Source organism: Anomaloglossus baeobatrachus, chromosome 4, assembly GCF_048569485.1.
Source record: "Anomaloglossus baeobatrachus isolate aAnoBae1 chromosome 4, aAnoBae1.hap1, whole genome shotgun sequence".
Taxonomy (NCBI): Eukaryota; Metazoa; Chordata; class Amphibia; order Anura; family Aromobatidae; genus Anomaloglossus; species Anomaloglossus baeobatrachus.
This window is the reverse complement of record NC_134356.1, coordinates 627068733-627190628: the sequence shown is the minus strand read 5'-3', so window position 1 is coordinate 627190628 and position 121896 is coordinate 627068733. Positions and strand designations below refer to the sequence as shown.

General features: G+C 50.7%; 1 long non-coding RNA gene across 1 annotated transcript; it reads left to right on the top strand.

Annotated features, from left to right (window-relative positions):
• The first annotated feature begins 3735 nt into the window (after positions 1–3735).
• On the top strand, positions 3736–94508 carry LOC142301939 (uncharacterized). The gene is made up of 5 exons (XR_012752911.1): positions 3736–3777; positions 7403–7444; positions 60012–60053; positions 63365–63412; positions 94467–94508. It is a non-coding gene; the product is annotated as an uncharacterized LOC142301939 (long non-coding RNA).
• The last annotated feature ends 27388 nt before the right edge of the window (positions 94509–121896 follow it).

Sequence of the window (121896 nt, the reverse complement as noted above, 5' to 3'; positions counted from 1 at the left end):
CGTCGATCGGCCTCTCCTACAGACGGCCACCACAACCTTGCTCTTGGTGCCGGGCCACGTACCTGGACACAGTCAGTCTGCTCCTCTACTACTACTTCTTGCTCCTTCACTTTCACTCTCCCTAACAGATCTAACTTCCTTTCCCGCCTCCAGGACTGTGAACTCCTCAGTGGGTGGGGCCAACCGCCTGGCTCCACCCCACCTGGTGTGGACATCAGCCCCTGGAGGGAGGCAACAAGGATTTGTGTGTGACTGATGTGCCTATCTCGGGGTGTGGGGTGTGTTGTTGCAGTACCTGTGACGACCTGGCTTGTCCAGGGCGCCACAGTAGCGGTTACAGGCAGCACAGGACTGGAACCAGGTGCCAACAGGCAGGACAGGTTGGAACCAGGTATGGACGGGACCAGACGGGACGGGATAGGATGGACAGGGTGACCTGACAACTAACTAGACAGAACACAACTGACTAAACTGATGGTGTTGAATGGGCAACTTACCTAGTGGGAGCTTGACTTAAATACCCTGTGCCTCCCAGCAATAGGCTGAGAGGCACTTCCTAGGAGTGGTAGCCTGTCCCTTTAAGAGAGTGCACACAGATTCTGTGAGGTAGGAGGAGGAGAAGCCCACATGGAGGAGAGGCAGTGACACCAAGCAGCGTGGAAGGACGATGATTCAGACCGCGTCCCTGCAGGGGAGCAATTAGTGCAGGGACGCAGTGTTACAGTTTTATACATCTCTCGCACTGCACATATATGGTGCAGTCCGGTCTGATGGGTGAATCCATATTGTGATCAGCGCCCCCTTTATCCCCACTATTCTAGCTTGATGGAAGTGGATGAAGTATTGACATCAACCACACGGTGGTTGACATCTTGCATATGAGCAGGAGCGCCTTACTGGTGATGTACAAGTGAACGCAGCGCCTGCACATTACATGACTTCAAAACTCAAAATCTTGTGCCTGCACAGGCAATGGCTTCACTTGTGCATCACCAGTGAGGCACTCCTGCTCAGGTGCAAGACTTCGACCCCCATGCGGTTGACGTCGAGATGTCATCCACTTCCATCAAGCTAGAATAGGCGTCATTTGCAGGGATCGGGGCGCCGCTGATCGCAATCTGGATTTGCCCAGCACAATATACATGCAATGTGGGATAAAACACTTATTATTCAGGGGCACTTGCGAGGATATAAAGGTGTTGTAGGATGGGAGGGGTTTATAACAGAAAAAACTAGTGACAAGTTCCCTTTAACTTTTTCTTGTGCTGATACTTTTATTGTTCAATTTCAGCAGTGTCAACAAGCAACACTAAATTCCTAGCGACACTGATCATTCTTATTATCCTGTTCCTGATACTGAGCATCATCACAGGTCTCCTCTTTAGACACTGTAAGTATCGATAATACAATAGTAATGCAGTTTTAGTTCAACAGTATTTATGAGCGAACGCATAGATATTCGGGTTTGACGGACCAGCATGGAAAAAAAAATCTTGTTTAGCGAATGAACTTGACTTCAAACTTGACCACGAACAACAAACCCCACACAAGTCAATGGGGACGAGACGTTTGGGGCTGTAAAATGGCCATGGCAAGCACTAGTGGGCTGCAAATGGAAGTTAAATGGTAGTGCAAACAGGATAGTTATACATACCATGTTTCCCGGAGGATCATACTGTAGTCAGACTCTCTTCCAGGCCCGCTAATTGAGGTTCATCAATATTCACTGCTTCCACCACCCATCCTTTGTGCCAGTGTCTGTGATTGGTTGCAGATTGCTATACACGCCCCCACCCTGTGTCCGTTTCTATGATTGATTGCAGTCAGTTTGCTGAATAGTAGTGTAAATGTAGCACCCTGGAGAACCAGGTACACGCACATTTAGGCCCCTACATTACACCAGTCCTCAAAGGGTTACATCAGCCGACCTGAAACCCTAGTAACCCCCCTCAGGGCAAGACAGGCACATCAGTGGCCGGGACCAGGCAGTTAGGAAACGCCGACCTAGGGGTCTAGACAGCCCGGGGCGGGAAAACAGACAGTTGAGACCAGACCAGTTAAGCTGGAGGTCAAGTGCAGAGTGGAGGTGCAACTGACAGGTGCCAGGGTCGGAGCCCTGGTACCTTGGCTAGGTGGCAGACGGTAGCCATAGTCTGCAGGAGACGGTAAGACAGCTGGGGGGATCCAGAGTGGACCAGGACAGGGTAGTGGCCCTCTGGTGCAGCCACCGGAGAACCAACCGGAAACCGTACGCACAGAAAGGGGGTCCTCGGACCCTGAAGCTGGGACCAAAACCAGTGGCCTAGCTAATTCACCGATTGAGGGCAGGATTATAGGTCCTTTCCCAAGCTAAGTCCCAAAAAGTAGACAACCACCCACAAAGAGGGATAGGGCCACCGCTAGGGCCTGTAGATCCCACGGGTCAGCGTCAGACAGGCACGGCTCCCAAACAAAGTATTGGGAGCGGGAACCTGCGTTGCACACCAGGCAGTCCCATTGTCTACAAACAGTGCAGAGGAGAAAGACTTGACTACCACACCCAGGTGCCGAACAGATACACCCGTCTGCGGAGGCCGGCCACCATCACTTTGGTTTACCACAGGACTTGTGTACTTCTTCTCATCATGAGTAACATTGGGCTAAATGCAAAATGCTATGTGTGGCAGAAAACTAACACTGCACATCTCTCTCAAAACACCATCCTCACTATCACACATGATGGTGGCAGCATCATGTTGTGGGGAGACTTTTCTTCAGTAGGGGCAGGGAAGTCCCTAGATGGAGTTAAATACAGGACAATCCGGGAGGAAAACCTGTTAGAGGCTGCAAAAGACTGGAGACTGGGGCTTAGGTTCACCTTCCAGCAGGACAACTCTAAACATCCTGCCAGAGCTACAATGGATGGTTTAGATCAAAGCATATTCACGTGTGTGAATGGCCCAGTCACAGTCCAGACCAAAATCCCATTGAAAATCTGTGACAAGACCTGAAAATTGCTAATCACAGACATCTCCATCCAATCTCACTGAGCTTCAGCAAAGAAGAATGGGCAAAAATTTCAGCCACTAGATGTGCAAAGTTGGTAGAGACAACCTCCAAAAAACGTACTTCAGTAATTGCAGCTAGAGGGCTCCTACAAAGTTTGGACTCGGGGGGCTGAGTACAATTGTATGTCACAATTTTCATTTTTAAAATAGCTAGAAAATATTATTTCCTTTACACTTCACAAATATTTGCTACTTTGTGTTGGGATATCTCATAAAATCCCAATTAAATAAATTTACGTTTGTTGGTTTAACGTGAAAAAAATGTGGAAAAATTTTGAGGGGCATGAACACTTTTTAACAACACTTTATATTATCAATGATTACGAAAAGGACAGTAAATACCAAAGGTCCCCATACACATTAGATATCAGTCCCCTATTATTTCATCTCCTCCATATACAAGGCACTCCACTCGGCCGGGTGCTCCTGTGTTTCTATAAGAGTTGCTGGCAGACTTCTGTGGCCGCGGCTTATCTCTCCGACAAATAAAAGTACCAGCTTTTGAAATTCGGCAGTTTGGTTTCTTAGCTACCCTGACATCATATGTCGGGGAGATTCAGGAGGCCCTTTTACTGATTAGTCTGTGAACTGTTCCCACCAATATGGGTGGGTCTGACCCACTTTAATCTAATGTGTATGGTGGTCTTAAGAATTAGATTAATCTTTCATCTCACTATGTTTCCCACAGATTTGGCAATTAATAAAGAGATGTCAGAGCTAAAGAATCACGGTAAGTATCCTTCACCTAACAACAAAGTTTCTCATATATTACTTGGTATTGTCAAATTTAATTATCACAGGTTTTTTTATTTAATGTAAAGAAATGTGTAATGGTCGTATGATCTCTGTTTAATTATCCTGGAAGGTCTAAGCAACGACAAGCATGAACCTCACTACGGTAAATGTACAAGACAATGGGTATTGGCGAGTCATGTGCCGTTCCACTATTTTCTCCACCGATCTCCCACCACCGCCCCTCTTCCTTCCAAAATATCAGACAAAACACATGTATGGATAAAATTGGCCACAGCAGCCTTTTATTAACAAACAACAATTAGAATAATAACTTTCATGAAAAGTAAGATGGTCCTCAAGCCCAAAAAATCCATTACAGGTGACCTATAACCTGAAAGCGGGCTGAATTTCCTCTAGCCATTTAAGCATCGTCTCTCAGGCACCTAATAGCCAACTCTGCTCTGTCACCCTAAATGCAAAATTCCATACGCCCTTTTTAACCCTTCACTTGGTAGTTTCTTTACTGACAGCCATTTGACTGAATTCCACTTGAGGGGTCTAGAACATTGGGGGTTCCCCGCCACCAATCCACAAATAACCACATCCACCAACTTTGAAGACCTTCCCCTATATGTCAAGCTGCTATGACAGAAAAATTGGACAAAAGCAACCCATTCTCATTCCTGAACCTAATTCCGTCCATTCCTGAGCTCAATGCCACCAAATAAAAGCAGTTTGGATGGGAGATTCTTAGTCTGGTAGTGCCTAAGATAGCTGACCCTATAAGATGGACGCTCTATTATATACCCTATTGCTTACTCCTCATTCTTAAGAAGAAACCCCAAGCCCATAATGATCTCTCCTTTCCATCCCATAATTAATTAACCCTTACCATGCCCAAACTTCTTTAATAACACCATTTCCCACCTCAAACCCTTTCATGTCCCATTTATGGCTGTGCCCCCAGTACAGCCTTACTTGACAGACCTCTAGTGACACTCTGAAGAAAATGCCATTATTTGAGCAATACAAAGCTTTTTATGTGTTCCCTCTACCTCTTAGCTCTTATGGACGCACGGTCTCAAATTCCTGCTGTTACAGCTCCAGCTCCTCCACACTTGGTATTCTGCCACCGATATGTCTGAGGGATGTGTAGATAATGCCGGTAGGATGATGCAATGGACAATTTTTTAAGTAATTTATTGACTGTACATTAAGAAGTGATGAGGTAGAGATGATTAGACAAGATGAAGGGACAAGGATGGAGAATAGAAGATGGAAGATAGAGGTAACAGGAAAATCTTCTCTCCAGGTCTAATGCATGTTCCTGCCAAAATGGCACTGACCAGGAAGAAAAGGATGTGAGGTAAAAAGATAGGAGGAGGAACAAAGAGGGAGGCATGGTGGGAAATTACAGCTGCAATACATGAAAACATACTTCAACAATTGCCAGTAGATGACAGCAAAGGACAACAAACCCTGTATAACCAGCGTAATTATACAGCATATTCATACCTCCCAATTTTACAGAAGAGAAAGAGGGAGAAATCATGCTGCGCACTTGGCGCACCTCAGCAAATTTTGGCCATGCCCCTAACCACACCCAAAGCCACACGAATTTACCATTTCTTATTATGCTGGCAGGAGATGTCAGAGCAGTGGTGTCAGTGAGGGACAATCAGCAGACATCTGAGACTGCAGGGCATAGACCCAAATCTTGGACTGTCTGCTGTATCTAGGATAGTTGAGACTAGAGATGACCGAATCGACTCACGGGATTGCGGTCCAGGTCAGTGGTAGCCGGTAGCTGGACAGGAGGCCGGAAATCTCTTACCATCTTTAAGATTATCCAGGGCTGCCACAATGTCATCTGTGCGTCCTGCTCATCTTTAGATGGAATCTGGGGATTCATTTTTTATTCATTCATTCATTCATTCATAGTCATAGCAGCCAGAACTTTTTAATTTGTATGTAACTTCGCTATATACTGTAAAATGTTGCTTTTTGTTTCTGTAAGACATTGTTCACACGTTGCATAAATCCTGTGTTATTGCTTCCTGCAAGTGTCTACACCAAACTATGCAATAACAATCTTCTCTGATTATTCTATTTTTGCTGCATTTTTAAATGCGTTTTCCCATTATTTGATGCGTTTTTGGTCCAGATGTAAAGCTGCAATTTAATATGGTTTTTGTAGTACAGAAAATCTTTGATTCTGGGCATAAAAAATAATTCCAATTTCTTACATGCGTTTTTCAGGCTCCACATAAAAGCCTCTAGCTGAAATAAAACATCAAAATTGCAGAGCTCAGAGGCGTTTTTAGAGGCTCAGTTGACACAGTTAATACAATAGAATTTGTGTACCAAAAAAAAGCTGCAAAAAATGTGGCATTTATGATACATGTGAATATGTCCTAAATGTCCAAGCAAAGTGGATGTGATTTCATGTAATCTTGCATCTTTTAGTGTCTTTCATGTGGCTTTAAAGGGTGTTTAGCCTTGTTTTTAGCCACAAACTCATTATCTTTTTCCCAAAATACGACATAGGGTCGCCCCTATTTTTTGTAACCAGATAAGGTGAAGCAGACAGCGGCAGCCTGCACACCGTGGCTGGCAGCTCTACCTTGGATGGTAATCCAAAACAGATGGCACCCCACACTGTTTATTTTAAATTAAATTAAATAAATAATTTAAAACAAAAAACATTGTGCCCCCCGAATTGGATCAACAGCCAAGGTAAAGCAGACAGTTGTGGTCTGGTATAGTCAGACTAGGGAGGTCCGCGGTCTTTTGGGTTCAACGTGAAAAAATTTCAGTGGGTATGAATACTTTTCAAAAACACATTACATTATCAATGATTATGAAAAGCACGGTAAATACTAAAGGCCCCATGCACAATAGATAGCAGTTGACTATCATTTCATCTCCATATACAAGACACTTGGCCGGGTGCTCCTGTGTTCTCTAGGAGAGTTGCTGGCAGACTCCTGTGGTCGCGGCTTATCTTTCCGACAAATAAAAGTATCAGCTTTTGAAAATGAGAAATGCTGGAAAACAAGAGGGAGAGCAAAACAGGGTCTTATCTAAGGGGTAAAGGAAAATGAAGACTCTTAAGAAGCTCACCGTTATAGGTTGAGGAAGTCACAACCAACTGTAAAAGGCTTAGGTACATGGCTGCTGCAGGCCCACGTGGAAGCAGAGATAGGCGATGAAAAGATTGGGTATTGATTCCGTGCCGGCGTGATGAAAAACAAGTCCAGGTTATTGGAACTGTGATTTATTTCTATGCGTTTTGGAGACACATGTGATTTCTTCCTGGAGATGGAGAGGGATCTCTCTGAAACACGTAGAAATAAATCACAATTCCAATAACCTGGACTTGTTTTTCATCATGGTGGTGTGGCATCAATACCATGTCTATTCTTCGCCTATCTCAGCTTTTGAAATTCAGCAGGTCGGTTTCTTCTCTACCCTGATATATGTTGGGGAAGATTCAGGAGGCTCTTATACAGATTAGTCTTTGGACTGTTCCCACTGATATGGATGGGTCTGACCCGCTTTAATGTGTACGGTGGTCTTAAGAATTAGCTAAATCTTTCATTTCACTATGTTTCCCACAGATTTGGCAATCAATGAAGAGATGTCACAGCTAAAGAATCACGGTAATTATCCTTCACATGAAAACAAGGTTTCTCATATATTACTTGGTATTGACAAATTTAATTATTACAGTTTTCTCTTATCTAAATGGAAAGAAAGATGTAATGGTCATATTGTCAAGGTTAAAAATGACGATGATGATGGTGAGACTCAAAAGGTCTCTCGGGATCTGACTGCTGTGTCTAATCATAAAGTCATGTGTGCACACGAGAATGAAGAATAACTGGACAGCAAGTCAGTTACATCTATCTCTATGACTGGCTCTGACCAAGTGATCTTTATTATTTGAAAAAACTCTAGACCGAGCAGTAAGGGGGTGTAAACAAAAGTTTTAGTCCAATCAAGTATCGCAGGGCAGGGCTTCATGACGTAGAGAGATCTGCACATCCTCCTTGGATTGGTCAGTCCAGGCTCCAGGAATTTCTTTGTCCATCGTCCCATGTGCAAAACAGGAAATGGCAGCCATCTTCAAGCTGTATATATATATATATATATATATATATATATATATACACTGTGTCTACTGTGTCTAAGGAAAATACACTGAATATGCAATATACATATATACATGTTAGTAAGAAACAAAAGCATTCACAAATATGTGTGTTAGTTCACATCTGCTAGACTATATACCTGAGTCTATGAAATGGCTGAATTAAGTATTTTTGAATACTCAATTCCTGTCCTCAACAGTCCCCCTTAAAGACTTACTTCTGCCATTTCTGAATTCTAAGGGTACTGTGTTCCCTTAGGAAGAGAGGTAGAAAGATCTGTTGAAAAACCTGCCTAACTGAACGTTGAAACATGGGCGGAAAGGGAAAGGGGTTTTCTTCACCGGTTTGAGACCAAGGACTCCTAGGCGAGTCCTCACCCTTTGTAGTTGGACTTTCCCATGTCTCAAGGTTCTCTAAGTCCTCTCTTCTTACTGTTCTGGCAATAATGGTCTGAGACTGTACAGGGTTTTCTGAAAAGGATAAGTATGAGCAGAACGCTCAGTGCAGCTCTGGTTGATCAACCCTTCTGCAATGCGAGGTGTGGATCCATAGATTTTTCTGCGGTTGGATCGGCTCCTCTAGTGTTGACTCATGGCTCTTTCTCGCTTGTCGTTTAGGATCAATCAGTTTCCTGACTGGAGACCATATGCTAATAGCTCTGATTTAAGATCTGGAATTGGAGAATACACCTGATTATCACACTATCCAGTCAATTATATAAAAATATACATGTCTGTGCTAAACCAAAAACATCTTACATAAAAACCTGTTTATTACGAAAAGAAAACAAAACATATACATGTTATACACGATTTACTAGTTTCCACTTTTCTATAAAATATACACTTTTTGTAAACACATTATTTTTATTTTTTTTACATACCACCTTCATGTGCTTCTCAACATTAATATCGTTTTCTGCACTGGAATGCCTCTGACCAAACCTGGAGAGAGATTTACACAACACGCACAGACTTGCATACAACGTGCTCATAATATACATCTATAATCAGTTTGCAGTCTCTAAAAAATGGGTAGAGCAGGTGCAGGGTGTTTCTGCGGACTCTTTACAATTCTCCTCCTCACTTCGTTCCAGGCACTTGTGTTACAAGACTGGGTGAATCTGCCCACCTGGGTACTGAACCCTGGTGTCACCAAAGCACACACTGACAATTGTCTTTCACAGATGTTACCTGGGCCATCATTAAGAAGAGCTCTCATGGCAGAGAAAGCTTACCACCCTTTATCCACAGACCTTCCTCAGTCAGCTGGCTCCCTGCATGTCACACTCCATTCCTTGTTGTTTTGCTTGTTCCTGTAGGGATTTAAGAACACAAGGAGTGACAAAAGTCACTGACGTGACCGGTGTCACCGAGGCATGGTCTTTATGCATGGTAAAGGACTCCTCAACTCTAGGCCCGTTCACTGCTTCTTGGTCAGCTGCACCTGTGCGGGGATCTCCATCCAATTCCATCAGCTCAGATCTAGACTTTCTCTTCAGCATACCTAGTTCATTTGACAACAGGAAAAATCTACAACCTACATACACATCTAAAAACTCTTACCCACTCCTGTTCTACCCATCAAGAGAGGGCATTTAATACGTCACTGCCTCCTATATCGATAGGAGGGGAGGGAGTGGCTTAAATTAACTACCTCATGTGGTGTAAACAGCAGCATATCCAGTGCAGAATCGACCAACATCTTGTTCCATCTATAAAAAAAAACAAAAACTAAAAAATATACATTAGATCATTCTTATAACTTTAACTCTGACCATAATACAGTTAGTGGTCATCTATACTTCACATGACTGACAATACTAAATAAATAAACAAATAAACATATAAGACAAGATTTTTCCCATTTCAGTTAACAGATATACCTCATAGTAATCTAATAAACATAACCTATGGGAAAAAGGTCAGCTTCAAAACCTATCTAATATGCCTACTGCACCCTCGAAGAAACTGGAGAATATAATTAATACCTTATTCCCCCCTTGTTTAATTGTTTATTTACCAATATGGCAAAATTCAGAGTTTTTATACTGGTATTCCCTATAAGAAAAAATAAAACAGCGGGTAATAAATTAGCTACATACTAAAACCTAAAATGAACAAACACTGAAAATAACGTATATCTTACAACAATATACATTGCTGGGGAATTTTAAAACCTTACGATAAACAACACTGTATCCATAAAGAAAAGAAAAACATTTGATAGTAGAAATAACTGAGACATGATTAAATGACAGCTGTGACTGGGCGACTAACCTGCAAAAATATATAAATTGGTTAGAAATAATCATAAAAACAGAAAAGATGATAGAGTCACAAAATAAAAATATATTGTTCGAATAAATCGCCATTAAAAAACAAAACAACACAGAAATTAAATCGCACATCCCATGAAATTTAATATTCCCTATTCAGGTATAAACAGTAAACTAAAAATGGGAAATCCTGAACTCTAAGGGTTAAACCAAACTTACGTCACTATTGGGGAAAGACACATTCCATTCTTATATCTGACTATTTATCAATTCAGTAAAAATTTCACTTACTTATCTTTGACTTGCATGTATTGGATAGCTGAGTAAACAAATATACTATTTATACTTATTCAAATGTGTTAGTCATATATACCAGAGAACACCTCCTACCGGGGATGGGTGGAGAGCTTTGAACAAAGAGCCATTGCGAGGGGCGTGGCTTATGAGGTGTACTGCCATCAGTGGGTGTAGCAAGACGGCTGCCACAGGAAGTTCCAGGCAACCTGACTTCCAGGTGTAGCATCCATGTTGTGACTCCCTGGGTGTACTGGGAGTGGCTGGAACTACATAGTAAACCAGGGATACTTTTAGTGCCTGTAAATTTGCATTCCAGCATACAAAGGAGAGATTTGATTAGCACCAGATATGATGACTTCTAAAGGAAAACAATGAGGTACAGCTAGAGAAAGACATTTAGTGATTCTACAAACAGCATCACACAGTGAATAGGGTCTTTGTCCTCCAGTATACCCTCACTGGAGATTAATCTGAACTTCAGTACATGGGTTGCAGCCTGCCATCTAGTGGTAGTCCAACGATTTTACACAACTTTTTTTACAATCTTTTATATATTTTCCCGCTCTTTTTTTTTGTAACTAGGGCCACAGCGTTCTCAGCTCCCACTAAAAACAATCTCTTCTTGAACAGAGTATACAGTGCTCTAATTGGACCGGCCGTTCCAACGGAGTTCTTTCTCGCCTCGTCCGCGTTTGTAATGCGCAGACAGTGACTCGCGTCTAATACGCAGGAGAATACACTAACTCCAACACCCTTAAATTAACTAAAATGAAATCCTTTCCCGCCTCGTTTGCGTATCAAAACGCAAACAGTGGCCGGCGTCTAAAACGCAGGGGAATCCGCTAATTCCACTTTAAGCTAACTGAACCCTTCCCGCCTCGTTCATTATCTATTCAATATTTAATATTTAATAAACAGTGGCTGTGTCATCTGCAACACAGGGGAATCTCTAGTTCTCATACTTCTGTTCAAAAACAAACAATTGTAACATACTGAAAAACGCATAAGCCAGCTAGTTGATACATGTACATATATATATACATACACACATATATACTGCAGCAGTAGGTAATCGACTCCTCCTTTCTTTCCCCCTCCTTCCTGCTTTCTCAATGTAAAGGCAGTGGGTAGCTGACCCCCCTTCTTTTTCACAGAACAAAGACAGCAGCTGCGTCCGAAGGCTCCGTTTCCTCTCCCTCTGCCTCTCTGCTGGGCACATGACCCCCCTTCTTCCTTGCTTCCTGCTCTCTTCTGTTCTCAGCGAAAGAATGTAGCTGCGTGAATGAGTGACCCCCACCTTTCTCTTCTCTCTTAGTGAGAAACTGTAAGCACTAGTTGCGTAATTCGACCCTGCTCTGTTTCTATCTTACAACAGAGCCCTCCGTGAACAATAACAGACAATTAACCAAACAGAACCAAACAGAGAAATCACAAACCTGATTAACCATACACTATATACAAATCAACAGCTACTCAAAAAGCCCACCTCCCTGATTTCTCCCTCTATACAACTCAGAAATACAGACAGTCAGATCCTTTAACACCTACGCCTAGCCCCTATGGGGGCTGGGTCCTTCTCTAGGTCACCGGCGAGTGACAGTCACACCGTTAGGTCTCCGGTGCACTACCATTCTCCGGACTAGTGACGACCCCCTTTCGCCAGGTGTTTCTCGAACCACAGGTAAAACAGCACACACAATGTATATGATGCTTACCGTGGAACGGAGGGTGATCAAATCCTCGATATCGAGCAACACCTGGACACTTGTGGAGTAGCCCCAGATGTCCGGAAAGTGGAAGCTCTGACTCACTCTTCTCGGTGGCCCCACACTTGGCGCGCCAACTGTCAAGGTTCAAAAATGACGATGATGATGGTGAGACTCAAAAGGTCTCTCGGGATCTGACTGCTGTGTCTAATCATAAAGTCATGTGTGCACACGAGAATGAAGAATAACTGGACAGCAAGTCAGTTACATCTATCTCCATGACTGGCTCTGACCAAGTGATCTTTATTATTTGAAAAAACTCTAGTCCGAGCAGTAAGGGGGTGTAAACAAAAGTTTTAGTCCAATCAAGTATCGCAGGGCAGGGCTTCATGACGTAGAGAGATCTGCACATCCTCCTTGGATTGGTCAGTCCAGGCTCCAGGAATTTCTTTGTCCATCGTCCCATGTGCAAAACAGGAAATGGCAGCCATCTTCAAGCTGTATATATATATATATATATATATATATATATACACTGTGTCTACTGTGTCTAAGGAAAATACACTGAATATGCAATATATATATATATACATGTTAGTAAGAAACAAAAGCATTCACAAATATGTGTGTTAGTTCACATCTGCTAGACTATATACCTGAGTCTATGAAATGGCTGAATTAAGTATTTTTGAATACTCAATTCCTGTCCTCAACAGTATGATCTCTGTTTCATTATTCTGGAAGGTCTAAGCAAGGACAAGCATGGACCCCACTAGGGTCAATGTACATGACAGACCTCTTGTGACACTCTAAAGGAAATACCATTATTTGACCAGTACAAAGGTTTTCTTTATGTGTTCCTTGTATGGCTATATTTTATTGGAATTGTATTGCATTGTTGTTATCCATGTTTCTCCCTCTGACACAGTTTTTCAAACTTTCTCAGACCTATATCCAGCCCTGTCTTTTAAGGTTTAAATTACAACATGACTCGTCGTCTAGGGTACTAGATGAGCACATATAAAGTAGAGAAGTCCGGCTCAATGAACAAATTCTTCTTTATTTCTTGAAAATTTCATACATGGTACATCAGATACAAGGAGAAATGTACCGCCCCGCGGGCTCGGCTGCAACCACCGAGCCACTCGGATCTGTGCTCTTACGGTGGGTGGTGGCTCGAGCTCCTCACGAACCCGGGGGTCACGTCGCTCTGCAAGGGGGCTGGTGCTACACGCAAAGACTTGACGAGGAGTTCTACGGCCGGGGCCACGGTGGTTTGATTTGGGATGTAAGTTCGTGACGCCACCCACGGGTTGTGGTGAATAGATGGACACCACCGCTGCCATTAACTAGGCCTCCCGGGGACGGTGTTGCGCAGCTTGGTGTTGACCCCTCCGTGGTTAGGGGAGTGATAGTCCCGGGGGCCCGGGGGAGGTGCGGAGGCATAGGAGCGGGTGCGGGCGTATGCTGGTGCGGTGCGGTGCGCGGCCCGAAGGCACTGGTGTACTCACTATGACACAATACACTGGAGTCTCTGGTAAACCAAACGGGATGATGAACGGGGCCCGCAGCCGGCTGCAGCTTCTCCCTGAACGGGTTGGTGGTTTCCGCCTTTCTCCTGCACCTTGTTATATGAATGTTTTGACTCCTATGCCTAAGCAACGGTAGTCCGCTGCCCAGCTTGATGATTGTTGGAAGAGCCCTGCTTGCCCGCAGACGCTGGCCCTTTGGGTCTCTATGCCTTGGCGGTGGCTTTACCCTGTATGGTTGGGCTGTTGTCTTCTAACGGGTCTTGTGTGGGATAGGTCCTTAAGTCCAGTCCTCAATCAGTTGATTTGACTCGGCCCTGTCAGTTCGGGGCTTTGTACTGGGTCTGAGTACCCCTCCTGGTGCTCCAGTTTCCAATCGGTTCCCCGGTTCGGTACCACAGGCTGTAATCCCAGCTCCTGCAGGCGGCCACCACCGTCTGCCTCCTTACCAAAGGTGACTGAGCTCCGACCCAGCCACCTGAGTAGACTGTTGGCAGGCCTGGTCACAGGTCTGCCCTTGAACTCGTCCTCCCTCCTTCACTGTCAAGGCTACTCTCTACACTGCTCTAGAACTTGTGTCTTTTTCCCGCTTCCAGGCCTGTAAACTCCTCAGTGGGCAGAGCCAACCGCCTGGCTCCACCCCCCTGGTGTGGACATCAAACCTGGAGGGTGGTGACAAGGGTTTCTTAGTTGGCTGCTGTCACCTACTCGGGGAGGGGTGTGTGTGTGTGTGTGACTACCTGGGACGACCTGACTAGTCTGCCTCTCCGGAGGCTGTAAAACTAGAAGGCCGGTTAAGGGAAGGTATTATTTACAAACCCAATAGTTTTTGGGTGGCCTGCCAGTTCTCGGCCTTGTCTTTTTGTAAACAGGGAAAAACAAAGTCCCAACGGGGACGGGCAGTAGGGTCCCAACGGGGACTGTTCAACTTTGGCAGCCAGGTTCCGCTGCCTTTAATTTTCATTTTCTTAGGTAAAACTCCGCTGCCGGTGCAGCCTCCTCCAGCCACTTTCCCCTGTCCTCCACAGGGCAGCACGGGTCCCCAATGCCACACTCACTCACGGGGGCACTTTCCATAAAGACCACGTCTTCCACTGCCTGCAGTATGGGTACGGTAGCCGGGCTCTACTTGTAGAACTGTCCTCGCTCCTCTAACTCCCCGCCATCCTCCACCAGGGGCTCCGACCCCTGATGGCGCCCACCAAGGCTCCGACCCCGGCGGCGTTCAACAAGTCGGGCAGGGTCCGGCTCCTTCCACCCGGCGTACAGGATGGCGTCCTGCGGGGAACTCAGGGACGTTCAACAAAGGAACACGAGTACTGCAGTAGCGGGTCCTTTAAAACATTAACTTTAAAAAAACGGTGAACTGTACACTTCAGGGGTTAATTTGGAGTGCGACTACCGCCGCAGGGGACCGGACCGGGCGACGGTCTGACGATCAACCGGGTTCCCCATCCAGGTGCAGTAGATTCCGGGGCTGTAGGCCGTTATCGGGAACGGCGGCGGGGGCAGCGCACTCGGCATGTCTTCCTCCATTAGTTGCACCACCTCTGGCCCACTTGCTGCAGTGCTGCCGGGTCCTGGCTCACAACTAATAAGGGTTGACTTGGGAGTCTGCGTGGCTTGATCTCTGCGCTGCATGGCTGCGGCGGCCCCTTGCTCATGGGCCCACATCACGGCAACCATTCTGCGGACCTCCGACTTCCAATCGAGCAGCTGCTGCAGACTCTGCGCCCTTACCTTCATACAGAACCGACCCAGTTCCTGCTCTAACCAAGCAGCGGTTCCAGCGGGAAGCTCGCCCGGGCCGCAGTCCTCAAAGGCTACTCCGCTCCTGCTTCTTCGGAGCCCCGCCGCTCCAGCGGCGGGCGCTCTCCGCTCCCATCCGGGAACACCGACATCTTTCCATCCGTTCCCCCCATGGTCTTTTCCGGGCACTCTCCTTGCTTTCAGCACCGCTCTGCTCTCAGGGGGCGGGACTTCGCTTTTCGCGCCCTTTCTGCTCAGGGAAGACGTCTCGGGCGGGAACTTTTCGCGCCCAAAATAGCGGATTCTGAAACTTTTCAGCGAGACGCCGCTAACAATTTCAAGGCGCAATTCCACAGGTAAGTGGATGGTTCTATCCTGTTCGCAGACGCCAGAAAAGTCGATGTGTACCGCCCCGCGGGCTCAGCTGTGACCGCAGAACCGCTCTGATCAGTACTCGTACGGTGAGTTGTGGCTCGAGCTCCTCACGGACCCGGGGGTCTTGTCGCTCTGCAAGGGGGTTGGCGCCACACGCAGGTACTTGATGGGGAGTTCCACGGCCGGGGCCGCGGTGGTTTGGTTTGGGATGTAAGTTTGTGACGCCACCCACGGGTTGTGGTGAATAGATGGACACCACCGCTGCCGTTAACTAGGCCTCCCAGAGATGGTGTTGCGCAGCTTGGTGTTGAACTCTCCGTGGGTAAGGGAGTGATGGTCCCGGGGGCCCGGGGGTGGTGCGGAGGCGTGGGAGCGGGTGCGGGCGTATGCTGGTGCGGTGCGGCGCGGTGCGCAGCCTGAAGGCACTGGTGTACTCACTATGACACAATACACTGGAGTCTCTGGTAAACCAAACGGGATGATGAATGGGGTCCGCAGCCGGCTGCAGCTTCTCCCTGAACGGGTTGGTGGTTTCCGCCTTTCTCCTGCACCTTGTTACATGAATGTTTGACTCCTATGCCTAAGCAACGGTAGTCCGCTCCCTGGCTTGCTGATTGTCGGAAGAGCCCTGTTTGCCCGCAGACGCTGGCCCTTTGGGTCTCTATGCCTTGGCGGTGGCTTTACCCTGTATGGTTGGGCTGTTGTCTTCTAACGGGTCTTGTGTGGGATAGGTCCTTAAGTCCAGTCCTCAATCAGTTGATTTGACTCAGCCCTGTCGGGCTGTACTGAGCCTGAGTACCCCTCCTGGTGTTCCGGTTTCCAATCGGTTCCCCGGTTCGGTACCGGCGGGCCACCGCCCGACCCCAGTCCCTACGGTTCCACCGGCTGTAATCCCAGCTCCTGCAGGCGGCCACCACCATCTGTCTCCTTGCCAAAGGTGACTGGGCTCCGACCCAGCCACCTGAGTAGACTGTTGGCAGGCCTGGTCACAGGTCTGCCTTTTAACTCGTCCTCCCTCCTTCACTGTGAAGGCTACTCTCTACACTGCTCTATAACTTGTGTCTTTTTCCCACCTCCAGGCCTGTGATCTCAGTGGGCGGAGCCAACCGCCTGGCTCCGCCCCCCTGGTATGGACATCAAACCTGGAGGGTGGTGACAAGGGTTTCTTAGTTGGCTGCTGTCACCTACTCGGGGAGGGGTGTGTGTGTGTGTGACTACCTGGGACGACCTGACTAGTCCAGGGCATCACAGAAACACTATAATCAAATCATGCACACACTATAATAGCGTTTCTCCATGTGATATCTGATGTCCCATGTATGAAATTTTCAACAAATAAAGAACAATCTGTTCACTGAGCCGGACTTCTCTACTTTACATTTGCTTTGATTCAGGCCATGGTGGAGCCTATGTCTGAGCCGTGAACAGCAGGTAGTCACTGGTCAGCAGTAATAGTGAGCTGGATTTTCTCTTTACATACTACATCAGCACCCTCTTTTGTTCTGGCTTTAGTTTTTGCTCATAATTTCAGGACAAGACTACAAAATACTCAGGCATAGGTGAAAATTTATAAATACTTTATGGGTTTATTGTAGAGTTAAGTCGTTTATGCTGAATGTTTGAGCTGTTTTAGAAAATGCTGCCTCCCAGTTTTACAGAAGAAAAAGAGGGACAGCTCATGCTGCGCACTTAGCGCGCCTCAGCAAATTTTGGCCATGCTCCTAGCCACACACAAAGCCATGCAAATTTACCATTTCTTCTTATCCAGACAGGAGATGTCAGAGGGGCGATGTCAGTGAGGGATAATCAGCAGACCCCTGAGAGTGCAGGGTGTAGACCCAAATCTTAGACTGTATGCTGTTCCAGGTTAGTTGAGACTAGACGTGAGCGAATCGACTCACGGGACTGCGGTCCAGGTCAGTGGTAGCCGGTAGCTGGACAGGAGGCTGGAAATCTCTTACTAATTATCCAAGGCTACCACAATGTCATCTGTGCATTCTGATCATCTTTAGATGGAACCTGGGGATTCATTTTTTATTCATTCATTCATTCATTCATTCATTCATTCATTCATTCATTCATTCATTCATAGTCATAGCAGCCAGAACTTTTTCATTTTTATGTAACTTCGCTATATAACATGTTGCTTTTTCTGTTTTGTAAGACATTGTTCACACGTTGCATAAATCCTGTGTTATTGTTTACTGCAAGTGTCAACACCAAACTATGCAATAACAATCTTCTCTGATTATTTTTGCTGCATTTTTAATGCGTTTTCCCAAAAAATAATTGCAATTTTTACATGTGTTTTTCAAGCTCCACATAGAAGCCTCTAGAGGAAAAAAAACACCAAAATTGCAGAGCTCAGTGGAGTTTTTAGATGCACAATGGGCGCAGTTAATACAGCAGAATTTGTGTACCAAAAAAAAGCTTTCAAAAATTGTGGCATTTATGCTACATGTGAATATGGCCTAAATGTCTAAGCAAAGTGGATGTGATTTCATGTAATCTTGCATCTTTTAGTGCCTTTCATGTGGCTCTAAAGGGTGTTTAGCCTTGTTTTTAGAGACAAATTTATTATTTTTCCCAAAAAAACCACGAGGGGTCCCCCCTATTTTTTGTAGCCAGCTAAGGTGAAGCAGACACCTGCAGCCTGCAGACCGCAGCTGGCAGCTCTACCTTGGCTGGTAATCCAAAACAGATGGCACCCCACACTGTTTTTTTAAATTAAATTAAATAATTTAAAACAAAAAACGTGGGGTCCCCCAAAATTGCATCAACAGCCAAGGTAAAGCGGACAGCTGTGGTCTGGTATTCTCAGACTAGGGAGGTTCACAGTTGTTGGACCCTCCCCAGCTTAAAAATAGCAGGCCGCAACCGCCTCACAAGTGACGCATCCATTAGATGCGCCAATCCAGGCGCTTTGCCCCGGCTCATCCTGTTGCCCTGGTGCGGTGGCAAACGCGGTAATATATAGGGTTGATACCAGCTGGGTAATGTCACCTGGCATCAAGCCCTGGCATTAGTGATGTCACGGCGTCAATCAAATACTCGACATCACTAACCCAGTCGGTAATAAAAAAAAAAAGACAATATAAAAAATGTATTTGAAAAACCACTTTCCATCACATTCCATCTTTACTCAATTTATTGAAAAGAAAAAAACAAAACCAGGTCCGGCGTAATCCAATAAGGGGGTCCCACGACGATCCATACTCACTGTCCCAGTCAATGAAGAACAGAATGTTTCTCATTGGCTGAGAGAGCAGTGCAGTGAGCTGAGCTAATATCATCAGGTCAGGCCAGGTTACTGCAGGGAATGACGAGCACCAACGTCATGCAGTAAGCTAAGTTCATTACCTGCGGTGATGAACTCCGCTGAACTCGTGACATCAGCGCTCGTCACTGAGTTCCATGTCCATCGCGTGAGCCCATGATATCAACGCTAGTCACAGTCTTGGGTCGCCCACGTGACTTGATGTAAGAATGTAGTATCATAGAAGTCAATGACGAGCGCTGATGTCACATGTTCGGTGGAGATCACCACAGCAGTTAATGATCTGATCTAACCTCCTGATGTCGGCGCTCGTCATCCTGCAGCTGGTCGTACACTGCTGTGTGAGCCACTGCGGGGCTGGCCAGGGCAGTGTAACATAGACTGCAGGGGCACCGATAGACAGAAGCCACACGGAAGTGCTTCCGCATTGGCTTCCGGGGATTTTGCGGATCCACTGACTTGTATTGCACTCGATATTCAGAACGAATACACGAGTATTACAAAGTACTTGTTACGAGTATAGCAATTGTGAATATTCCGGTACTCGCAAATCTCTAATTTTAAGCTCAGAATTAAAGCTTTTCTGTAATATAAAAAAAGCATTAAAAACACATCTGCACATCTGTACCAAATACGCATCAAATAAGGGTTAGGAATGCATCAAATAAGGCTATGTGCGCACGTTGCGTACTGGCCCTGCAGAAATTTCTGCAGCGATTTAAACAGCACACATGCACTTCAAATCGCTGCAGAAACAAAAGCCGATTTCATGCGCTCTGCATGTAGCCCCTCCCAGCCCCTGCCATAGACAGGGCGGGGGATGCAGGCAAAGCGCAGGAAAGAAGTGACATGTCACTTCTTAGAACGCGCGCTTCTGGCAGCAGCCGAAGCGCTGCGCTCTAATACGCCACGTGTGCACGGCTCCTGCACAATCTCCATAGATTGTGCTGGGGACACAGGACGCATGCAGTTACGCTGCGGTGCAGATCGCAGCATAACTCCATGCAATTACGCAACGTGCGCACATAGCCTAAAGCTGAAAACGTAAAAAAAAATGCAGCAAACAAGCAATAATCAGAGATTGTTATTGCCAGTGGCTTAACTAGAGCTTGATGGGCCCCGCCGCTGCAAGATTTGGACCTGGGCACCCCCCATCCCCGCATGTTGGTCAGATGTATGTATATTTATGTATACATTTAGCGTTCTAAATCCTGGAAAGACATAAGAGTTGCCCTTCCCCCCATTATGTAGTAATCATAGAATCATAGAATGGTAGCGTTGGAAGGGACCTCAAGGGTCATTGGGTCCATTCCCCTGCTAGTGCAAGCTTTCCTAAATCATCCCAGCTATATGTTTATCCAGTTTCCGCTTGAAGATTTCCATTGATGGAGAGCTCACCAACACCTGTGGTCTCCTGTTCCACTCTCTGACTGCACTCACTGTCAAAAAGCTTTTCCTAATGTCTAATCTGAATCTCCTTCCTTTTAGTTTCATCCCATTGCTTCTTGTGCTAATGAGACTAGGGTGGTTCCCTCTGCACTGTGACTTCCTTTCAGATATTTGTAGACCGCTATTAAGTCTCCTCTCAGCCTTCTCTTTTTCAAACTAAACATTCCTAGTTCTTTTAGGCGGTCTGCATAGGACATGGTTTGCAGACCTTCTACCATCTCTGTTGCTCTTCTCTGGACTTGCTACAATATATCGATGTCTTTCTTGAATTGGGGGCCCAGAACTGTACACAGCATTCCAGGTGGGGTCTGACCAGGGCAGAGTATAGGGGAATAATTACCACTCTTAATCTAGATGATTCAATACTTGTCTTGATACATCCCAGTATTTTGTTGGCCTTTTTAGCTGCAGCTCTGCACTGTTGGCTCATGTTGAATCTGGGATCCACTATTACGTCCAAGTCCTTTTTCCTGGTGCTGTCACCTAGTCCTATTCCTCCCATACTATATGTGCTTTATACATTTCTTTTACCCAGATGCAGGACTTTGCATTTGTCCCTGGTAAAAACCATTCTGTCCCCCATCCTTTTAAAATGGACTCCATCCTGGGCTCCTTCCTGGTAGATATATATATATATATATATATATATATATATATATATATATATGTACGTGTGTGTATATATATATATATATATATTTATATATATATAATTATTTATATATATATATATATATATATATATATATGTATGTATATGGGGGGCATATATATACATATATATATATATATATATATATATATTTATATATATATATATATATATATATATATATATGCCCCCCCATCCTGGCATATACTGTTCTGTTCCCCTCCTAGTGTATACAGTCATATGAAAAAGTTTAGGCACCCCTATTAATGTTAACCTTTTTTCTTTAGAACAATTTGGGTTTTTGCAACAGCTATTTCAGTTTCATATATCTAATAACTGATGGACTGAGTAATATTTCTGGATTGAAATGAGGTTTATTGTACTAACAGAAAATGTGCAATCCGCATTTAAACAAAATTTGACCGGTGCAAAAGTATGGGCACCCTTGTCAATTTCTTGATTTTAACACTCCTAACTACTTGTTACTGACTTACTAAAGCACTAAATTGGTTTTGTAACCTTATTGAGCTTTGAACTTCATAGGCAGGTGTATCCAATCATGAGAAAAGGTATTTAAGGCGGCCACTTGCAAGTACTTCTCCTATTTGAATCTCCTATGAAGAGTGGCATCATGGGCTCCTCAAAACAACTCTCAAATGATCTGAAAACAAAGATTATTCAACATAGTTGTTCAGGGAAAGGATACAAAAAGTTGTCTCAGAGCTTTAAACTGTCAGTTTCCACTGTGAGGAACATAGTAAGGAAATGGAAGAACACAGGTACAGTTCTTGTTAAGCCCAGAAGTGGCAGGCCAAGAAAAATATCAGAAAGGCAGAAAAGAAGAATGGTGAGAACAGTCAAGGACAATCCACAGACCACCTCCAAAGACCTGCAGCATCATCTTGCTGCAGATGGTGTCAATGTGCATCGGTCAACAATACAGCGCACGTTGCACAAGGAGAAGCTGTATGGGAGAGTGATGCAGAAGAAGCAGTTTCTGCAAGCACGCCACAAACAGAGTCGCCTGAGGTATGCAAAAGCACATTTGGACAAGCCAGTTACATTTTGGAAGAAGGTCTTGTGGACTGATGAAACAAAGATTGAGTTGTTTGGTCATACAAAAAGGCGTTATGCATGGAGGCAAAAAAACATGGCATTCCAAGAAAAGCACTTGCTACCCACAGTAAAATTTGGTGGAGGTTCCATCATGCTTTGGGGCTGTGTGGCCAATGCCGGCACCGGGAATCTTGTTAAAGTTGAGGGTCGCATGGATTCAACTCAGTATCAGCAGATTCTTGACAATAATGTGCAAGAATCAGTGACGAAGTTAAAGTTACGCAGGGGATGGATATTTCAGCAAGACAATGATCCAAAACACCGCTCCAAATCTACTTAGGCACTCATGCAGAGGAACAATTACAATGTTCTGGAATGGCTATCCCAGTCCCCAGACCTGAATGTCATTGAAAATCTGTAGAATGATTTGAAGCGTGCTGTCCATGCTCGGCGACCATCAAACTTAACTGAACTGGAATTGTTTTGTAAACAGGAATGGTCAAATATACCTTCATCCAGGATCCAGGAACTCATTAAAAGCTACAGGAAGCGACTAGAGGCTGTTATTTTTGCAAAAGGAGGATCTACAAAATATTAATGTCACTTTTATGTTGCGGTGCCCATACTTTTGCACCGGTCAAATTTTGTTTAAATGCGGATTGCACATTTTCTGTTAGTACAATAAACCTCATTTCAATCCAGAAATATTACTCAGTCCATCAGTTATTAGATATATGAAACTGAAATAGCTGTTGCAAAACCCCAAATTGTTATAAAGAAAAAAGTTTAACATTAATAGGGGTGCCCAATCTTTTTCATATGACTGTACTGTCCCCTCTGGTATATACTGTTCCCCCTTGGTATATATGTTTTTCTCCTGGGATCCTCCTAGTATATACTGTCCCCTTCTGGTATATACTGTCCCCCTCTTGTTATATACTGTACTCACCACCTAAATGGCTCCCACACCACTTGGCATTCTCTATAGCTGGCCCACAGTGGCTGGCAGTTTTCATCAGCGTCCATGCTCTAGCAACACATTACGTCACTGCCATACGCTTCCTCAGTCACGGAGACACCAATGAAAGCTGCTGACTTCTGTTTGGCCGGCAGTGTGTATCGCAGTACAGGGAACCGACGGGTCTCTACACCGCGATACAGTTCAGCTGGATGTGTGGCCTCAGATGAGTGCCGACCTTAGGCAGGGCAGGTAGGGAAGCTGGTCAGAGTTGATGGAAGATGGATGGAGCTAAATGCAGAACAGGCCTGGAGAAAACCTGTTAGAAGCAGCAAAAGACTTGAAGACTTGAGACTAGAGTGTATGTTCACTTTCCAGCAGGACAACGACCTTAAACATACTGCCAGAGCTACAATGGATTGTTTAAATCAGAGCACATTCATGTGTGTGAACGGCCCAGTGACAGACCAGACCTAAATCCAAATCCTATTAATAATCTGTAACAAGACCTGAAAATTGCTGTTCACAGATGCCTCTATACAATCTCACTGAACTAGAGCAAAGAAGAATGGGAAAAAATGTCAGCCTCTAGATGTGCAATGATGGAAGAGACATCGCCCAAAAGACTTCATGCAGTAATTGCACCTAAAGGTGGTCCTACAAAGTTTGGACTCAGGGGGGCTGAATATAATTGCACGTCCAGATTTTCATTTTTAAAATAGTCAGAAAATCTTATTTGATTTCCTTTACACTTCACAAATACTTGCTACTTGGTATTGGGATATCACATAAAGTCCTAGTAAAATATATTTAGTTTTTTGGGTTCAATGTGAAACAATGTGGAAACATTTCACTGGGTATGAATACTTTTTAAAAGCACTATATTTTATCAATGATTATGAAAAGCACGGTAAATACTAAAGGCCCCATACAAATTAGATATCAGTTGACTATCATTTAATCTCCTCCATATACAAGACACTTGGCCGGGTACTCCTGTGTTCTCTTTGAGAGTTGCTGGCAGACTTCTGTGGCCGTAGCTTATCTCTCCGACAAATAAAAGTATCAGCTTTTGAAATCGAAAAATGCTGGAAAACAAAAGGGAGAGCAAAATAGGGTCTTATCGGAGGGGTGAAGGAAAGGGATCAAACTTAGGAATCTCATCTGTATAGGTTGAGGAAGTCACAACCAACTGTAAAAGGCCTAACACGGCTGCTGCAGGCCCACGTGGAAGCAGAGATAGGCGATGAAAAGATTGGGTATTGATGCCATGCCGCCGTGATGAAAAAGAAGTCCAGGTTATTGGAATTGTAATTTATTTCTATGCGTTTTGGAGACACATGTGATTTCTTCCTGGAGATGGATCTCTCTGAAATGCGTAGAAATAAATCACAATTCCAATAACCTGGACTTGTTTATCATCACGGCGGCGCGGCATCAATACCCTGTCTATTCATCGCCTATCTCTGCTTTTGAAATTCAGCAGGTCGGTTTCTTCTCTACCCTGATATCATATGTCGAGGGAGATTCATGAGGCCCTTATACTGATTAGTCTTTGAACTGTTCCCACCGATATGGGAGGGTATGAGCCTCTTTAATGTGTATGGTGGTCTTAAGAATTAGCTGAATCTTTGATCTCACTATGTTTCCCACATATTTGGCAATTAATGAAGAGATGTCAGAGCTAAAGAATCACAGTAAGTATCCTTCATATGAAAACAAGGTTTCTCATATTACTTGGTATTGTCAAATTTAATCATTACAGTTTTCTCTTATCTAAATGCAAAGAAAGATGTAATGGTCGTATGATCTCTGTTTAATTATCCTGGAAAGTCTAAGCAAGGACAAGTATGGACCCCACTAGGGTTAATGTACATGACAGACCTCTTAAGACACTCTGAAGGTCTATGAAATGGCTGAATTAAGTATTTTTGAATACTCAATTCCTGTCCTCAACAGTATGATCTCTGTTTCATTATCCTGGAAGGTCTAAGCAAGGACAAGCATGGACCCCACTAGGGTCAATGTACATGACAGACCTCTTGTGACACTCTAAAGGAAATACCATTATTTGACCAGTACAAAGGTTTTTTATGTATTTCCTGTATGGCTATATTTTATTGGAATTGTATTGCATAGTTGTTATCCATTTTTCTTCCTCTCACACTTTTTCAAGCTTTCTTAGACCTCTATCCATCCCTGTCCTTTAAGGTTTAAATTACAACATCCCTGCTGGTCTAGGGTATTTGATGAGCATATATAAAGTAGAGAAATCCGACTCAATGAACAAATTCTTCTTTATTTCTTGAGAATTTTATACATGGTACATCAGATACAAGGAGAAACACTATAATCAAATGATGCACACTATAATAGCGTTTCTCCATGTGATACCTGATGTCCCATGTATGAAATTTTCAAGAAATAAAGAACAATCTGTTAATTGAGCCTGACTTCTCTACTTTACATTTGCTTTGATTAAGGCCATGGCGGAGCCGATGCCCGAGCTCTTATCAGGAGATGGTCAGCAGTAATGGTAAGCTGGACTTTCTCTATACATACTATATGAGCACCCTCTTTCGTTCTGGCTTCAGTTTTTGCCCATAATTTCAGGACAAGGCTACAAAATACTCAGGCATAGGTCAAAATTTCCCTATGCTTTATGGGTTTAGTATAGAGTTAAGCATTTAACACTGAATATTTGAGCTGTTTTAGAAAATGCTCGAAGGGAATCTGTCACCAGGAGAGATGTCACACACTGTGGACTTTTCTTAGACCACCTATGAAAAATGAGTCGGTGGGCTCTATTAGTGAAGTGCTGCCTTATTGCATCATCCAGAGTACGTTTTGTCATGCCCGTGACTCGTACAGGTGTGAAATGCTGCTCTGCTCCCCCTAATGTCAGATCACTTTGTAAGTTGCTCCTGGCAACACATCCAGCTGTGCTACATCCTCCTGTTGCTGGAGAGTTTCAACCCGACTTCCTTAAGGCGTGGGCAGCCTCTGCAGAAATATTATCACCTGCCTCCTGTGAGTGTTACTGCTCTGGCATATGAGATGTCAGTAGAGGATTTATTAGACAGCTATTTCCACCACTTCTTGCCCAATCCTGGTCCCTAGTCAGTTCATCTGCCCATGTCTTGTCCATGCTTTTGTCTGTATTGATTTGTAGGGTCGGTCGGTGGTTCAGCCAAGGCCTGGGATTGTAGTCGCGTCCCTGGTCGACGCGCTACATGAAAAAGGGATTGAATGTGGAATATACAGTTAGGTCCAGAAATATTTGGACAGTGACACAATTTTCGCGAGTTGGGCTCTGCATGCCACCACATTGGATTTGAAATGAAACCTCTACAACAGAATTCAAGTGCAGATTGTAACGTTTAATTTGAAGGTTTGAACAAAAATATCTGATAGAAATTGTAGGAATTGTACACATTTCTTTACAAACACTCCACAGTTTAGGAGGTCAAAAGTAATTGGACAAATAAACCAAACCCAAACAAAATATTTCTATTTTCAATATTTTGTTGCGAATCCTTTGGAGGCAATCACTGCCTTAAGTCTGGAACCCATGGACATCACCAAACGCCTGGTTTCCTCCTTCTTAATTCTTTGCCAGGCCTTTACAGCCGCAGCCTTCAGGTCTTGCTTGTTTGTGGGTCTTTCCGTCTTAAGTCTGGATTTGAGCAAGTGAAATGCATGCTCAATTGGGTTAAGATCTGGTGATTGACTTGGGCATTGCAGAATGTACCACTTTTTGCACTCATGAACTCCTGGGTAGCTTTGGCTGTATGCTTGGGGTCATTGTCCATCTGTACTATGAAGCGCCGTCCGATCAACTTTTCGGCATTTGGCTGAATCTGGGCTGAAAGTATATCCCGGTACACTTCAGAATTCATCCGGCTACTCTTGTCTGCTGTTATGTCATCAATAAACACAAGTGACCCAGTGCCATTGAAAGCCATGCATGCCCATGCCATCACGTTGCCTCCACCATGTTTTACAGAGGATGTGGTGTGCCTTGGATCATGTGCCGTTCCCTTTCTTCTCCAAACTTTTTTCTTCCCATCATTCTGGTACAGGTTGATCTTTGTCTCATCTGTCCATAGAATACTTTTCCAGAACTGAGCTGGCTTCATGAGGTGTTTTTCAGCAAATTTAACTCTGGCCTGTCTATTTTTGGAATTGATGAATGGTTTGCATCTAGATGTGAACCCTTTGTATTTACTTTCATGGAGTCTTCTCTTTACTGTTGACTTAGAGACAGATACACCTACTTCACTGAGAGTGTTCTGGACTTCAGTTGATGTTGTGAACGGGTTCTTCTTCACCAAAGAAAGTATGCGGTGATCATCCACCACTGTTGTCATCCGTGGACGCCCAGGCCTTTTTAAGTTCCCAAGCTCACCAGTCAATTCCTTTTTTTTCAGAATGTACCCGACTGTTGATTTTGCTACTCCAAGCATGTCTGCTATCTCTCTGATGGATTTTTTCTTTTTTTTCAGCCTCAGGATGTTCTGCTTCACCTCAATTGAGAGTTCCTTAGACCGCATGCTGTCTGGTCACAGCAACAGCTTCCAAATGCAAAACCACACACCTGTAATCAACCCCAGACCTTTTAACTACTTCATTGATTACAGGTTAACGAGGGAGACGCCTTCAGAGTTAATTGCAGCCCTTAGAGTCCCTTGTCCAATTACTTTTGGTCCCTTTAAAAAGAGGAGGCTATGCATTACAGAGCTATGATTCCTAAACCCTTTCTCCGATTTGGATGTGAAAACTCTCATATTGCAGCTGGGAGTGTGCACTTTCAGCCCATATTATATATATAATTGTATTTCTGAACATGTTTTTGTAAACAGCTAAAATAACAAAACTTGTGTCACTGTCCAAATATTTCTGGACCTAACTGTAGGTAGTCACAGAGACCCACCGGCTTCCTGGAGCACCGGCCCTTCTCACTGCGGGTTTGGACATTCTGGCTAGGATGATTCCCCACTTCAGGAGTCCGTAAATTCCGTGGTCACGGCGGCTGCCCCTGAGACTTAGCCCCACGCTTTCTGCATACCGTGCACGTTCCGCCGCCTGCCCATATAGCCACACGAGCGCTCTATTCTTCCTCCCAGGATTCACTCAGCCTGCACCGTATCTTTCTTGTTCTTCTTCTTCCCACTACAACTCTGTCCTTTTTCCTTCCCTCCTACTTTTTCTGTCAACGTGCGCCGGACTATCTCTTTTGCTCTAGCATTCCCACCACTATACCTTTGTACCTGAATTTCCTGCCTCTAACTAGGGGAGTGCAGCGCCATCTTGTGGTAGCTGGTGGGACTGTGACATACCCAATATATTCCATACACATTGTTTCCATAACAAGTAAAACTAACAGCACATTAATAACACATTAATACACAGCCACAATATAAAAATACACAATGTAAGATCACAGGTCTTCAGGGAGGATTGCGGGGGTCACCTCACCCTCCCTATAGATTTTCCAGTTATTACTCATCTTGTCTGACCTCTCTGCTCCTAAATTTGTACTGTACTCTGATCCTGTGCTGCTTGCCCTGACCTCGGGCTGTCTGACTATGCCTCTCTTGCACTCCCATACCTCTGACCCCTCGGGAAGCTGCTGCAGTCCAGTGCACTGCCCTGGAGTGGTACCTGGTGTCTACGGCAGCCCAGCCTATATTCACAATCAATCACATGATAAACACTTAGTCATGCCCCTCCAGGGTAAGCCCAGTCCATGGCGCAGTGACCAGTGTAACATTTTTCAAGCTTAAAGGGAACCAACCCAACACCGCTGGAATTAATGTCTTTGACTGTGACAGGGGGAGGAAAGTCAGGCAGGCAGACAGGGGTAGGAATAGATAGCAACACCAGACGCACATATTCCCTTCCTGTTGCATCTGTCAATCAAATAGCAGTGCATTGATGGAACTTTACTTGTACATATTTCTGAAATAAAACATTCAATCTCAGAACAAAAGGAATGGTTAAATTCAGCATCCTAGTGCCAGTATAGAACTGGCTTTACTTTATATAAGAAAATCCTGATGGTTGGTTCCAGTAGGATTCCCGTAAAGTAAGTTAATACCTATCAACATACTATGTGAAAACTTGTCGATCAAAGGAAGTCTGATTGCTTAGATGCCAAAGATCTACAAAAAGAAGTCTTTATATCCCACTTAAATAGAGAAGTGGTCGAGCATAGCTGAGTACAGAGTTTGGTTATATATGACAGTCCTATGGATCGACACTGGAGAATCCTGACAGCATGCAGTGTGCACATTGTGAGGAATCACAAGTCTGCAGTTACATAAGTCAGACCATGGATTCCAAAGGTGTAGCAGCATCAATACTGTCACCATTGGATGCAGAGGACTTATCTAGACAGGTTCTGCAATTTGCTGTGAGCCAGTGGGAGGTTTCAAAGCTTTACAAGCTCGTATGGACGCATGGTCTCAAATGCCTGCTGTTACAGCTCTGGCTCCTCCACACCTGCTATTCTGCCACCAATGTCTGTTGGTGAGATGTGTCGGAGGGATGTGCACGCAGATCTCTGTATGCACAATGATAAACACATCGCTCACTATCCTCTTCTTCTTGCCTTACCAGTTTTGTGTAGATAATTCAGGGAGGAAGATGCAAAGGACAATTTTTTAGGTAGTTCACTGACTGTACCTTTTTAAATGATGAGGTAGAGATGATTAGACAAGATGAAGGGACAAGGAAGGAGGATAGAAGATGGAGGATAGAGGTAAGAGGTCTGATGTACGTTCCTGTCAAGATGGCACTTACCAGGAAGAACAGGATGTGAGGTAACAAGATAGGAGGAGTTACAGAGAGAGGGGCATGGTAGAAAATTACAGCTGTAAAACATGAAAACATATTACAACAATGGCCAGTAGATGGCAGCAAAGGACAACAAACACTGTACAACCAGCGTATTCATATCTCCCAACTTTTATGGAAGAGAAAGAGGGACAAATCATGCTGCTTACTTAGTGCGGCTCAGCAAATTTTGACTGTGCCCCTTACCGCACCCCAAGCCACAACCATTTACTATTCATTGCTATCTTGGCAGGAGGAGATGTCAGGTCGCAGGGGCAATGGCAGTGAGAAACATTCAGCAGTTGCCAGAGACTACAGGGTGTAGACCCAAATCCGGGACTGTTTGATGTATCCAAGATAGTTGAGACTAGAGATGAGCGGATTGACTCACGGGACTGCGGTCCAGGCCAGTGGTCCCTGGTGGCTGTTGTTTATTTAATTGTTGAAAGTGTGTGTGTGTCGCCCTGGGCAAGCCAGGGGACACGAGTAACAACACCACCACACCCCACACTCCAGGTAGGCACACCTGCTAACCACAAATCCTTGTTGCCTTGCTCCAGGAGTCTGTTGATGCACACCAGGGGGTGGGCCAGGCGGTTGGCTCCGCCCACCGAGGAGCTCACAACACTGGAGGCAGGAAGTAACCAGGCAGATAGCTCAGGGGAGAGCTTGAGAGAGGAGTCAGGGAGGAGGAAGTGAAAGGAGTGAGGAGAAGCCCAGGCAGGGGCTAGAGTAAACAACCAAGAAGTGAAAGTGGAGGAAAGAAAAGGAGTAAAGGAGGAAAGCAAGAAGTGGTGACAGCGCAGAGAGTGTGCAAAGCCTGAGAGCCCAGCTGTGTGTAGGGCTAGAACAGCAAGGTCAGCGACGGCGGTGACTGTTTGGAGGGGGACAGTTTGGAAGTTCCTGGAAGGACCCCGTTGGCTGTGTGCCCGGTGGTCTGGAGCAGTGTTCCGAAGGACAGTCAGCACCAGGGCAGGGGCCTCTCGGACCCCGGCAAGGCTAGGAGTCGCCAAATTTGCCAAATCCGTCAGTGACGGGTACGCAGATCCCCCAGCAACCAAGTCCCGATTGACGGCAACAGCCCGACCATTACCGGGGAGACACCGCCACCGCCAAGGCACCAGTTTCCCCAGGGCCAGCGCCTGCGGGCAAAGTGTAGAGCTCCTCCGGCCCAGATTGCAGTCGGGGAGCGGGTAACCGGAGGGAATCCACCGCTACCATCAGACAACATAGGTGCAAGGAAGAGTAACGTCACCGTCACCTATCGGGAGTGCAGGTGCAGCCGTCTGTGGGACCGTCCTACCAGCCGTTGGTTTACCGTACAAACTGTGTCCGTGTGTCAGGCTGAGTGAGTACCATAGTGCCGCAAGGCACAGCGCTGCCCCCGCGCCCCTGCGCCCTCCAGGCCCTACACTTCACATCTCATCACCGGGCCCCGGGATCAACCACCCCTACCCACGGAGGGGCAACACAACACCTGGCTGCTCCGCATCACCATCCCCGGGACCCCCACACTGAGCAGCGGTGGTGCAATCACCACAACCGTGGGTGGCGTCACGAACTATAACAATCCCCACATCAAACACCCCCATTTCACTCACGGGCGAGGAGTGTCGCTCGAGACACCCCGGGATCCGGCCCACGGCTCGAGCCACCAGGAGCAGCTGCCGGACCCGAGCAGAAGGGGTGAGCGCGGTGTGCTGACACCCTCCTCCCCGCCCGCGACAACTTGGCGTCACGAACAGGATCTTACCGCTCTGCCGTCAGGTAGAGGTGCGCCTTGTTACCGCCGGAGGCATCCGGCAGAAAAATTTCAGAAGCCGCCATCTTTGGCGCGAAAAGTTCCCGCTCGAGCGTCTTCTCGAGCAGTAGAAGCGCGAAGGCCAAAACCCCGCCCCGAGAGAGGAGGGGCCGGAAAGAGCTAAGGGGGACGCGATGGCGGCTGGCGGCATGTAGTCGCCACTATAAAAGCAGGGACGCCAGGACCTTGCGAGCACACCGTTCCTGGAAGAAAGACAGAAAGATACCATGTGGATGCCGTCCCGAAACACCGTGGCCCCCGCACCGGGAACCGCAGCGTGGGTGGAGATCCGGACCGCGCAGCTCCACCTAAGGCTGCAGGTCAAGATGCAGCTCCTCTTGGAGGAATGGGAGACCGACATGGCGGACGTTTTGGCAGCCGTGCGGAGACGCGAGGAGGAAGCGGAGGAAGGGAGGGTGAGTGACCCACGCCCCTATGTCCCGGAGGGACCGGTCGCTGCGGCTGAGGGACCCGGTCCAAGCCCTCTCCCCCCGTTGCCTCCCTCGCCACCCGTCTCGGAGGCCGTGACCCCGCCACTAGGCCCACTACCACCGCAACCGGTAGCGATACCCAGCCCGTCCGACCCAGCGGACCGACCTGTAGCCGGAGCCCGAAGCAAACCGGAGGCATTGCCATGGAAGGCCCCGAAGATAGTGCCAGAGACAGTCCCCGAGCAGCTTCCCGAGCCGGAGCCGATGACCCGCTCCGAGCCGAAGGCCCAACTGCGGAAAGCCCCTGTGCCCATCCCCCACACCTCGGCTCAGGTGGCACCGGGTTGTTGCTGCAAGGCAGCGCCCAAGGCCATGACACCGCGGGATACGCCGCCCACCTTCCTGACAGTGGGTAACGTACTGGATGTCCCGCGGGGCTCAACCCGTGCGCCGGAGCCATACTGGGACAGGGAGCCGACCAAGCTGGGCCTGGAGATCGCGGAGAGGGAGCGAAGGAAAGCCGAGCTGGTGGCCCGAGCCATAAGGGAGAAGGAAAACCTGCGGCAAGCGACCTTCCGTGTCCGGGGCCCGTTCTACGAGGGGCAGGTGAGGCGATTCGATATCCGCCGGGGCTACGGGTTCATATACGAACCGGGCCTGGAGGCCGAGGTGTTTGTAGCCCGGCGGGATGTACATGCTCACCTGCCCGAAGAGCATCCTGGCCGCAATCTAATACCTGGGGACATGGTGCGGTACACCCGGCACTGCGGAGAGAGGGGGTGGTTCGCCCTGGATGTAAAGTTGAAGGGCAGCCCGGAGAGCAAGGTGAGCTCTGCACCCCCTCCCTCGGATGAAGCAGCAGCAGGACCGGAGTAGGGCGATGGAGGCCCGCAGCACCGTCCCCGTTGGGACCAGCACTTTGTATGTTTGAAAGTTTGTTTGAAAATTCTGAAATGATAAGAAGAAAATGATATACCGAGTTTGTCACCTGATTGTCTGCAGTGATTAGCAACCGGCAGGAGCCGGCACCGTTGTCCCCGTGGGGACCGTTTAAGTTTATTTGCATGGGAACTATCCATGGACAAGCCCGTGAACTCTGCAGGGCACCACAAACGTTAAGTGACTTGTAAATATGTTGGGTACCGTTACCGTTTCCGCAATACCGCCTCCGGAGAGGCAGGTTGGAGGGAGGGCCCTGAGCAGAGCAGGCTAGGGCCCAGCCACCAAAGGAACCGGTGGCCACCCTCTGGAGGGGAAGGACAGATCCCGCTCGGGTGACTTGTGCTGGACTGTGGGTCAAGGGGTTCTGCCTGGGTTTTAGGGGCAGCATCAGGGCCAGGTTGCTTGGGTGGGAGAGAGCGGAAACCGTGACCGTATACCGTTGCAACGTTTAAGAAAATGTGCCTCCCGTTTGGGAAGAGTTTTTGATTAAAAATGTTATTGATGTTTGATTAACCCTTGTTATCCCCTTTTACAGAAAAATAAAACCGGTGTAGGACGGCAGCCCGCGGACGGTCTGCATTTTGCTAAGGGGGAATGTGTCGCCCTGGGCAAGCCAGGGGACACGAGTAACAACACCACCACACCCCACACTCCAGGTAGGCACACCTGCTAACCACAAATCCTTGTTGCCTTGCTCCAGGAGTCTGTTGATGCACACCAGGGGGTGGGCCAGGCGGTTGGCTCCGCCCACCGAGGAGCTCACAACACTGGAGGCAGGAAGTAACCAGGCAGATAGCTCAGGGGAGAGCTTGAGAGAGGAGTCAGGGAGGAGGAAGTGAAAGGAGTGAGGAGAAGCCCAGGCAGGGGCTAGAGTAAACAACCAAGAAGTGAAAGTGGAGGAAAGAAAAGGAGTAAAGGAGGAAAGCAAGAAGTGGTGACAGCGCAGAGAGTGTGCAAAGCCTGAGAGCCCAGCTGTGTGTAGGGCTAGAACAGCAAGGTCAGCGACGGCGGTGACTGTTTGGAGGGGGACAGTTTGGAAGTTCCTGGAAGGACCCCGTTGGCTGTGTGCCCGGTGGTCTGGAGCAGTGTTCCGAAGGACAGTCAGCACCAGGGCAGGGGCCTCTCGGACCCCGGCAAGGCTAGGAGTCGCCAAATTTGCCAAATCCGTCAGTGACGGGTACGCAGATCCCCCAGCAACCAAGTCCCGATTGACGGCAACAGCCCGACCATTACCGGGGAGACACCGCCACCGCCAAGGCACCAGTTTCCCCAGGGCCAGCGCCTGCGGGCAAAGTGTAGAGCTCCTCCGGCCCAGATTGCAGTCGGGGAGCGGGTAACCGGAGGGAATCCACCGCTACCATCAGACAACATAGGTGCAAGGAAGAGTAACGTCACCGTCACCTATCGGGAGTGCAGGTGCAGCCGTCTGTGGGACCGTCCTACCAGCCGTTGGTTTACCGTACAAACTGTGTCCGTGTGTCAGGCTGAGTGAGTACCATAGTGCCGCAAGGCACAGCGCTGCCCCCGCGCCCCTGCGCCCTCCAGGCCCTACACTTCACATCTCATCACCGGGCCCCGGGATCAACCACCCCTACCCACGGAGGGGCAACACAACACCTGGCTGCTCCGCATCACCATCCCCGGGACCCCCACACTGAGCAGCGGTGGTGCAATCATCACAACCGTGGGTGGCGTCACGAACTATAACAATCCCCACATCAAACACCCCCATTTCACTCACGGGCGAGGAGTGTCGCTCGAGACACCCCGGGATCCGGCCCACGGCTCGAGCCACCAGGAGCAGCTGCCGGACCCGAGCAGAAGGGGTGAGCGCGGTGTGCTTACACCCTCCTCCCCGCCCGCGACATGTGCAAATCAAAGATGCCGGCCCACCCAGGAGGGAGGAGGGCTACAGGCAAAGAAAACACAGTGAAGACATTGCATAGGGAAAGTGAATGGAAGTCCGGACAAAACCCTTGTCAGGTTGTCCTTATGGATAGACCTTGACCAGACATATCTTGACACAGAATTTAGGACTGGTCCCTTCTTCACAAACATTAATGCATGAAGAGGAAACAGTATTTGCAGTTCAATCAAGATCTTGTAGCTCCCCACCATGCTTTGTAAAGAAAAGAGGAGGAACTTATGCAAGAGAACCAGGATCTCCAAAAATATATGAGTATGGTAAAACCAATGAGATGTCTCAAGACCTTCTCAACTTTTTTGTTCCATAACATACTGATGCCATTGGTTATAGAATAATTTCTAAACTACTGAAGGTTCCAGTGAGCATTATTGGGGCCATAATCCGGAAATGGACCAGGTGCTCCTGCATGATTTCAGACAGAGAAGTGAAAATAATTATCAGAAAAGTTGGCTAAGAGCCAAGAACACTCTGTGGAGAGCTACAGAAAGACCTGGAATCAGCAGGTATGATTGTTTCTAAGAAAACAATAAGTAATGCACTCAACTTCAAAGCGCATTTAAAGTTTGCTCAACAACATTTAGACAAGCCTTTGGAAATCTAGGTGAATATAGTCAAGTAAAATGAGACCAAAATTGAACTCTTTGGTTGCCATAATACACACTATGTTTGGAGGCCAAAAGGCAGCACTGCATATCACCCCAAAAACACCATACTAACAGTGAAGTCTATAGGTGGGAATATTATGGCGTGGGGCTGTTTTTCAGAATACGGCACTGGCAAACTTCATATAATTGAAGGGCGGATGAAAGAACAAATGTACAGAGACATTCTTGATAAAAAATCTGCCATCTACCAGGATGATGAAGATGAAACAAGGGTGGATATTTCAGCAAGACAATGATCCCAAACACACAGCCAAGGAAACTCCCAATTGGATTCAGAGAAAGAAAATAAAACTGCTAGAATGGCATAACCAGACCTGAATCCAATAGAAAATTTATGGAAGGAGCTGAAGCTCAGAGTTCATACACACGTGTTCAAAATTGTTGGTACCCTTCGTTTAATGAAATAAAAACCCACAATGGTCACAGAAATAACTTGAATCTGACAAAAGTAATAAATAAAAAAATCTATGAAAATGAACAAATGAAAGTCAGACATTGCTGCTTTTCAGTTTCCACAGAATTTAAATATATAAATAAATAAAACTCATGAAATAGGCCTGGACAGAAATTATGGCACCCTCCTCCTCCTCCTTCTCCCCCTCCTTAACTCAATATTTGGTTGCACAACCTCTTGAGGCAATCACTGCAATCAAACTATTCCTGTAACTGTTAATGAGACTTCTGCACCTCTCGACAGGTATTTTTGCCCACTCCTGAAGAGCAAACTGCTCCAGTTGTCTGGTGTTTGAAGGTTGCCTTTTCCAGATGGCATGTTTCATCTTTCCAAAGATGCTCAATAGGATTTAGGTCAGGGCTTATAGAAGGCCATATCAGAATAGTCCAATGTTTTTCTCTTAGGCATTCTTGGGTGATTTTAGCTGTGTGTTATGGGTCATTATCCTGTTGCAAGACCCATGAACTGCGACTGATCCCAAGCTTTCTGACCCTGGGCAGCACATTTCTCTCTAGAATTCCTTAATAGTATTGAGATTTCATTGTACCCTGCACAGATTCAAGACACCCAGTGCCAGATGCAGCAAAGCAGCCCCAGAACACGAAAGAGTCTCCTCCATGTTTCACAGTAGGGACAGTGTTCTTTTCTTGATATGCTTCATTTTTCCATCTGTTAACATAGAGCTGATGTGCCTTGCCAAAAAGTTCCATTTTCATCTCATCTGTCTATAGGACATTTTCCCAGAAGCTTTGTGGCTTGTCAATATGTAGTTTGGCAAATTCCAGTCTGGCTTTTTTTTAATTTTGTTTCAACAATGGTGTCCTACTTGGTAGTCTCCCATGAAGTCTACTTTGGCTCAAACAATGACGGATGTTGCAATCTGATACTGATGTTCCTTGAGCTTGAAGTTCATCTTTAATATCTTTAGAAGTTTTTCTGGGCTTTTTTGTTACCATTTGTATTATCCATCTCTTTGATTTATCATCAACTTTACACCTGTGGCCATGTCCAGGGAGGTTGGCTACAGTCCCATGGATCTTAAATTTCTGAATAATATGTGCAACTGTAGTCACAGGAGCATAAAGCTACTTGGAGATGGTCCTATAACCTTTACATTTAACATGTTGTTACCGAGGGACTGGCAGATCAGGATAAGGTGATAAATATCCCAATCGTCAGTCGGGGCCCACCGTCCTCCAGATGACAAAGGAGCTGCTGGCAACCTGAAGGTTAGGCAGAGAATACAGAGCTGGGTGTCTCTGAGATAAGCCAGGAGACCTGGGAACCGGTCACGTGTGTAGGGACACGTCAGACTGGACGACAACCCAGGTAGCATTTCAGTGTACCTATGGCGCTACACCGACCACGTGTGGAGGGAACACGTCAGACCGGGTGGTGACCAGGTAGCGTTGACCGTAAGACTGCCGTGAAAGCACCCTGTCAGCCACGTGTGTATGACACGTCAGACCGAGCGGTCTCTCGATTAGCGTTTCTGGCAACCAGGGCTCTCAACTAGCCACATGTGTACAGAACACGTCAGGCAAGGTGGTCACACTGGTAGCATTGACTGGGAAGACAATACGAGGGGAACAGGGTCCACACACCCAGCCCAGGAACTCCCTGTTAACGCCACACGGGTCCTGGGGTACGCTGTCCGTGTGCGTAGGGGGCACAACCGGACAGGTGGCGCAGCAGCCGCAGCCCAGTTAACTCCACTGGGCTGCACAAGCAGGACTGGACAGTAGGAGGTGGAAGACCGGTGCCTCACCCTAACGTGCTGAGCCACGGGTGTCTTGGCGTGACAAGCACCAGACGCCTAACCCTACCTACCGCTTCCAAACAAAGGCTTATGCCACAATGGGCTCTATACATGAAGGTGCTCTCACAACAAGCATATGGGTAGACTGCGCACCTCCATGTTGTCTCCAGCCCCTTTTATAACCTGGGTCTACCCCAAACCCAGGGTGGACTACAATGGCACCTCCAGGGTCCAATAGCAGAGTGCCATGTCATCAGCAACATCACCAGCGGCCTATCCGGAACCGCCACGTCATTAATGACCTCATGGCAGCCACGCCCCAAACACCTCACCAGTCATCGTCTGACGACCAATGGTGAGGTGCCAGGTCATAGGGGCGGGCCTCCGCGAGCCAGTCCGGAGTGGCCACGTAATCAGGACACCTGATGCCCTCTGCCCTACCAGGGCCTGCCACCTCACGGACATGCCCAGTGAGGTCCTTACCGGATCTAGCCTCTAATGCATGCTCAGTAGCCTGAACAACAGTCTCAGAAATCAGACTATCTGCCTGAGCATGCTCAGTAGGCACAACACAGGACTTAGACACAACACGATGTCCAAGTACCTGTGCAAAGAGGCTTTTCGCACTAAGTGTAGGAGCATTCTCAGTAGCCTGAATAGAGGACTTGGCCTCAGAAATGGCACTATCAGGCTGAGCATGCTCACAAGGCGAAATACTGGACTTAGGGTTGCTTTACACGCTGCAACATCGCTAGCCGATGCTAGCGATGGCGAGCGTGATAGCACCCGCCCCTATCAATATGGCGATATGTGGCAATCGCTGCCGTAGCGAACATTATCGCTACGGCAGCGTCACATGTACTTACCTGCTTGGCGACGTCGCTGGGGTCGGTTCGCTCGGCATCACAGTGACATCACGAAGCGGCCACCCAATCAAAGCGGAGGGGCGGAGATGAACGGGACGAACATCCTGCCCACCTCCTTCCTTCCTCATTGCTGGCGTGTGGCAGGTAAGCGATGTCTGCTGCCGCAGGGATGAGGAACAACTTCGCCCCAGCGACAGCAGCGATAATTGGGAGAGGACCCCCATGTCAACGAGGGGCGATTTTGGCCGTTTTTGCAACGATCTAAAATCGCTCCTAGGAGTCACACACAACGAGATCGCTACAGCGGCCGGATGTGCGTCACAAAATCCGTGACCCCAACGAGATCGCTGTAGCAATCTCGTAGCGTGTAAAGCTTTAAACTCTGGCCGGGGTAAATCGGCGTGTGCATGCGCACTATCCGCCTCTCCACACTTAGAGGTGGAGGAGGAAGCAGCCAGCTGGATGACCCGAGGCACGGCCAAAAACGGCAGCCGGCGCCTGGGCGCAACAGGAACTGCAGCAGGCTGCTTGCGGCTATGGCGGCGCTAATTCGTAACACATGTTTGTCTATCATTTTCTCTCTAATCTCCTGAGACAACTCTTTCCTTTGCTTCCTCTGGTCCATGTTGAGTGTGGTACACACCATGTCACCAAAGAGCACAGTGAGTATCTGTAGCCCTATATCCACTATGTCCACTGACTGATTACTGAAGATTGTAGACACCTGTGATGCTCTTTAGTGGACACACCTTGATTTAACATGTCCCTTTTATCATATTTTCAGAGGTACCATAATTTCTGTCCAGGCCTGTTTCATGAGCTGTTTTTGTTGTTGTTGTTTTTATTTTTAATTCCATGGAAGCATGGTTGAAAAGTATTGTCTGACTTTCAATTGTTCATTTTCATAGATTTTTTATTATTACTTTTGTCAGATTCAAGTTATTTCTGTGACCATTGTAGGTTTTTCTTTCATTAAACTAGGGGTACCAACAATTTTGACCATGTATGTAGAAAAAGCCCACGGAACATTCAAGATTTGAAAACTGTTTGTGTGGAAGAATAGACAAAAATCACACCTCAGCAATGCATGCGACTAGTTTTTCCATATAGGAGGCATCTTCAAGCTGTCATGACCAACAAAGGCTTTTGTATTGTTGTATGTCCGCCACTATGTATTTGCCCAGCTTCTTTAGGCTGGGCAAAGTAAACATGAGTTCTTTGAAAACTTGGAAGCTTAAATCAGGGCACACTTAACCAGAATCCTTAAAGGGAACCTGTCAGCAGAAATTTCGGCTAAAACCTAACAGATTCCCCCTCTACAGCTCCTGGGCTGCATTCTAGAAAGGTCCCTGTTAGTATTGTGGCCCCTTTCTGACCAAATAAAAGAGTTTATATAGAGGTACCGTTTTGGCTTCGGATTCTCTAAATGGGACACGGGGGCGGGCTGCCTGATGGCCGTTATTCTGCCCCCTGGTCCTGTATGCCGCCCCCATCGCTGATTTCCATACTTCTGGACGCCGCCCACTGCTCCAGCCATCCCCGCGCATGCCCAGTGCTCATCTCTCGTGGATGAGCACTGTGCCCAGTGTCACCGCTGGTGACGTGCACGCAGGGTTTAGATTATGGGCGGTGCTGTGATGTTTATTAACAAGCAACCGCCCATAATCGCGGGACCGATGTTCACTACACAGAACACAATGTGTGAATGTTTGTTTTGGTTTTTTTTTACTGTATTCGCCGGTAATCTTCTCTCCGCGTCTCCTCCTGATCGGTGTTGTTACTGCTCCGCGCTCTTCCCATCTATTTCCTGCCTCAGGGCAAGATGGGAAGGAGGTGACATGAGGTCAGCAGCAGCGCGCTTGCGCAGAAAGAAGCAGGCTGAGGGGGAAAGCGCGGTCCCACGATTATGGGCGGTTGCTTGTTAATAAACATCACAGCACCGCCCATAATCTAAACCCTGTGTGCACGTCACCAGCGGTGACACTGGGCACAGTGCTCATCCACGAGAGATGAGCACTGGGCATGCGCGGGGATGGCTGGAGCAGTGGGCGGCGTCCAGAAGTATGGAAATCAGCGATGGGGGCGGCATACAGGACCAGGGGGCAGAATAACGGCCATCAGGCAGCCCGCCCCCGTGTCCCATTTAGAGAATCCGAAGCCAAAAAGGTACCTCTATATAAACTCTTTTTTTGGGTCAGAAAGGGGCCACAATACTAACAGGGACCTTTCTAGAATGCAGCCCAGGAGCTGCAGAGGGGGAATCTGTTAGGTTTTAGCCGAAATTTCTGCTGACAGGTTCCCTTTAATACATGAGGTAATGTAACAGTTTCCAGCAAGTACACAGCTGTATAAATAACACTTGCTTCAGACAGTAGTAGATTAAAAGCTTTAATAATCTTCACACAGGGCTTCCAGAATAACATACATGACAGTCTGTTCACAGAATATCTTCTCTCCTTAGAGATCCTTTCTCCTTAGTGGATGTACACAGAGCAGAACACTGTACTTTATCAAACAGTTATGGGAGAAGAAGGGGTGAACCTCATACTCGGTCACATTTCTCCACTGTCTGTCATGATTCTGCTCAGCGGTGCTATCTCTCCTGCAGAGCCTATGCTGGGCCTCATATTTTTCCCCGGTTCCTGGTTGAGTCCTGTCTGTTCTTTGAAGCCTCATTCCAGATGATTACTCCACTTTATCTGGGTGCTGTTTAACCCGGAACGCCGCCAGTGATAGTTCCTGGTTTGCAGTGCTCGTCTCTGGTTCGAATAAGTGTCTGACCTGATCTTATCTCGCTACCTAGTTCCACTGTTCCCCTTCCATTTCCGTACTTACTGACTTAATTGCCTGACTCCTTGACCTCGGCTTGTTCCCTGTCTCCAGCTCTGCTCGCTCCCTTGTACTTACATGACCTCTCTGTTTACTGACCCCGCCTCTGCTCGGTACTTTTGTCAGTTTCGTTATCTACTGGCTTTTTGACCCCTGGCTTGTTTGACTGCCCCTCACTAGGTGTATCTAGCGACACCTAGTGTACTAACCCAAGAGATCCACTCCATTAGTGTGCTTGGCGACACTTAGTGGTTTGATGTTTTATTACACCTGGGTTCTCATCATCACACTATCCTTCTACTGCACAATGGAGTTTATTTCTGAACTGTCCTGGCTACTCTTCACTCCTGACAGTCTCTTTACTGAACTAGTATTAGATAAATTCCAGTAAGCATGTTCAATACATTTTCCATGTCATCTCTCATTATTACACATCACTAAATTTATGGACATCTATGGTTTGATTTCTTTGCCTATGTGGATTGGATGGGTTGTTACTGACATATTGGTGAGAAATTAATCTATTTGGCACATTTAGAAATACATTTATTTAGTAAATTAGTGATGGGTTCAATACTTATTTCACCTGCTGTATATAAACATTGTCATGTGGAGTTTGTTTTTCAAAGTGGAAATTACTCTTTTAGGTGTCTTTTCACTAATAAAATAATTATCTGAGTATTCAGTCCACCTAATAGTGTCCATAATATCTTCTCGGAAAAGAGTTACCCTGATGGATGGGCAGTATCTGATATTGCACCATGCAAGTGAATACTTATCACTGTTAACTGGTAGAAAACAAAACTAAGATTTTCCCCCCTCCTCAGTTGCCACCCATCCAAAAATTCCAAGACAGTCCGTAAAATAAGGAAACTTTTTTGCCCTGTCCGTAAAAAAAAATTAAGTCTGTGATTTTTTTGAAGGTAAAGAAACTTATACAGATTATTTTGACTGTAATTATTGTCGTGGGCGGGGAGGGCGCAGCGCTCACCCACTGCTCGGGTCCGGCTGCTGCTGCTACTGCTTGTCGGTGGTTGCTCGAGCGGTGGGCCGGATCCCGGGGCCTCGAGCGGCGCTCCTCACCCGTGAGTGAAAAGGGGGATTGATTTTGGGGATTTGATATTGTCCGTGACGCCACCCACGGTTGTGGTGAGGTTGTGACACCACCGCTGCTCTGGACGGGGATCCCGGGAGCGATGACAGGGAGCAGCTTGGATGTTGGTTCTCCCCTCCGTGGGTAGGGGGGTTGGTTGTCCCGGGGCCCGGTGAGGGGTAGGGAATGGATGGCAGGCAGGTTACAGGGCCTGGTGAGGTGCAGGGTCGCGGGGGCAGCGCTGTGCCGCACGGCACGGTAGTACTCACTCAGCCAATCACGAAGACACAGTTCTTGGTAAAACACATGGCTGGATGGACGGGGCCCACTGGCGGCTGCGGTGGTTTCTGCTCTCGGTAGGTTGATGGTGACTGCCTTTCCCTGCACCTGTGTAGTGTGTACGGTTCCAATGGGTTCCCACCGGTAACCCACTCCCCAGCTTGGATGGGTGCTGAAGGAGCCCCTTTTGCCCGCAGACTCTGGCCCTGGGAACTTTAGCCTTGGCGGTGACTGTGTTTCCCTTCACGGTTTGAGCTGTCATCTTCTGTCGGGACTTGACTGCTGGGAAACCCAGGAGGTTCCCTTCGCTAACGGATTTGACAAATTCAACGGCGACTCCTAGCCTTGTAGGGGTCCGTAAGCCCTGCCGGATGGTACTGGCTTCTCTTTGCTCGCCGGTTCGGTACCGCCGGGCCACCACCCGTCCCGGGTCTTTACGGTCTGCTCCAATCAGCTTCTCCTGCAGATGGTCACCACCGTCTGCCAACCTTGCTGTACCGTCCGGGCCACACACCCGGACCGACTTCAGACTGCTCCTCTACCACTTTACTTCCTCTCACTTTCTCCTCCAAAACTCAACTCTAACCCCTCTCCTTTCCCGCCTCCAGGACTGTGAACTCCTCGGTGGGCGGGGCCAACCACCTGGCCCACCCCCTGGTGTGGACATCAGCCCCTGGAGGAAGGCAACAAGGATTTTTGTCTGGCTTTGGTGTGCCTAACCGGGGTGTTGGGTGTGTTGGTGTTGTTCTGTGACGACCTGGCTTGTCCAGGGAGCCACATTCCCCTTAGTAAAATGCAGACCGTCCGCGGGCTGCCTGTCCATCACCGGTTTTATTTTGGTTAACTGTAAAAAGATAGAAAAACGGTAAACATGTAACAAACATAAACATTTTTCAATCATCCCACATCGGGAGGCACATTTCTTAAACTTTACCAACATTTTAATAAAACGGTTACGGCTTCCACTCTCTCCCACCCAAGCAACTTGGCCCTGATGCTGCCCCTAAGCAAATGGGCAGCACCCCTTAACCCCAGTCCAGCACCAGATTGCCCGAGCGGGTTCTGTCCCTTTCAGGGGACCCACGTTCATGGGGACCCCTGAACCCCCCCGGAGGATCGCCACCGGTTCCGGTGGTGGCTGGGCCCCAGCCTACTCCACTGCGGGCCCTTCCTCTAATCTGCCTCTCCGGAGGCGGTCACGGCTTAAAGCCAACAAACATTTATATTTACAAACCACAAGTTCGTGGTTGCCCTGCTAGTTCTCGGGCTTGTCCGTAGCAGTTTCTACGCATCGGTTGTAAGGGGTCCCAACGGGGACCAGTTGCCGGCAACGACAGGTTCAATCAAGTTGCAAATCAGCTGACATCTTCATCAATTATTCTTATCATTCGAAACTTTCTAACAGCACTTTCAACACACAAAGTTACCCCCCCCTCTAAAGAGTAGTTTCCCTGTACCTAAGTGGGGGTCGACCTAGGTTGGGACGAGTGGACCTCCGGGGTCCGGTGTCAGTGGTGACAGGCAGTGGGGGAGAGGGAACAATCAGTTCCTCTTCCCTGCTATCGTGTGGGGCAGGCGGAGGCACTGGGTACAGGTTCATCCCTGGGCACTGGCTCATGGTTGACCACTTCCATCACTTCCTCATCCACGGGTTGTGGGAACAGTATCACTGGAAGAATCACCGTGCCGTCCTGTGTAGGCCAGGCTGCTGGAAAATCACCCATCATGGTGTGGATCACCTCTTTTGCTTTCTCCGCCGGTCTGGGAACCGGAGCTTCAGCCGCTACCCTCAATGCTGGTAGGCACCTCTTTAGATGGTCTCGGGAAACCGTGGCCAGAGTTCCTTCTTGGTCACAGCTGATCTGATAAGCCTTCCCATTCTCCCATCCTGTGGGCTGTATGACATACGGGGTTTGTTCCCATTGATCATCCAGCTTGTGGGTCCTCCTTTTTCGCTTCAGCACTACATCTCCAGGCTGGAAGGGGCCAGCAGATGCCTTCTGGTTGAAGCGCTGCTCCTGTTGTTCCCGACTTCGGCTCAAGTTCCTTTCAACATATTCCTGGACTTGTCGGTACTGCACCCTCCGCCGAGTGTCCCATTCAGCTGTCGAAGGGAGTGCTTCCGGGGCTTCCAACCCCATTTCCAAATCCACTGGTAGCCGGCCGGGGCGAGCCCTCATCAGGTATGCTGGGGTGCACTTTGTTGAGCTGCAGGGGATGTTGTTATACATATCGACCAGGTCAGGTAGCTTCTCCGGCCACAGGTTCCGCTCTTCTAGCGGCAACGTCTTAAGGAGGCCCAGGACCAGGTGGTTCATCTTTTCACACATGCCGTTGGTTTGGGCATGGTAAGGCGTGGTCCGGATTTTCTTGCAGCCATACAGCTGGCAAAATTCTTGCAATACCTCCACCTCAAAGGCCGGGCCCTGGTCAGTAAGCACCTTCTCAGGGTACCCATGTGGTCGGCAGAAATAAGCCTGGAACGCTCTAGCGGCGGTACGGCCGGTTAGGTCTTTGACGGGGACAACCACCATGAACCTTGAATAGTGGTCTTCAATGGTTAGAGCGTAGGTGTACCCACTTCGGCTGAGGGTGAGCTTTACATGGTCCAGGGCAACAAGATCCAGCGGTTGATGCGTAATGATCGGGTGTAGGGGCGCCTTCTGGCTGGCCTCGTCTTTCCTCCTCAGCGCGCAATGGCCACATTCTCGGCACCAGGCCTCTACAGATTCCCGCATTCCACTCCAATAGAACCGCTCTCTCAACAGCATCTCTAGCTTCTTCCATCCAAAGTGCCCACCACCATCATGGTATGCTTGCAGGAAGGTGGGCACGTTAGCTTGGGGAATCACCAACTGGCGGATCTTCTCATGGGTCTTTGGGTTAATCAGCTCACGATACAACTTCCCCCGGTGTAGGTACAGCCGGTTCCGTTCTCGCCACAGGCGTTGGGCTTCGGCCGGAGCGGCAGGGTCTATTCCAGCAGCGCCTTGTTCCACCAGGATCTTGACTAGGCGGACAGCGGGTGCCTGGTCTTGAGCTTGCTGCCACTCCTGACTGGGCAGCAGGTCCAGGTTCACCCGTTGTTGATGGACATGCACCTTCTCAGTTGTCGGCTGGTGAAATGCAGGCAACTCAATCTCTTCAAGGTCGTCATCCTCGGACCCTTCTTCCGACAGGTGGGGCATCCGAGAGAGTGCATCAGCATTAACGTTGGCACGGCCGGCCCTGTATTTGATGGTGAAATCGTAGTTGGCTAGCCTGGCCACCCACCGCTGCTCCAACGCACCCAGCTTGGCCGTGTCCAGGTGGGTCAGTGGATTATTATCCGTGAAAGCGGTGAATTTAGCGGCTGCCAGGTAATGGCGGAACCGCTCGGTGATAGCCCACACCAGCGCCAGGAGCTCAAGCTTGAAAGAGCTGTAGTTCTCAGGGTTCCTTTCAGTCGGTCGGAGCTTTCGGCTAGCATAAGCAATCACTTTTTCCTTCCCGTCTTGGACCTGGGATAGGACTGCCCCCAAGCCCACATTGCTGGCATCGGTGTAGAGGATGAATGGGTGGCCGTAATCAGGGTACGCTAGGATCTCCTCTCCGGTCAAGGCCGCTTTCAGCTGGCGGAAGGATTCCTCATGCCTTTCTTCCCCCACCAGTGGGGCTCCGAGGGGTCTACCACCTTTGGTCTGTCCCACGAGAAGGTCTTGCATGGGGGCAGCCATCTTCGTGTACACCTTCATGAAGCAACGGTAGTACCCCACCAGACCCAGAAACTGCCTTACTTCCCTCACTGTGGTTGGTCTCGGCCAGTCTTGGATGGCAGTGATCTTCTCGGGGTCGGGGGCGACACCTTCTGCACCCACCACATGCCCAAGGTACTGCACTCTGGGCTTCAGCAGATGTCACTTGAAGGGCTTCAACTTCATCCCATACTTGGCAAGGGACGCGAACACCTCGGACAGGTGTTCCAGGTGAGTCTCGTACGTCTGCGAGTACACAATCACGTCATCCAAGTACAGCAAGATGGTCTCGAAATTTAGGTGTCCCAGACAACATTCCATCAGCCGCTGGAAGGTTCCGGGAGCGTTGCACAGCCCCAACGGCATACTGTTGAATTCACAGAGTCCCATAGGAGTGGTGAAGGCAGTTTTCTCTTGGTCTTCGGGCGCCACGGCCACCTGCCAGTACCCGCTGGTGAGGTCAAGGGTAGAGAAGTAGTTCGCGGTTCTCAGCGCGGCCAGGGACTCTTCAATATGGGGCAGAGGGTAAGCATCCTTATGCGTTATATGGTTAATCTTCCGGTAATCCACACACATTCGCATGGTGCCGTCCTTCTTCTTAACTAGCACCAACGGGGCAGCCCAGGGACTACAGCTGTCCCTAATAACCCCTGCCTCCTTCATGTTCCTCAACATGTCTTTGGCGCATTGGTAGTGTGCGGGAGCAATAGGCCTATACCTCTCTTTAATAGGGGGGTGTTCCCCGGTGGGGATGTGGTGTTGGACCCCTTTAATCTGCCCAAAATCCAGAGGGTGTTTGCTAAAAACTCGCTCATACTCTCGTACCACCCGGTATACCCCTTCTTTGTGGTGTGTAGGGGTATCGTCAGTGCCCACGTGTAGCTCTCGGCACCACTCATCTAACTCCCCTAGGGATGGATGAGGACTGGCAGTAGGCGGTGAGATCGGGGGAACGGCCTCATGGATGGTGTGGTGATCTAGAGTGAGCAGCTTGGCAAGGGGAGCGTACCGGGGAAGCCTAACCTCTTCCTCCCCTCAGTTCTGCACCCTCACAGGCATTCTCGCTTTCTTGACGTCTACCACCCCTCGGGCGGCCATCATTGTGGGCCAGTGTTCAGAGGGCATGGGCTCTACCATGGCGGGATAGTCCCGCCCTTGGGGACCTACCGCTGCCCTACACCGAATCATCATCCCACATCCTTGGAGGCACAATCAAAGGGGCCGCATCCATCACTCTCACTCCCCCAATCTCTCCCCCTGTTGAGTTCACATGCTGACGGTACATCAGGGCCTTGAGCTCACGCTGCACCGCTCTCTGTCGGCTCCCCGCCGCTGTGGCGGCCAGCTGCTGCAGAAGGGTCAGCACATCACTCATGCAGTGCTCCATCACATTGGTCCCTAGCACCACTTTCGGGTCATGATCACTGGGTTTGTGACGCCCTGGGCAAGCCAGGGGTCACAGGTCATGACACCACCACACCCTACACCCCAGATAGGTACACCAAAGCTAACCAGAAATCCTTGTTGCCTTCCTCCAGGAGCTGATGTCCACACCAGGGGGTGGAGCCAGGCGGTTGGTCTCCGCCCACCAAGGAGTTCACAGCCCTGGAGGAGGGAGAACCAGAGCAGATCAGCTAGGGAAGTGAAAGTGAGAGGAGTGAAGTGGTAGAGGAGCAAAGGAGATGAGTAAAGGTGAAGAGAAAGTGACAGTTAAGACAGCCTGAAGTTGGTCCGGGTGTGTGCCCCGGACTGAGAACAGCAAGGTCAGCAGACGGCGGTGACCGTCTGCAGGAGAGGCTGATCGGAGGTTGCCGAAAGGACCGCGGACGGGTGGTGGCCCGGCGGTACCGGAGCGGTATACGAAGAGAAGCCAGCACCATTGGCAGGGGCCTTTCGGATCCCGGCAAGGCTAGGAGTCGCCGTGAATTTGCCAAATCCGTCAGTGAGGGGGACCTCCGGGTCTCTAAACAACTAAGTCCCGATTGAAGGCAACAGTCCAACCGTGAAGGGGAGACACCGCCACCGCCAAGGCACCTGTTTCCCAGGGCCAGCGCCTGCGAGCAAGAAGGGGCTCCTCCGGCCTATATCCAAGCCGGGGAGCGGGTTACCGGTGGGAATCCATCGCTACCAACACAGAAACATTAGGTGCAGGAAAAGGGACCGTCACCGTCAACTACTGGGGAAAAGCAACTGCAGCCGTCCGTGGGAACCGTCTTTCCAGCCGTGTGTTTTACCGAGAACTGTGTCCCTGTCTCAGACTGAGTGAGTACCACAGTGCTGTGAGGCACAGCGCTGCCCCCGCATCCCTGCACCCCACCAAGCCCTGCATCGGCCCCGCCATCCCTCATCACCTACCTCATCACTGGGCCCCGGGACCACCACCCCCTACCCACGGAGGGGAGAACCAACAACTTTGCTGCTCCCTGTCACCGCTCCCGGGATCCCCATACAGAGCAGCGGTGGTGTCCACACAATCACCACAACCGTGGGTGGCGTCATGGACAATATAAATCCCCAAAACCAAACCCCTTTTCACTCACGGGCGAGGACCGCCGCTCGAGTCCCCGGGATCCGGCCCATCGCTCGAGCCACTGAGCAGCAGCGGCCGCAGCAGCAGCGGCAGCCGGACCCGAGCAGTGGGAGAGCGCGTCACGAACAGGATCTTACCGCTCTGCCGTTGGGTAGAGGTGCGCCTTGTTACCGCCGGAGGTGTCCGGCCGGAAAATTTCAGAAGCCGCCATCTTTGGCACGAAAAGTTCCCGCTCGAGCGTCTTCTCGAGTAGTGGAGGCGCGAAGGCCAAAACCCCGCCCCGATAGAGGAGGGGCCGGAAAGAGGCTAAGGTGGACAGAAACAAGATGTCTGCGCCCGACGGAGCTGCTGGAGGAGCGGTGGTCGCAGCCGCAGTGGCACCCGGGGATGCGAATGGGCCTGCCCAGGTCCCGGCCGTGTTGGCGGGAGGTGCCGCGGTCCCAACGCTCGCTCAGGTGATGCCGTTCTCCTTGCCCTATGTGCCCGGAGCTACCTGGCTACCGCAGTACGACGGGAAGCCTGATGCGCTACAGGTCTTCCGGAAAAAGCTTAACCCGCTCCTGGAATTGTACCCCCTGAATGATAAGCAACGTGCAGCGGTAGTGCTGGGTCAGCTAACCGGTGCAGCTGAGCAGGAGGCGGAGACCTGGTCCGAAGGGGACCGGTTCTCTGCAGCCACCATCTTTGAGAAACTACAGACTGCCTTTGAGACCCGTACCGAAGCTGAGCTGAGGATGCAGTTTTACCAATGACGGAAACGGTCTGTGGATAGCATTCGGGGCTACGCTTTACATCTGCAAACCGCCCTCCGCACACTGAAGCGGGTGGACACCATCAATGAGGCGGATAGCAACAAAATGTTAGTAGAGCAATTTGTGCAGGGGATGAGGTCCTCTGAGGATCGCAAACAACTCCGGCTGTGGGCCCTGGAACACCCTGATGTGGACTTTGCTGTGTTAAAGGAATGGGCCATTAAAGCACTGCAACCCCCAGCTTCAGAAATCTTAGAGCCCACCCCGTGGCCAATTGAGACGGCCCCCGTCATGGTGGCCCCTGCCCTACCAACCTCTCCAACACCTACAGCTCCAAGCAGCACGATGGAAGAACTGGCTGCCCAGGTCCGCCGCATGGATGGAGACCTCGCCAAGATTCTCGCTGCACTCCAACCTTTGACCAGATCCCAGCCTCCAACCAAGATACAGCTCACCGACAGCCCTGAGGATGTTCCCTGGATGCAGCGGAGAAGTGCTAACAACTCGCGGAACAGACCTCCAACCTGCTACAAGTGCAGCAAGCCTGGCCATTACTTCCGACAGTGCCCGTTAAACGAGCAACCGCTGGGGCCGCGGGCCAATCCTCAGGAGTAGAACCCCGTGGCCCCCCAGACTGGCGGGACCGGTATATCGGGGCCCGGCCCATCATTCCCGTGGCTGTGGACGGCATACCGGTGATGGCTCTCTTGGACACTGGATCACAGGTAACCACCATACCATACACATTATATCAACGGTATTGGGGGGCAGACGAGCTGGCTCCCCCAGATACTAGTATCACACTGATTGCTGCTAATGGACTCCCATTGACCCAAGTGGGGTATAAACAAGTGGCCATGACAGTGGGGCGAGCTGAACTGCAACACCAGGGTATGATTGTGGTCATGAATGAACCCAGTGATCATAACCCGAAAATAGTGCTAGGAACCAATGTGATGGAGCACTGTATGGGTGATGTGTTGGCCCTACTGCAGCAGCTGGCCGCCACGGTGGCGGGGAGCCGACAGAGAGCTGTGCAGCGTGAGATCCGAGCCTTGATGTACCGCCAGCATGTAAACTCAACAGGAGGAGAGATTGGTGGCGTGAGAGTGATGGATGCTGCTCCGGTGATTGTGCCCCCTAGGAGTGAGATGATGATTTGGTGTAGAGCAGCAGTAGGGCCTCAGGGGCGTGACTACCCTGCCATGATAGAGCCCATACCCTCCGAGCACTGGCCCACCGTAATGGCCGCCCGAGGGGTGGTAGATGTGAAGAAGGGGAGAGTGCCCGTGAGGGTGCTGAACTGTGGGGAGGAGGAAGTCAGGCTTCCCCGGTATGCCACCCTTGCTAAGTTGCTCACCCTGGATCCTCACAACATCCATGAGGCAGCTCCCCCAGCTCCCCCACCTACCACCAGCACTCACCCGCCCCAAGGGGAGTCAAATGAGTGGCACCAACAGCTACACATGGGCACTGACGATACCCCTACACATCACAAAGAACGGGTATACAGGGTGGTACGGGAGTATGAGCAAGTTTTCAGCAAACATCCACTAGACTTTGGGCAGATCAAAGGGGTCCAACACCACATCCCCACCGGTGAGCACCCCCCTATCAAAGAGAGGTACAGACCTATTCCCCCTGCGCATTACCAATGTGCCAAAGATATGTTGAGGAACATGAAAGAGGCAGGGGTTATTCGGGACAGCTGTAGAACCTGGGCCGCTCCGTTGGTACTGGTCAAGAAGAAGGATGGCACCATGCGGATGTGTGTGGATTATCGGAAGATTAATCAGATAACCCATAAAGATGCCTACCCACTGCCCCGTATTGAAGAGTCTTTGGCCGCACTGAGAACCGCAAATTACTTCTCTGCCCTTGACCTCACCAGCGGGTACTGGCAAGTGGCAGTGGCACCGGAGGACCGGGAGAAAACCGCCTTCACCACCCCAATGGGGCTCTGTGAATTCAATAGTATGCCGTTTGGGCTGTGCAATGCCCCTGGAACCTTCCAACGGCTGATGGAGTGCTGTCTGGGGCATCTAAACTTCGAGACCGTCCTGTTATACCTGGATGATGTGATCATGTACTCTCAGACGTATGAAGCCCATCTGGAGCACCTAGCCGAGGTGTTCGCGTCCCTTGCCAAATACGGGATGAAGTTGAAGCCTTCTAAGTGCCACCTGCTGAAACCCAGAGTGCAGTACCTGGGGCATGTGGTGAGTGCGGAAGGTGTCGCCCCCGACCCTGAGAAGGTCACTGCCATCCAGGACTGGCCAAGACCAACCACCGTGAGGGACGTAAGGCAGTTTTTGGGCCAGGTGGGGTACTACCGACGCTTCATCAAGGGGTACACGAAGATGGCTGCCCCCATGCAAGACCTCCTCGTGGGACAGACCAAAGGTGGTAGACCCATCGGAGCCCCACTAGTGTGGGAAGACAGGCATGAGGAATCCTTCTGCCAGCTGAAAGCGGCCTTGACCGGAGAAGAGGTCCTAGCGTACCCTGACTACGGCTGCCCATTCACCCTCTACACAGACGCCAGCAATGTGGGTTTGGGGGCAGTCCTGTCCCAGGTCCAGGACGGAAAGGAGAAAGCGATTGCCTATGCTAGCCGAAAACTCCGGCCGACTGAAAGGAACCCTGAGAACTACAGCTCCTTCAAGCTCGAGCTCCTGGCACTGGTATGGGCTATCACCGAGCGGTTCCGCCACTACTTAGCCGCAGCAAAATTCACCGCTTTCACGGATAATAATCCGTTGACTCACCTGGACACGGCCAAGTTGGGCGCGTTGGAACAGCGCTGGGTGGCCAGGCTAGCCAACTATAACTTCACAATCAAATACAGGGCCGGTCGTGTCAACATTAATGCTGATGCACTCTCTCGGATGCCCCACTTGTCAGAAGGAGGGTGTCAGGATGACGACCTCGAAGAGATCGAGTTGCCTGCATTTCACCAGCCACCAACTGAGAAGGTACATGTCCACCAACAACGGGTGAACCTGGATCCGCTGCCCAGTCAGGAGTGGCAGGAAGCTCAAAACCAGGCGCCCGCTGTCCGCCTAGTCAAGACCCTGGTGGAGCAAGGCGCTGCTGGGATGGACCCTGCCGCCCCAGCTGAAGCTCAACGCCTGTGGAAGGAACAGACCCGGCTGTGTTTACATCAAGGGAAGTTGTACCGTGAGCTGATCGACCCGAAGACTCATGAGAAAATCCGCCAGTTGGTTATTCCCCAAGCTGATGTACCCACTGTTCTGCAGGCATACCATGATGGTGCCGGACACTTCGGATGGAAGAAGCTGGAGATGCTGTTGAGGGAGTGGTTCTATTGGAGTGGGATGCGGGAGTCTGTGGAGGCCTGGTGCCGAGAGTGCGGTCCTTGTACGCTAAGGAGGAAGGACGAAGCTAGCCAGAAGGCGCCCCTACACCCGATCATTACACATCAGCCGCTGAAGCTGGTCGCCTTGGACCATGTAAAGCTCACCCCCAGCCGAAGTGGGTACGCTTACGCTCTGACCATAGTAGATCATTACTACCGGTTCATGGTGGTTGTCCCGGTCAAAGACCTAACCGGCCGTACCGCCGCTAGAGCGTTCCAAGCTTACTTCTGTCGACCCCATGGATACCCTGAAAAGGTGCTTACTGACCAAGGCCCAGCTTTTGAAGCGGAGGTGTTCCATGAGTTCTGTCAGCTGTACGGCTGCAAGAAGATCCGGACCACGCCTTACCATGCCCAGACCAACGGTATGTGTGAGAAGATGAACCATTTGGTCCTTGGCCTCCTCAAGACGTTGCCGCTGGAAGAGCGGAATCTGTGGCCGGAGAAGCTGCCTGACTTGGTCGATATGTACAACAATATCCCGTCTAGCTCAACGAAGTGCACCCCAGCATATCTGATGAGGGCTCGTCCCGGCCGACTGCCGGTGGACCTGGAAATGGGACACTCCCCTCGACGGCTGAATGGGACACCCGGCGGAGGGTGCAGTACCGACAGATTCAGGAGTATGTGGAGAAGAATTTAAGTCGGAGTCGAGAACAACAGGAGCGGCGCTTCAACCAGAAGGCGTCTGCAGGCCCTTTCCAGCCTGGAGATGTGGTGTTAAAGCGGAAGAGGAAGACCCACAAGCTGGATGATCAATGGGAACAAACCCCATATGTCATACAGCCCGCAGGATGGGAAGATGGGAAGGCCTACCAGATCAGTCATGACCAAGGGGGCACTTTGGCCACGGTTTCCCGGGACCATCTGAAAAGCTGCCCACCAGCATTGAGGGCAACGGCTGAAGTACCGGTTCCTCCACCAGCAGAGAAGGCAAAAGAGGTGATCCACACTGTGATGTGTGACTTCCCAGCGGACTGGCCTACACAGAACGGCGCGGTGATTCTTCCAGTGATACTGTTCCCACAACCCGTGGATGAAGAAGTGATGGAGATGGTCAACCGTGAGCCAGAACCAGTGCCAGTGCCCAGGGATGAACCTGTGCCCAGCTCCCCTATGCCTCCGCCTGCCCCACACGATAACAGGGAAGCGAGACTGATTGTCCCCTCTCCCCCGCTGCCTGTCACCACTGACACTGGACCCCGAAGGTCCACTCGCCCTAACCTAGGTAGACCCCCACTTAGGTACAGGGAGACCACTATTTAGAGGGGGGGGGTTGAACATGTGTTTAAAAAAGTTCGAAAAGTTTGCAAGTTGAAAATAAAGTAAATGATTACCGAACAGTAACCTGATTGTCAGCACCGTGATTGAACCGGCCGTTGCCGACACCGTTGTCCCCGTGGGGACCATCCACATTTTATGCATAGGGAACTCTCTATGGACAAGCCCGAGAACTTGCAGGGCAACCACAAACATTAGTGGCTTGTAAATAAATATGTTTGTTGCAGCTAACCGTTACCGCCTCCGGAGAGGCAGGTTGGAGGGAGGGCCAGCAGTGGAGCAGGCTGGGGCCCAGCCACCACAGGAACCGGTGGCCACCCTCTGGAGGGGAAGGACAGATCCCGCTCGGGTAACTTGTGCTGGACTGGGGTCAAGGGGTGCTGCCTGGGTTTTAGGGGCAGCATCAGGGCCAGGTTACTTGGGTGGGAGAGAACGGCAGCCGCAACCGTTAAAACCGTTAGTAACGTTTAAGAAATGTGCCTCCCGATGTGGGATGAAGTTATTATACTTGTTTATGTTTTATCTCTTTTCAGAAAATAAAACCGGTGTTGGATGGGCAGCCCGCGGATGTTCTGCATTTTGTTAAGGGGGAATATGACGCCCTGGGCAAGCCAGGGGTCACAGGTCATGACACCACCACACCCTACACCCCAGATAGGTACACCAAAGCTAACCAGAAATCCTTGTTGCCTTCCTCCAGAGGCTGATGTCCACACCAGAGGGTGGAGCCAGGCGGTTGGTCTCCGCCCACCGAGGAGTTCACAGCCCTGGAGGTGGGAGAACCAGAGCAGATCAGCTAGGGAAGTGAAAGTGAGAGGAGTGAAGTGGTAGAGGAGCAAAGGAGAGTAGTAAAGGTGAAGAGAAAGTGACAGTTAAGACAGCCTGAAGTTGGTCCGGGTGTGTGCCCCGGACTGAGAACAGCAAGGTCAGCAGACGGCGGTGACCGTCTGCAGGAGAGGCTGATCGGAGGTTGCCGAAAGGACCGCGGACGGGTGGTGGCCCGGCGGTACCGGAGCGGTATACGAAGAGAAGCCAGCACCATTGGCAGGGGCCTTTCGGATCCCGGCAAGGCTAGGAGTCGCCGTGAATTTGCCAGTGAGTGGGACCTCCGGGTCTCTAAACAACTAAGTCCCGATTGAAGGCAACAGTCCAACCGTGAAGGGGAAACACCGCCACCGCCAAGGCACCAATTTCCCAGGGCCAGCGCCTGCGGGCAAGAAGGGGCTCCTCCGGCCTATATCCAAGCGGGAGCGGGTTACCGGTGGGAACCCATCGCTACCAACACAGAAACATTAGGTGCAGGAAAAGGGACCGTCACCGTCAACTACTGGGGAAAAGCAACTGCAGCCGTCCGTGGGAACCATCTTTCCAGCCGTGTGTTTTACCGAGAACTGTGTCCCTGTCTCAGGCTGAGTGAGTACCACAGTGCCGTGAGGCACAGCGCTGCCCCCGCGTCCCTGCACCCCACCAAGCCCTGCATCGGCCCCGCCATCCCTCATCACCCACCTCATCACTGGGCCCCGGGACCACCACCCCCTACCCACGGAGGGGAGAACCAACAACTTTGCTGCTCCCTGTCACCGCTCCCGGGATCCCCATACAGAGCAGCGGTGGTGTCCACACAATCACCACAACCGTGGGTGGCGTCACGGACAATATAAATCCCCAAAACCAAACCCCTTTTCACTCACGGGCGAGGACCGCCGCTCGAGTCCCCGGGATCCGGCCCATCGCTCGAGCCACCGAGCAGCAGCGGCCGCAGCAGCAGCGGCAGCCGGACCCGAGCAGTGGGAGAGCGCGGCGTCCCCTCCTCCGCCCGTGACAGGTTCATTCATTATCACAATCTTTCCCTGGTGTTGCAGTTCTGCTCGTCCCACAGTCATGGCCACTTGTTTGTACCCCACCTGGGTCAATGGGAGCCCGTCAGCGGCAATCAGTGTCATCCTACCATCGGGGGGGGGCGAGTTCGTCCTTCCCCCAATACCGTTGATACAGTGTGTATGGTATGGTGGTTACCTGAGATCCAGTGTCCAGGAGAGCCATCACCGGTATGCCGTCCACGGCCTCGGGGATGATGGGCCGGGCTCCGATGTACCGGTCCCGCCAGTCTGGGAGGCCATGGGGTTCTAGTCCTGAGGATTGGCCCGTGGCCCCAGGGGTTGCTCGTTTAACGGACACCGTCAGGAGTAGTGGCCGGGTTTACTGCACCTGTAACAAATCGGGGGTTTATACCGTGAGTCATTGGCCCTTCTCCGCTGCATCCAGGGGACGTCCTCAGGGCGGTCGGCGAGCTCCATCTTCGCCGGGGGCTGGGATCTGGTCGGAGGCTGAAGTGCGGCGAGGATCTTGGCGAGGTCTCCATCCATGCGGCGGACCTGGGCAGCCAGTTCTTCCATCGTTCCGCTTGGGGCTGTAGGTACTGGAGGTGCTGGTAGGGCAGGGGCCACCACGACGGGAGCTGTCTCAGCTGGCCATGGGGCTGGCTCCGGGACTTCCGATGCTGGGGGTTGCAGAGCTTTAATGGCCCGTTCCTTTAACACAGCAAAGTCCACATCAGGGTGTTCCAGGGCCCACAGCTGAAGTTGTTTGCGGTCCTCCGAGGACCTCATCCCCTGCACAAACTGCTCGCTTAACATTTTGTTGCTGTCCGTGCTGTTGATGGTGTCCACCCGCTTCAGTGTGCGGAGGGCAGTTTGCAGGCGCAAGGCATAGTCCCGAATACTATCCGTAGGCCGTTGCCGGCATTGGTAAAACTGCATCCGCAACTCGGCTTCAGTACAGGTCTCAAAGGCGGTCTGCAGCTTCTCAAAGATGGTGGCTACAGAGGACCGGTCCCCCTCGGCCCAGGTCTCTGCCTCCTGCTCAGCCGCGCCGGTTAGCTGCCCCAGCACTAGCGCTGCACGTTGCTTATCAGTCAGGGGGTACAGTTCTAGTAGCGGACTTAGCTTCTTCCGGAAGACCTGCAAGGCGTCAGGTTTCCCATCGTACTGCGGCAGCCAGGCAGCCCCAGGCACATAGGGCAAGTAGAACGGCATCACCTGAGCGAGAGCTGGGGCCGCGGCGCCCCCCGCCAGCGTGGCCGGGACCTGGGCGGGCCCGTTCCCATCTACGGGTGCCACTGCGGCTGCGACCGCCGCTCCTCCAGCGGCTCCGTCGGGCGCAGACATCTTGTTTCCGTCTCCCTTAGTCTCTTTCCGGCTCCTCCTCTACAGGGGCGGGGTTTAGGCCTTCGCGCCTCCACTGCTCGGGAAGACGCTCGAGCGGGAATTTTTCGCCCCCAAAATGGCGGCTTCTCCAAATTTTCGGCCAGACACCTCCGGCGGTCACAAGGCGCACCTCTACCAGACGGCAGAGCGGTAAGATCCTGTTCGTGACGCCAAGTTGTCACGGGCGGGGAGGGCGCAGCGCTCACCCACTGCTCAGGTCCGGCTGCTGCTACTGCTGCTCGGTGGTGGCTCGAGCGGTGGGCCGGATCCCGGGGACTCGAGCGGCGCTCCTCGCCCGTGAGTGAAAAGGGGGATTGATTTTGGGGATTTGATATTGTCCATGACGCCACCCACGGTTGTGGTGAGGTTGTGACACCACCGCTGCTCTGGTCGGGGATCCCGGGAGCGATGACAGGGAGCAGCTTGGATGTTGGTTCTCCCCTCCATGGATAGGGGGGTTGGTTGTCCCGGGGCCCGGTGAGGGGTAGGGAATGGATGGCAGGCGGGTTACAGGGCCTGGTGAGGTGCAAGGTCGCGGGGGCAGCGCTGTGCCGCACGGCACAGTAGTACTCACTCAGCCAATCACGAAGACACAGTTCTTGGTAAAACACACGGCTGGATGGACGGGGCCCACTGGCGGCTGCGGTGGTTTCTGCTCCGGGTAGGTTGATGGTGACTGCCATTCCCTGCACCTGTGTAGTGTGTACGGTTCCAATGGGTTCCCACCGGTAACCCACTCCCCAGCTTGGATGGGTGCTGAAGGAGCCCCTTTTGACCACAGGCTCTGGCCCTGGGAACTTTAGCCTTGGCGGTGACAGTGTTTCCCTTCACGGTTTGAGCTGTCGCCTTCTGTCGGGACTTAACTGCTGGGAAACCCAGGAGGTTCCCTTCACTAACGGATTTGACAAATTCAACGGCGACTCCTAGCCTTGTCAGGGTCCGTAAGCCCTGCCGGATGGTGCTGGCTTCTCTTTGCTCGCCGGTCCGGTACCACCGGGCCACCGCCCGTCCACGGTCCTTACGGTCTGCTCTAATCAGCCTCTTCTGCAGACGGTCACCACCGTCTGCCAACCTTGCTGTACCGTCCGGGCCACACACCCGGACCGACTTCAGACTGCTCCTCTACCACTTTACTTCCTCTCACTTTCTCCTCCAAAACTCAACTCTAACCGCTCTCCTTTCCCGCTTCTAGGACTGTGAACTCCTCGGTGGGCGGGGCCAACCACCTGGCCAACCCCCTGGTGTGGACATCTGCCCCTGGAGGAAGGCAACAAGGATTTTTGTCTGGCTTTGGTGTGCCTAACCGGGGTGTGGGGTGTGTTGGTGTTGTTCTGTGATGACCTGGCTTGTCCAGGGCGCCACATTATCATCAATTTACAGTTTACTGTGAATTCAGCTGATATCTTCTAATCAGAATTATGGGCTGTAGACATGGATCACTTTTAATCATAATGATCTGAGTCCTTTAAAAATATTGTCTGTCTGGGTGTTTTGTCCAGAAAAAATAAAAAGTCAGGTTGGCAATTCTGCCACTGTACCCACTGACATCATTACCAAGTTGATAACTTTCACATATGGTAGAGGAACTGAAGTGTAAAAAATATTCGAGGTTTGATATATAGTCCGATATATATTGTATAGCTGATGATAAAAAGCATTGTAAATACTAACGCCCCCAAACACAATAAATTCCTGTCGGTTATCATTTCCGATATTCCTGGCTTGACTGGGCATTCCCATGTTCTCGATAATAGTCGCTGGCAGCAGATTATATGCCAAACAAAAGGATCCGCCATTGAAATTCAACAGGTCATATGCTTCTCTCCCCCAACATCATCTATCGAGGGGATCACCCCCATACACACTGGACTGTGGGTCGGTCCTGACTATATTAGTGTTTCCAGTAAATTTTAGTCTGATGTTTATGGGGGTGTTTAGAATAAAATGAAACTGTCTTCACACTAATCTGCTTTGTTCTCCACAGATTTGGCAATAAACAAAGAGATATCACAACTACAGAATCAAAGTAAGTATCCTTCACATACAGCATATCACAAAATTAAGTACACTTCTCACATTTTTGTAAATGATTTATTATATGTTTCATGGGACAACATTGAGGATAGGACACTTTAATACAATGTACAGTGTCACTGTGCAGCTTATACAACAGGGTACATTTGGTGTCCTCTAAATAACTCAACACACAGCCATTAATGTCTAAACTGCTGACAACAAAAGTGAGTACACCTGGAAGTGAAAATGGCCAAATTGTGCTCAGAGTGTCAATACTTTGTGTGACCACCATTATTTTCAAGCACTGCCTTAATTCTTTTGGGCATGGAGTTCACTAGAGCTTCACAAGAGCTGCTGGATCCTCTTCTATCCTCCATGATGACATCACGGAGCTGGTGGATGTTAGAGACCATCCGCTCCTCCACCTTCTGTATGAGAAAGCTCCACAGATGCTCAATAGGGTTTAGGTCTGGAGATGCTTGGCCAGTCCAGCACCTTTACCCTCAGTATCTTTAGCGAGGCAGTGGTCGCCTTGGAGGTATGTTTGGGGTCATTATTATGTTGGGATACTGCCCTGTGGCCCAGTTTCAAAAGGGCAGGATATTGCTCTGCTTCAGTTTGTCACAGTACATGATGGCATTTATGGCTCCCTCAACTAACTGTAGCTCCCCACAGCCGGCAGCACTTATGCTGCAGCAAACCATGACACTCCCACCACCATGCTTGCCTGTAGGCAGGACACACTTGTCTTTGTACTCATCACCTGGTTGCCGCCACACACTTGGCACCATCTGAACCAAATAAGTTTATCTTGGTCTTATCAGAACACAAGCCATGGTTCCAGTAATCCATGTCCTTAATCTGCTTGTTTTCAGCAAACTCTTTGCAGGTTTTCTTGTGCATCATCTTTAGAAGAGGCTTCCTTATGGGATGACAGCCATTCAGACTAATGTGATGTGTAATGTAATGTAATGTAGTGTAATGTGCAGCGTATAGTCTAAGCACTGACAGGCTGACCTCCCACCCCTGTAACCTCTGCAACAATTCTGGCAGCACTCATACGTCTATTTTGAAAAGACAATCACTGAATAGTTAGCTGAGCACTTGCACTCAACCTCTGTGAATGACCATGGCGACTGCTGTTCTGAGGGGAACCTGTCGTGTTACACCACAGTATGGTCTTGGCCACCATGCGGCAGCTCAGTTTCAGGATGCTGGCAATGTTCTTATAATCCAGGCCATGTTTATGTAGAGAAACATTTTTTTTTCAGATCCCCAGAGAATTCTTTGCCATGAGGAGCCATGTTGAATTTGCAGTGACCAGTATGAGAGAGCGTGTGAACGATAACACCAAATGTAACACCCCTGCTCCCCATTCACACCTGACACTTTGTAACCCTAATGAGTCCCATGACAATGGGGAGGGAAAGTGGCTAATTGGGCACAGGATTTTTCTTCTGATTGCAGATTAGTAAAAAAGATCAGATTACACACAAGGTGGAAGCGTGACATAGACAATATGTGGTATCACAAGTATAATAGGTCGTGGCAGACTAATACCTGCCTATAAAAGAAAAAAGAATCATACGAACACAATGTCAATACAATACAAACCATAACAAGAGCCCCTAGAGGGAGACATTATTAGTAAAAATGTATGGAAGACAATACAATAATGTCCAATATAAAGACCAATGGTAGTTAGGAAGATAACATACCTGCAGTGGTGGTTCTCATGTAATGATGGCCGCTTTGTGCCACAGCGTCCCGCGGTCTTTTAAAGCCCAGAAGTATAGTGTGGGCCCCCAGTGCTTCCTGCTGCTGCTCAGTGGAATGCAGGATGAAAGAGTGGAGCGCACGCCGGTGTGTGCGCAGTTCGGCCACGTCAAAGCTTAGGTCCGCACATGTGCGGTAGACCGCGCTATGTAGAGGAAGTGAAAGTATAGAAAACGAGGGATGGGGAGACACATAGAAGTGAGGGAGGATGACAGTCACTGTGCCGGGGCCAGGGAGGTCATGAATAAGTGCCATAAGGCTATGTGCGCACGCTGCAATTTTCTTTCTTCAGCAAAAAACGCAACATCATAATTAGTTATACATATACAGTGTACTCATAAATCATATTATTCCAATATATGCGAGAATACATACAAAAATAAAAAATAATAATAATAAAATAAACCATAATATGAACCAGAATTGTCTAAACATGTTGGAAACATCTCAGAAGGTGACTGCAATTTTTAACATCAAGTATCCCCATCATGGAAAATAAAAATGACAAATGGATGAAAGGGAGTTGGCATACCTTTAAAAATCCTAGTGGTCAAGAAACAGGTGACCATGGGCCAGGGTAAAAGGGACATCTAGAATGTAAATGTCATTGGTCGCCTGGCAGCAATAAATAGGGCTTCCAGGACAGAGTTTGTACTAGCTACTCCAACTACCAGGAGAGCCATGACCTTCAACCTTTAACCCATGGACAGGGTTGTGGCTTTACACAGTGGCTCTGGGTTGAGTCATCGGAGTAGCCACTGACCAGGGGAGTTTCAGAATGTTCAAGTCACTGAGTCAGAACCAGGAGTGCAGACAAGGGACAAAATCATGAGTCAGAAGACTTGTTGGTAAATGGGCCAAATTCAGAATCAGAATCAAACAGGTAAAGCAGGAGCAGAACTGAGCATGAGCTACATCCAGCTCCCACCCCTCACAGTAGTTACACCCAGAGCCCCCATTATGGATATAATGCCAGTCAAAGCTTTTCCACAGAAATCACAGAGGCAGTATACCAAGATCTAGGGGTTCCTACTCTACACCCATTCAGATCTGATCTTCTGTGTGGTTCTACTCACAAAAGTCACCATCTGGAGACCTGCTCTTCATAATTACTTGCTAGACCTGGGGTTAATATACCAAGCTCTCAGACAACCGCGAGCCATAGATCGTGGGCCCGCAAGCCACATGTGGCTCCCGAGCCACAAGTTGGGGACCCCTGGTCTACATGCACACCTTGTGTGTAATCTGATCTTTTTTACTAATCTGCAATCAGAAGAAAAATTCTGGAAACATACATGCCAGTCATAGAGCTGGTAACAGTAAGAAATGTTTAAATCCAGGATTTTCGCATAGAAGAGAATATCCCATCCATGCAGGATATGAAACTAGCAGCGATCTGATTAGTTGCTAAGGACAAAGTCTCCAATTTTCCTTTGCACTAAATTTATTCAATCTCTCCATCTGCCATCACTAATATTGAACTTATATGTCCTAGAATACGAAGCCAAAAACTGACAATTTCTCTCTTTAATGCTTTTTCCCCAGTTTCAAAAACGGAGACAAAAAAAAATGTCTCAGAGCTCTGGAAATCAGGTAATTATGTAAGCATTAAGGCCTGTATGTATAATACTTCAGCACTATAGCAGGGGCACATACAGGATTGTGAGGGGTCAGGGCCACCACTAAGAACTTCAGGGCCCTATACTAACCAAATTTTCGGGCCCCCTTGAGACCCCGCCCAGGCTTCACCCCAGCTGTATTATTCATTTTCCCTCAGAAAATTAATAATACACCTCCTACACTGCCCCTCTCCATGATGCACCCCCTACACCACCCCTCTCTGACTGTATGTGTGTCTTGCTCCTGGGCTGTGCCATCACTGTGTGTGTGTGTTGCTCCTGTGCCATCACTGTGTGTGTGTTGCTCCTCCTCTTTTACTGTAGTTCCTAAGGCTATAAAGGGGGTCATAATCGTTACCATTATATGGGGAGACAGATGTGAAAATTTATATTGTGTGTGGTGAAGGGCATGAAGGAGGACATCACTACTTTAGGCCAAGTTCACATATTGTAGATTTTGGGGGATTTGCGGTATGGAGGGCTATGTGGGGCCCATTATACTATATGGAAGGCTATATGGGGCACATTGTACTACATGGAAGGTTATGTGGGGCCCATTATAGTATATGGAAAGCAATGTGGGGCCCAGTATACTATATCAAAGGCAATGTGGGTTGCATTATACTATGGTGAATGCAAGGCAATGTGGGGCCCATTGTTCTTTATGGAAAGCAATGTCTTCTTTGTTTTGAGTATGAGTCCTATATTTGAGCTTTCTATCTTGAGAATTTATAATAATTCTTTCAGCCCATCTACGCTTGTTGCTATCTAATGTGATGCACCAGTTCTGCAGTTGCTGTGGGCTGGTATTTTTAGGCTGGGAAGGGACAAATAACCACGGACCATCCCAGCCTAATAATATCAGTCCCAGATGCCTTCTTTACCTTATCTGTTTTTTTTTATTATTTAGTTCCCAGGGAGTTAGACATGTGTCCAGGCATCTCCCCCATGCTGTTCCTAATCCATTTGAGTGCTGTTTCCATCTATTTTAGCAATTTTCCTGCCTACCCAGTCCTCTTGTTAGGGTCTTAAGGAAAAATGTTTGTATTTCCCATTGACTTTCATTATACGCAGCATTCGAGTCGAGTCCGTTGAGTGCTGAGCATCTGACCTGCTCGATTTGAGTAACGAGTACTTGAGCATTTTAGTGCTGTCTCATCACTAATTATGAGTAGTGATGGGCGAGCATGGATGACACTGCTCGGTACTTGATCGACCACCAGGATGCTTCTGCACACTGGATGCTCAAGCTAAATGTCATGATTCAGGCCTGTATCGGCTGCTGTGGCTTGATTATTTCACCCTGCTCCAGCCTGATCATGTCAGGGGTTAACTCCTTCCTGCCTTGCTCTGACGTCTCCACGCTATCTCCAGTTTAATGCCAGTTATAGTCTGTGCTCGGTAGTGTGTGTTACCGGCTCTGGTGCATTACCCAATCTGTCCTACCTACCGCATACCCCATCCTCCTCTGTTTGTCAGTTCCCGGAAACCGACCCGCTCGTCCTTACCCGCTCGTCCTGACCTGCTTGTCCTACCTTTATTGTGACTTGGACTTTCTGGTGTTTGACTCTCAAACTTGTCCCCGACTTCGGTTCCGTCTCTCCCTCTGGCTTTTACGTGACCTCCCCCCTCCTGACCCTTTATTGCACTTGACACTGAGTTTGTTTGCTCCCCGTGCACTGACTAGATTTCCTGCTGCTGACCTGGCTGACTGTTGATTCTATTGTTATCTAGTGGTGTCTCTTCTCGCTGCTCCCTTAAGCTACGCTCCTTGGTACCTCGTACCTTCAGGTCATGGTGACACTAAATTGAAGTCATACATTGACTCTGATTGTGCTCAGTACTCAAGTTGAGCATTTCCAAGGGTCCGACATGCTCGAATCGAGTATCGAGCACATTTGTGCTCACTCATCACTAGTTATGAGTGCTCCCAGGTCTCTGTAACCAAATGCCATTTAGTACAGAAAATATCTGCACATTCTCCAACCAAACCAAACAGCAACAGAAAATAAGAAGACATGAGATCAGTAAGTAGGTAAGTCTGTAATAAAAAAATATATGCAATTTTCAAAAGGAATTGTGCTTCAAAAGTTTGTTTTTTACAAGATATTTTATACAGAATGGATTTATTACTATGGTAAAACCCCTGTAACCTCCCGTAACACTGTGCTTGATGGCAGGCTGTTTTGCCATTAGATAGAACCTCTGCATACAAACATGCATCTAAACGAGTGCAGAAGGGACATAGCTTCAAAAAGGGGCTACTGCTACAAATTTACAAAATTCTCCTATTTATTCTGGTAGTCAGTGTTGTAAAATGACAATCCAATATCACACATTTTTACGTAGGGTGGTCATGGTTAAGGCATTAGTAAAATGTATCACTATAAAACTCCCAGTGAAGGGCCAACGTCAGCACCTGGGCAAGTGACGGGGCTCTGGACCGCCTGGGAAGACCACTCTTAGTAGGCAGGGAGCCAATGGTTGTAGGCAACATGACCGCTATGAGGCTCATGAGTCAGGAGGGCCCGGCGCTGGTACCGGCACCCCCCTCTCGTGGCCCCCCTCCCAAGGATCGCACTTTCAATTTTATCGGCATCGCAGTTGCCCACAGAATTGAAAGCAATAATGAGAGAATGAGCGGCACGCTCCCTCTCTCATCATTCCTCCGCTGTGTCTGCGCTCTGACAGCTCAGCACAGTGGAACGTGATGATGTCACTATTGTGCGCCTGCTTTGCTGAGATGTTCAGAGCGGGGGGGCTTCATAGCACTATAAGGAGGACTATGAGGGCTGCATACTACTATATGGAGTAATATGAGGCTGCAGTATATTATGTGGAGCAATATTATGGGGTGCAATATATTATATGGAAGAATATTGGGTGCATTATACTATATGGAGCACTATGGGGGCTTCATAACACTATATGGAGGAATATGGGGGCTGCATACTACTATATGGAGTAATTTGGGCTGCATTATATTATGTGGAGCAATATGGGGTGCATTATATTATATGGAGGAATATCGGGTGCATTATACTATGTAGAGGCATATAGGGGCTTCATAACACTATATAGAGGACTATGGGGGCTGCATACTACTATATGGAGTAATATGAGGCTGCATTATATTATGTGGAGCAATATGGGGTGCATTATATTATATGGAGGAATATCGGGTGCATTATACTATATGGAGGAATACAATGGCTGCATACTATTATATCCGCCTTAACTGTATGTCCCCTCAACCCCAGTGCTGTATATTACCTCAGAGCGGTATGTCCCCTCCACCCCAGTGGTGTATATACCCCCAGAGCTGTATGTACCCCACCCCTGTTCTGTATACACCTCCACCCTAGTGCTGTATGTCCCCTCCACCCCAATACTGTATACCCACAGAGCTGTATGTCCCCCCACCCCTGGGCTGTATACCCCCACCCCAGTACTGTATATCCCCTCAGAGCTGTATGTCCCCCCACCCCAGTGCTGTTTACCCCCCAGAGCTGCATGTCACTACCCACCCCAGTGCTGTATAACCCCAGAGCTGTTTGTCCCTCCCACGCCAGTGCTGTATAATCCCAGAACTGTATGCCCCTCCCCACAGAGCTGTATGTTCCCCCCAGACCTGTATGGTCCTCCCACCTTAGAGCCTAATGGCTCCCTCTAGAGATGTATGCCCCACTCTGGAACTGTATGCCCCATCCTCAGTAATGTGTATACCCCCAGTAATGTGTATGGCCCCAGCCTCTCTTGTGATATACAGTTTATACAGCAGTGTCAGTGTGGTCTGTGTGCAGCCATGTGTGTTAGTGTAAGACCTGTTAAAATTTATATATATATATCTGTGAGGTAAATCCGGAGATATGACGATAAATCATGATATTCAAGTTATGTCAGGAAGCCCTCTCCTGGTGTCACCCCCCCTTTCCTTCACACAACTCCTTCAATCAGAAAATTTACCACAGGGATAAACGGTTTGTTTAGCAGATAGGTGTCAAAGGAACTGGTCTGTGTTCCACTTACACCTCCAACAGCCATCTCCTGTGATATGGAGATTAGATGATGTGGGAACAATGGACACAGGATGACTCCCTGCCGTGACCCTGTGGTAGGGGCTGCTATCTAATTAGCAAGCTTGGAAGTATCCAGACAGAACGACTCCAGGAAAATATGGTTCATATCTCGCAAGCCATATTTCCGATAAATATGGCAACCATAAAAATGGTGTCTCTGCATGCGGACGATGCTGGCACACCTTTTTTATGGGAGTAGGACATTGGGAAGTACCCCAGGCGTGATATCAGCCAATGGGGAACTAGTAGACAAGTCATGAGTCCTCTCGTTCTGTAGCTAAATTCATAACTGTCACAATGAGAGCGTTGGCGTCCGCCTACGACGCTCCCAGGCAAAGTTATGGCCCATATTCCATGTTGTGGATATTGTCCATAACTCCAGCCAGGGGTGGAGCAGTGCTCCCTCTGAGGTCACTAAGGTAGGAGGGGACCTGGATTTGCCCAGGTTGATAACCCTACTTCGGCCATTTTCCAGTGTTCTTTCGCCGGGGGTCACGTGTAGGAAACATCTGTGGGAAGGATCCTAGAAACCTGGTCTACAGCGCCCCCCTGTGGCCAGACGCACAAGGTAACTGCTGGAACTGTGTATGCCTGTTTGTAAACCATGCTTTGATTGTAACTGTACTCTGACATATGTATATTCTGTAGATCTCCTATTGTATATATTGTAGTTTCTAGTGTGCTTTAGGCTGATTAAATTATATAATTAATCTTGGGCTGTTCTGTTATCTCGATCTTGAATCCCACGTCCGTCTGTTCGGCTAATAGTTACCGTGAAGCGGTTGGTGGCAGCGAGTTGTGCCAAGGATTATTGTGGGGAGGCCAGTGAGATTCGGGGAGGTTTTATATATTCCGCCCGCGGAGGTCGGGGGAATATATACCCTACTCTCACCGGGGACCCTTCAATAATCGGCATAAGTAGTATAGCGGCCTCCTTGCTTATTGTCGGGCAATTCCATAATTGGCCTGACTATAAGAGGGGCGCTAGAGAGCGCGTCACGTGCTCTGTCTGTCGGTCGGGAGGTATAAAGGAGGGGTGACCCCCCACTTGTTACCCCCCGATTCTGACGTACTGGTAGCCAGCGCGGGGGATTTCTGAGTGACCCCCCCCGGTGGTTCGTGACATATTGGTGGCATAGCGGTGGGATCGAGATAATAGTGTGTGTGAGTGTGAGACCCATACTCCCAGACACTAAAGACTGCCTGCAGCAGCTGTGGCTGCTGGGGTCTTCAGACCAGACCAACACTAGAGTGTCAGAGTGCAGGTACTGTAAGGTGTGTGGGTGCATCAGGTGTCAGTTCTGTGTCAGTGACCAAAAGTCTGCAAGAATGGCTGATGGCACCAGGAGCAAAGCCAAAGGAATGGCCGATGCTCAGGCCAGAGACGATGAGGAGGTTGTCCACGAGCCCTCCAAGAGCCCGACGCCAGAGAACAGCTCTGCAGAGGACATTGCACAACCTGGCACTGACGGACAAGATGAGGAGCAGCTCACCCAAGGGTCCTCAATGAGCCAGATGCCAGTCCTCCGCTCTGAAATGGACAGTGAATCACCAGGCTCCGCAACGGGCCGCAGATCACCACGTGCCATTCCACCGAGCCTGGGAGGCTCGGATAGCCTTCTTCAAATGGCTATGGCCCTACTCCAGGCTGGAGACCGGGAGGGCTACAAGGAACTCATGGCAGAGCGCAGGGCAGAGCGGCAGGCAGCGCGTGAAGAGCGAGAGCGAGAGCGACAGGCAGACCGTGACCACCAGCTGCATCTAGCCAAGCTCCAGCCCTCATCAGCCACACGTGACCTTCAAGACACCAAACTTCCAAAGGTCCGTGTTGAGGACTTCCCAGTGCTGGAGAAAGATGGAGACTTGGACTCTTTCCTGACTGCTTTTGAACGGACTTGCCTGCAGCACCATCTGGACAAGGACCAGTGGGCCAAATACCTGACCCCCCGTTTAAGGGGTAAGGCCCTGGATATCCTTGGGGACTTGCCTGCTGAGGCAGATCAGGGCTACGACACCATCAAGCGGGCCCTGATCCAACAGTACAACCTCACTCCGGAGTCCTACCGCAAGAAGTTCCGGACCCTGCAAAAGGGACCAAAGGACTCCTGGGCTGACCACCGGCGGGCACTTGCCCGAGCTGCCGACCACTGGACCCAAGGCCTGCAGCTTTCCACCGGACCGGAGATCCTGGACTTGTTCATCACGGAGCAACTCTTGTGGAACTGCCCTGAGGATCTCCGCCAGTTCATCCGAGACCAGAAGCCAAAGGGGTCCACGGCTACAGCTGCCCTGGCCGATGACTACACCAACAATCGGGCTCCTGAGGCGAGGAGAGCAGCCACCAGCAGCACCTGGAGAGGGGGTAAGATGAATTCTGCGACTGCCCCACCTGCCCCTAGACTGCAGGGGGTGTCCCCCTCAACTCCCCTCTCCAGGCCCGTGGCAGAGCCAAGACGGTGCCACCAGTGCGACCTACCTGGACACTTCAAGGCCATGTGCCCTCAGCGTCCCAAGGCCCCGGCTCCGTCCCCGTCCCAAGGGCCGCCCAAGGTGTATTGTGTGGGTGGGGGTGGTGGTAGGTCCCTGGACAGCTTCCAACCTGTCACCGTCGGCCGGTCTGTGACCATAGGACTGCGAGACAGCGCCTCGGAGGTGACTCTGGTGCGGCCTGAGATGGTGTCCCCCCAAGACTTGATACCTGGAAAAACCCTCGCTGTCTCCGGGATTGGAGGCATTGACCCGGCGCTGCCTGTTGCTGGCATTTATGTGGACTGGGGCGCAGGGCGAGGGGTGAGAGAGGTGGGGGTAACTGATCGGATCCCCGCAAACGTGCTACTTGGGACAGATTTGGGGCAGATAACCTCCCAGTTTGGGCCCCCCCCAAAGGCTGAACCTTCAGCCAGTACTGACATGCCTCCGGACAATGTTAATGTGTTCTCTATGAATGATGTAAGGGAGGAGGGAGTGAACTCTGATATTTCTGCTTGCATAGACACCATAGACACACACTCAGCTGCAGCTGTGACAGGGGAGGGGGTCAGAGAAAGGTGTGACAATGCCTCTACAAGTGATCAGCCAGTGAGCTGGGATCTGTTGCCCTCTGCAGGGATAAGCAGAGAGCAGGATACTGCAGGGGGAGGACCAGTGTGTGGGGTGGGGGCTACCACAGCAAATGTGGGGTCCCCAGAGATTTCACAGCGGGGTTCTGTTGCTGCAGGAGGGGAACAGGCAGGTGAGATTGGGGCCGGTCCCGGAGCGGAAGTGCTCCCAGGTAAGATCTCGGTGCAGGGTTCCCCCACAACCGGGGTGTCAGGAAGCCAGGTAGGTCTGCCTGAACCGGCGACTTGGTCAGGAACGGAGGAGGAGCAGGCACGACCCACGGTCGCAGCGGCTGTGGCCGCTGTCACCCGCAGTGGGAGTGCTGGAAGCCAAGGGGCCTCCCGGAGGTCCGATAGCTCTTCCCCTTCTGACCAAGTGGCAGCCGAGTCAGGTGGAGGCCAGGACACAGGTCCCGGGGTACTGACCGAAGATGTGACAGTCTCGTCGATTCTGGCCACATCTAGTCAGGGGTTTCAGGCAGCGTTAGAAGCTGACGACAGCCTGAAAGCTCTAAAGGAGCAGGCGGCACAGCCTCCCTCGGACTCGGACCCGGAGCGAGTGGTCTGGGACCAAGGACGGCTGTACCGGGTCACGGTCCAGCAGGGTTCACCGGAGGCGTGGCCCAGGGACCGACAGTTGGTGGTACCCTATCCGTTCCGGACGGAGTTGTTGCGGATCGCACATGAGATTCCGATGGCCGGACACCTAGGGATCGCTAAGACCAAGGCCAGGTTAAACCAGCATTTCTACTGGCCAAAAATGGGGGCCGATGTGGTTGCCTACTGCCGTTCGTGTGAAACCTGTCAGAGAGTGGGGAAGGCGGGGCCACACCCCAAAGCCCCACTGGTATCTCTGCCAATCATCGATGAGCCTTTCAGGAGGGTGGCTGTGGATCTGGTCGGCCCGCTGGCCATCCCCAGCAGCTCCGGGAAACGCTTCATACTAACGGTAGTGGACTATGCCACCCGGTACCCAGAAGCAGTGGCCTTGTCGTCCATTCGGGCTGACAAGGTGGCCACCGCATTGCTGGAGATTTTCTCCCGAGTGGGTTTTCCCCAGGAAATGCTCACTGACCGGGGGACCCAATTCATGTCCCAGCTGATGGAGGCCCTCTGTAAGCAAGTCCAGGTGCGACATCTGGTGGCCAGCCCGTACCATCCACAGACTAATGGCCTGTGCGAGCGGTTCAATGGCACCCTAAAGCAGATGCTTAAGATGTTGGTCGACTCCCACGGGCGTGACTGGGAGCGGTATCTCCCACACCTGTTATTTGCTTACCGGGAGGTTCCACAGGCCTCAACGGGATTCTCACCGTTTGAGCTCCTGTACGGGCGACGTGTGCGGGGCCCCCTGGCTCTGGTGAAAGAGGCTTGGGAAGGGGATTTGGCCACCCCTGGAGTGTCGGTTATCGAGTATGTCATGCGCTTCCGGGACAAAATGCAGGCCGTGACGCAACTGGTACACGACAATATGGCTCAAGCCCAGGCCGATCAGAAGCGTTGGTACGACCAGAACGCTTGTGAGAGGACCTACCAAGTGGGTCAAAAGGTGTGGGTACTGGTCCCCGTACCACAGGACAAGCTTCAGGCAGCCTGGGAAGGCCCATACCTCGTGTACCAGCAGCTCAACCCTGTGACGTACCTGGTCACCCTGGACCCTGCCCGTGGAAGGCGGAAGCCCTTCCATGTGAACATGATGAAGGCACATCATGAGCGGGAGGCATGTGCGCTCCCCGTGTGCAACCTGCCCGAGGAGGGAGAAGCGGAAACCCTCTTGGATATGCTAGCCCAGGTTAGGGCAGGCGGATCCATTGAGGATGTGGAGGTTGGCCACCAGCTCTTGGAGGACCAACGGTCCCAGCTGTGGGCCACCCTACACCCCTTCCGGGGGTTGTTTACCAACCAGCCCGGAAGGACTGACTTGGCTGTCCATCACGTGGACACTGGGGATCATCCCCCGATCCGGCGTTCAGCATATCGGGTTTCCCTGGAGGTGCAGCAACACATGCGCCAGGAGATTGACGAGATGCTGAAGCTGGGGGTGATCCAGGCATCCAACAGCGCTTGGGCCTCGCCTGTAGTCCTCGTCCCTAAGAAGGACCGAACCACTCGGTTCTGCGTGGACTACAGGGGGCTCAATGCTGTCACAGTCGCCGATGCGTACCCAATGCCACGCATCGATGACCTGCTCGATCAGTTGGCCGGGGCTCAGTACCTGACCATCATGGATCTGAGCCGGGGATATTGGCAGATCCCCCTGACTCGCAAGGCCAGGGAACGCTCTGCCTTTATTACCCCATTTGGACTGTACGAGTCCACGGTGATGCCATTCGGGATGAGGAATGCCCCTGCCACTTTCCAGCGGATGGTCAACACCCTGCTCAAGGGACTTGAAGGGTACGCGGCCGCGTACCTGGATGACATTGCCGTCTTCAGTCCCACCTGGGAAGATCACCTAGAGCATCTAGCACAGGTGCTCAGGCGGATCCACCAGGCAGGTTTGGCCATCAAGCCGGGAAAGTGTCAGCTGGCCATGAGCGAGGTCCAGTACCTCGGTCACCGGGTAGGCGGGAGAACACTGAAGCCCGAGCCTGAGAAAGTGGAGGCCATTGCGTCCTGGCCCACCCCCAGGACCAAGAAGCAGGTGATGTCCTTCTTGGGGACCGCTGGGTACTATAGGAGGTTTGTTCCATGCTATAGTAGCCTGGCAAAGCCCTTGACGGACCTCACCAAGAAGAAGCTGCCCTCTGCAGTCGATTGGACAATGGACTGCGAGACAGCCTTCCGGGCCCTAAAGGTCCAGCCCGCCCGTGCTACAGGCAGCCGACTTCACGCGGCCGTTTGTAGTACAGACCGACGCCAGTGACTTCGGCCTCGGTGCGGTGCTCAGCCAGGTGGACTCTGCGAGCCAAGAGCACCCAGTCTTGTATCTGAGCAGGAAGCTGTTACCAAGGGAAGTGGCCTATTCCACGATGGAAAAGGAGTGCCTGGCCATAGTGTGGGCCCTGCAGCGTCTGCAACCCTATCTATACGGGCGCCACTTCATCGTGGAGACGGACCACAATCCCCTCAGCTGGTTACACACTGTCTCCGGGACGAATGGCAGGTTGTTGCGATGGAGCCTGGCGCTCCAGCAATACAACTTCACCATTCGACACAAAAGGGGCCGTGACCACGGTAACGCAGACGGGCTGTCCCGACAAGGAGAGGTCGCGGACGGGCGCACGGGGGAACACCGGAGTGTGCTGCCCCCTAGCGCCCTCAAAAGGGGGGAGGTGTGAGGTAAATCCGGAGATATGACGATAAATCATGATATTCAAGTTATGTCAGGAAGCCCTCTCCTGGTGTAACCCCCCCTTTCCTTCACACAACTCCTTCAATCAGAAAATTTACCACAGGGATAAACGGTTTGTTTAGCAGATAGGTGTCAAAGGAACTGGTCTGTGTTCCACTTACACCTCCAACAGCCATCTCCTGTGATATGGAGATTAGATGATGTGGGAACAATGGACACAGGATGACTCCCTGCCGTGACCCTGTGGTAGGGGCTGTTATCTAATTAGCAAGCTTGGAAGTATCCAGACAGAACGACTCCAGGAAAATATGGTTCATATCTCGCAAGCCATATTTCCGATAAATATGGCAACCATAAAAATGGTGTCTCTGCATGCGGACGATGCTGGCACACCTTTTTTATGGGAGTAGGACATTGGGAAGTACCCCAGGCGTGATATCAGCCAATGGGGAACTAGTAGACAAGTCATGAGTCCTCTCGTTCTGTAGCTAAATTCATAACTGTCACAATGAGAGCGTTGGCGTCCGCCTACGACGCTCCCAGGCAAAGTTATGGCCCATATTCCATGTTGTGGATATTGTCCATAACTCCAGCCAGGGGTGGAGCAGTGCTCCCTCTGAGGTCACTAAGGTAGGAGGGGACCTGGATTTGCCCAGGTTGATAACCCTACTTCGGCCATTTTCCAGTGTTCTTTCGCCGGGGGTCACGTGTAGGAAACATCTGTGGGAAGGATCCTAGAAACCTGGTCTACAGCGCCCCCCTGTGGCCAGACGCACAAGGTAACTGCTGGAACTGTGTATGCCTGTTTGTAAACCATGCTTTGATTGTAACTGTACTCTGACATATGTATATTCTGTAGATCTCCTATTGTATATATTGTAGTTTCTAGTGTGCTTTAGGCTGATTAAATTATATAATTAATCTTGGGCTGTTCTGTTATCTCGATCTTGAATCCCACGTCCGTCTGTTCGGCTAATAGTTACCGTGAAGCGGTTGGTGGCAGCGAGTTGTGCCAAGGATTATTGTGGGGAGGCCAGTGAGATTCGGGGAGGTTTTATATATTCCGCCCGCGGAGGTCGGGGGAATATATACCCTACTCTCACCGGGGACCCTTCAATAATCGGCATAAGTAGTATAGCGGCCTCCTTGCTTATTGTCGGGCAATTCCATAATTGGCCTGACTATAAGAGGGGCGCTAGAGAGCGCGTCACGTGCTCTGTCTGTCGGTCGGGAGGTATAAAGGAGGGGTGACCCCCCACTTGTTACCCCCCGATTCTGACGTACTGGTAGCCAGCGCGGGGGATTTCTGAGTGACCCCCCCCGGTGGTTCGTGACAATATCTATATATATAATTGCCTTATTCTGTCTGTCTGTCTGTCTGTCATGCTTCAAAATTGTGTCCTTCCGGTGACATTGTGTCCTTACGGTGACACAAAGCTGATTGGCCGCTGGGCTCGCCATGGCCCCGCCCCCCCACATGGATTGGCCTCTCGCCCCGGCTCTCTGCAGGCCCCGCCCCCCTCACACAATGCACGCTCGCTCTGGCCCAACTGACACGGAGCTCCGATTACCAGGTGAGTACACACACACATCACACTCACTCTCACACACACCTCACACACACCTCACACATCACAACATCCTGGGATATCGCTTGCTTCTACACCGGCTCCGTCAGGATCCCAGCAGCGCCAGACATAACCTTGCGATGCTGGGATCTTGACGGAGGCCGTGAAAGCTGGTAACCATTATACACATCGGGTAACTAAGGTCCCTTAGTTACCCGATGTGTATCATAGTTACCAGTGTACACCGGCTCCCACTCACTCTCACACACACCTCACACACACATCACATCGCATCCACACATCAAGGTCCTGCAGCGGCGGAAAATACAGACACATAACAGCACACACATACACACATCAGATCACACTCACCCTCACACACACCTCACACACACATCACATCGCATCCACATACTCACAACATCCTGGGATATCGCTTGCTTCTCGGCGGCGATACTGTGCTGTGAGCTTCCAGGACCTGACGGAGGATCACATGGCCAGAAGCATGTGATATCTCCGGATGTTGTGAGTATCAGCGCGTATGTGCGATTACGTCAGTGTCTGTGTGTGTGAGTGTATGCGATCGGGTGTGTGTGAGTGTATGCGATCGGGTGTCTGTGAGTGTATGCGATCGGTTGTGTGTGTGAGTGTATGCGATCGGTTGTGTGTGTGAGTGTATGCGATCGGGTGTGTGTGAGTGTATGCGATCGGGTGTGTGTGAGTGTATGCGATCGGGTGTGTGTGTGAGTGTATGCGATCGGGTGTGGGTGAGTGTATGCCATCGGTTGTGTGTGTGAGTGTATGCGATCGGGTGTGGGTGAGTGTCGGCAGAGAAGCACGGCGTGCTGGAGGAGGCTGGGAGCAGAGAGGCTGATCTTGGGGAAGGCTGGGAGGGAGAGGCTGATGCTGGGGGAGACTGGGAGGGGAAGGCTAATGCTGAAGGAGGCTGGGAGGAGAGAGGCTGAACCTGGGGAAGGCTGGGAAGGGGAGGCTGATGCTGAGGGAGGCTGGAAGGAGAGAGGCTGAGGCTGGGAGGAGAGAGGCTGATGCTGGGGAAGGCTGGAAGGAGAGAGGCTGAGGCTGGGAGGAGAGAGGCTGATGCTGGGGAAGGCTGATGCTGAGGGAGGCTGGGAGGGGAAAGCTGATGCTGGGGAAGGCTGGGAGGACGGAGGCTGGGAGGAGAGAGGCTGATCCTGGGGAAGGCTGGGAGAGGGAGGCTGATGCTGGGGGAGGCTGGAAGGAGAGAGGGTGATGCTGGGAGAGGCTGGAAGGAGAGAGGCTGATGCTGGGGGAGGCTGATGCTGGGGAAGGCTGGGAGGACGGAGGCTGGGAGGAGAGAGGCTGATCCTGGGGAAGGCTGGGAGAGGGAGGCTGATGCTGGAGGAGGCTGGAAGGAGAGAGGCTGATGCTGGGGGAGGCTAGAAGGAGAGAGGCTGATGCTGGGGGAGGCTAGAAGGAGAGAGGCTGATGCTGCGGGCAGAGAGGCTGATGCTGCGGGCAGAGAGGCTGATGCTGGTGCAGCATGGGGAATGGAGCACGATGGGGGGTGCGCAGCATGGGGGATGGAGCACGATGGGGAGTGCGCAGCATGGGGGATGGAGCACGTTTGGGAGTGCGCAGCATGGCGGATGGACCACGTTTGGGAGTGTGCAGCATGGAGGATGGAGCACGTTTGGCAGTGCGCAGCATGGCGGATGGACCACGTTTGGGAGTGAGCAGCATGGCGGATGGAGCACGTTTGGGAGTGCGCAGCATGGCGGATGGAGCACGTTTGGGACTGCGCAGCATGGCGGATGGAGCACGTTTGGGAGTGCGCAGCATGGCGGATGGACCACGTTTGGGAGTGCGCAGCATAGCGGATGGACCACGTTTGGGAGTGCGCAGCATGGCGGATGGACCACGTTTGGGAGTGCGCAGCATGGCGGATGGACCACGTTTGGGAGTGCGCAGCATGACGGATGGAGCACGTTTGGGAGTGCGCAGCATGGCGGATGGAGCATGTTTGGGAATGCGCAGCATGCCGGATGGTGCACGATGGGGAGTGCGCAGTATGGCGGATGGAGCAAGTTTAGGAGTGCGCAGTATGGCGGATGGAGCACGTTTGGGAGTGCGCAGCATGGCGGATGGAGCACGTTTGGGAGTGTGCAGCTTAACGGATGGACCACGTTTGGGAGTGCGCAGCATGGCGGATGGAGCACGTTTGGGAGTGCGCAGCATGGCGGAAGGAGCACGTTTGGGAGTGCGCAGCATGGCGGGTGGAGCACGTTTGGGAGTGCGCAGCATGGCGGATGGAGCATGATGGGGGTGCGCAGCATGGCGGATGGAGCACGTTTGGGAGTGCGCAGCATGGCGGATGGAGCGCGTTTGGGAGTGCGCAGCATGGGGGATGCAGCACGATGGGGAGTGCGCAGTATGGCGGATGGAGCACGTTTGGGAGTGCGCAGCATGGCGGATGGACCACGTTTGGGAGTGCGCAGCATGGCGGATGCAGCACGTTTGGGAATGCGCAGCATGGGGGATGCAGCACGATGGGGAGTGCGCTGCATGGGGGATGGAGCACGATGGGGGGTGCGCAGCATGGGGGATGGAGCACGATGGAAGGTGCACACCTCCCCCCAACACACACACACACACGCGCACTGCACAACACACACACACTGGGAACCACAAACAACGCCCTACACAGACACCCACACACACAGACAACGCTGCACACACACAACACCCAACACACAAACACCGCAGCACACACAAATATACGCACATACCGCACAACACACACATTGCTCAAAACATACCTCCCCCCAAAACACACCACACACACACAAACCGCACAACACACACACACACACACACAACGCTACAGACACACAGCGCTCCACAAACAACGCAACACACGCAACACACATACAACACCGCTCTCACCCCCCGCCACACCCAGAACATGTACAGCGCCCTACACAAACACTTGGTAACTACACACAACAACATCTATATATATATATAACAAAAATCATACATGAACTACACAATACGTAAATTCTAGAATACCCGATGCGTAGAATCGGGCCACCTTCTAGTATATATATATATATATATATATATATATATATATATATAGGTTAAAAGACTGTTTTGTGGACTTGTCCTTGTGTTATGCTGCCACCTGCTGTCAAAACAGAGAACAGCGGGCAAAAAGCCCCTGCTGCTCCGAGTGACTTGGTACAGTCCTGGACAGGAGGAGGGGGGAGTCTACACGTGGCTGTTTGGAGAAAGTGTGTGTGCTCGGCTGTGCTGAAAGATAGAAGGCCGCAGTCTGCCCTGCTGAACGAGGTCCAAGTACCTGAGAGTGCTGCGTGGCGTCTCCCCAAGACACAGATCCAAAGAGGCTGGATGTGGAGCGAGGAGCCAGACAGCACGGGCAAGTTACAGATCCGGGACAAAGACTAAACTTTAAAGGTGTCTGCCGGCGGAATACGGGCTCCAACGGTGACGAGGTATCCCACGCTAAAACCGGCAGTTAAGTGTGCACACTACTTTTAGTTAGGGACAGCTAGGAAAAGACTCTGCACTGTGTTTCACGAGTAAAGTAACAAGGACTCAGCGTTTTTGCTTAATAAGGATACTGTGTTTTGCTTTTGGAGGACAATCTGAGGATTTGCAGCCTTGACAAACTGGTTAAAGTATTTGTATGTATATTACATTATATTTACTGCTGTGCACCTTCCCGATTCTCTCCCCCTCCTTTCCCGCGCTTTTCCCCCACTTGTGTCGTGGAATACGTTATTAAATTTGCATTGGTTAATCCCCGTTGTTCCGTGCAGTCCTTGTGATCCCGTCACCTGCTGGTTATCACATTTGGCGTAGTCGGCAGGATACGCAGGCTGGTACGGAACAATGGACGGACAGGGGGATGTTGCTGATGGAGGTGTTCTAATACAACCTAATGGGGGAATACCAGCAAGGCAACTGTTCCTGGGGGCTATGCTGACCCATATACCAAAATTTACTGACAACAATGTACCTCTCCATGACTGGGCGCAGAGAGTGAGGGGGATGTTGAGAGTAGCAGGAGTGACTGCAGAAAATCAAGGGGAGATACTGTTGATTGCCCTTGAAGGCCATGCTCAAGAGACTGTTTTATTGTGCCCTGAGAGTGAACGAAAGACGTTAGAGCAGTTGGTGAAGATTCTTGAGAGAGTGTATGGCGGGAAACCAGAAGCAAGTGATTTACAGGCGCAACTGTTCTACAGGCTGCAGGGTGAAGAAGAAGGTCTGCCACAGTATGCAAATGTACTCCAGAGAATAATGAGACAAATGCTTACAGCAGAACCAGAGCTAGCACAAACCCCGGTTACGCTGACCTACCCTATGAGATCAATTCCTCCGTGGGTTACATAACCCCAAGATCAAAGGTGCCCTCCGTGAACGGCTCAGGGAAGAAAAAAAACTAACTTTCCAGGAAATATTGGAAGAAGCAGTCTCCCGTGCACAAACTGAGAATTGCGACCCGCAGAACACCTGGGGAGAAGTTTGAACGCATATGGTAGTCCCAGGTGAGAGAAACCGAGAACCGAGCCAGCTTGAGGCTAAAGTGGATCAGTTACAAGAGACTGTTACTGCTCTACAAGAACATGCAAGCCCCGGCGTCAGAAGTAAGAATGACAGCCCGCGGCCAAATACCCGCACGCATAACTATCGAGAAGAGGGGGGACAGATCGAGCAGAGATGATCGAGACCCGCTGGAGAGTACCAGTGTTGGAACTGTGGAAATCGGAACCATTTCTTCCGACAGTGTCCGGAGAGGAAGACGTCTCAAGAAAGACTGCCATTAAACTAGTGCCTCCCTCCATGGGTGGGCACATGGCGGGGAGACCAACTGAGCTTAGAGAAAACAAACGCCCTGAAGATATAGCAGCCAGTACGCCAATGATCACGGCCGAATTTGAAGGGAAAGAAGTAAGATGCCTGATGGATACTGGGTCCCAAGTGACCACCATGCCAGAACAGTTCTTCTATCAACATTTTGGACAAACTGTATCCATTGACAAAGGGACACATCAAACTGAAGGCTGCAAACAATCTTCCCATTCCGGTTGTAGGGGTCGTGTGGATGAACATACGTGCCTGTGGCCAGAACGTAGGCAAAAAAGGGATTGTGTTAACGGAGGGCCGGTACGACAGAGAGGTATCGGCTATTGTGTGCATGAACGTCCTAAAAGAATTAGACCAGTTGCTCTTCAACAAGGAGGGCTGTGATTACTGGAAGACGATTGTTGCTAACAGGCCCGCCCAAAAGGTCTTCCAACACCTTATCCGTGCCCGAGGACTGTGGAGGAATGATGGGAGCCGCTACCCGGTGGGGAAGGTTTGAGTCCCAAGACAGACAACAATTACGCTACCTCCAAATCGTGAGACAGTCCTCACCTTGCCAGTCGGGGCCCACCGTACACTCGAGGGGATGGAGGTGTTAGTGGAGCCTAACCGTGGTGAAGAGAACGGAGACGAACCATCGGTGGCTCGCACTTTAGCAACAGTAAGAAATGGAAGAGTCCCTTTCCGTTGCGTGAACACCGGTGAACAGGCATACACCTTGACCTCGGGAGTTGTTCTGGCCCATGTCTACCTGGCGCCTGAAGAGGTGGCGACCGCAGAATTGATGGAATTGCAGCCCATGGCTGGGGAAGCCTGGACTTTGGCTGTTTCTATGGAAGGAAAAGAGAAACCCACTGATCAATGGAACAGTCTTAGGGCAGATGGTGGTGGACCTGAGCCCCTTTGCTTCGGAGCAAGCCCAAGCTATAGAAGACTTTATTTGGGAGAATCAAGCCACGTTCTCCCGTCACTGAGAAGATTTAGGCTGTACTGACAAGATTCAGAACGAAATACCCACGGGAGATGCCCCACCGATCAGGAAAAGGTACAGACAACTACCCCCAAAATACTACCAAGAGGTGAAAGAGCTTTTGGCGCAGATGCTGAAGAGTGGGATGATAAGAGAAAGTCAGAGTCCATGGGCTGCCCCAATCGTGCTGGTCAAGAAAAAGGATGGGTCTACCCGCTTCTGTGTTGACTACCGCAAGCTTAATGGATGCACGGTTTGTGATTCCTACCCTCTGCCACGGATAGAGGAGTCCCTGTCGGCGCTGGAAAAGGCACGTTACTTTTCCTCCCTCGATCTAGCCAGCGGATATTGGCAGGTCCCTGTGGGAGAGAAAGACAAGGCCAAGACCGCATTTATTGTACCCATGGGACTCTTCGAGTTCAATCGCATGCCGTTTGGACTAAATATTGCCCCAGGGAACTTTTCAGCGCCTCATGGAGAGTTGCCTTGGAGACATGAACTTCGAGGCCACATTGATTTATCTGGACGACATTGCAGTGTATTCTGCAACCTTCGAGAAATATGTAGAAAACCTGGGCCAAGTGTTTCAGCGGTTATGGGTCCAAGGACTTAAACTGAAACCAAAAAAATGCCGGATCTTTCAGGAAGATATTGAATATCTCGGACACAAGGTGTCGGAAGCTGGCGTACAGCCATCCGATGGGAAAGTGAGAGCAGTGCTACAATGGCCCACACCCGGCACAGTGTGGGAGGTTCGAGCTTTCCTGGGACTAGCCGGATATTACCGTCGCTTTATCAAAGATTTCGCGAAGGAAGCGGAACCTTTGCATGAATTGTTCCGAGGGACTGCGAAAGGACCAAAAGCACAGAAGATTTGCTGGAGACTAAGACAAGCAGAAGCCTTACACCGATTGAAAGAGGCCTTGGTTAGCGCCCCTGTGCTTACCTATGCAGGCTATAACCTCCCCTTTCAGTTGTATATAGACGCGAGCATCTACGGCCTGGGTGCAGTACTGGCCCAGGTACAGAACGGTACTGAACGGGTGATTGCATATGGAAGTCGGACGTTGTGAGAAGCCAAGCGCAACCCCGAGAATTACAGTTCCTATCGGCTGGAGTTACTGGCACTAGTATGGGCAATAACCGAAAGGTTCTCGGAATATCTCACGGGAGCTCAGATTGAAGTCTATACGGAGTAATAACCCCCTGGCTCACATCTCCACCGCCAAACTGGGAGCAATGGAACAGAGGTGGCTGGCACGACTCTCCAGATACAATTATCATGTGCAGTACCGTTCCAAGCATGAAAATCAGAATGCGGATTCTCTTTCTCATGTTACCACCGAAGCTCCAGTGGGGGAAAGAGATGAACAGTTAGAGGAAGACGAAATTCCGGACTTCAGTAAATTCACCGCTCAAGTGGTAGAGGCTCGTATGCTGGAAATTACGTCGGGCACGACATCACGCCTGCTTGGCCAAACCAGAGAGGAATGGGTGAAAATCCAGTCATCTGACCCAGAACTGCTTCAAGTGAAAGAGTGGGTGATCCAGCAGTGCAAGCCTAGAAAGGAAATACGGGCCACGCTGTCGCACGCGGCCCTCCAGATTCTCAACTAGTGGGATAAGCTATCGGTGCAAGAAAGGATGCTGTATCGGAAGGTGCACCTAGCTACAGAGTTGGAAGTACGGTGGCAAGTAGTGATACCCCAGAAGATGGCAGTACCATTGGCCCGAGAGGCGCATGAGAAGGGAGCCCATTTCGGACCGGACAAAACTTACCAGTGGTTGCAAAGAATAGTATACTGTCCTCAGATGCTTCGGGCAGTAGAGAAGGCCTGTAAACTGTGTCGTTTCTGCGAGTTAAGTAAGGCTCCCCCACAGCGAGCACCAGTACAGACTATTGTAACCAAAGAGCCGTTGGAAGTACTCATGATCAATTATCTGAAGATTGGCCACTCCCACCGGGGCTATCAGTTCTGCCTTGTCCACAGATCACTTCTCCAAATTTGCGGTGGTGACGCCCACCAGAGATCAAATGGCTGAATCAGCTTCTCGAGCCATCAGTGATGACTTTATCCGGGTGTACGGCTGCCCCAAAAGAATACATTCCGGCCAGGGGGCTTGCTTTCAGGGCAGTGTCATGAGAGAGCTGTAAAGGATTTACAGAATGCAAAAGTCAAGGACTACGCCTTATCATCCACAGGGCAACGGAGCCTGCGAGAGATTTAACCGGACCCTCCCACAAATGCTGCGCACATTGGAGGATGATCGTAAGAATCACTGGCACGGCTATCTCGCAGAACTCGTGTGGGCGTACAATGATCGTGTCCACTCCACCACTGGGTACACCCCATACGTGCTACTGTTCGGAAGAGCCGGAAGAGGCATTGAAGAGCTAAACCTGGCTCCCCCCGAGATCAGTGAAAGTCAGAGCGTAGGTTCCTGGGTTGACTGTCACCGTCGACGGCTGGAAACTATTCATCGAATTGTCACCAAGCAGATGCAAGAAAAGACACACCCACAGCGGAAACCTGTGTGTGAAGCCCCGTTCTTGCCAGGAGACCGAGTACTAGTTGCAGAGAAACACCCGAGACACAAGTTGAGTGAGCGCTGGAAAACAGAGCCGTACATTGTGATCAGAAGAATCTCGCCCCATGGATCAGTATACGAAGTGAGAAGTGAGCGAAGAGGCGGCACCCTCATCCTGCATCGTAATATGCTGAGGCCCTGCTATTCAGAAGACAGGACCAGACAAAGTACCTCGGAGACGGTGCCCGTGCCCGTTCCTGTTACCTTCGAAGAGGGCTCTGACGATGAAGAATGGTGGCGGGCCCCGACCAACCCAGCAGACTGGGAGAGATCCACACCCCCATCCGTTCAAGACACAGGTGCCACCCCTGCGGAGCATGAGTCACCAATCTCCTGAGATGGGGACGAGAATACTGTACTCCCTGATACGGCGCCGACGTCTGGTGAGTTAGCCGTAGTGCCACGCCGGACTGAGCGGGCTAATGCTGCTATTCCCCCTGATCGGTACTTGGCAGATTAATTTGTGTGTTCTGTCACTGAATCTTGTTTTACGACATTGGCTCCCAAGCAATAGGTTGTGAAGCAGGGCAGGAGTTGCCACCGTGTGCCCCTGTACAGAGTGCCTCAGGAGAGTATCGGCCGGGACGGCCGAGGTTAAAGAGGGGGGAATGTAAAACCTGTTAACATTTATATATATATAGGTTAAAAGACTGTTTTGTGGACTTGTCCTTGTGTTATGCTGCCACCTGCTGTCAAAACAGAGAACAGCGGGCAAAAAGCACCTGCTGCTCCGAGTGACTTGGTACAGTCCTGGACAGGAGGAGGGGGGAGTCTACGTGTGGCTGTTTGGAGAAAGTGTGTGTGCTCGGCTGTGCTGAAAGATAGAAGGCCGCAGTCTGCCCTGCTGAACGAGGTCCAAGTACCTGAGAGTGCTGCGTGGTGTCTCCCCAAGACACAGATCCAAAGAGGCTGGATGTGGAGCGAGGAGCCAGACAGCACGGGCAAGTTACAGATCCGGGACAAAGACTAAACTTTAAAGGTGTCTGCTGGCGGAATACGGGCCCCAACGGTGACGAGGTATCCCACGCTAAAACCGGCAGTTAAGTGTGCACACTACTTATAGTTAGGGACAGCTAGGAAAAGACTCTGCACTGTGTTTCATAGTATCATAGTATCATAGTTTTTAAGGTTGAAGGGAGACTCTAAGTCCATCTAGTTCAACCCGTAGCCTAACATGTTGATCCAGAGGAAGGCAAAAAAACCCCAATGTGGCAAACAAGTTCCAATGGGGAAAAAATTTCCTTCCTGACTCCACATCCGGCAATCAGACTAGTTCCCTGGATCAATACCCTGTCATAAAATCTAATATACATAACTGGTAATATTAAATTTTTCAAGAAAGGCATCCAGGCTCTGCTTAAATGTTAGTAGTGAATCACTCATTACAACATCATGCGGCAGAGAGTTCCATAGTCTCACTGCTCGTACAGTAAAGAATCCTCGTCTGTGATTATGATTAAACCTTCTTTCCTCAAGACGTAGCGGATGCCCCCGTGTTCCAGTCACAGGCCTAGGTGTAAAAAGATCTTTGGAAAGGTCTCTGTACTGTCCCCTCATATATTTATACATTGTGATTAGATCCCCCTAAGCCTTCGTTTTTCCAAACTAAATAACCCCAAGTTTAATAACCTGTCTTGGTATTGCAGCCCACCCATTCCTCTAATAATCTTGGTGGCTCTTCTCTGCACCCTCTCCAGTTCAGCTATGTCCTTCTTATATATCGGTGACCAGAATTGTACACAGTATTCTAAGTGCGGTCGCACTAGTGACTTGTACAGAGGTAGAACTATATTTTTTTCATGAACACTTATACCTCTTTTAATACATCCCATTATTTTATTAGCCCTGGCAGCAGCTGCCTGACACTGTCCACTAAAGTGAAGTTTACCATCCACCCATACACCCAAGTCTTTTTCTGTGTCTGTTTTACCCAGTGTTCTACAATTAAGTACATAATCATAAATGTTATTTCCTCTACCCAAGTGCATGACCTTACATTTATCTACATTAAACTTCAATTGCCACTTCTCAGCCCAATCCTCCAATTTACATAAATCTCCCTGTAATATAAAATTATCCTCCTCTGTATTGATTACCCTGCAGAGTTTCGTGTCATCTGCAAATATTGAAATTCTACTCCGCATGCCCCCAACAAGGTCATTTATAAATATGTTGAAAAGAAGCGGGCCCAATACTGACCCCTGTGGTACCCCACTATGAACTGAGACCCAGTCCGAGTACGTACCATTAATAACCACCCTTTGTTTCCTATCACTGAGCCAGTTTTTAACCCAGTTACACATATTTTCCCCTATCCCCATTATTCTCATTTTATGTACCAACCTTTTGTGTGGCACCGTATCAAAAGCTTTTGAAAAGTCCATATACACAACATCCACTGCATTTCCCTGGTCCAGGCTTGAACTTACCTCTTCATAGAAGCTGATCAAATTAGTTTGACAGGATCGATCCCTCATAAACCCATGTTGATACTCTGTCATAAGGTTATTTTTCTTGAGATACTCCAGTATAGCATCTCTCAAGAAACCCTCAAGGATTTTACCAACCGTAGAGGTTAAACTTACCGGCCTATAATTTCCCGGCTCAGTTTTTGTCCCCTTTTTGAATATTGGCACCACATTTGCTATGCGCCAGTCCTGCGGTACCGACCCTGTTATTAAGGAATCTGAGAAGGTTAAAAATAATGGTCTATCTATCACAGAACTCAATTCCTGTAGTACTCTGGGGTGTATGCCATCCGGGCCCGGAGATTTGTCAACCTTAGTGATTTCGAGGCGGCGGCGTACTTCCTGCTGGGTTAAGCAGGTAATATTCAAGGGTGAATTTATGGTATCACTGGTCATGTCATCTGCCATGGCATTTTCTTGTATAAAAACCGTAGAAAAAAAGTCATTCAGCAGGTTGGCTTTACCTTCATCCCCTTCCACCATTTCACCAAGACTATTTTTAAGGGGGCCAACACTATCGCTTTTCAGTTTTTTACTGTTTATGTAGTTAAAGAATATTTTAGGATTATTTTTACTTTCTCTCGCAATGAGTCTCTCTGTCTCAAACTTAGCTAACTTAATTTGCTTTTTACATATTTTATTTAATTTTCTATAATTAAATAATGCCTCGTCACTACCTACCCTCTTTAATTCTTTTAAGGCTTTCTGTTTTTCTTTTATTGCTTCCCTTACAGCTCTATTTAGCCATAGGGGTTTCCTCCTATTTCTAGCATGTTTGTTCCCATAGGGTATATTTTCTGCACAAGCCCTATTCAGGATGCTCATAAAAGTCTCCCATTTGCTTTGTGTACTTTTATTACTTAGTACATCATCCCAGTTTATTGCACTAAGATCATCTCTCAACCGTTTAAAATTTGCTTTCCTGAAGTTTAGTGTCCTTGTAGCCCTTCTACTATACATCTTACTAAAGAATACATGAAAACTTATTATTTTGTGATCACTGTTCCCCAAGTAACCCCCAACTTGTATATTTGTATACAACTTGTATATGCGGTCTGGCCTATTGGTTAGTACAAGGTCTAGTAGTGCTCCCCCTCTTGTGGGGTCCTGTACCATTTGTGAAAGGTAATTATCTTTCATTGTTATCAAAAATCTATTTCCTTTGCTGGAACTGCAAGTTTCTGTTCCCCAATTTATATCAGGATAGTTAAAGTCCCCCATAATAATTACCTCTCCGAGACTCGTTGCTTTATCAATTTGCTTTATGAGGAGATTCTCTACCTCTTCCATAATATTCGGCGTCTTATAACACACCCCTATCAGTATTTTATTATTCATTCTCCCCCCCCTTATCTCCACCCATAGGGACTCTACATTCTCAGTACCCTCACATATGTTGTCACGCAGGATGGGTTTTAAGGATGATTTTACATATAGACACACACCTCCCCCTCGCTTATTTGTACGGTCATTCCTGAATAGGCTATAACCCTGTAAATTAACTGCCCAGTCATAGCTCTCATCCAGCCATGTCTCTGATATCCCCACTATATCATAATTTTCTTCCAACAATATTAATTCTAATTCCTCCACCTTATTTGTGAGGCTTCGGGCATTAGTGTACATGCACGTTACGTATGACTCTGTACCTATATTCCTGCTTACTGTATTGACTGTCCTAACCCTACCCCAATACCACCCCCAATTTCATTACTTGTGCCCTGGTCACTATCTGCACTACATTCCCCTTCTATAAAGTGAATAAACTCGCCTCCCATTCCTAGTTTAAACACTCCTCCAACCTTCTAGCCATTTTCTGCCCCAGCAGAGCTGCACCCTCCCCATTAAGATGCAGCCCATCCCTAGCATAGAATCTGTAGCCAACTGAAAAGTCGGCCCAATTCTCCAGGAACCCAAAACCCTCTTTCCTACACCAATTCCTGAGCCACCTGTTAACTTCCCTGATCTCTCTTTGCCTCTCTGGTGTGGCTCGTGGCACAGGTAGTATTTCCGAAAATACCACCTTTGAGGTCCATGCTTTAAGCTTACAACCTAATTCCCTGAAATCATCTTTAAGGACCTTCCACCTACCTCTAACTTTGTCATTTGTGCCAATGTGTACAATGACCGCTGGGTCCTCCCCAGCCCCTCCCAGTAATCTGTCAACCCGATCAGCGATGTGCCGAACTCGAGCGCCAGGAAGACAACACACTGTTCGGCGATCCCTGTCTTTGTGACAGATTGCCCTATCTGTCCCCCTAATAATTGAGTCCCCCACTACCAGTACCTGTCTTGCCTGCCCTGCACTCCTATTCCCCCCCTTACTGGAGCAGACACTCCTCTGGCATTCAGAGGTCATGCCTTGCTGCAGCAATGCTACCCCTGTAATGACATCCCCCTCATCTGCCAAGTTTGCAAACCTATTGGGGTGTGTCAGTTCAGGACTAGCCTTCCTAGCACTTTTCCCTTTACCCCCCTTTCTAACTGTCACCCAGCTACCTACCTCACCGTCCTGCCGCTCCCTACTACGATCCTCCCCCACATCTGACCCAGCAAGCTGCTGCTCAGTAAGCAGCAGACTCCTTTCCATATTGCTAATGCATCTCAGAGTTGCCAGCTGCTCATTTAGATCCAGTATCTGGTCTTCCAAACGTGCAACTTGCGCACATCTCGAACAACAGTATGCAACCTCGAACGGCTTTTCAAGGACTGCATACATGAGACAAGATGTACACTGGATCGCATTAGCAATAGTGGAGAACATTTTCTAATGGGGATAGCACTAAACAAATGTTAAGTAATTAAACAACTAAATACAAACAATTCTACTCACACTTACTTTTGCTCACACTTTGCTCACTCACGCTCACAATGAAGAAGACAGGCTAAAATTCAGAAGGCTTTCAGAAGTCTTCCTTCCGGCTGTAACGGCCAAAACCCGGTTCTCCTTGAGCTCGCGGTGACTCTTCACTTATCCCAGAAGGCACTGGGAATATGCAAATTATCCTCGCAAGACTCCTTCCCTGGCTTTCAGAAGTCTTCCTTCCGGCTGTAACGGCCAAAACCCGGTTCTCCTTGAGCTCGCGGTGACTCTTCACTTATCCCAAAAGGCACTGGGAATATGCAAATTATCCTCGCAAGACTCCTTCCCTGGCTTTTCACGAGTAAAGTAACAAGCACTTAGCGTTTTTGCTTAATAAGGATACTGTGTTTTGCTTTTGGAGGACAATCTGAGGCTTTGCAGCCTTGACAAACTAGTTAAAGTATTTGTATGTATATTACATTATATTTACTGCTGTGCACCTTCCCGCTTCTCTCCCCCTCCTTTCCCGCGCTTTCCCCCACTTGTGTCGTGTAATACGTTATTACATTTGCATTGGTTAATCCCCGTGGTTCCGTGCAGTCCTTGCGTATCCTGTCACCTGCTGGTTATCACATTAGTGACAGCCACCAATCAGCGTGGTGTGGCGCCCTGGGCAAGCCAGGTCGTCACAGATACTACACCAACACACCCCACACCCCGGCTAGGCACACCGAAGTCAAACAAAATCCTTGTTGCCTCCCTCCAGGGGCTGATGTCCACACCAGGGGGTGGGCCAGGCGGTTGGTCCCACCCACCGAGGAGTTCACAGTCCTGGAGGCAGGAAAAGGAAGGCAGTTTAGTTTTGGAGTTGGAGAGTGAAGTGGTAGAGGAGCAACTGACTGACCGTGTCCGGGTGTGTGGCCCGGACGGTACAGCAAGGGTGGCAGACAGTGGTGACCGTCTGCAGGAGAGGCTAATTGGAGCGAACCGTAAGGACTGTGGACGGGTGGTGGCCCGACGGTACCGGATCGGGGAGCAAAGAGAAGCCAGCACCATTCGGCATGGCTTACGGACCCCGACCAGGCTTGGAGTCTCCGTAAAACCAGTCAAATCCGTTAGCGAAGGGAACCTCCGGGGTTTCCCAGCAGTCAAGACCCGATTGAAGGCAACAGCTCAAACCGTGAAGGGAAACACAGTCACCGCCAAGGCTACAGTTCCCAGGGCCAAAGCCTGCGGGCAAAAGGGGCTCCCTCAGCATCCATCCAAGCTGGGGAGCAGGTTACCGGTGGGAAGCCATCAGTACCAAAACATTCTACAGGTGCAGGGAAAGGCAGTCACCATCAACCTACCGGGAGCAGAAACCACCGCAGCCGTCAGTGGGCCCCGTCCATCCAGCCGTGTGTTTTACCAAGGACTTTGCCTTCGTCATTGGCTGAGTGAGTACTACCGTGCCGTGCGGCACAGCGCCGCCCCGACGACCCTGCACCTCACCAGGGCCCGTAACCCACCTGCCATCCCTAACCCTCACTGGGCCCAGGGACAACCAACCCCCTACCCACGGAGGGGAGAACCAACATCCAAGCTGCTCCCAGTCATCGCTCCCGGGATCCCCGTCCAGAGCAGTGGTGGTGTCACAACCTCACCACAACCGTGGGTGGCGTCACGGACAATCAAACCCCCAAAACCAATCCCCTTTTCACTCACGGGCGAGGAGCGCCACTCGAGGCCCCGCATCCGGCCCGCCGCTCGAGCCACCGAGCAGCGAGCAAGCAAGCCACAGCAGCGCCGGACCCGAGCAGTGGGTGAGCGCAGCGTCCCCGCCCGCGACAGTGGCACAGCCACATGGCCAGAATGAGCTGGATGAGAGACAAGCGGGGGAGGTGAGTTAGGCTGCTGCTGGCTTCCCCATATTAAAATACTTCTAATGTGTCTGTATTTGAGCATGTATGATGTGTATATGTCGCGGGCGGAGGAGGTGACACTGCGCTCTCCCACTGCTCGGGTCCGGCTGCGGCTGCTGCGGCTGCTGCTGCTCGGTGGTGGCTCGAGCGGTGGGCCGGATCCCGGGGACTCGAGCGGCGTTCCTCGCCCGTGAGTGAAAAGGGGGTTGATTATGGGGATTGGATATTGTCTGTGACGCCACCCACAGTTGTGGTGAGATTGGTGATACCACCGCTGCTCTAGACGGGGATCCCGGGAGCGATGACAGGAAGCAGCCTGGATGTTGTTTCTCCCCTCCGTGGGTAGGGGGTTGGTTGTCCCGGGGCCTGGTGATGGGGTAGGTAGGGATGGATGGCAGGCGGGTTGCGGGGCCTGGAGAGGTGCAGGGTCGCAGGGGCAGCGCTGTGCCGCACGGCACGGTGGTACTCACTCAGCCAATGATGAAGACACAGTTCTCGGTAAAACACACGGCTGGATGGACGGGTCCCACAGACGGCTGCGGTGTTTCTGCTCCCGGCAGGTTGATGGTGACTGCCTTTCCCTGCACCTGTATAGTGTTTAGTTCCGATGGGTTCCCATAGGTAACCCGATCCCCAGCTTGGATATGGGCTGGAGGAGCCCCTTTTGCCCGCAGGCTCTGGCCCTGGGAACGTTAGCCTTGGCGGTGGCTGTGTTTCCCCCTCTTGGTTGGACTGTTGCCTTCTGTCAGGACTTGGCTGCTGGGAAACCCAGGAGGTTCCCTTCGCTAACGGATTCAACAAATTCACGGCGACTCCTAGCCTTGTCAGGGTCCGTAAACCCCTGCCGGGTGGTGCTGGCTTCTCTTTGCGTACCGGTCCAGTACCGCCGGGCCACCGCCCATCCACGGTCCTCACGGTCTGCTCCAATCGGCCTCTCCTGCAGACGGTCACCACCGTCTGCCAACCTTGCTGCTCCGTCCGGGCCACACACCCGGACCAACTTCAGTCTGCTCTTTTGCTACTTCCCTCCTCTCACTTTCTCCTCCAAACTCAAACTGACTCTTTTCCCGCCTCCAGGACTGTGAACTCCTCGGTGGGCGGAGACCAACCGCCTGGCTCCACCCCCTGGTGTGGACATCAGCCCCTGGAGGAAGGCAACAAGGGTTTTTGTCTGACTTTGGTGTGCCTGACCGGGAGTGTGGGGTGTGTTGGTGTTGTGCTCTGTGGCCCCTGGCTTGTCCAGGGCGCCACATATATATGACTGTGTATAGATTTACAGTGCCTACAAGTAGTATTCAACCCCCTGCAGATTTAGCAGGTTTGATAAGATGCAAATAAGTTAGAGCCTGCAAACTTCAAACAAGGGCAGGATTTATTAACAGATGCATAAATCTTACAAACCAACAAGTTATGTTGCTCAGTTAAATTTTAATAAATTTTCAACATAAAAGTGTGGGTCAATTATTATTCAACCCCTAGGTTTAATATTTTGTGGAATAACCCTTGTTTGCAATTACAGCTAATAATCGTCTTTTATAAGACATGATCAGGTCGGCACAGGTCTCTGGAGTTATCTTGGCCCACTCCTCCATGCAGATCTTCTCCAAGTTATCTAGGTTCTTTGGGTGTCTCATGTGGACTTTAATCTTGAGCTCCTTCCACAAGTTTTCAATTGGGTTAAGGTCAGGAGACTGACTAGGCCACTGCAACACCTTCAATTTTTCCCTCTTGAACCAGGCCTTGGTTTTCTTGGCTGTGTGCTTTGGGTCGTTGTCTTGTTGGAAGATGAAATGACAACCCATCTTAAGATCCTTGATGGAGGAGCGGAGGTTCTTGGCCAAAATCTCCAGGTAGGCCGTGCTATCCATCTTCCCATGGATGCGGACCAGATGGCCAGGCCCCTTGGCTGAGAAACAGCCCCACAGCATGATGCTTCCACCACCATGCTTGACTATAGGGATGGTATTCTTGGGGTCGTATGCAGTGCCATCCAGTCTCCAAACGTCACGTGTGTGGTTGGCACCAAAGATCTCGATCTTGGTCTCATCAGACCAGAGAACCTTGAACCAGTCTGTCTCAGAGTCCTCCAAGTGATCATGAGCAAACTGTAGACGAGCCTTGACATGACGCTTTGAAAGTACAGGTACCTTACGGGCTCGTCTGGAACGGGGACCATTGCGGTGGAGTACGTTACTTATGGTATTGACTGAAACCAATGTCCCCACTGCCATGAGATCTTCCCGGAGCTCCTTTCTTGTTGTCCTTGGGTTAGCCTTGACTCTTCGGACAAGCCTGGCCTCGGCACGGGAGGAAACTTTCAAAGGCTGTCCAGGCCGTGGAAGGCTAACAGTAGTTCCATAAGCCTTCCACTTCCGGATGATGCTCCCAACAGTGGAGACAGGTAGGCCCAACTCCTTGGAAAGGGTTTTGTACCCCTTGCCAGCCTTGTGACCCTCCACGATCTTGTCTCTGATGGCCTTGGAATGCTCCTTTGTCTTTCCCATGTTGACCATGTATGAGTGCTGTTCACAAGTTTGGGGAGGGTCTTAATTAGTCAGAAAAGGCTGGAAAAAGAGATAATTAATCCAAACATCTGAAGCTCATTGTTCTTTGTGCCTGAAATACTTCTTAATACTTTAGGGGAACCAAACAGAATTCTGGTGGATTGAGGGGTTGAATAATAAATGACCCTCTGAATAAACTTTTCTCAATTTTAAAAAAAAAATAAAAAAGAAATAACATTCTTTTTTGCTGCAGTGCATTTCACACTTCCAGGCTGATCTACAGTCCAAATGTCACAATGCCAAGTTAATTCCGAATGTGTAAACCTGCTAAATCTGCAGGGGGTTGAATACTACTTGTAGGCACTGTATGTCTATATGTGTTTTTCTGAATTGCTCTTTAAATATGTATATGTATGTATGCCTGTATGTGTATGTATCTGTGTATGTGCATGTCTGCGTGTGGATGGGACCCACTGAGACCCTTTCGCCCGGGGCCACAAAAACCTGGAGCCGCCCCTGGGTGGAGGGATTTACTAGATAATAACCAGTAGTGAGTATTTAGGTTTCTGAAGAGGTTAATGTTGATATCCTTTATTTGTGATGGTCTAGGGTGGGCACATAGGTTGAAACTCAGACCAGTCAGACAGTGGCTGTTTATGTGGCCTCACTTTATTCAAGTTTCTTGAGTTTTCCTTCAAGTTGAATGGAGAGCCATGCCTGCTGCAGCTGCTGATCACCCTGCCGCATACAAAGCTCCAGAAGTCCTACTGATCACCAAATGAGACCCCTCCTTGAAGTAGCACTCTACTTATTAATACTGTAGTTCTGATTTTTTTAGCACATATATACGCTTCAATTTTTTTTATTTCTCTTTTCAGTTTCCAACATCATGGGCGATTTGTCAAAATTAAAAGATAAAGGTAATGTACACCCTTAATATCCTTCCCTGCTTCACAGAAATAGGGGAATATATCAGCTTCAATTGTAAGAGAAGATATTCATAGCTCCATCATACTAAGGTGCAGCATCGGACTGGCCCAGTAGGACACCGGACGATGCTCCAGTGGGCTCCAGGTCCTCGGTGGGCGCCCAAATAGGACATAAGGGGGTCCACTGATAACTAGCAAGTGACATCAGCACGCGGTACATGACAGTGATGTTATTGCCATGCGTTGCGAGATGATGTCAGATGAAGACCTCTGATTGGCCATTTTAATAAATAAGATGAATTTTAAATGGCGCTCGGCAAAGAATGCAGTCTGGTAAGAAGAATCTTTTTTTCTTTTCAGTAGATGGGTTTGGATGAAGGAATATCGGGGCCCAGGATGGGGGAATATAGGGGCCCGGGATAGGGAAACATAGGGGCCTGGTATGGGTGACATAGGGGCCAAACATGGAGGAACATAGGGGTCCAGGAGGGAGTAACATAGGGGCCCAGAATGTAGGACATTATTACAGAAAGGGGACCACGATGGGGATATCTTATTGACCTTGAATACAGCGCTACATAATATGTATGTCTTTCCTCAGTGTGGCCATATAAATCTGAAAATAAGGAGCATTGATAGTGTAATACTAACAGATCAGTGAGGTAAATCAGGAAAAATACACTCACCTGAAATGGTTGTGACAGTCACAACCACTAATACGCATGAGATAATGGCGTCTGCTGCAGCCCCACGTGGATGTGCATACAAAGTGGAAAGGATAGGGGGTTAATGCCGCGCATCAGCCAAAATGAAGATGTATAACGTTGATGATGATAATTCTTTCTTTTATTCCATAGGTCTACGCGTTTCAAGGTGAAAACCTCTTCTTCAGGACCAGAAACATCAACATAAAGCATCAAATGCTTTATGTTGATGTTTCTGGTCCTGAAGAAGAGGTTTTCACCTTGAAACGCGTAGACCTATGGAATAAAAGAAAGAATTATCATCATCAACGTTATACATCTGCATTTCGGCTGATGCGTGGAATTAACCCCCTGTTCTTTCCACTTTGTATGCTCAGTGTGGCCATAGCAGTATTTGTATTTCATCTAACTGTAAATAGACTGACTGGGGATGCTGCGGTTCGCTATGGTATTATGTGCTTCTCAATTGTATAACAAACGGGTCAGCTAACCTGTGTAGTTAATTGCATTCACAGCAGCAATTGATATTTAATTACGAGAAAGCATGACTATATACTGTTTGATTTAGGTCAAAGAGGAATTTTTATAAACATTCTCTAGAGAGCATTGATTATTTCATTGACTTTCACAGTGTAGTTATGTTTACATCTATTTCCTGATAAGCTGCTGCATTTTGTCACTTTAATACTCATGGTCCATCGCATGTATATACGGCCATAGGTATTACGGTTATAAAATTTATTTATTTAAATTATTTATGAGGTTATTGCGGCAGGCACTTATGCACTTTTGTATTGCATGATATTTTGAATACAACTTTCTACTCAGTATTTTTCATAAATTTTGTGATAAAAAAATATTTTATACTGTGAATATTTATTCTAGATTTTTTGTAAAAATAATTATCTGGCCAACCTTGAGCGTTTCACTATAGGTATAATATCTGTCCCTCTTTGGTGTGTTCTCCTGTTTGAATAATGCTATTTGTTTTTCAATAAAGAATTTGGGTTTTGCTCTATAATTTTTGTGATCGTTTAAGCATTTTTTTCATATTATTTACCCTGGGAGTCATTCTATGGGGTATAGGCTAAGTGACTATATGGTGATATGATGTGGTCTTGACATAGTGTGGTGGTAGTTGTCCCTTGTATGTGGTACTATTCGGTCACCTTATGATGGTAATATGTGGTCTGGTGATGGTGTGGTGGTATGGGGGTATTTGTTCCTTTTATGTGGTATTATCTGGTGACTGTGTGGTGGTAATATGTTGTCTGGTTATGATATAGTGGTATTTGTCAATTGTATGTAGAATAAATCAGTCACTAAGTGGTCTGGGCTCAGTGAGGCAGTATTTGTCCCTTTTATATGGTACTATTTGGTCATTATGTGATGGTAATATGTGGTTAGATCATGGTGTGGCAGTATTTCTCCCTTGTATGTGGTCTTGGTATAATGGATTGTGTTGTGCATGGCGGTGATTTTTTTTCTCTGATGTTAAGTCGGAGAAGATTATTTATTTCCATTTGAGATTAAATACTTGGAGGTTTAACCCCTCCCTACCCTGTGACATCCTGCTACACAGTAACAAAGATGCACTTGGTGAAAACAAGTATTCACCTCTCCACAGGATAAGTATTTTGCTTGCGGAGCAAGCAAGGGATTAGCGGACTCTTTGGGCTACAGCACACAGAAAACCCAGAGGGGCTTGACTGCAGATCCACACCTGGTTTTCACCAGAGCCTCTAATGGTGCAAGTGTTACGCTGCAGGTGTGAGACCAGGTGCCACTCAGGAGTACAGGAAAGACAGTCTCTGTCGATGAGTAACAGCAGACGTCGAAGTTTCAGCCAGGATGGATGGATGGATGGAGTAGCAGCAGCCGGTGAAGGTACATGCAGCAGTGGGTATCCTGGTAGGCAACCGGTGGGACTGCTTGCAGCAGCATCAGCAGACTTGAGATGACAGCAGCAATGAATCAGCAGCACACTGTAACACAGGCACAGATCAGCAGCAGAATAAAGCACACTACAGCAGTGGCAGAGACAGCAGCAACAGTGCTATAGGACCTGAGAACTGGCAATGTATCTGACTTGTTGCCAAGGCACCTCCATTAAGAGGAAGGGGCCTTAAGTACCTGCAGCCTCTCAGATGACTTGACAGACTCTTCTGGGTCAGGGTATGCTCGCCCTTTAAGAAAAGGGGCTTGGACGTGTGCGCACCCTTCATGCAGAACCAGGAAGCCAGTGAGGTATACACAGGCTCTGGAGGACAGGGAGCCACTACAGTACATCTGGGCAGGTGAGGCAACCGACGTCCCCAACAGGGGAGGGGGCAGGACAACGTTGGGACATCGGTATGGGCATTACAATGAGTGATAACTTTTTGATGTGTGGGGGTTTTACTACTGGGACCTCCACCGATCAACAGCATGGAAAACGTTTATCCCCATTAGAAAGGAGCTCATGTTCAACTCAACCACTGATCCATTTTTTCCCTCAGTGGCTGCAAGTGCTGTACATGACTTTTTCTGTAGCCCCAAAGAGGAGCAATGGAGCTGTGGGTTTGACATCCGACCTGTCGCTGCATTTTAAAATGGGGATAAAAGTGTCCTGTCAGGAATAACAGTTCCATATTCTTCTAATCGGTGCAGTTTCCAATGGTTGGATTCGTCCAATTAATAAGTTATCACTTAACCTATGGATCAGTGATAACTTGCTTTCACCAAAGAATCTGTTTATTGCAAACTACCAGAATTGTACATCCCAGTTATGGTGTGTGCACAGGAGATGTGCAGGAGCCATTTGTATTTTACTTCAATATAACGGGATATCGGCTAACCAGTATTTGCATAAACCTGTATTGTGGGCCTCTAGAGTCAATTCCTTCTGTGGGTCCCAGACATCTGTCAGGGCCAGGCGGTCGGGCAGATCCAGGAGGTGGATCCACTGGGCCGAACTCTAAGATGGTGGTAAGGAGTCCGGTAGCTGAAGCACTATGGGCAGTAGAACAGTCCGTGCACAGGAGTATAACGGAGAAGTCCCTGGGACTACGGAGTCACAGATGGTAGTCCGGGTGACGTAGCTCAGGTTCGGGAGCCGAGGTGATGTCAGGCGGGGTCCGGAACCTTTGGAGCGAGATGACGGGTCACCGCAGGGATCCGAGATGGTACGGACTGTCAGATGGCAGACGGACAGCGTGCGGGGTTCGGGATTCAGCAGGACCGGATGGCGAGGCAGGATCAGCTCTAGAAGAGAGATACGTGAGTATGGCAAGACGACACAAGGAGACCTGACTCCTAGCTTGGAAAACACGAAGATCAGGCCCCGCCCTCTTGGACAATACACCCCTATATACCCTGTACCTGTTCAGCCTCATTTCCTGTTAATGGACGCTGGCCCTTTAAGAAAGGGTCAGTGACCGCGCGCGCGCCCTAATGCGCATGCGCGCAGCCCGGGTGCCAGAAGCCAGGGAAGGAGGCTGAGAAGAGGACGCAGGGGAGCCGGCCAGGGCCTGGGAGGCCGTCGGGCGCCGCGATCGGAGACCAGGGGGCCTGGGAAGGACGGGCACCGGAGCCAAGGACCCGGGGAGCGTGGCAGGTGAACCGGGGAGCGGGGCTGAGGACCCGGGGAGCGGAGCGGAGGACCCGGGGAGGGGAGCCAAGGACCCGGGGAGCGTGACAGTACCCCCCCCCACTCCCCCCTCCCCGCAACCGGGACATGAAGGCACGGATCAGAGGAGTGCCCACGTTCTCCCTGGGCTCCCAGGACCTATCCTCAGGACCATACCCCTCCCAGTCCACCAGGAAGAACTGTCGACCTCGTACGGTCTTCATGGCCACGATATCCCTTACCGCATAGATGTCGTCATCGGCAATAGGTGGAGGAGCCGGACTGGCAGCAGCGGAGAAGGGACCAAGGACAACCGGCTTGAGCAGGGAGACGTGGAATGAGTTGGGTATCCTCATCGTGGCCGGGAGCTGTAGCTTGTAGGAGACCTCATTGATCTTGGCGAGGACCTTAAACGGCCCGATGTAGCGAGGACCCAGCTTGTAGGAAGGTATCTTCAATCGGATGTACTGGGAAGCAAGCCAGACCAGGTCACCAGGAGAGAAACACGGAGGGTCCAGACGCCTCTTGTCAGCGTGTTTCTTCATCCGCTGGGAAGCGCGTCCAAGGGACGCCTTGACAGAGTCCCAAATGGTAGCGAAGTCACGGGCTACAGTATCAGCCGCAGGGACATCCGAAGAAGGGGATACAGGCAATGGAACGGAGGGCTGAAGTCCGTAAACGACATGGAAGGGAGATTTGGAGGACGACTCACTGATGTGGTGGTTATGTGAGAATTCAGCCCAAGGCAGAAGCGTGGACCAGTCGTCGTGATGGGTGTTGACATAGTGACGTAAGAAGGATGTCAAGATTTGATTGACCCTCTCCACTTGGCCATTAGACTGAGGATGGTATGCGGAAGAAAAGTCCAGAGTTACTCCCAGGTGTTTGCAGAGCGCCCTCCAGAAGCGGGAGGTGAACTGAGTTCCTCTGTCGGACACGATGTGGGATGGAAAGCCATGCAAGCGGAAGATGTGATGGATATAGGCTTCCGCGAGTTCCGGAGCAGAGGGCAGTCCAGCCATGGGGATGAAGTGGGCCATTTTGGAGAACCGGTCCACCACGACCCATATGACTGTGTGTCCAGAGGATAATGGCAAGTCCGTAATAAAGTCCATCGCAATGTGTTGCCAGGGAACTGAGGGTATAGGCAGAGGCAGAAGACGGCCATAGGGCAGGTGTTTGGGCGTCTTGTTTCTGGCACAGGAGGAGCAGGCAGAGACAAAAGCAGCGACGTCCTTGCGAAGGGATGGCCACCAGTAATGGCGTACAATCGCACCCCATGTTCTCTTCTGGCCTGCATGACCGGCTGTTTTTGAGGCATGACCCCAGTGTAACACTTTTTGCCTGTCAGTCTCAGAGACATAGGTCTTTCCGGGCGGTATCTGGGCCAGGGTGACAGGGGCCACCGAAATGATCTTGCTAGGAGAGATGATGGGTTGGGTAGTCTCTTCCTCCTGTTCCATGGGCATGAAAGACCTAGACAAAGCATCAGCGCGTACGTTCTTGTCCGCGGGTCGGAAATGGAGCTGGAAGTCAAACCTGGCAAAGAATAGGGACCACCTGGCTTGCCGTGGGTTCAGTCGCTGAGCGGACCGCAGGTATTCCAGGTTCTTGTGGTCCGTGTAGATAATCACGGGGTACACTGCTCCTTCCAGGAGGTAGCGCCACTCCTCCAGAGCCAGTTTGACCGCCAATAGTTCTCGGTCACCGATGGTGTAATTGCGTTCAGGTGCTGAGAAGCTCTTGGAGAAGAAACCGCACGTCACCATCTTGCCGGAGGAGGACTTCTGCATGAGCACTGCTCCGGCTCCCGAGGAGGAGGCATCCACCTCCAAGGTGAACTGGCGGTTTAACTCCGGACGGTGGAGTACAGGCGCGGAGGCAAATGCTCGCTTCAGTGAGCAAAATGCGGCGTCGGCCGCAGGTGACCAGTCCTTTGGATTAGCCTCCTTTTTGGTCAAAGCGGAGAGAGGAGCAGTCAGGGCAGAGAAGTGAGGGATAAACTGGCGGTAGTAGTTGGCGAATCCCAGGAACCGTTGGATTGCCTTCAGTCCAGAAGGGGGAGGCCAGTTGAGTATGGAGGAGACCTTCTTTGGATCCATCTGCAGTCCAGTGCCCGAGATGATGTATCCCAGGAAAGGGAGAGAAGACTGCTCAAAGACACATTTCTCATATTTGGCGTAGAGACGATTCTCTCTCAGTCTTTGTAGAACCAGCTGTACGTTCTCTCTGTGGGTCTGGAGGTCCGGAGAGTAGATAAGGATGTCATCCAGATAAACTACTACACAGATGTAGAGAAGGTCCCGGAATATGTCGTTCACCAATTCTTGGAAGACTGCTGGTGCGTTACACAAGCCGAAGGGCATCACGCAGTATTCATAGTGCCCATCGCGAGTATTAAACGCGGTCTTCCATTCGTCCCCGGAGCGGATACGAACTAGGTTGTATGCACCCCGCAGATCCAGCTTGGTGAACACACGGGCTCCTCTGAGCCGGTCGAACAATTCGGGGATGAGCGGCAGAGGGTACTTGTTTTTGACGGTGATCTGATTCAGACCCCGGTAGTCGATGCATGGGCGTAGGTCACCCTCTTTCTTCTTAACGAAGAAGAAGCCTGCTCCCGCAGGAGAGGAGGATCTCCGGATGAATCCCTTTGCCAGACTCTCTGTGATGTAGGTAGACATGGCCCTGGTTTCGGCGGGAGACAACGGATATATCCGTCCTCGAGGTGGTGTTGTTCCTGGGAGCAGGTCGATGGCACAATCGTAGGGACGGTGTGGCGGAAGTACCTCAGACTCCTTCTTGTCAAAAACGTCTGCGAAGGACCAATAGGCCGAGGGCAGTTCCGGTAGGTTCTCTGGAACCGGAGGTCGTCGGATGGGTTGTATGGACTTCAGACACTTCTCATGACAAGCAGGGCCCCATCGGGTGATTTCGCCAGTACCCCAGCTGACTGATGGTTCGTGTGTCCGCAACCAGGGAAGTCCCAGCAGGATTTGATGGGACATGTGTGGTAGGACGTAGAGAGCGATGTTCTCGGTGTGCAGGGCACCGATACGCAGTTCGAGCGGTCTGGTGACCCAGGAGATGGTATCAGAGAGGGGTCTCCCATCCACAGAGGCAATCACTAGGGGCTTCTCGAGTAGAGTAACAGGCAGCTGGTACTTGTCCACAGTGGCCTGCTGGATGAAATTGCCTGCTGCTCCAGAATCGAGGTATGCCTCAGCCGTGAAGCGCGTCTCTCCCGTAGACACTTGCACAGTCCACATAACCGGATCTGAGAGAGTCCCAGCACCTAGGGTGGCCTCTCCTACCAACCCTAGGCTTTGGAGTTTCCCGGCCTTTCTGGACAGGAGCGTAGGAGGTGTGTTCCCTCTCCGCAGTAAAAGCAGAGACCCTTGGCGAGCCGCTCTGCTCGACGTTGTTCAGACTGTCGTACTCGGTCGATCTGCATGGGCTCGTGGACGGGAATCCCAGCTGTTGATGACTGAGGTACGGAGGGCTTCTGTGGAGGAGAAGAATGCCGTACCGGACGTCTCTCACGAGACAGCTCTTTGGAGCGCTCCTGAAAACGAATGTCCACTCGAGTTGCTAGGGCAATCAGGGCATCTAGGGTGGAGGGCACGTCACGACCCGCCAACTCATCTTTGATGCGACTCGAGAGTCCTTCCCAGAAGGCGGCTGTTAGGGCCTCATTATTCCACCCGAGTTCTGAAGCCAAAGTGCGGAAACGGATGGCGTATTGGCCCACCGTCAGTGTTCCTTGACGTAATCGGAGAAGAGATGAAGCAGACGCAGAGGCGCGTCCCGGCTCGTCAAAGGTGCTGCGAAAGGCCTGCAGGAACTCTTGAAGATCCTTGGTCATAGGATCCTCCTTCTCCCACAACGGGTTCATCCACGCCAGTGCCTCGCCCTCCAGGTGAGACATGATGAAGGCGACCTTGGCTTGGTCGGAGGCAAACAGATGTGGCAGCTGCGTGAAATGGAGGGAGCATTGGTTTATAAACCCCCTGCAGGTCTTGGGATCTCCGGCGTACCGGGGTGGTGAGGCCAAACGCAATCGGGAAGCATCCGAAGAGGCAGCCACGGGAGCGGGGGACGTGGCTTGACTAGTGGCGGCTTTGGATGTTGAAGACGTGACTGCCGCTTGTAGCGTGGTCAGGCGGGTGTCCACGGACGTCATAAAGTTCAGCATGCGGGTCTGGACTTCACGCTGGCGTTGGAGTTCCTCTTGCAAGGCCGCTAGTGCTGCAGCGGGATCCATGGCCTGATCTTACTGTCAGGGCCAGGCGGTCGGGCAGACCCAGGAGGTGGATCCACTGGGCCGAACTCTAAGATGGTGGTAAGGAGTCCGGTAGCTGAACCACTATGGGCAGTAGAACAGTCCGTGCACAGGAGTATAACGGAGAAGTCCCTGGGACTACGGAGTCACAGATGGTAGTCCGGGTGACGTAGCTCAGGTTCGGGAGCCGAGGTGATGTCAGGCGGGGTCCGGAACCTTTGGAGCGAGATGACGGGTCACCGCAGGGATCCGAGATGGTACGGACTGTCAGATGGCAGACGGACAGCGTGCGGGGTTCGGGATTCAGCAGGACCGGATGGCGAGGCAGGATCAGCTCTAGAAGAGAGATACGTGAGTATGGCAAGACGACACAAGGAGACCTGACTCCTAGCTTGGAAAACACGAAGATCAGGCCCCGCCCTCTTGGACAATACACCCCTATATACCCTGTACCTGTTCAGCCTCATTTCCTGTTAATGGACGCTGGCCCTTTAAGAAAGGGTCAGTGACCGCGCGCGCGCCCTAATGCGCATGCGCGCAGCCCGGGTGCCAGAAGCCAGGGAAGGAGGCTGAGAAGAGGACGCAGGGGAGCCGGCCAGGGCCTGGGAGGCCGTCGGGCGCCGCGATCGGAGACCAGGGGGCCTGGGAAGGACGGGCACCGGAGCCAAGGACCCGGGGAGCGTGGCAGGTGAACCGGGGAGCGGGGCTGAGGACCCGGGGAGCGGAGCGGAGGACCCGGGGAGGGGAGCCAAGGACCCGGGGAGCGTGACAACATCCTAGTCCGTCCCTACTAAGGTGTCTCTTATTCCATTGTGAAAATACTGCGGAGAACCAGCTCTTGAAATTGTCCGTTTACTGGGTCCATATTAGCCTCCAAATATATCACTTGTAGGTTTCATAACTACTAGTGCTATTAAACTTTAAGAAAACGTCATCCATCTAAAAAGACACATATGGGGCTAACTTCACATTGCCAGCATTCTCTTGTATTTTAAGTTGATGGACATTCCTTTTGAACTGCATCTGGTTGTGGTTCCTTCCCAAGACTTGTGTAATTGGGTAACAACTAGACCTCACTTGTCAACTTTCAAAATCTTCGTCATGTTGACACATGAATGGGCAAGTCTCACCTAGACATTTCTCCCTATTACTTAGTCTAGAGCAGCTTAACCTCGTTCAGTGGTTGTGGCACCAGACACGACTACTTGTGTTTGGATTTCACTGTCAGATACCAAAGGAACTGCTGCTGATCTGTGGTTTTTCATTGTGTAAAGGCCAATTTACACACAGCAACATCGCTAGCGATGTTGCTGGTGAAAGCACCCACCCCCGTCGGTTGTGCGTCACAGGCAAATCGCTGTCCGTGGTGCACAACATCATTATAACCCCATCACACGTACTTACCTGGCTAGCGACATCACTGTGGCCAGCGAACCGCCTCCTTTCTAAGGGGAGGATCGTTCGGCTTCACAGCGGCGTCACCAAGCGGCCGCCCAATAGAAGCGGAGGGGCAGAGATGAGCGGCCGGAACATCCTGCCCACCTCCTTCCTTCCTCATTGCCGGCGGCCCCAGGTACGATTTTGTTCCTCGTTCCTGCAGTGTCACACATAGCGATGTGTGCTGTCTCAGGAACGACGAACAACCTGCGTCCTGCAACAGCAACGATATTTTAGATTAGAACGACGTGTCAACGATCAACGATATGGTGAGTAATTTTGATCGTTAGCGGTCATTCGTGCGTTTCACATGCATCGGCATCACTAACGAGGCCGGATGTGCGTCACAAATTCTGTGACCCCAACAACATCTCGTTAGCGATGTCGTTGCGTGTAAAGCCCCCTTAAGTCTTGGAGAAGGGACCCCAACCAATCATCTTTAGATCAGTTAATCATAAAATACTTAAACACCTAGCAAAAATGTGGCAAAAGGTTTATGTCCCAGATCATATTCTATCCGTATAGCATGTTCTTTACTCTGTTGCTTATCATGACCTCCACTTTCTATGTTATTCCTACTTCTCATCTTTTCTCTCTTCCACAGTGGACCTCGCAGAAGGCTCTTGCACAACTTGTCCTCCTGGATGGAATCTGATTAGAGCCAATTGTTATTTTTTTTCATTAACTAATGAAAAATGGGAAAGGAGCAAAGAGATCTGTGCAGAGAAAAATGGGATCCTCATTACATTTAAAAACAAAATTGAAATGGTAAGTCTTGAAAACCAACTGCTCATAGGGGATTGGCTCCCCCTCGTGGCTGGAAGCAATATCACTCAGGCAGAGGGATACTGGTACCCAATCTGTTTGTGAGAGCTGCAGTGCAATGTACAGTTAGGTCCAGAAATATTTGGACAGTGACACAAGTTTTGTTATTTTAGCTGTTTACAAAAACATGTTCAGAAATACAATTATATATATAATATGGGCTGAAAGTGCACACTCCCAGCTGCAATATGAGAGTTTTCACATCCAAATCGGAGAAAGGGTTTAGGAATCATAGCTCTGTAATGCATAGCCTCCTCTTTTTCAAGGGACCAAAAGTAATTGGACAAGGGACTCTAAGGGCTGCAATTAACTCTGAAGGCATCTCCCTCATTAACCTGTAATCAATGAAGTAGTTAAAAGGTCTGGGGTTGATTACAGGTGTGTGGTTTTGCATTTGGAAGCTGTTGCTGTGACCAGACAACATGCGGTCTAAGGAACTCTCAATTGAGGTAAAGCAGAACATCCTGAGGCTGAAAAAAAGAAAAAATCCATCAGAGAGATAGCAGACATGCTTGGAGTAGCAAAATCAAGAGTCGGGTACATTCTGAGAAAAAAGGAATTGACTGGTGAGCTTGGGAACTCAAAAGGGCCTGGGCGTCCACGGATGACAACAGTGGTGGATGATCGCCACATACTTTCTTTCGTGAAGAAGAACCCGTTCACAACATCAACTGAAGTCCAGAACACTCTCAGTGAAGTAGGTGTATCTGTCTCTAAGTCAACAGTAAAGAGAAGACTCCATGAAAGTAAATACAAAGGGTTCACATCTAGATGCAAACCATTCATCAATTCCAATAATAGACAGGCCAGAGTTAAATTTGCTGAAAAACACCTCATGAAGCCAGCTCAGTTCTGGAAAAGTATTCTATGGACAGATGAGACCAAGATCAACCTGTACCAGAATGATGGGAAGAAAAAAGTTTGGAGAAGAAAGGGAACGGCACATGATCCAAGGCACACCACATCCTCTGTAAAACATGGTGGAGGCAACGTGATGGCATGGGCATGCATGGCTTTCAATGGCACTGGGTCACTTGTGTTTATTGATGACATAACAGCAGACAAGAGTAGCCGGATGAATTCTGAAGTGTACCGGGATATACTTTCAGCCCAGATTCAGCCAAATGCCGCAAAGTTGATCGGACGGCGCTTTATAGTACAGATGGACAATGACCCCAAGCATACAGCCAAAGCTACCCAGGAGTTCATGAGTGCAAAGAAGTGGAACATTCTGCAATGGCCAAGTCAATCACCAGATCTTAACCCAATTGAGCATGCATTTCACTTGCTCAAATCCAGACTTAAGACGGAAAGACCCACAAACAAGCAAGACCTGAAGGCTGCGGCTGTAAAGGCCTGGCAAAGCATTAAGAAGGAGGAAACCCAGCGTTTGGTGATGTCCATGGGTTCCAGACTTAAGGCAGTGATTGCCTCCAAAGGATTCGCAACAAAATATTGAAAATAAAAATATTTTGTTTGGGTTTGGTTTATTTGTCCAATTACTTTTGACCTCCTAAAATGTGGGGTGTTTGTAAAGAAATGTGTACAATTCCTACAATTTCTATCAGATATTTTTGTTCAAACCTTCAAATTAAACGTTACAATCTGCACTTGAATTCTGTTGTAGAGGTTTCATTTCAAATCCAATGTGGTGGCATGCAGAGCCCAACTCGCGAAAATTGTGTCACTGTCCAAATATTTCTGGACCTAACTGTAGCTGGAATGGCGAGGGACCTGACAGCAATGCAGACCTCTGTGTGAGAGCCCATCCACCAACGACACTTGCTAACTGTAATTGTTTGGGGTCTGGTGAATGCAAATTTTTTTTTTTAGGGGGGGGATCTGCTCTCTTTTGGGGGTGTCTGCTCTATTCGATGAAGAGTCCTGCTGTATTCTTTAACGTTTTTAGCTGCTTGTATAATTCCTTATGGAACCGCAACTAGGGCTTATATTTTAGGCATGCTCAAAAATCCACCCAAATCCTGCTAGGGCTTATTTTCGGGGTAGATCTTATTTTTGGGGAAACAGGGTATCTGCCACGCTGTCCTTGAGTTACAAGTCTCTCCCTGCGGTATAGGGAGAAACCTGTCAGTCACTGGCAGCTGCTGAGGAGAAGCCATCCGGAACCCGCCTGCGAGAGTAGTCTCTCTCTTTCAGTGCAGCTTTTAAAGTATGTGTTTTTCTGTAATGCTGCAGTGTTTCAGAGTCAAACATACAGGGCTAAATTCATCCAGCTAATGTCTGATACATGCTGCCCATGGACGTGAGGTTCCCGTTAAAATTCTAGCTGCCGACAGCTCTGGACTAACTATAGGGGTTTGCAGAGATTGAAGGGGCTATAGTGTCTGATGGTACTCAGTACACTTTAAAGAATCCTATACACATCAGATTAAAGTGATCAGAACCTGCTGATTTTGGTGGGGCTAGCTAACCACATGTTTATAGAGGCTTCCTTAGTATGACAGATGATACAAGGAGAGAGGAGGGCATGGACGTACCCAGGATCAAAACTAAATGTAAACAAAAATGTAATTATAGCTTGATTAATGACTCCGCGTCCCTCTCTACACAAACAAATACACACACACACACACACACACACACTATAATGCACCCCCATTACCCACACACACAATACAATGCACGCTCCATTACCCCCCAAAACACACACACACACACACACACAATACAATGCACCCCCATCACCCCCTACACACACACACACAAAATACAATGTGTGGCGCCCTGGACAAGCCAGGGGCCACAGGTAACTACACCACCACACCCTACACCCCGGTTAGGCACATCTAAGCCAGACACAAAACCCTTGTTGCCTTCCCCAGGGGCTGATGTCCACACCAGGGGGTGGAGCCAGGCGGTTGGTCTCCACCCAACGAGGAGTTCACAGTCCTGGAGGAGGGAAAAGGAGCAGTTGAGTTTTGACAGTGAAAGTGGAAGGAGGGAAAGTGTAGTAGTGGAGCAACTGACTGACAGAGTCCGGGTGTGTGGCCCGGACGGAGCAGCAAGGTTGGCAGACGGTGGTGACCGTCTGCAGGAGTGGCCTATTGGAGTTTGCCGTAAGGACCGTGGACGGGCGGTGGCCCGGCGGTACCGGACCGGTACACAAGGAGAAGCCAGCACCATTGGCAGGGGCTTTTCGGACCCCGGCAAGGCTAGGAGTCGCCGTGAATTTGCCGAATCCGTTAGTGAAGGGGACCTCCTGGGTTTCCAAACAGACAAGTCCCGACAGAAGGCAACAGTCCAACCCAGTGAGAGAGACACCGCCACCGCCAAGGCAACCGTTTCTCAGGGCCAGCGCCTGCGGGCAAAAGGGGCTCCTCCGGCCTATATCCAAGTTGGGGAGCGGGTTACCGGTGGGAACCCATTGGAACCGTACAGACAGCGTAGGTGCAGGGAAAAGACAGTCACCGTCAACCTGCCGGGGAAAAGCAACAGCAGCCGTCCATGGGACCCGTCTTTCCAGCCGTGTGTTTTACCAAGAACTGTGTCATCGTCTCAGGCTGAATGAGTACCACCGTGCCGTGCGGCACAGCGCTGCCTCCGCGACCCTGCACCTCACCAGGTCCCGCAACCCGCCTGCCATCATCCCTACCTACCCCATCACCGGGCCCCGGGACAACCAACCCCCTACCCACGGAGGGGAGAACTAACAACCAAGCTGCTCCCTGTCACCGCTCCCGGGATCCCCAGCCAGAGCAGCGGTGGTGTCATCAAAATCCCCACAATCAACCCCTCTTTTCACTCACGGGCGAGGAACGCTGCTCGAGTCCCCGGGATCCGGCCCACCGCTAGAGCCACCACCGAGCAGCAGCAGCCGCAGCAGCAGTGGCCGGACCCGAGCAGTGGGAGAGCGCAGCGTCACCTCCTCCGCCCGCGACAACTTGGCGTCACGAACAGGATCTTACCACTCTGCCGTCTGGTAGAGGTGCGCCTTGTTACCGCCGGAGGTGTCCGGCCGAAAATTTTGAGAAGCCGCCATCTTGGGCGCGAAGAATTCCCGCTCGAGCGTCTCCTCGAGCAGTAGAGGCGTGAAGGCCAAAACCCCGCCCCTGTAGAGGAGGAGCCGTAAAGAGGCTAAGGGGGACAGAAACAAGATGTCTGCGCCCGACGGAGCCGCTGGCGGAGCGGCGGACGCAGCCGTGGGAGCACCCGCAGAGGGGAACGGGCCCGCCCAGGTCCCGGCCGCGCTGGCGGGAGGCGCCCCGGCATCAGCTCTCGCTCAGGTGATGCCGTTCTCTTTGCCCTATGTGCCCTGAGCTGCCTGGCTACCGCAGTACGATGGGAAACCTGATGCCCTGCAGGTTTTCCGAAAGAAACTTAGCCCGCTACTGGAGCTGTACCCCCTGACTGATAAGCATCGTGCAGCGCTAGTGCTGGGGCAGCTAATCGGCACAGCTGAGCAAGAGGCGGAGACCTGGGCCGAGGGGGACCGGTCCTCTGTAGCCACCATCTTTGAAAAGTTACAGACTGGCTTTGAGACCCGTACTGAAGCCGAGTTGCGGATGCAGTTCTATCAATGCCGACAACGGCCCGCAGATAGCATTCGGGACTATGCCCTGCGCCTGCAAACCGCACTCCGCACACTGAAGCGGGTGGATACCATCAACAGTGTGGACAGCAACAAGATGTTAAATGAGCAGTTTGTGCAGGGGATGAGATCCTCGGAGGACCGCAAACAACTCCGGCTGTGGGCCCTAGAGCATCCGAATGTGGACTTTGCCGTGTTAAAGGAACGGGCCATCAAAGCTCTGCAGCCCCCTGCATCTGAACCTCATGAGCCCGCCCCATGGCCGGTTGAGACTGCTCCTGTTGTGGTGACCCCTACCCTAACAACACCTCCAGGGCCTGCCGCCCCAAGTGGAATGATGGAAGAGCTGGCTGCCCAGGTCCGCCGCATGGATGGAGACCTCGCCAAGATCCTCGCCGCACTCCAGCCTCCAACCAGATCCCAGGCTCCGGTGAAGATACAGCTCGTCGATAGCCTTGAGGTCGTCCCCTGGATGCAGCGGAGAAGGGCCAATGACTCCCGGAATGGGCCACCAATCTGTTACAGGTGCGGCAAACTCGGCCACTACTCCCGACGGTGTCCGTTAAACAAGCAACCCCTGGGGCCACGGGCCAATCCTCAGGAATAGAACCCCATGGCCCCCCAGACTGGCGGGACCGGTACATCGGGGCCCGGCCCATAATCCCCGTGGCTGTGGACGGCATACCGGTGATGGCTCTCCAGGACACTGGATCACAGGTAACCACCATACCAAACACATTGTATCAACGGTATTGGGGAACGGACGAGCAGGCTCCCCCAGATGCCAGTATAACACTGATTGCTGCTAATGGACTCCCATTGATCCAAGTGGGATACAAACAAGTGGCCATGACCGTGGGGCGAGCTGAACTGCAACACCAGGGTATGATTGTGACAATGAATGAACCCAGTGATCATAACCCGTAGATAGTGCTAGGGACCAATGTGATGGAGCACTGTATGAGTGATGTGCTGACCCTACTGCAGCAGCTGGCCGCCACGGTGGCGGGGAGCCGACAGAGAGCTGTGCAGCGTGAGATCCGAGCCTTGATGTACCGCCAACATGTGAACTGAACAGGAGGAGAGATTGGTGGGGTGAGAGTGATGGATGTTGCCCCTTTGGTTGTGCCTCCCAGGAGCGAGATGATTTGGTGTAGGGCAGCAGTAGGGCCTCAGGGGCGTGACTACCCTGCCATGATCGAGCCCCTGCCCTCCGAACACTGGCCCACAGTAATGGCCGCCCGAGGGATGGTGGATGTAAAGAAGGGGAGAGTGCCTGTGAGGGTGCTGAATTGTAGGGAGGAAGAAGTCAGGCTTCCCCGGTACGCTACACTTGCCAAGTTGCTCACTCTAGATCCCCACACCATCCATGAGGCAGCTCCTCCAGTTTCACCACCTACTGCCAGCACTCACCCGCCCCAAGGGGAGTTAGACGAGTGGCACCAACAGCTACACGTAGGCACTGACGATACCCCTACACATCACAAAGAAGGGGTATACCGGGTGGTGTGGGAGTACGTGCAAGTTTTTAGCAAACATCCCCTAGACTTTGGGCAGATTAAAGGGGTCCAACACCATATCCCTACCGGTGAACATCCCCCTATCAAAGAGAGGTACAGGCCCATTCCCCCTGTACACTACCAATGCGCCAAGGACATGTTGAGGAACATGAGGGAGGCAGGTGTTATCAGGGTCAGCTGTAGTCCCTGTGCCGCCCCATTGGTGCTGGTTAAGAAGAAGGATGGTGCCATGCGGATGTGCGTGGATTACCGGAAGATTAACCAGATAACGCATAAAGATGCCTACCCTCTGCCCGGTATTGAGGAGTCCTTGTCCGCGCTGAGAACCGCAAACTACTTCTCTACCCTTGACCTCACCAGTGGGTACTGGCAGGTGGCTGTGGTGCCCGAAGACCGAGAGAAAACTGCCTTTACTACCCCTATGGGAATCTGTGAATTCAACAGTATGCCGTTCGGGCTGTGCAATGCCCCTGGTACCTTCCAACGGCTGATGGAGTGCTGTTTGGGGCACCTGAATTTTGAGACCGTCCTGTTGTACCTGGATGATGTAATTGTATATTCACAGACATATGAAGCCCATCTGGAACACCTAGCCGAGGTGTTCGCGTCCCTTGCCAAGTACGGGATGAAGTTGAAGCCCTCCAAGTGTCATCTGCTGAAACCCAGAGTGCAGTACCTGGGGCATGTAGTGGGAGCAGAAGGTGTCGCCCCCGACCCCGAGAAGGTCACTGCCATCCAAGACTGGCCGAGGCCAACCACAGTGAGGGAAGTAAGGCAGTTTCTGGGTCTGGTAGGGTACTACCGTCGCTTCATCAAGGGGTACACGAAGATGGCTGCCCCCATGCAAGACCTCCTCGTGGGACAGACCAAAGGTGGTAGACACCTCGGAGCCCCACTGGTGTGGGAAGAGCGGCATGAAGAATCCTTCCGCCAGCTGAAAGCGGCCTTGACCGGAGAGAGATCCTGGCGTACCCGGATTACAGGCATCCATTCATCCTCTACACCGATGCCAGCAATGTGGGCTTGGGGGCAGTCCTATCTCAGATCCAAGACGGGAAGGAAAAAGTGATTGCTTACGCTAGCCGAAAGCTCCGACCGACTGAAAGGAACCCTGAGAACTACAGCTCCTTCAAGCTTGAGCTCCTGGCGCTGGTGTGGGCTATCACCGAGCGGTTCCGCCATTATCTGGCCGCAGCAAAGTTCACCGATTTCACGGATAACAATCCGCTGACCCACCTGGACACGGCCAAGTTGGGCGCGTTGGAACAGTGGTGGGTGGCCAGGCTAGCCAACTACGATTTCACCATCAAATACCGGGCTGGTCGTGCCAACGTTAATGCTGATGCACTCTCTCGGATGCCCCACTTGTCAGAAGAAGGGTGCGAGGATGATGACCTCGAAGAGATCGAGCTGCCTGCATTTCACCAGCCACCAACTGAGAAGGTGCATGTCCACCAACAACGAGTGAACTTGGACCCGCTGCCCAGTCAGGAGTGGCAGGAAGCTCAAAACCAGGCGCCCGCTGTCCGCCTAGTCAAGATCCTGGTGGACAAGGCGCTGCGGGAATAGACCCTGCCGCCCCAGCTGAAGCCCAACGTTTGTGGCGAGAATGGACCCGGCTGTATCTACACCAGGGGAAGTTGTACCGTGAGCTGATTAACCCGAAGACTCATGAGAAAATCCGCCAGCTGGTGATTCCCCAAGCTAATGTGCCCACCGTTCTACAAGCGTACCATGATGGTGCCGGACACTTCGGATGGAAGAAACTGGAAATGCTGTTGAGAGAGCGGTTCTATTGGAGTGGGATGCGAGAGTCTGTAGAGGCCTGGTGCCGAGACTGCGGACCTTGCACGCTGAGAAGGAAGGACGAGGCCAGCCAGAAAGCGCCCCTACACCCGATCGTTACACATCAACCGCTGGAGCTGGTCGCCCTGGACCATGTAAAGCTCACCCCCAGCCGAAGTGGGTACACCTACGCTCTAACCATAGTAGACCACTATTCAAGGTTCATGGTGGTTGTCCTAGTCAAAGACCTAACTGGTCGTACCACCGCTAGAGCGTTCCAGGCTTATTTCTGCTGACCACATGGATACCCTGAGAAGGTGCTTACTGACCAAGGCCCGGCCTTTGAAGCGGAGGTGTTCCACGTGTTTTGCCAGTTGTACGGCTGCAAGAAGATCCGGACCACGCCTTACCATGCCCAGACCAACGGCATGTGTGAGAAGATGAACCACTTGGTCCTGGGTCTCCTCAAGACGTTGCCGCTGGAAGAGCGGAACCTGTGGCCGGAGAAGCTACCTGACTTGGTCGATATGTACAACAATATCCCTTCCAGCTCAACTAAGTGCACCCCAGCATACCTGATGAGGGCTCACCCCGGTCGGCTACCGGTGGATCTAGACATGGGATTGGAAGCCCCAGAAGCACTCCCTTCGACAGCTGAATGGGAAACTCGGCGGAGGGTGCAATACCAACAGAATCCAGAATATGTTGAGAAGAACTTGAGTCGGAGTCGGGAACAGCAGGAGCAGCGCTTCAACCAGAAGGCGTCTGCTGGCCCTTTCCAGCCTGGAGATGTAGTGCTGAAGCGGAAGAGGAGAATCCACAAGCTGGATGATCAATGGGAACAAACTCCATACGTCATACAGCCCACAGGATGGGAAGATGGGAAGGCTTACCAGATCAGTCGTGACCAAGGGGGCACTTTGGCCACGGTTTCCCGGGACCATCTAAAGAGGTGCCCACCAGCATTGAGGGCAGCGGCTGAAGCTCCGGTTTCCCCACCAGCGGAGAAGACAAAAGAGGTAATTCACACCGTGATGGGTGACTTCCCAGCGGACTGGCCTACACAGAACGGCACGGTGATTCTTCCAGTGATACTGTTCCCACAACCTGTGGATGAAGAAGTAATGGAGGCAGTCAACCGTGAGCCAGTGCCAGTGCCCAGGGATGAACCTGTACCCAGCTCCCCTATGCCTCCGCCTGCCCCACACGATAGCAGGGAGGAGGAACCGATTGTTCCCTCTGCCCCACTGCCTATCCCCACTGACACTGGACCCAGGAGATCCACTCGTTCCAACCTAGGTAGACCCCCACTTAGGTACAGGGAAACTACTATCTAGAGGGGGGGGGGGGGAACTGTGTGTGTGTTAAAGTTTAAAAGTTTGAAAGTTTGAAAATGATAAATAATCTACCGATGAAGTCATCTGATTAACAACCGTGATTGAACCCGGCCGTAGCCGGCAACTGGTCCCCGTTGGGACCCCCTTCACCCCTTTTGCATAAGGAACTCCTTATGAACATGCCTGAGAACTTGCAAGGCAACCACAAACTTGTGGCCTGTAAATAAATATGTTTGTTACAGCTTCCACCGTTGCTGCCTCCGGAGAGGCAGATTGGAGGAAGGGCCCGCAGTGGAGTAGGCTGGGGCCCAGCCACCACCAGAACCGGTGGCGATCCTCTGGAGGGGAAGGACAGATCCCGCTCGGGTAACTTGGTGCAGGACTGGGGACAAGGGGGGCTGCCTGTTTGCTTAGGGGCAGCATCAGGGCCAGGTTGCTTGGATGGGAGAGAGCGGAAGCCGTAACCGTTTACCGCAACGTTTAAGTAAGAGTACCTCCCGATGTGGGAAGATGTTATTATAATTGTATTGTCTGTTACCGTTTTCTTATCCTTTCAGTTGGTGAAAATAAAATCGGTGATGGACGGGCAGCCCGCGGACGGTCTGCATTTTGCTAAGGGGGAATGTGGCGCCCTGGACAAGCCAGGGGCCACAGGTAACTACACCACCACACCCTACACCCCTACACCCCGGTTAGGCACATCTAAGCCAGACACAAAACCCTTGTTGCCTTCCCCAGGGGCTGATGTCCACACCAGGGAGTGGAACCAGGCAGTTGGTCTCCACCCACCAAGGAGTTCACAGTCCTGGAGGAGGGAAAAGGAGCAGTTGAGTTTTGACAGTGAAAGCGGAAGGAGGGAAAGTGTAGTAGTGGAGCAACTGACTGAAAGAGTCCGGGTGTGTGGCCCGGACGGAGCAGCAAGGTTGGCAGACGGTGGTGACCATCTGCAGGAGTGGCCTATCGGAGTTTGCCATAAGGACCGTGGACGGGCGGTGGCCCGGCGGTACCGGACCGGTACACAAGGAGAAGCCAGCACCATTGGCAGGGGCTTTTCGGACCCCGGCAAGGCTAGGAGTCGCCGTGAATTTGCCGAATCCATTAGTGAAGGGGACCTCCTGGGTTTCCAAACAGACAAGTCCCGACAGAAGGCAACAGTCCAACCCAGTGAGAGAGACACCGCCACCGCCAAGGCAACCGTTTCTCAGGGCCAGCGCCTGCGGGCAAAAGGGGCTCCTCCGGCCTATATCCAAGTTGGGGAGCGGGTTACCGGTGGGAACCCATTGGAACCGTAAAGACAGCGTAGGTGCAGGGAAAAGACAGTCACCGTCAACCTGCCGGGGAAAAGCAACAGCAGCCATCCGTGGGACCCGTCTTTCCAGCCGTGTGTTTTACCGAGAACTGTGTCATCGTCTCAGGCTGAGTGAGTACCACCGTGCCATGCGGCACAGCGCTGCCCCCGCGACCCTGCACCTCACCAGGCCCCGCAACCCGCCTGCCATCATCCCTACCTACCCCATCACCGGGCCCCAGGACAACCAACCCCCTACCCACGGAGGGGAAAACTAACAACCAAGCTGCTCCATGTCACCGCTCCCGGGATCCCCGTCCAGAGCAGCGGTGGTGTCATCAAAATCACCACAACCGTGGGTGGCGTCACGGACAATATCCAAATCCCCACAATCAACCCCTTTTCACTCACGGGCGAGGAACGCCGCTTGAGTCCCCGGGATCCGGCCCACCGCTTGAGCCACCACCGAGTCGCAGCAGCAGTAGCCGTGCCGGACCCGAGCAGTGGGAGAGCGCAGCATCACCTCCTCCGTCCGCGACACAATGCACCCCCCATTACCCCCCCAAACACACACACACACAATGCACCCCCCCATCACCCCCTACACACACACACTACAATGTACCCCCATTACCCCTCCCCACACACACACACACACACACACAATACAGTGCAGCCTCCATTACCCCTCCGCCCACACATAATACAATGCACCCTCCATTGCCGCCTCCCCAGACATAATACATTGCACCCCCCATCACCCCCTGCAGACACAAATTATACTACCCCATTGTGGCACCCTGGACAAGCCAGGACGTCACAGGTACTGCAACAACACACCCCACACCCCGGTTAGGCATATCAGTCACACACAAATCCTTGTTGCCTCCCTCCAGGGGCTGATGTCCACACCAGGTGGGGTGGAGCCAGGCGGTTGGCCCCACCCACTGAGGAGTTCACAGTACTGGAGGTGGGAAAGGAAAGTCAGAGTAGTGCAGTGAGGGAAAATGAAAGGAGAGGAGTGAAGTGGTAGTGGAGCAGACTGACCGTTTCCGGGTACGTGGCCCGGGCACCTAAGAGCAAGGTTGGCAGACGGTGGTGGTCGTCTGCAGGAGAGGCCGATTGACGCGGAACCGTAGGACTGGGGTCGGGCGGTGGCCCGCCGGTACCAAACCGGGGAGCGAAGAGAAGCCAGCTCCATTCGGCAGGGCCTACGGACCCCGACCAGGCTTGGAGTCGCCGTTAAACCGGTCAAATCCGTTAGCGATGGGAACCTCCGGGGTTTCCCAGCAGCAAAGACCCGATTGAAGGCAACCGTCCAAACCGTGAAGGGAAATACAGTCACCGCCAAGGCTACAATTCCCAGGGCCAGAGCCTGCGGGCAAAAGGAGCTCCTCCGGCGCCTATCCAAGCTGGGGAGCGGGTTACCGGTGGGAAGCAATCGGGGCCGAAAACACTACAGGTGCAGGGAAAGGCAGTCACCGCCAACCTACTGGGAGTGACCACCGCAGCCGGCTGCTGGACCCGTCCATCCAGCCGTTTGTTTTACCAGAGACTCCGTATACGTCATTGGCTGAGTGAGTACCACCGTGCCGTCTGGCACCACGCTGCCCCGCGACCCTGCACCTCACCAAACCCTGCCATCCACTTTCCAGTCACCTCACCAGGCCCCGGGACCACCAAACCCCCCCCTACCCACGGAGGGGAGGGAAACATCTCGGCTGCTCCCTGTCATCGCTCCCGGGATCCCCGTCCAGAGCAGCGGTGGTGTCCCAACCTCACCACAAACCGTGGGTGGCGTCACGGACCGACTTCCCAAACCCCAAAAACTATCCCCTTTCACTCACGGGCGAGGAGCGCCGCTCGAGTCCCCGGATCCGGCCCACCACTCGAGCCACCGAGCAGCAGCAGCAGCGCTGGACCCGAGCGTGGTGAGCGCAGCGAGCCCTCCCCGCCCGCGACACCATCAGTACACACTCCTGCCTCCCCCCCTCCCTCGGAATACAGTACTCCTCCTCTGCCTGTCACAAAGCTGTGTTCCTTCACAAATGTTCCCCGTTATGTGTCCTCAGCCTCTCCCCACACATCTCCATTAATTACACCTGTCTCTTCGGCTGCTCCATGGAGCACATACCGCTTCCTGATCCTGATGTCTCCTGTTAACCGGCGCCCGCAGCACTGTGATGACGTCAGCAATGTGCTGATCTCATCACGTTGCTGCGCGTCAGGGGCGGGGCCCCGACCTAGCGCGCTGTTCAAATGTATTTACATCTGAAAGACGCAAATGTGGCGCCCTGGACAAGCCAGGACGTCACAGGTACTGCAACAACACACCCCACACCCCGGTTAGGCACATCAGTCACACACAAATCCTTGTTGCCTCCCTCCAGGGGCTGATGTCCACACCCGGTGGGGTGGAGCCAGGCGGTTGGCCCCACCCACTGAGGAGTTCACAGTCCTGGAGGCGGGAAAAGGAAGTCAGTTTAGTGGAGGAAGGGAAAGTGAAAGGAGTGGAGTGAGTGGTAGTGGAGCAGACTGACCGTTTCCGGGTACGTGGCCCGGGCACCTAAGAGCAAAGTTAGCAGACGGTGGTGGCCGTCTGCAGGAGAGGCCGATTGACGCGGAACCGTAGGACCGGGGTCGGGCGGTGGCCCGCCGGTACCGAACCGGGGAGCGAAGAGAAGCCAGCACCATTCGACAGGGCCTACGGACCCCGACCAGGCTTGGAGTCGCCGTTAAACTGGTCAAATCCGTTAGCAACGGGAACCTCCGGGGTTTCCCAGCAACAAAGACCCGATTGAAGGCAACCGCTCAATCAGAGAAGGGAAATACAGTCACCGCCAAGGCTATAATTCCCAGGGCCAGAGCCTGCGGGCAAAAGGAGCTCCTCCGGCATCTATCCAAGCTGGGGAGCGGGTTACCGGTGGGAAGCCATTAGAACCCGAAGGAACTTTACAGGTGCAGGGAAAGGCAGTCACCGCCAACCTACCGGGAGTGACCACCGCAGCCGGCTGCGGGACCCGTCCATCCAGCCGTTTGTTTTACCAGAGACTCCGTGTACGTTATTGGCTGAGTGAGTACCACCGTGCCGTCTGGCACTGCGCTGCCCCCGCGACCCTGCACCTCACCGTCCCTGCACATCCACATCCCCGTCACCTCACCAGGCCCCGGGACCACCAAACCCCCTACCCACGGAGGGGAGAGAAACATCTCGACTGCACCCTGTCATCGCTCCCGGGATCCCCGTCCAGAGCAGCAGTGGTGTCCCAACCTCACCACAAACCGTGGGAGGCGTCACGGACTGACTTCCCCAACCCCAAAAACCATCCCCTTTCACTCACGGGCGAGGAGCGCCACTCGAGTCCCCGGATCCGGCCCACCGCTCAAGCCACCAAGCAGCAGCAAGCAGCAAGCAGTGCCGGACCCGAGCGTGGTAGTGAGCGCAGCGCCCCCCCTCCCCGCCGGCGACACAAATACATTTGAATAGGAAGAAGGAGGAAGCTGCAGTCACCGGCGCGCTCCTCTGCTCTGTGTGCATGCCGGGCACACAGCACACAGCAGGGCCGGCACAGCACAGCGCACTGCCTCCTGCTGCAGCTAGTGTGCCCGGCATGCACACAGTGCTGAGCAGCGCTCCGGTGGCTGCAGATACAGCAGCTCACTTCAGGCACCGGCCCACTATACCGTGCCCCTGCTTCTAGGGGGGGCAGCTGCCCCCCCTGCCCCTCGCTGGGTACGCCCATGGAGGAGGGTCACACTTGCAGTACTCAAATTCCCAATCTTTCTAATTCTAAGAAAAATTAGAGGCTGCTAGATGGGTTGGGCCGCCACTTTTGTCCCCTGTACTCTCCATATGGAAACCACATAAACTTCCAGACAAGCACAATTTTTAACTTCATGAGGGAGTTGGGAGAGAGAGCTGTCAATCAAACAAGTAAAAAGCTGACAAATATCTAACATGGTTGGGCATCTTTAAAATACAGGAACATGGGACTTTTACCAAAATTTGGCAAACAGTTTGTATTTTAACCCCTTTGTGCGAAATGACATTTGTCTGTGCTGGGTTCACCATTTGATGAGGGAGGTCAAAAGCTGAACACCCTCCACACTATGATATTCTGGAAGTGATCACACAATCGCAGGTTTAAGTCCCCTAAAAGGGTTAAAAATAAACATTAAAAAAATCTATAAAAGTTTGAATCACACTTGTTTCCCTAATTAAAAACCAAACAAATTTAGTTTCCCTGCTTTTAAAATTCCGATCTATTGAAATGTAAAGTTAATCAACCAGATCGGTAAACACCGTAAAAGGGTTTGCCTTGGTTTGTAAAGATTCATAGCCTTTTTGGCTCACCTACCGGGAGTACCAATTGTGAATGGACCTTGGTAGAACTCTGGGCGTTGAGTTGGGCGAAGTAAATTGTTGTGACGGGCCCATGGAGTCTGGTGGGTTACTCGTCACTGGGCCGATGTAGGGTGTGGGATGTCACAGCAGCCAGGCCCGGATCCGTGACCCCGGTGGTGTCAATAAAGATGGATGAAGGGAATATTTACAGGAGAGAAGAGTTTGTATTCGTGACGATTCCTGTGGTTTTTAGCTAATATAGGAGCCGCCGCTGCGGGAGGTATCCTCTGGGGCAGATGGTTGCGCAGCTCGGTTGATGCAGCTCTCCACAGGCCAAGCACATGCCCCAGGTACGTTGGGAGTGGTAGTCTTGGTGATTTAACGTTGCGATGGAAGACTGAGGACGCCGATATTAACTGGAGAACTCAGGAGCTGTAGTTTCCTTTACCTTTACTTGGCAGATGTTATTACAGACCCGGGAGTCTGGTCCAGAAGATAATGAGGCTCCGGTCAGCCTGGAAGCAATGAGGGGATTCACCTTCCCAGGTGGGTTGGAGGCCTTTCTTGTTGCGCTAAGTGTGTGAGTCTCTGTGTGTGACCCTCTTCCTTTCCCTTTTGGTGGGCAGCATGACCCGTTCCTGGACACCGCCTGTGTAGCTGCGGCCCCGGGCTCTATCTTGCTGCTTCACCTTTGGTTGTTCTTTTCGGCCAGGGGACTTGAAATCTCCTGCCCTCCGGACTTCACTGATAGGGATTTAGCACCCACTCAGCCTAGGACCTCGATGTCCTGCTCACTTGCTTGGTCCTGAGAGGGTTATCTAATACAGCCCTCCTCAGCGACCGTCTTCACTGCTCTCCTAACTCTAACTGTTTGGTTTCACTTTTTGTGTGAGATTGTGTGTTATAACTCATCCCCTAGGCCAGAATGCACAGGAAGCGCTCCTTAAACCAGGTCTTGAGCTCCCCCTTCTGGCCTGGAGTTAGGAAAGTGTTGGCTGTTGGTGTACCTCGCATGGGAGACCCCCTCTCTTGCTTCCAGGCATAGCATCACCCCCTATGAGGAGGGCAACTCTACTGTGGCCCCCAGACACTGGGGTGGCACAGATGGCATCAATAAGACTGTATGCTGATTGTTTTATGACGTTTCTTGATATCTTTCTTAAGCCTGCTTTACACACTTCAATAGATCTTTCAATCTGTCGTCGGGGTCAAGTTGTAAGTGACGCACATCCGGCATCGTTCGTGATGTATTTGCGTGTGAAACCTACATGCGATCGATATTGAACGAAAATACGGTGATCGCATACACGTCGTTTATTCCTCATACATTGGACGTTTGGTAGTACGAAACTAGTGAATTGTAACGTGTGACATCCCTCATACGATTTCGGTGTCTGATGCTATGTGCGCAGGTGTGCGCTCTGCACCGCAGCTTAACAAAGGTCTGCTTCAGAGCGCAGCTGAAAAGCTGCATTCTGAAGCGCCTCACAATGTCTGTCATTCACTAATCTCTGTCAGTCCGTCACTATCTCTGTCCCTCTCTCTCTCTCCATGTCAGTCTATCCCCCTCTCTCATATACTCACCGATCCCCGATCCCCGGCGCTGCACGGCATTCACACTGCTCCGGCGGCTTTTACTGTTTTGAAAAAGCCGGCCGCCCATTAAACAATCTCGTATTCCCTGCTTACCCCGCCCACCG